Source organism: Panicum hallii, chromosome 3 (genome assembly GCF_002211085.1).
Source record: "Panicum hallii strain FIL2 chromosome 3, PHallii_v3.1, whole genome shotgun sequence".
Lineage (NCBI taxonomy): Eukaryota > Viridiplantae > Streptophyta > Magnoliopsida > Poales > Poaceae > Panicum > Panicum hallii.
This window is the reverse complement of record NC_038044.1, coordinates 17125275-17262855: the sequence shown is the minus strand read 5'-3', so window position 1 is coordinate 17262855 and position 137581 is coordinate 17125275. Positions and strand designations below refer to the sequence as shown.

Below are 137581 nucleotides of genomic sequence, written 5' to 3'. Positions count from 1 at the left end.
ATAAGAAGGGTTGTCGCGTTGCCATGGCCAGCAGGGTTTACAACTCTGGCCGAGCTGTTCGCTCCACTGGTGGCCCGTCGTCAGCTACGCCCCAAATGCAAATCAAACTGATGTGAATAAAGGGGTGTGTGTGTGTATAAAGGATATATAAAAAAATTTCAAAAGCACCCTAATTTTTAAATATGTTTTAATTATACTTTAGTACTAGTATATAAAAATCAGTATATTGGTCACATACCTAATATATATACCATCATAAATGTTCTAGTATGAACACATACTTCACGTACATGCTCTTCGTCAGGTTTAAATACGTTTTACGTCATGAGATGCATATGTGTGAGTAGCTATAAGTACGTGTAGAATGAATTATATATATATATATATATATATGGGATCATCAATCAAATGCATGTCGGCATCTCTATGGCTAGCTTATACAAATGCTAGGACGAATTGAATGTTTGCTCGTTATCGTTATATATATATATGTGTGTGTGTGTGTGTGTGAGAGAGAGAGAGAGAGAGAGAGAGAGAGAGAGAGAGAGAGAGAGAGAGAGAGAGAGAGAGAGAGAGAGAGAGAGAGAGAGAGAGGGGGGCAGGCAGTCGTGACTTGGTTCTTCGTCGGTGATCGGAATGCAATCAGGTATTCAGGTTCAGGTGCCTCTGCGAACCCACAAATGGGTTTTCTTTTGACACGCGTTCCCGCGAAACCCGGCCGCTAAAAAAAATGATGTACTTGCAGGTTCACAGGCAAACCCGGCCGGCCGGAACTGTTTTGAGGACAACGACCCTGATGATGATCGATCGAGGAAGTGATCGAGCTCGGTCAGTTCATCGCATCACGAGGAGACATGGCAGGAGAAAATGGTTAAGGCCTTTTAAGTGGTGGTTCATCACCAGAAGTTAGATATGCTTTATTTTGTGGGTGCGATCACAACTCAGCACAACTGCCGCGCGTAGCTGGTACGCTAGGATCAACAGCTTGCAGATTTATTTGCTGCTCAATCCATATATTTATGAGTTCATCAATATAATGGCCCCTCTGTGCATGTTTACGTAGGCCTCCGCCGCTTGTTATCAATCTGGCATTTGGCGTGCCTGGATCATCATATCCACTAGATTACAGGCCCATATTTTTTCATAAGAAATGCTAGCCTTTATTAGTAAATAGAAGAAGCATTTCCCTTTCCCTTATTGCCTTTATTTTTATTTGTAGTATTTTAGATTTTTTTATTAAAAAAATCCCAGTATTTTCATAATTTGAACCTGAAGTTTTACATGCAGCCAAGTAGTAATTCAGACAGCCATTTAAATTTTTTTAAGAAAATCTTATGTGAAGCTAACCTTGTGCGCTTACTACATCCGCCCCCTACATGGTGCTTGTGCACTGTATAGGAGTACCTTGTTTGTTGAAGCCACATAAGCACTATCTGGCGCTCATCTTTCGCGTGTGCAAGTAACACATCTTATTTTCTCTCGCAAGAAAGAAAGCATACATATGCAGCCACTCAATACCCAAAGGAAAAAAAAAAGGTAAGAGAAAGGAATGGAGCTGGGGCTAGCACGGGGTAAACGAAGGGGAGTGGCGGTGCAGTGAATGGGACTTGAATTGGGCACAGCCTTTCAGTAAATGGACTTTAGTGTTCCTTAATGAAGGCATATACTGGCCAGCTGGGCTCGCTCGCTCGGGGTCGTCCTCGAGATGCGTCGCGATAAAAAAAAAAACATCTCGGCGCGGTCTCGGCCTCTCAGATGCATAACCTGCCAGGAGTATGTGCAAACAAGGCAGTCCCAGTACCAGGCGCCGGGATCCTGGACCGCCCCTCCCCTGCGGTTCCGTACGCGCCCTTTGCTGCCGAACACGGGACCGCGCCCGCGCCCGCGCCCGCGCACGATCGGAGCCGCGGATCCTGCAACGACGATCGAGCAACCGAGTACGGCCGAGTCGCTCGCTGCACGGCGCCCCCTCCCTCCGTAGTCACACAGACAGCCCGGGGATGCGGCCACCTGGTGAGAATGTGCGGCAGATAAATCTGTGTCTGGCTGAATGCTGATGGTGCCAGCAGTGTAGTAGTGCTGCCGCTGACGGTGGGGCCGGGAGGGAGGGGAGCGGCGTGAATGGCATTGACTTGCCATGGCTGTCGCGAGCAGGGCGCGAGTAAATGGAGGAGCGTGACACTGGTCGTCTGCGCTTGCCCGCCGCGCGAGCGGAGCCGGAGCAGCGCGCCATGTGCCGCTCTTTATGCGCCCCCCAGCCAGGACCTTAATTCCAAGGAGACGACCGACTTGATGCTGGTCGATGCCGCGGCGACAGCCCGGCCGGGCCGAGAGGACATCGCGGCGCTCGGCGCGGCCACCGCCGTCCGCACTTGCGGCCGTGCGCCGGCGAAGGTGGCGGCGTACTGCTTTTCGAGACGTAGGACAAGACAAACAAGCAGCACAGCACGCACGGTGATGATCGGGGCAGAGGGAACTTGCTCTCGTCGTACGTGCCGGTAAGCCGATTTTCAGTGTGGGCTGCTCTTCTAGGCTTTGTCTGAGGCCGCGCGGAACGAGACAATTAGAGCCCACAGCACGTGAACGGCTCCTACTTTTTTACCCTCTCCTCTCGCAAGCTCGCAAACTGTATGGGCCGCGGCCCAACAAATCTCAGCAGGTGTGTGTGTGTGTATCCTCACCCGCCAGCATTTTCATATGGGTTTAGCCGTTTACCCACACGGGGCTGTACCCCCTCCGTATGGGATTTAGAAGTCGTTTAGGACATGATTATGCATATTAAAGAGTGATTAATTAGAGGTTAGTTTTCCATGTTTGCCCATATTAAATAGGGTGCGGGGGCATTCTAGCCATCAAAACGCACGCAGCTCGATTGGTTTGTGCTGCTTCTCCCGAGGCTAGAGGGCGCCGGTTCGATTGGTTTTTGTGGGGAGGGTGCGGGACGTGCAGTGCGTGCGCTGGAGACGTGCTGGCGCGATTCTGATCGCTTTTCGGTTGCCTGGGCGTGTTTTTTTCATGTTTTTTTTTTGCGTTTCGAGTTGTTGGCTTGTTGGCCGCCCTTTTTTCCGCTTTTCCGTCGCTAGAGCGCTTGCTAGCCGCCTTTTTTTTTGCGTTTCATTTCACGCGCCCCGGACGCCTTGCTGCGCGCTCGCTGGTTTCCCTGCTCGAGCGTTTTGCCGTGCGCCTATTTATTTGCGATTGCCGTTCTCATGCCAAAAAAATCCAGAGAAGCGCCACACACTCTCAATATGTCTTGGCTAGACCTCAACGCTCGTGTTCTGGTTGAAGAAGAAGAAGAAGCCGATGCTTCTGTTCTGGTAGAAGAAGAAGAAGCCGATGCTCCTGGATTCGACCTCAACGTTTTGACTTTGGACAATGACAACGTAATGACCTCAACTCATTTGTTTCTATTTTCTTGTGTCATCTCTCATGTTCCATGCATCCTTTGGACAGAATTTGATTTAAACTTACCTCTAGATGAGTTTGGCGCTGTTGATTTTGATCTCGTTCAAAACATCAATGGTAAGTAAAAGTTAGCTCGGTTTCTAAAATTTTGGTACTACTAAAATATGCTGATTTGTAATGAATGTTTTTTTTGTTGAAATAGAACATGTTGTGGAGGCTAATATTGAAGTGAACCAACGAAGGAAAGAAATGTCAAAAGATCTTAGAAAGCAAGTTTATCAAGCTTTGTTGGCTAGAAGCAAGAATGGGAAACTAGGCAATAAAGATACTCAAATTGTTGCTGATCAATTTGGTCTCCACATTCAGTCAGTTCAGCATTTATGGAAACGAGATAAAATACAACCTGCAAACTTTGTTCCAGTTGTGATTTCTAGTCTAAAGAAGGGTAGAGTTGGCCGTAAAGCAATCCCTGTTGATTTGGAAGCATTGCGCAACATTCCTCTAAAGGAAAGAATGACTATATAGGATGTTTGTAACAAACTGGACATGAGCAAATGGAAGATTCAAAAGTATTTGAAAAAAGGTTTGCTTAGGCTCCACTCTAGTAGCATCAAACCTTATCTCACCGAATCTAACAAGAACTCTAAATTAAAATGGTGTGTTGACATGATTAATAGGGATTTGCTTGCTCATCCAAGGTTTAAGGATTTGTTTAACTTTATGTTCATTGACGAAAAATGTTTCCACCTCTCTTAAAAATCTGAAAAATATTATTTGCTACCCGAAGAAAACGATCCCATCGGACTTGTAAGAATAAGAATTACATCCCTAGGCTCATGTTCTTGTGTGTTTGTGCTCGACCAAGGTTTAGAGATGGGAATTGTATTTTTAATGGTAGGATTGGTTGTTTTCCACTTGTTACTTATGAACCAGCAATAAGAGGTAATGGGAGAACCGGCCGTGTCCGTGGAGACTTGGTTATGAAGCCCATAACATCAATCATAAGAGACGTGATTAGAGATTTCATGGTCAACAAAGTGTTGCCTGCCATTAGAGCTAGATGGCCAAGAGAAGATGTGGGCAAACCAATCTTCATTCAACAAGATAATGCACCTTTCCATTTAAAATTGGATGATTCGATTTTCTGTGAGGCTGCTAAGTAAGAAGGATTCAAAATTCGCCTAATTTGTCAACCACCCTATTCTCCCGATTTCAACATTCTTGACTTGGGTTTTTTTTGAGCTATTCTAGCAATTCAATACAAGAAGAATGAAAAAAACAATAGAAGCTCTGGTTCCAGCAGTGCAAGAGGTAAATTATTCACACATGTTTCATTGTTTCTTCAACAACAAAAATTTGATCATTGATTAATTTCCTGCGCACTTGTTTTGTAGGCATTCATAGAGTATTCGGCACACAAAGCAAATCGAATATTTTTAACACTACAAGTGTTTTGATAGAAGCTATGAAGGTGAAAGGATGCAACAAGTTCAAGATTCCTCACATGAAAAAAGAAACATTAGAAAGAGAAGATCGGCTGCCAACTTCTATCCCTTGTGAACCATCTTTGCTACATGAAGCCGAGCTATTCTTGCTGCATCAAACAATTAGAATGATGCTAATTAGCTTAACTAGTAGAGACATCTATCCTTGTAATAATTAATTAGAACTAAAGCTAGTTATCTTACCGAGTGTCTTCTAGTGGAGCATCTTGAGCACGTGTGGAGGTAACACGAGAGTATTGCCATCTATCACGACATTGTTGAGATCAGGAATGAAAAGCTCGTAGTCGAACTCGTCGAGGCCGTGAAGCATGGCGCCGAGTCTGTATTCCGCGTGGACGAGACCGCAGCGAGAGCATGGCCACAATTGCGAGTGCGCACGATTCCATGCTTGGCGATCCTCATGGCGCTCGTGCAACTCCGGCGTGATGGGGTCCGGCGCGAGCTCCAGCAACTCCGGCGTGACGACCTCCTCCGGCTCCTGCGACTCCGGCATGATGAGCTCCTGCCACTCCGGTGCGATCTCCTCCGACTCCAGCGCCACCTCCTTTGGCTCCTGCGATTCCAGCGCGATGAGCTCCTGCCACTCCGGCACGATCTCCGCCGACTCCCGCAATGACTTGTCCGTCGCCGGCGAGAGCTCCTCCGGCGTGCTCTCCATATGTGCGGCTCTCTGGTGGGTGGATGATCGATTATGGCAGTGTCCTGGATGCGGCGAAGGACCATATCTCCAACATTGAAAGATTGTTGTTGAACGTTCCGGTCGTGGTAACGACGAACGCCTTGTAATTTGCGGGCCGACTGGAGCAAAATATTGCATCTAACTTCTTCTGCCGAGTCAAGTTCGAGATGTCTTGCGTCATCAGCCTCACCTTCTTCGTACATCTCTAGTCGAGGAGATTGCCACATGACATCAGCCGATAATATAGCTTCAAACCCGTAGATGAGGAAGAAAGGTGACTGTCCTGTGGCTTTGCTCGGCTGTGTGCTAAGCCCCATACTACTAACGAGATCTCATTAATCCACTTGCCGTCCTTTTTGCTGTTCTTTCCAGGCCATCAAGGATCATGCCGTTGGCGCGCTCAACCTGGCCGTTGGCCCGCGGGTGAGCCACTGAAACACACTTGACCTCAATGGCACTGCATTCGTAGACATTCCAAAAATAATACGAGTGGAAATTGGATCCCAGATCCGTGATGATAGCATTGGGAAAGCCGAATCAGTGCAAGATGTCGCAGATGAAGCTAACCACTCGATCTACAGAGAGCTTTGTAATTGGCTTGTACTCAATCCACTTCATGAACTTGTTGATGGCTACCAATACGTGAGTAAAATCTCCTGGCGCAGTTATCAAGGCCCCTATCATGTCAAGGCCCCAGCATACAAACGTCCATGAAGGTGGTATAGTAATAAGGTTGTGGGCTGGGACGTGTGGCTGCTTGCTGAAGAACTGACAGTTTGTATACCGGCGAACGAGTGCTTCGGCATCTGCCAAACCAGTCGGTTAGTAGAATCCAGATCTAAAGGCTTCCTGACTAGCATGCGAGAAGCATGGTTTCCACACACGCCTTCATGAATCTCCTGAATTATTTCTCTGCCTTCCTCCGTACGGACACACTTCATGAGTATGCCTAATGCTGATCCACACTTGTACAAGTTGTCCCCGACTAGAACATACCCTTTGCTGGGCCTTAGGATGCGTGTGGCTTCAGCGCTTTTTGGGTCGACGCCGGGGGGTAGTATGTGCGCCTTGATAAAGTCGAGGAAAGTCACCCACTAGTCAACCTCGATCATTAAGACCTCTTGGTCGGGTTCTGTTGGACCCTAAGCGATGGTACTTTGATCTGGTATCTTGATGGATAGGTGATGCAACTCATGGACGAAAACTTCTGGTGGGACATTAGCTCGATCGGAACCCAGTTTCAAGAGCACATCCGCTCCCATATTGTTGTCGCGAATCACATGATGAATTTCCAACCCCGAGAACTTGTTCTCGTGCTTGCGTATTTCCGCGACGTACACGTCCATGGTGTCCTTGTTGATATCCCACCCTTTGTTGACATGCTGGACCACTAACAAGGAGTCGCTGTAAACAAGTAGTCGCTTGATGCCCAAGGAGGCTGCCAGGCATAGCCCGTGCAGTAGTACCTCGTACTCAGCTTCATTGTTCGAGATCTCACATAATATTTGGAATACATATTTGAGTTGCTCTCCTGTTGGACTGATGAAGTGTACTCCTGCGCCACCGCCTCCAAGCTTGAGTGAGCCGCCGAAGTACATCATCTAGTGCTCTGGCAGGTTGGCTGGGGCTTCCACTTGGTTTTCTTGCCATTCTGCCATAAAGTCAACTAGTGCCTGCGACTTGATGGCCGTTCGGGGCTTGAAGTTGAGAGTAAGGGCTCCCAGTTACACTGCTCACTTGGAGATGCGCCTAGTGGCGTCTCGATTGTGGAGAATATCCGCCAATGGAAAATTAGTGACCACCGAGATGTTGTGTGCGTCGAAGTAGTGGCGAAGCTTCCTCGAGGTCATGAGTATAGCGTAGATTAGTTTTTGAATTGTTAGGTAACAAATCTTGGATTCAGAAAAAACTTCGCTGACGAAGTAGACCGGCCGCTGCACACCAAAGGTATAGCCTTCATCCTGATGTTCCACAACGATTGCCATGCTGATGACGTAAGTAGTCGCGGTGATGTAGAGTAACAGGTTCTTGCCTAGTTGTGGGGCCATCATGATGGGGGATGACTGCAGATGGTGCTTTAGATTTTCTAGCGCCTGCTTCGCCTCCTCGGTCCACTGGAACTTTTCATGTCGTTTCAGCAATTTAAAGAAGGGTAATCCCCGTTCTCCTAGCCGTGAGATAAATCTATCTAGGGCCGCCATACAGCCTGTGAGCTTTTGGATATGCTTGATCATCCATTGGGTGTCCATGTTTGTGATGGCTGTGGTCTTCTCCGGGTTCCCTTCAATTCCTCGGTGACTAACGATGAAACTGAGTAGTTTCCCTTATGGCACGCCGAAGACGCACTCAGTTGGGTTGAGCTTCCATCAAAACTTGCGTAAGCTATTGAAGGTTTTCTCGAGATCAGAGGTGAACTCATCATGGGCTCTGGTCTTGATGACCACATTGTCTATGTAGGCTTCAATATTACGATGTAGCTGATCAGTAAGGCATAATTGGATAGCCCGCTGGTAGGTGGCTCCGGCATTCTTCAACCCGAAGGATATAGTTGTGTAGGCATATGCTCCAAAGGGGGTGATGAATGCTGTCTTGATCTGGACTTCTTTCTTGAGAGCAATCTGATGGTAACCCGAGTAGCAGTCAAGGAAAGAGAGCAGGACGCAGCTAGCCGTAGAGTCAATGACTTCATCAATGCATGGTATGATGACTGGAAGTCAGCCACCTCGAACTTGATGTATTCTGTGCGGTAGTTTTCTTCAATCCCAAAGGTTACTGGCAGGACAACTGAACCGAGTGGTGTAGCCGCGTTTCCCGAGATGATGCCGTAGAAAGGAGCTTTACTAGGGGTAAGCATCTTGGAGATGTTCAGCCCCATCTTCTTCAATGTACTCGCGAAGAGCAGGTTGAGGCCGCCCCCGGCGTCAATGAGTACTCGAGTCAACTGTAAGCCCACCACGACAGGATCTAGGATGAGCGGAAATTTTCTCGGCTTGGAGAAGCTAGTCCGCTGATCATCCCTAGAGAAGGAGATTGGGACCTTGCTGTATCTCAGAGGTTTCTCTATGGTGGGCTCGATAGAGAGGATTTCGCGCAGGGTCAGCTTCTGTGTGTGCTGGGAGGGGAAGCCACCGTCTCCGCTGAAGATGACGTTGACGACATTCTTTGAGTCCTAGAAATCTTGAGCCCCTGATTTGTCACTCTCGTCGTCGTCCTCCTGATCCTTCGGCTTTCCGTCTTGAGGAAGGAGTGGGGCGTTGAGTGACTTGCGGAGGCTGACACACTTGAAGAGCGCATGCTGTGACTAGCTTCGGGTGCATCGAACATTTTTTGTGCAGGACCTTTTCAAACTCTACTTGATTGCTCCTAGACTTCTTGCCCCGTGGATTGTGCTCAACAGCTGTGACTTCTTGGTCTCGCTTGCATTTTTTGGGATTCCCCGAGTTGTTACACTGGCACTTGTCAAAGTGGTCGTTATTGTTGCCATGCTTGTCATTGTTGCGCTTAGGGAAGCGATTGTTCTCCTCGTCCTCCTAGTCAGCCCACCGTGCCATCATGTCACAGTTCCACGGTAGTAGCCGGCGGTTGCGTCCGAAGCTGTGGTAGGTGTGCTTCGAGAAGAGGCCTTTCTGGAAGCAGCGGATGACGTTCTCGTCGGTAATGTTGGCGATGGTGGCTTGCATCTCGAAGAAACTCTGGGTGTAGGACCTCAGGGTCTCGTTCAACTCCTGCTTGACCTGGGACAAATCATGATGAGTGCCTGCTCGGATCATAGATCAGTGTAAGTTGTTGATGAAGGCCCGCTTGAGGTCCTCCCAGGAGTCGATGGAGTTTGGTTTAAGGCTTTCAAGCCAAGTGAGGGATGTGGATTCCAAGGCTACCAGGAAGTAGAGTTCCTTGGTGGAGTAGCATCCCCCTGAGACCTCGATGGCAACGGAGTAGCAACGAATCCATTGGCGCGGGTCTTGCTTGTCATCGTACTTGGGGATGCCGACTGGTTTAAAATCCTTGGGGTTGGATTTCTCGGTGATGTTGGAGGTGAAAGCGGGGAAGCGGTCATTATCATCATCGTCATGGTATCTGGCGGGTCGGTCCCTTCTCCTTCCCTTGATGATGCATCGCGCGTCTCGACCGTCATTGATCTTCTGCCTTAGATCAATCATGGGAGCGTTCTGGAGGCTGGCCTCGGGTGGAGTTTTCCCCTGAGGCCTTGCATCGTGCCGGTCACGGGGTGGGCGCATCGATTGTTACACCTCTTGTTTGATGTTGCCACGCACGGACTACTGGCCCTAGGGATTGCCGTGGCCAACTGGATTGTTCTGGTTGTGCTGGCGATTGTCGTTCCTCCTGTATCCGGGACCTCTTCCAGGGGTGCGACTAATTTACGCAATGTCACCATGGCGCTCAGATCTCAAGAGCATGTTCTGAGTTGAGGACATTGGGTGTTACCCATCGAGTTGCACGAGCATGCGCTGGGTTAGATATTACAGCCTTTCTATCTGGGGGTTTGGTGGTAGTTGTTGAGCTAGGAGCGCTGCTTCTGCAATGGCACCGATCGATGTGCGATACTCCTGATATGCAGTGCTGCGAAAGCGTGTTGAGGTTTCTTTGGTAAATTGGGTTGCATGCGCAGTTTTCCACGTTTCGCCTGCGCTGGGCACGCTTGGTTCTTCAACCACCGGATCCTTCTGTGCTCCTCGTTCTCATCCTGGGGGGCGTCCGCTGTACGCTCATCGGCAGACACGTCCGTGAGTAGTTCAGCATCCTACTTGGGACCCGGCTCGTCGTCATCGGCATTGCGAAGGGAAGCCATGTAGACTTGACGATCTGGTGAGCTCTCAGCCATACTGGACTAGCTCTGTGCTGCCCTCTCCCTCTTTCGAGATGCGTTAGAGGGGTTTGCCTTCCTAAAAAGGCAGTTCCTGCATGAAGGCCATAAGGCGGGAGTCGTACTCGAGTAACTCAAAGGGCTCTAAGTCCTTCCAGTACACGAAACGGCCTTGCGGCGTAGATGGTATGGTCAAACCCAGGTGACTACCCGAAAAGGATTCAGGGTCATCATCTGATTACGAGTGGTTGTCGAGAACCGGGGCCTCCCGACAGGCGGTGACACCCTCATCCTCGAGTCCTCCCGAGCTCCAACTTAAACGTGTTGTACTAGTCAACGAGTACTTTTCGTCTGAGTCCGAGTAGTTGTCGAAAATGGAGGCCCCCGACAGGCGGTGGCTCCCTCATCTCCGAGCTTGAGCAGATGATCTAAGTCCTCCTCCAAGTCAGAGAGGGACTCAGACTGTGTAGCCTCCTCAGATCGGTTTGAGTCCGATCCGAGTAGTCCTGGTGCGGTACGAGTTGAAGTCGCGTTGAAAACGGACATCCTCCTGATCTCTCCAGCGAGATCAGGGAGCAGCAAATCGTCGAGGTTGTCAATGAACTCGTCGAGGCTGCCGCATCGATTTGGCGCAGAGGCCTCTAGCTTCCTAGACTCGGCTAGGTGGCTGTTGAAACCACCTGAGCTGTTGGTGACGTAGATCCAGGAGCCAAAAATAAAAGTTGTGCCCTCATCGAGCACGGTGCTGGTGAAGCAGAATGATGGCATCGAATTCTCCGGTGGATGCTCGATGAACCCCCCTACCTGGCGCGCCAAATGTCGGTGTTTTACCGTCACGACCACCGACGGATATCCCCAAGGTGGTGAGTTTGTAGGTAGGGTGTCACCGAGATCATAAACTCGAAGGTGCAAGGAACATAAAGTTTTAACAAGTTTAGGCCGCCGAGATCGTAATACCCTACGTCCTGTGTGTGGTTTGTATTGCCTTAGGTGTTGATCGGGGTGATCTTGGTGATCTTGTTTGTAGGGGATTTTTGCCCGCCCTTATATAGTTTGGGGGGACAGGGTTATATAGAAATACTGGCCGGATACGAGCTCAAGAGTTTTACCCGAGTACTTTTAAGGTAGTTTCCTTCTGTCCCTACTACGATACGAGTAGTTCTACTACGATACGAGTAGTTACAATTGGTGTAAGGTGTGGGCGATGTCCCACCCCTTATCCTATAAGATGCACAGTCCTGTGGGCCCGAGTCTGATAGATTAGAATAGTTTGACTTGGGACAAACTAAAATACCTTACAGTTCATGATGGAAGGAGTACTAGTTCAAGTTTAGATATGACTGTGATCCAATGATGCATTATATCATTAGGATGCATATTTCTAATATACCTTGCCATGGCATATGATGAGGGATTGTAGCACAATGATTCCAACTTTAGGAGTGTAGGCATGGCGATGATGCCATTTTACATGAAATAAAGAACAAGTGCGTCATGTCCTAGTAAAAGTGTAAGGTTTGCCATCATGAAGATACAAACCTTTTTCTTAACTCCCTCTCCATTTAGGCAACTTTTTACTCAAAGAAGCGATGGTAATTCCCATTATATTTTTTGTTGAGTGGTATTAGACTACAAGATAGAAGGGAGGTAAAAAAGCACACAAATATGAAAAACGTGTTATATCGTTCGGCTATTTCTAATTAAATTTTTAGCTACACTTGTCGGTTAGAACTTGTTCGTAATTGGATTTGCCAAAAATAGCAGCCATGTGTGCTTACTTGGCTTAGAGACTTCATCCTAATATGAGGCGATCATATCATACTCACCTTAGTGAACTCTGGGTCAACTGATATGTACGGTGTACAAAGGCGTTTCACCAATCCTGAGCATCATTATATTATTTCATGGTACTCATATATGTTCATGTAACGACTACCATCTTTAGACTTGGACTAATCCAACGTTCCAAGCTTGAAAGGTCATACGATGAAATTGGTCAATACATGACCTTGCAACATTTCCTAATTTAGATGATGCATGGCAAGCATACATGATTCGGATATTGGTTGGAGTGTGCCACACAGTAGATAGTCAGTGGGGTTAACTTGATAAGGGATGTGACTCGGCAAGTTCTTAACACCATAGTTCAAGCATGCTTGCATAGTCTACTAGCTCTTCAGTTTTTTCTGTGACTAATACATATGGTGCACCGGTCATTATGGTGTTTATGCTTTTTCCACATGTTGTCCAATTATATTGTATGCAACATCTCTTCATGATGCCAACACTACGAATCTAGACAGAGTAACATTCGGCCTACGAAACAAAGAACAAATATGTTACATCCTTGTGAATTATAAATCCTCTGCTAAATTGAAAACATCCTTTTATCAACTCTTGTTCCTACTCCATCTAGACCACCATTAGAACAAGGTCCATTTACAATGGTGGTCTTGTTAATAAAATTCTTCATTGACTCGAATAAGATTGCAAGATAGAGATTTCGGAAGCACCTAAGATAAGATGAGATTATCACAAGCATTCAACTAATCTAATATGCCAAGCTACACTTATCGGTCATGTCTGGAATATGTGCCATCAACAAACATGCCAAAAACAACGGCCATATGAGCTTGTATCTCACTTCTTCATTTCGTAGCTTGTTAGAAAGAATATGCAACTTTGAATGCCCATGAGAGGCGCACCAAATTGCGTGGTGGTATATGGTGTCTATCTGATCAATGTTGATTTAGTAGGTTGCGAGCCATGTGACAAGGCATGCATAGCATATTCCCACAAGTTTATCCATGACTATGATCCTACGATGCACCATGTCATCAACTATATAAATTACATGAAAAAACTTACCAAGAAGATTTGGACCGATATGAAGGTCCAAGCTACATTGGCAGAAAAAATGTCCGCGGCTTGTTTCTGGCGTAGTACATGGCGAAACAAAATAGTTACGTGAGCTAGCTTGTGGCGTTTCCGACAAGCTTGTGCAACTTTGGGTGCCAAAAAGAGTGCACCTAAGAAGGAGGCTATTCTAAATGTTACTTTTGATGTGGCATGCCTTGGCATATTGTAACCACGTGCTGTTCAAGCGTGTACATAAGTCTCTACTTGTCCTGCAAGTTTAGAGATCGTTGCAGTGTAATCCGGTGATGCACCACATCATCAGGCTACTTTGAACATATGTTGCCATGTCATATGATGTGGGATTGTGGTACATACCGGTGATGCCAACTTTTGAAGCATCATAGAGATGTTAGGCCCATCAAATCACGCCAAATCTAGAACAAGTGTGGCAAGTCCCTGAAAATGTGTGAGGCCATCCATCGTGAAAGATGCAAACTTTTTTCTCACAACTCCCACTCCATCTGGACAGCCATTAGAAACAAATTTAAGATACTAGTTCCCATTGTATTTTTGGTTAACTCGGGTTAGATTGCAAGATAGAACAGAGGATGGCAAATGTGCTACGAACTGACCGCTGATTCTAAAATTTTAAGCTAAACTCGTTGATGGCAATGCAAGTTCTTCATCACTAGACGGTAATAGAGATCGACCATCGACGTCTGATAGATGAGCATGACATATGAAAACCTCTCAAAATTCTTTCATGTTGTAATCAGTCTGTGGCAGGCACACTGGTTTTAAATTTTTTTCATGTTTGTCTGTTCGATTTATGTGCTGGACTCTCAAAAATTCTCAAATTCTCAGGGGTAATAGCCATACACAGTGAAAATACACACAAGCACAATTTATTCCATTATACCAGTACCGCTTAATACAAGTTCCAGACGCTAGTAAGATTCCAACCACTAGCTTAATTTCGCCCACATCTCTACAATACAACCATAGGGACGGCTGTTTTTTCCCGTCTCGCAAAGGTAGAAGCTTCAGGATTAATGCAGGCAGATCAGATAGCCTGGGCTGGATCTTGCTGCTTGTGCTTGTTGTGCTCCACGACCACGATCTCATCACGGGGTGGTGATGTCGTGGATGCTCTTGCGCTTGGAGTCGCCGCGGCTGCCGGCGCTGGCCTGGCGGATGAAGTACTTCTGCGCGTGGCTGGCGACCTGCGTCGGCGTGCGCGTCTTCACCGACCACCGCGAGATGTTGCGCCAGTCGCCGCGCCCGTACTTCTCTAGCCCTTCCAGAAACAGCCTGCAGGGACGCACAAAAAAAAATTCAGCCGGGCCTACCACCAACCTGCCTGCGAGAATTGAGAAAGATATGGTGGGCCAGGGGAAGCAGATCCGACGTGGGAAGGTGGACCCCAGAGAAGGCGACAAGGAAGAAAGAAAAAGGACAGTCGGACTCTGGCGGCGGGATGGCGGCGCGCGTACCTGTGCTCCTCCTCGGTCCAGGGCACGCCGCGGCGGCGCTCCTCACCGCCCCCGGCCCCGCGGCCGCGGCCGGCGCCCGCGCGCCCCCCACCGGCGGCCGCGTCCTCGTCCCAGGAGTCCGGGGCCTCGACCATGCCGCGCTCGATGAGGTCGACGTCGGTGAGCAGCGCCTGGTAGTGGTCCCAGGCCTCCTGCGCGGTGCGCCCCGGCAGCCGCGACGCCACCAGCGTCCAGCGGTTCGGCACGTGCTCCGGGAACGTCACCAGCGCGCCCTCGAAGACCTTGTCCTCCGCCTTGCTCCACGGCCTGCTGCTCGGCGGCGCCGCCCACGCCGCCGCCGCGGACGAGGACTGCCCGCTCACGCCGTAGTAGAAGGCCATTGCTGCGCGCGCCTTGTGACTGGTCTGGCTGGGAGCTTGATCGCTGGAGTGAGAGCGGGAGCGCGGGCGTTACGAGTCACCTGGGCTAAGCTAGGCAGGGCAGGGCAGGGCGGCTGCTCGCGCTCGCGCTGTGGTTGTTGGATCTTGGCTCGGGGCTGAGGCGACGGGCGCCTTTTATAGATTTGGAGCGGGGCGGGGCCGGCGCGGGGCGCGATGCCATTCTTTGCGCCGGGCACACGTTTTGGGCGTGAGAGAGAGCGCCATGGCGAGGCAGAGGATAAGCGCACGCGTTGCGAGCGCCGCCGGCCACACCAGGTGGTGATTAAGTGCACTGATTAGCTGGTGGCTTAGAATAAAGGTTGCAGGGGAAGGGATCAAGGGAATCATCTGTGGGTTACTAGTGATGGTTCAAGATGGCAATCGTGTTTGACTAGTCAACCTTATTATTGTTAGTTTGCTTGAGCTTGTGCTTGTCCACACCATGTTTGATTTCTTTGTGCGATTGTCAACTGGCCTGAATGTTGCAAGCACACAAATACTTCGTTGATGTTTTGATTTTCTTTCCTCTTGCTACCAGCAAGATGAGTAGCTACAAATCACCAAGTTCGAGGTGCACTTGTCTTGTCTCTTGTGATGTCTCTGTAGACTTGCATAACATGAACTTTGGGCTAAAATACAATCTTGTTAAACCTGCTCTCAGGAGGATGAAGATGAGTCACTGTCTCACTGATGCCTTCAGTGTGTAAAGCAGGGAGCTAGGAGGGAGGAATCTGGTTGAAGTTTTTGTCAGTAGTGGTTTGTTGAGTTTCCTCTTTTGGTACACGCACTGTGGACTGACGTTGAACGAAAGCTGAAAGTGGCATACAGCCATGTTCCTGTTGATTTGGGTTTGTGTGTTGGGCATTTTTTTTTTCTGAACTAGCATAGACACAATGCCAAGCACACAAACTCAAATCAACAGTTGGTAATCGATTGCATGCTGATAAATTATTTTATGTTTAATATCACTAAGAAGGAGAAAGAGATTTTACAAGCCCATACGCATCCGATCTTCGTACCAGTTTAAAGAGGAGATTGCATGATATAAAAATAAAAAAAAAGATGATATTAGACCAAACACACGAACGGGGAAGAAACAACCCAAGACTAAGGAGAAAGGGAGTTTATAATGTGATCGACATATATAGTTGATAACTGAGGTTTCATACCGATAAATTGTTGCTAAACGGTTCTCCAAGTGGTAAGAAGTGCATAGGCTCTTTGTGCCATAAGAAGTGCATGACACACATTCCTTTTTCTTTGCTTACCATGCTCGGATAAATTAACTAACGACGGATCCTTCAGTCACGATGCCTGTGCTACTACGCTGAGCTGGTGGGCAAGGGATATCGAATTGATCTTTATTTTGTACTTGTACCTCTAATTGACCGAACCTTCAGATCTTGAGACTGACAAAGTTATCAGACACCTCATTATTGATAGGCATATCGCTTACTGCTAAAAGAATAATTAGCTACAAATCCAAGCACTTGTTCTCACTAAAGAAATCAAACTCCGTCAGACAGGTTCCACCGAAAAAATCCTAATCAACTCTTGCAAGAGTATAGCATCATGCATCCGTTTCGTTCGTGTGTACAGCATAACCCGTTCATTTGTCACTAATGTGTGTCGCACATACGCTGACGATGCTCTCTGCCATGGTGCCATACCGAGCCGTTCGAGGAGATGGATGTTCTGAAACTCAGACTCTGTTTCTCCAAGTTGGATCGATAGCTCTGCTTCCAACGTTAGAACAAAAAATTTTCTAAGACCAGTACATAGCCTGTGCGTTGCTACGGGTAATATAAAGTTTACCCGAATCTACACGAGATTATCAACTTTATGCTCTTTTACTCTGTGTACAAACCGTACTGTGACCGCGTGAGATATTAATTATCCGCATTTTGATTAGAATTTCGATTGATTTATCCGGCTTCCGATTAAGATTTCAACTGACAGACCAAGTAGAGATAGAGATCTAAGGCGCACCTAAATTCCGGGCCGCTCTTGTACTTTGCAACCTCCAGAGATTCCCTCGAACGGCAGCCGGTAGACGTGACATGGATTTCAAGTGAAGATTTGATGCGCACCAGCCCGTCGCCGGCTTTCGAGCACGCTCTGGATGGATCCAGGACCGGACCGGGGACGGGGAGGAGCCGCTGATCGTGCGTTTTCACACCGCGAAAGCGCTATCCACCCGCCGATCGACCAGTCGTTTTCGCGCCCTCTGCTCTGCTGCCCGGATCCAAGCTAGTAGTAGAACAGAACACCATGAAGAAGGTCGCCGAGCCACAAACGCTGGGTGGGCACGCCCGACGGCTTGACCGCGATCCACCAGAGCTGCAGAGACCAGAGGTGGCCGGGCCCACATGCGCTCGTGCCCCCCAGTCTCCGATGTGGGCCCGCCCGGGAGCCGCCGTCCTCCCAGGTCCCAGCGGAGTGGAGATCTGGGCAGGGGCTCTCGCTGTGCTTATGTTTATCCAGATTGCCAGTGCTGATGCGCAGGTGTTGGGCAGGCCCGGGGTCGCCCTGTCGCTTTCACGGAGGGCGTCGGATCCATTCGCTGCTGCGAGGAGTGAGGTCGAGCCGGGGTCCAGGGGACAGGGCCCAGGATAATGTAAATTCTGTTAACTAGCTTTGGGCCAGTAGAATCTGGTGTGCTTGAAATGTGCCTCGTTTTGGATAATGATGCCAAACAGCGGAGGAGATCAGGTCATCAGGGAGAGAGGTCGGTAGCGTGGCGTCACCAGCTGCATCGGGGATTCGCGAAGTACGAGTGCGCTCTCGTCGTTGGACACCCGACCTTTTCTACGTAGAAGCATAAAGGCTCTGAATTGAAAAGCAGCGGTGGCCACCGGGATTATAACAACTAAACATGACGTTGGCTGGAAAGATTTTATCATCATGTATATAGCTGTATACTTGTCTAACTGAGCACGTTCGTCAGCACTACATTTTGGTCCCCAACAGTGGCAGAGTGGCCGTAGCTGGAAAGATTCTGACCGTGCAAGGCATGGCGATAAGCCTGAATCAGGCCGCTGCGTGGCTGCAGCTTGTAGCTTTGAGCCTTTGCCTTGGCTAGCCACTTCTGCAAGTCCCGGATGCCATAGTTTTTCCCATCCCAGGAAATGAAGAAGAAAGGCGGCGCTCCCTCGAATTTCGTCACGTTCCGGGGCGTACTGCTCCGGATCCTGCAGCCACCTTTAGCACAGCTGCCCGGCGGCCCGGCCCCAGGCTAAGGCTAGGCTGCCATGTCGGCGAGGGGACTGTGCGTCTGCGCGTGTCCGCTGCCGTGCGCCAATGATTCGCGATCGCGCGTGGAAGAGCGAGGGCGAGGACGCCCGGAAAGACGCTTTGTCGCGGTGCGGGCCGAGTAGGCGCGCGGCTTTTGGACGACGGATTCCTTATTCGGGGGTGGCGCCGGCCTCCGTCGCGGCACGGGGGCCACGGCCCACGGCCGCAGCCAAACCAACAGTGCCGCCGTGCGGATTGGATTCGCTGCCCGCCCGGGCTCGGTTGGATGGATGGATGATGATGACGACGGGAGGAGGACCGGAGAACTGGGAATCTGGATCCCGAGGCCGGCACGCGCGTTCCGCTCTGCTGACGGGTCGCTGCCTGCCCCGTCCGCGTCCGCGACGCTGAAAGCGCAAGCCTAGCTGCTCTGCTTCCGTGCCACGGTGAAAAGGTCCAAAGAAGGCGCCAGAATTGTTTTGCGATGAATAGCACCGTGCCCCAGTGGTGGCCAAGTGAAATGCTCCCTTATCTGTCCAGATTAGGGTTAACGCTAGTACCCAAGTCTTTGTGACACTGACACAGGATCGATCGATCCATGGCATCTTCTTGTTCATGAAAAGGTTCAGACCGACTAACCGAGTGTTCTAACTGATGATGAAAGGAAATCCGAAATACTAGTTTGGGAGGACGTATATAAGAGTCCCCCTTTTTTAAAAAAAAAAGTTTTAAAGCCATGAGATTGAATCATGAAAGTACTTCAGAGCATTGGAGTTTATAATCGCTTCATGCATTTTTTTTCCCTGTGAATGAATTACAGCGTGCCCTCGCGGCTAATCAGGCATTGCGGTCAAGTTTGTTTGCCTTCATCGCAATTTCATCAATATGGCATTGCCATTAGAATATTCCACATTTCAGTTGCTGACACTATGGACTGCCAAAATGGCTTCACCAGTGAAGCTAAAACCGGTGAAGTAAAAAACTAGCTTGTAACACCTGGTTAAAAAAAACTCCTCCCAACCGGCCTATCTCTCCCTCTCTCTACCCCCTCTCTCTCGCTGACGCCCCGGGCTCACCCGTCAGCTCCTCCTTCCACCTCTAGCCGCTCCGCCTTCCCCACCGCTGCCGCTCTCTCCGGCCGTTTCTCCCACGCCCCTTGCTCTCCCGTCTACCCCGGCCCGCCTTGAAGGCCGCCACCAATTGCCGCCATCGCCCCCTTGCCTCCCCTTCCGTTTCCCCTCCCCTCTCCCGCCACTGACGGTCGCTCGTCATTGATGGCCATCACGGCCTCACGGGCACCACTGTGCCCCGGCGGCCACCACTCCACCCCTTCTCCTCCCTCCCTCCCTCTATAAAACACACAGGCGAGCCCCTTCCACCGCCCCCTGGCTCCATGCCCCCTCTCGCAGCGCCGCCGCATGAGAGCTTGGAGAGCCGCCGCTGCCGTCAATTCGTCGCCCTGCTGCTCCTCCTCGACGACTAGCCGCTGCCAGAGTTTCCCCACGTGGTGAGGAAGCTTCCGGGCCATTTTCCCCTTTCACTTCCGCACCAATGCCTCGGCGATTGCTCGCCGGAGCGCCGTGCCTGTCCCTCACCACCGACGGCTCCGCCCGGCTACGCCCCTGCCCTCTCGACACCACCATCGCCTTTGCCGTCGCCCCGTCGTCCTCACCGGCCTCTCCGCGCACGAAACTAAGGCCGGGCGCTCGGTTTTGAGTAGCTCCGCCGAGGTCCGCCACCGCCCGCTGCCTGTCGAGCCGCCACGCCTCCGCCTGAGCCGCCCAGCCCAGCTGCGGTGCTGAGCCAAGCCATCCCACGCCACCTACCGACCATCAGAGCCGTAGCCGCGCGAGCCGAGCCGCCGCGACCACTCTCCACCGTCGGATCGTGATCCGACGGCCCAAGTTTAATCGAACCCAGTCAATACCGATCAACACGCCCCACCATCCAAGACTTTTTGCAAAAGAACCCCTCAGTTTTAGTGAAATTGACCCGTAGTCCCGTCTAGTTCAAAAATACTTACAAAGAGATCTTTTTTCCTCTGTTTTAGCCTCCGAACTGTTCTATATTAGAACCCACCGTCTCTAGCTTCTCTATTTTCAATCTAACCCCTATAGTTTTGGTCTAATTAGGTTCTATCCCTTGGTTTGTTTCAGTCTAGCCCCTGGAAGTTCAAATCTCTCGCATATAAGTCCCTCAAACCATGTTATAATTATATTTTCTTCGTTTTAACTCCCATCGATTCTTGCGCTCTCGCGATCCTTGAAACATGCTCTATAGCTTTATTACCTTACCTTTCTCTAATTGTGCTATTTGTTGTACTGTTTCTTATTTTTATATGTTTTGCTTGTGTGATCGTATAGAAGACGCGCCGTATGAAGAAGTTCACGAGCAGCAGCTCAAGGAAGAGACACAGCAGTTTGATAAGGAAGGCAAGTGAACTTCTCCCCCTGCATATTCTATTTTGTTCCAATAACTAGCATGATAATTCACTTTACTTTTAGTTATATTGCATTAACTTGATGGGATGTCTATTAACAACTTACCTAGTCTTTCACCCCAGAAACCTTGAACACCAGGTTTTAATTTACTATATTGGGTAGAAATGCTTAGATGCTTTATCTTGGGATGGTTATGGTATAATCTTTAAAATATTAAATATGACTTTTTATGTTGTTATATTCTGGTTAATTGCAGGAACACTATGTTTAATTGGAACATGGAGGACCACCTAAAAAATAGTACAACCACAATGTCACATGGCTCTGACTCTGACTCTAGCTGATTAATTAGATGCGTAATTAACTACTGGTCTTACCGAAAGGGCAAGGAGGCGGTCGGTGATGGGGTATAGCCCGGTCCTCTTAGGGTAGCCATCTTTGCTAAGGTCAAGGCTAAGGTGCTGACCATTAGGGAGGGTTATGGACCACACTACTACTTGTAGGATCACTGGACCAGTAAAGAGGCCTAGAGGGGGGGGTGAATAGGCCTGCAAAAACTCAACTCCAAATACTTGTTAGAGGAGAGTGCGGCACTGCCGTGCCGAGTGTGGCACTGCCGTGCTCAGACAGAACACAAATTACAGAATTCAAAAACTGCTGAAACAAAAGTAGATCGAGTTAATTCCTAGGCTTCCTGCAGGTGTCAGCAACACATATATGGAACTAGAACAGGGAACACCGCAGTAGATAAATAGATCGGCCTCAAACCTTGAACAAGAACGAAACTAACCAATAAAGTAAATCAGCACGCAAGACAAGGATTTATCCCGTGGTTCGGCGTCGCCACAAAGGCTGGCCTAAGTCCACGTTGTTGAGGCTGCCACAAAAGGCTTGGGCTTCACCACAAAGGTCGGCCCTTCCTCGTTCTCAAGTCAAGAGGGTGAACTCTTGAGATGAGGGGTGATTTTACTAGCTGCAAAAGAATGTTACAGACCTCCCAAGGCTGCCACACGAAGGGGCAAGCTCGAGGGCGACCACTAGCCGGCTAGGAGTGAACTCCAAGAGTAACAGACCCTAGATCCGCCGGCCAAACGTGAACCAAATGCTCTTTTGAGTGGGGGAAACAGTAGATCTGCTCTCCAATCGAAGTTTGCTGCCTTTTCCCTCAAGATTTGGTGGTGGGATGTGGAGATCCGCTTGAGGGGAGAGTTGGGAGCAATGGAGGAGAGAGAGAAGAGCTCTGGTTCTGTCTTCTGCGAATATGAACGTTGGGAAGCACTGTTTTGAGGTCTGTAACCGTTGGGGAATTTATACCCCTCTGGTCCCAGCGGTACATTAAGTGCAGCACTGCCGCACCAAGGCGCGGCACTGCCGCACCCATCAAAACAACTCTGCTGAATGTGAAATTTTGCTGGCTGTTTTGGTTGAGTATGAGGATGTGGTTTTCAGAATTTGAGCATTTGGTTCAACAGTTGGACAGTAGTTCTTGGATCCCTCTTTATAGTACGGCTTTCCTTAAACTCAATATTCAAAATATAAAATAAATTAAGCCTTCATGAGTCAAGATAGCCATCATATCAATTTGGGGGATCCTCCAACCTGTACATCATCCTCTTTTTAAATTTCCTGCATATCATCTCGATGAATCTCATTAGTTCCCTAATTAGGTGGTCATCAACACCAAAACCCACAAAGAGCTTGATTGCACTTACAATCTCCCCCTTTTTGGTGATTGATGACAACCCAATTAGAGCTTACAAAAGTATAAACTAACACTGAGACTTTTTCGAGAAATGGATGTAGGAGCCTCCCCCTAAATATATGAGTTGGATTTGAATTCCAATTTTGACATAAAGGTCAAAGTTCATATATTTAGATGTGATTTGGGGGCTCCCCCTACATCCATGCCTGCTGTGGGATGCTGAACACTGTGTCAAAATAATAATACGTGATGCATGTGACAGTTCAGAGCATAACAGAATCTGGCTGTTGCAATGGGGTGCAGCACTGCTGAACAGAAGTGCAGCACTGCCGCACTCATTTGCATCAGTCAGATCAACATGAAAATTTCACAGCAAGACATGTATGATAGATAATATCCCTAGCATAAATATGAAGTACACTACAGCACACAAACCGATATAGATGGAGTCAAATAGGTAGTAATATTACACAAATAGAGTTTTGATCGACTCTCAAACTCACAACCTAACATCTACTCTCATCGGTTATGACATGAAGCGCAGCTGCAGCATGGACACATCATCGAAAAAGGTTTGACCCCTCTAATTTTCTCCCCCTTTGGCATCAAGTACCAAAAAGAGAAGAGAATATAGAGGAATCACTCATCATCATCACTGGAATGCTGTCCTGAGTCACTGCTCTGCTCTGTCCCAGAAAGATCAGGCAACTCAAACTGAGGTGGGACAGGAGCAGGTGGAAATGGTGCAAGCCCAGCACGCTCTCTGGTCCTTTGGAGTGACTCTCTGAGCTCCATCCTTGTGTCATAGGCTGTCTGAGAAGCATAAGAGCAATGTCCAAAGATAGCTCTCATCCAGGCTTTGACTGTGCTACTCAGTCCTCTGCCACTGCTCCTAGAGCGAGACCTAGAGTGAGAACTCTCGGGAATGTCCTCACGACCCCTGGAGGTGCCACCAACTGTCTCTGTGGCTGCTGCATAAGACTGGGTCTTCTCAATATTATAGACGGTGTGGAAACCATCCTTAGGAAATATATAACCAGAGACCCTCTCAATCATGAACATAAGATAGGGAGCATAGGGCAGACTCCTCCTAGCATCATCCATAGCATAAGCTAGCTGCACCCAAATGAACCTACCAACATTGAATTTCTCACCATCAGGAAAACGAGCAAGCAAGTTCCTCACAAAACCACAAATATCTGAAGCTGCTCCATCCTTAGGATCAATGGTGTTCCTCAGAAGGTTGTTCATGACATAATAGTAGCTTTTCAGACCACTCCTCTTGCCATCTGCCTGGCTGGGGTCTCTCCAACAATGGCTAATGTCACTGACCCTGAAAGGATTATCCTGGTGAATCCTGGAGTAAGTCCTGTGCATCTGCCCAAAACCAAGAATCTGACAGAAAGTGGTAAAGCTAACACGGTAGTGTCTACCATCAGTCATCCAGTGGATCTCATCTGAATCCCTGTTCCAAAAGTATGTGGAATGAAACTGAGCAAGGATTTCCACATTCCAATTATACCTGAAACCCATGATGTTAGTCAACTCATATTTCTCACAAGTGTTAATTGCAGCATTGAACTCGGGTTCATTTTTGTCTCTCATAGCTGGCCAATCAATATAGTGCATCTTGCAAATCTTACTCTTCTTACAGTCGAAGATGACAGAAGCATAGAAGTTGGAATGGAACCCATCCCAAAATCTATGGTCAACAACTAGACTCTTTGGATTTGTATAAGTATTGATCTCTCTAGCATCTGCCACTTCCTTGAATTTTCTGTAATAGCTTTCAAAACGGTGATTTGCTGCATTCTTTGGAGCTGTGAGGTTAAATTCTTCTGTTCTTAAGACCATGTATCCAATGTTAGCATTTGCAAGGTGAAGAGGAGTGCCTTGATCACCTTCAGTAGGGATGGTGTACCCAATCTGCTGTTGCAAATCATCCTGGTGCATGTTCTGCCTGTTAGTTTCCCTGTCAATTGACTCTCTAGGGGCTGCACTGCTACTGGATCCTCTCCCCCTGCCTCTGCGAGCAAGCTGTTTCCTAATTGGCTTCCTCTTGCCTCTCTGATCATCACCATGCTCCATCTTTTCTTTATCAAAATCTCTGAATCACAGTCTAAAAAATTATGATATTTGCTCATGAATTTGAGAGAATAAACATGGGAAATAAAGACTTGACTTTGTAGAGAGTAAATCCAATCTATTTGGTTATCAATGATGTGGATGAAAGAGGGGTAAATTGCTGTTTGAATCAACACAGAACATTGATGTTCTGCCTTGGGCAGCACTGCCGCCCTCCCCCTTTTTCTTCCAAATCATGGAACACCAAATTGATTCAATTTAAACCATCAAAATCAATTCTAAATACCCCACATTGCATCTAGAAACAGAAATCCGAGAGCAAAAACATCTCATTGCATAGATCAGACACAAACAGATTTGGTTAGGGTTTCACCTTGACTGCCCGCGTGGAATGGAGAGGAAAGGAGAGAAGGGGTCCGGCCAGGAACCCTAGCCCTTGGGTGCTGTCGAGCAGGAGGACACCCAGGGGCGGCGCAGCACTGCTGTGGCAGGGCGCGCGGCGGCCGTCACCCCGTGTGCGCGCGAGAGGGAGAGAGAGCGCACGGTCACGGGCGACGGGGAGAAGAGAGAGAGAGAGGAAGAGTTACTGCGGGGCCAGAGTAGATAGGAAAGAATAAAAACGGGCCCCCACAGAGAGAATAAGTCACGGGTAAATTTTTAATAGAAAACCGTAAGTGCGGCACTGCCGCACTAGGAGCGGCACTGCCGCACCTGCCCAGTGTGACCAGTTTTAGCTACCATCTAGGTGACTCTTCCTATCTTAGATATGGACCTATATTTTCCAAATTTCATGACCAGAAACAAATAATCAATACAAGCTATGGTCAGAAACTTTGGAGCTAGTTTTGCAATTAGTTTTGAAACCCAATATGATGTTTTATTTTAAAATTCTTTTCCTACACATGCTAGTTGATCACTCAAAAGGTGTGCAGGAGTTCAAACCACGTTACGAGAATCAAGTATATTTAGCTCACTGCGCAAAGCACAAAACCTTGACTCATCAAGAGGTTTAGTGAAGATATCGGCTAGTTGTTTTTCTTCTCATAAGGACAATTTGCTATGAAGTGCTCGGTGCTGCCACAATTATAGCAAGTCCGTTTCTTCTTGTTTGGGAACCTTCTTTGCACAAGCTTGTACCCATTTGATTTCAGCCCTTTGTGATACTTCTTGATGAATAGTGCCATATCATCTATCTTCTTGAAATCTGCCCCATGGTCTTCTTCTTCGCTTGAGGAGGAAGTTGGATCATCATTTTGTTGCATTTCCTTCTCTTTCTTGGGCTGAGAAGTAGAAGTTTGCTTGCTGCCCTTTGCCTTGCTTGAACAGCCTTGTTTGCTTGATTTGTTGGCCTTGAGAGCTACATCTTTGATTTTCATGCCATCCAACCTTGCTTGCAGCTCACCAAGCTTTCTTCTCTCATTTGCTTCTTCTCTTTGCATATCAAATGTCAAAAGTCTTCCAAGCACATCATTGGGAGTGAAGTGCTCAAACTTCTTCTTGTCTCTAATCAAGGTGACTACGGTCTCATTTCTCGGTGAGTAAGCTTCTAACATAATCTTCACTACCTTGTGGTCATCAAGCTCATCACCACCATAGCCTCTAATCTTGCCCACCAAAATCATCAACCTATCAAACATCTCTTGTGGTCCTTCTCCATCAACAATGACAAACCGGTTGAGCTTGGCCATCAACAAATCAATCTTTGCTTTTCTCACTTTATCAACACCTTCATGTGCTAGATGCAAAGTGTCCCAAATCTGTTTTGCAACATCAACATTCATCACTCTATTGTACTCATTTCCATCCAAGGCGCTAAGAAGAATGCTTGTGGCTTGGCCGTTGAGATGGACAGCAGCTAGCTCATCATTTGTGGGAGCTTCGGGATCCTCCGGTCCTTCAAAACCACTGCACACAATTTCCCAAAGACCGGGGTGAAGGCCAATAAGATAGGCTCTCATTAAGTGCTTCCACTTGGCAAAGTTGGTCCCATCAAAATGAGGCAACTTGCCCGCGGGTACATTAATGAAAGACTTCTTATCGCGGTTAGTGAAATAAGAAGAATAATTGAAGGATACAGCGGAATATTTATTCTTGTTGCTGCTGCTCTCATCCTTCTTCTTCTTCTCACCCTTCTTGCTGTCCTTAGAGACATGGTATGATACATCATCATCACCATCATCCGAACTAGATGATAGTTCACTTGATGATGCTTCATACACCTTCTTGACCCTTTCTTCTCTTCTCTTGGCTCTTTCTTCTCTTGTGATTCTTCTAGCTTCCTTGCGGCTCAGCTTCTCTTGAAGCTTCTTTTCTTGCTCACGCTCCTCTCTTTTCTTGAGCTTTGCTTCTCTTCTTTCTTTTCTTTCTTTTCTTCTCGTAGCATCGGTGGTGTTTCCTTCGGGAGCATCCTTGAGAGTGGTGTTGCTGGCTGTAGATAGTGACAACTCACTACTACTACCAACATCCTCCATGCGAACTTCTTTTCCCTTGCTACCGATCTTCCTCGAACCTCCACCGGTCTCCATACTTCACGCGGTGAAGCGTATACGAAGCAACGCGGCTCTGATACCACTTGTAGGATCACTGGACCAGTAAAGAGGCCTAGAGGGGGGGTGAATAGGCCTGCAAAAACTCAACTCCAAATACTTGTTAGAGGAGAGTGCGGCACTGCCGTGCCGAGTGTGGCACTGCCGTGCTCAGACAGAACACAAATTACAGAATTCAAAAACTGCTGAAACAAAAGTAGATCGAGTTAATTCCTAGGCTTCCTGCAGGTGTCAGCAACACATATATGGAACTAGAACAGGGAACACCGCAGTAGATAAATAGATCGGCCTCAAACCTTGAACAAGAACGAAACTAACCAATAAAGTAAATCAGCACGCAAGACAAGGATTTATCCCGTGGTTCGGCGTCGCCACAAAGGCTGGCCTAAGTCCACGTTGTTGAGGCTGCCACAAAAGGCTTGGGCTTCACCACAAAGGTCGGCCCTTCCTCGTTCTCAAGTCAAGAGGGTGAACTCTTGAGATGAGGGGTGATTTTACTAGCTGCAAAAGAATGTTACAGACCTCCCAAGGCTGCCACACGAAGGGGCAAGCTCGAGGGCGACCACTAGCCGGCTAGGAGTGAACTCCAAGAGTAACAGACCCTAGATCCGCCGGCCAAACGTGAACCAAATGCTCTTTTGAGTGGGGGAAACAGTAGATCTGCTCTCCAATCGAAGTTTGCTGCCTTTTCCCTCAAGATTTGGTGGTGGGATGTGGAGATCCGCTTGAGGGGAGAGTTGGGAGCAATGGAGGAGAGAGAGAAGAGCTCTGGTTCTGTCTTCTGCGAATATGAACGTTGGGAAGCACTGTTTTGAGGTCTGTAACCGTTGGGGAATTTATACCCCTCTGGTCCCAGCGGTACATTAAGTGCAGCACTGCCGCACCAAGGCGCGGCACTGCCGCACCCATCAAAACAACTCTGCTGAATGTGAAATTTTGCTGGCTGTTTTGGTTGAGTATGAGGATGTGGTTTTCAGAATTTGAGCATTTGGTTCAACAGTTGGACAGTAGTTCTTGGATCCCTCTTTATAGTACGGCTTTCCTTAAACTCAATATTCAAAATATAAAATAAATTAAGCCTTCATGAGTCAAGATAGCCATCATATCAATTTGGGGGATCCTCCAACCTGTACATCATCCTCTTTTTAAATTTCCTGCATATCATCTCGATGAATCTCATTAGTTCCCTAATTAGGTGGTCATCAACACCAAAACCCACAAAGAGCTTGATTGCACTTACACTACTGAAACTCTAGCGGGCCATTAGTTTCTCTACGTGTCTTTGTAAAGGTTTCGTAGTGAATTCCTTGCCACTCATCTCGTAAGTGTTTAAGAGGCTGACTACCTCGGGCAAATTGGGAGACACGAATTGTGGTGAAAGTGTGCAACCTCTGCAGAGTGAAAACTGATATATCAGCCGTGCTCACGGTTACGAGCGGCTTGGACTCTCACATGATAATTGAACTTAGAGAATGAATTAAATTGTGGTTTTTTGGCTTTAGAATAATGTTGTTTACTTTATACTTAAGTAGGTTGATATAAACTTATACTTAGATAAACAGATGCTCGCTAATAAAATATGATCAATTAAAATGCTAACCGCTATAAGCATTTTAGCCTCTCTTGCAGGCCTTGCATTCTTTTCTACACTTGTTGAGTACCAACCATAAGTATACTCACCCTTGCCTAACTGCTGCTCACAAGAGAATATTGAAGTGGAGAACTACAACGACTTTGAAGAGTTCTAGACGTGCGTTCACCGGTCAACTGCGTGTGGAAGAAGATATTGCCAAAGACTTCGTTTAGGTTAATGGTGGAATGTTTATAATATTCGGAGTGTAATAATGTTATTATTTTCTTTTGTTTACGCTTTTGAATATTATCTTTGATATATTACACTTTTCATGTCAACGTATGTGTGAGAACGGATCCTGGCACACATATACTATGTATTCGGTTTTATTTCAAAAATCGAGTGTGATATAGTTTTACCTAACTTCTAGTTTATTTTAGCATAGTATCTCGATTTACATGAAACAGGTGAAGTTAAAGTCGGTGGAGAAAAAACTAGCTTCATCTGATTTCTAATATTTTAGTACGGATTTATAAAATAATTTTACCTTATAGTTTCTTGATTTACATGATGAAACAGGTGAAGCTGAAGGTAAAATAAGCTGGAAGGACCACGTGCGCGAGCGGTGCAGGCAAAACAAGTGGACGGCCGGCCGCACACGCCGCCCACGTTCGGGGACTCGGCTGACGCTCGGACTGGGCCCGCCTCTCGCCCCACCTATCGATCGATCGGATCCAAGTCGGCGGCCGTGGGCCTCGTGGGCCAAGGCGTCACCGTACCGCGCGGATAAGATCGCAGCCCATTCTATAATCGGGGCCCCACAGCCTTTTTCCTCTTTTCATCACCGTCCCAAAAATGTCACGTCACGCTCATCATCAGTGTCATCGGCCCACACATTGAGATTAGCAAAGGCGCCCGCTTTTGTTAGTTAGTTAAGCTCCCGTCATCTCCTTGGCGATCTGCGTGTGGGATAACAAGTCCCGATCCTTTCCTCCTGATCCGCGGCACGGCGCACGTACGCCCTCCCCGCCCGCCCGCCCGCCGCACTAGTTTAGCTTATCCGCTTCGACCCGGCGCCGGGGCCTACGCCGACGTGTGCGGCGGTGCGCCCTGGGCGGCGGGCGAATGGCCGGCGAGGCCCGCGCTTTAGCCCGACGGCCGATGCTGATGCCGCCGCCGCCGCCACTTGTCTAGCCGAGCGAGCAAGCGCTATTCCTTTTCTCCTTAAGGCATGCGCGGTCCGGGAGCGCTCGGGCCACGGGCGTGCGGCGCAGGTCACGCCGGAGATCCGGTAAATCTGTTCCTCGCCGAAAAAGGAGCCTGCAAATCCAGGCGAAAGCTGCGTACCGACACTGTGCTGCTTGTGCCGGCGGAACCCAGGAATCGGGGTGCCGTCTTGGCAGGCAGCTTCCTTCACGTCCACCCGATCAGTTCGCGCCCCGCTTCGAATCTGGATGACTAGATGTGCCGAGCTTTTTCCGTCACCGCCCGCCTTTCGTCGATGCCATCGCCATTGCCAGACCCGCGGTTTATCCTTCGCGGCTCCAGTCTGAAACTCCAAAAGATCGCTCGAGATACGGATTCGGTCGAAGGTGAGGTGAAGGTACGCGCGCGTCGTGCGGGTTCCGTTCGGCGCCGTACGCGTGCATGAGCTCGAGCTCGGTCTGGCTTGGCCGGTCGGAACCTGATTCCTTGACTAGACATAGGACCCAGGATATTGTTCTGATTCCTGAATCCTGATTCCCGAAAGATCGAAGTCCGGTGACTGTTTGGGGGAGCTGCGTGTTGCGACGTGTTTTTTTTCGTGAGGGGTTGTCGCGACCAGAGATGGCATCGGGCACGCGTCCACTGGGTACTGTTTGCCCATACATGTGCCCGTCAGGATAAAATACACCCGCTAAGAAACTCATATCCGCTACCGGGTACAGATTATGTCCCAAATCCGTACCCGCACGGGTGGCGCGTACCCGCCGGCTACCCGTGCCCGCCAATCTATTAAGTACTCAACCACTTAGATATATCAGCCAATAGACACATATATGATAAACATCAACCATAAGACTGATAGTGTGTTTCACAAATCATACACCATTGATCATACCAGACATCGTAAGTTCACAGCTAGATTAATATCCAGTTACTGTCCACCATCCCTAGCATGACACCACTAGTTCACTACATTAGACATCAAAGTTTCAAAATAAAGTTATAGGACCATAATTATATTATGTCTGGTTTAAAAAACCCGTGGGTTTGCGGGTTCGGGTGCTACGATTCCATACCCGTGCCCGCGTACCCGCTGGGTACACCCGCTGAGTACAGATTATCACGCATTAAGAATCCACGGGTATAGATATTAGCCCGTACCGTACCCTAATAGAGTAAAAATCCGCCGGATTTCGGGTATCGGGTACCCACTGCCATCTCTAGTTGCGATGCGGTTAGGCTGTTTATTTTGCGCTGGGCTGGACTTTTTCTAAGACGACGCTGGGCTGGACTAGATTTTTGCTGGCCCAATATCTGTGATTATAGACGGCCCAGTTCAGTAGCCTATTCTTAACGGGTTTGCGTGAGCAAACTAAATTTCTCACTAGAAGATGGAAAAACGACAATGACCGAATTAACGGGAAGTTGGCAGTCGAAACTCGTATGAATCAATAACATAATGACAGATGGTCAGAGACTCTGCTATGTTTAGAAAATAGAAAAGTATATATATTGTACATCGTACACTGGATTTATCTGGTGTTCGTCATTACAGCACAATAGCGCTGACAATTTAAAATTAAAAGGAAAAACTATATGATACCGTGTGTTTCCTTCCTCCCTGATTTTTCCTTCTTTATCCTCTTGTTAATATAAGATCGTGATTGTTCCTTTTTTCCTCGAACGAGGTTATGATTTAGCCTCTTTTACAGCGCATAATACTATCACTTGGTAGTATGTAGTATAGAAAAGATCCAACAGTCCATTGGAAAGGGTAAACTTGTCATTATTAATTTAATATAAATTAAGAATATTTTTTATATATTTTTGCAATTTTATCTATTGCAACTATTTTTATATATTACATCACTTTTAGACCGTTGCATCAGTGGTGAAATCTCGTAGTGAAATAATTTTTTCCATATTATCCTTATACTACCTATACTACCTCATTCTACTAATCAATATTTCAGTGGTATAGAAAAATCTCGACCGTCCGATATTTATGTATAGTCCTTTTCAGAGTAGTATATAGTCGTATTGTGCACCGTAAAAGTCATCTAGGATTTATAGTTTAGGGTCCAACAATCTGCCCTTTATTGACAATAGAGGGGAGACCGGGGCTGGTAGACCAACTCGGCGAAAGTGGCAGCTATTGGGACAGTGAGGTCAATAATGATGGGGGACGCCTACTGGGTGTGGTAGGGGCGGCAGCGTCATGGATTGAGAGTTAGCAGGGGGCCGGCGGCGGCGAGAGCCGATAAAGATGAGGTGCAAGGGTGGGGTGGAGGTAAGGGATGGAGAGAGACGAGCTTGAACAGAAAAGGGCGTTCGACAGGCTAGAGGAAGAAGAAGGGTCATCTATCGTAGGATCAAAATCTAGTGTGAGAAAGATAAAAAAATACTCGAGTGTGTTATAAATAGAGATAAATAAAAAGTCACGTGACTAAACCAAATTGTTATCATATTGCGTATCTAATTTCATCACCCATTTTAGGAAGAAGTCCACGGCCTCTTCTTTCTTCTGTACCATTGTAATCATGTTCCCTCATCCTCCCATCATTTTTGTGCTGGTGAACCTGCAGCCATCACTTTTTGGAGACCACGTGCTGAGCACCTCCTAGTAGGGGCGTATACAACCTTGGATGCTAGGGGGCTCTCCTCTTCATCCTCCAATATACATTCATCTCCTTTTCCTCTCCTTCTTCTTCCTTTCTTCTTGGGCTCTCATCTTACCTCCTTGGATGCTAGGAGGCATTAAGGCAAGTTTCGTCTTGGACTCTCATCGGCTGCAACAGATGGAGGAGAGCCATCGCTTACCTACAGCAGGCACCGTTTTGCGACCATATGTTGAGCGCCTCCTAGTAGGGGCATATTCAGCCTTGGATGCTAAAGGGCTCTCTTGTTCATCCTCATGTACATTCATCTCCTTTTCTCCTCCTCCTCCTTCCTTTCTTCTCCTCCTCCTTCACCTTGCGCTCTAATGGAGTTTCCAAGCTGTAGGGGTTTGGAGCCCCCCTCTAGATCCGCCCTTGCTTGTACAAAGACACATCCGCCGTCGGCCACCACCTGGAGGGTCACGAGTAGCCCCTCCCACTTCCCTGCGCTTTGTATGGTCACCGCACTTAGACGCCATCACGTCAGCCATGATTGTTCCAGCATTCCAAAGTCGTATTGGCCATTGGGATAAGTCAGTATGTGTGTCTATAATCATGTTTTGAAGAAAAAGTATATTTTTCAAGATGCCAAATATTATCTCCCAATTATCAATTTATCATGCAGGAATAATATTATATTTATGAGGAACTCGATCCTTGAATTAACTTTACTTTCTTTCGCTAAAAAAATTCAGCACCAGCCTCTGTTCTGATCATTAAAAAAAGTACGTATATGCTCATCTTTTGTAGTCTCAGTAGTCATGGTTAGTTGAAATCCTGAAGCTGTGGACTAAACTTATGGTTCTTAGTTCAACCTTTGCAATTCGAGTTATCGGTTCTTGACTTGTACCAGTATGTTCCTTTTTTAGGCAGTTCCATCTCCAATAATTTTCAACCTTCCCGTTTTGAGTTGGTCTTACAGGAAACAAAGTATGATTTAGGAAATGCTATTGATAATGCCTCATCATTTCCTAACATTTTTCAATCATAGTAAGTTTTTTAACGATCAATAGTAGATAGTAGGTAGCCCTCCAAATTCATTTGGCTCTGATAATACGTGGCAAGGAAGTTTTAACAGTTTGTGCTTGCCATCAGCGTGACAGCGTTGCCAGCAATGATGAAACGGACGGGGAATATGTTTAGATTCCTTCTCTGCATTGACTGCATAGTTCCACGGATAGTCAATTTGAGAAATTGATATCCAGCTATGCGTCATTTTGGGCACGTTTGGTCCGATTCAACATTGTAAGATGTCGTCATCGCTGCGATCGGCACTACAGACCCGATGAGGAAGGAGGATACAAAACAACGAAAAGGTTCTTGGTGTGCATGCATGGCCAAAACACAAGTGGCATGCCTATTGTTCTTTTCTTTAAAACAATTTGCATATATATTGAATTGCATCAAGGACAAGTTCAGCAAACCCAAGAGTTGACTAGCTTATCTCAAGTCCCATTCTGCCATTTTGGTACCTTTTTTTTGCAAAACATTTTGGTACAAATTTTAAGCTCGTATAAAACTTAGATTACACAGGTGAATTGAATATACATTAAGGTATCTCCTAAAATTAGCCACCTACTGCTTCGAATTTATTTTGCAGTAGGGAAAAGAATTCTAAGAATCGTATTGTTCTAAAAAAAACTCCAAAAAAGTTTGTAAAGAACTCGCTCATGTTTTTTTTCCCTTTTCACGATCTCCCACCGAAATGAATTTTCAGTATCAAAGCCAGTCGTAGTCCAGGAACTCTGACCAGTAGGCCATGTCGTCGTTGAGCCCCTCACTATCGGTGCCTCTCTGTCTGAGTATTTGCTGCGTCGAGCCGTCACCGTCGCTCGACGTTGTGTCATCGTCGCTCGGCGGAGCCCTTTTCCTCTTCCGACCCATTTCCTCCCCGTTTGCCAACGCAGCCGCAGCAGTAGGGTTCTCGCTGCCACCGCCGACCGCCGCGGCGGCGCTCGGCCGGCGGTCGAACTGCCGCGGGCACCCGGATTGGGTGTAGAGCCGGCATAGGGTGAACTCGCTCCTCGTCTGCAGAAACATACAGAAACAGAATGCACCTTTCAGCATCATATCGCAAGTCACGCAGCTTCCCTCAAGACTCGTGTGTCTACAGTAGACAGATTGCGAGGTGACGAGGCATTAAGGTAAGTTGCGTCATGGACTGTCATCGGCTGCAACGGATGGAGAGCCATCGCTTACCTGGAGAGCGTGGCTCGGCGCCGGAACACCGGCGGCGTCCTCGTCTTCGACCTCTAGAGCCTTGTACTCGTTCAGCTTCCACTTTGTCTTGGCCCCGGCCGGCGCGCGGCCGCGGTAGAACACCATGGTCTTCTTGGTCCCGATGGGGCGGCCGTCGGCGGCGTAGACCAACCCCGGGGTGCCTGCCGCCTTCCAGTACCCCGACGGCGTGGTCCGGCTCGGCCGGCCGCCCCGGGCCTCGCGCTCCTGCCGCGGGCAGAAGTAGAACCACGGCTCCACGGCCCCGGAGAACGCGCCGCGGTGCGCCTCTGCATGGATGCAACCGAACCATCGTTAGCCAGCTAATCAACCAAGGAACGAAATGCACTCTCCAATCCATCGACCGAGCGCTGTCGTCTCCGCGACGTGCCTGGGAGCTGCCATGGATCGAGGGCGGAGACGTCGGCGACGGGGATGACGCGCTCGATGTCGCCGCGGCGGACGCCGTCGAGCTTGTTCCGGAGGTAGAAGCAGACGAGCTCCTCCTCCGTGGGGTAGAAGCGGAACCCGGGGGCCAGATCGCCGGCCATGGCGGAGTGATCTCGATTCGCTCGATCGTCGAGGCGTGCGTGGAGCTCTCCAAGAACCGAGTGAGAAGTTGAGAACACGCAGGTAGGTAGCGTCAGGGTTATATAGGACGGCACGCTGGATGCGCGTTATCGTTGGCGAGAGTTGACATGGCGATCGCTGCGCGCTTGATTGCGAAGAATTTTCCCTCTCGTGCTGTGGAAAACCGAGAGTGGGGGTTGCATGGTGCGCTGCTGCGACGTGCCTTGTGTGGTGGGGAGGACCGGGTCAGTCTTCTTATCCTACTTTGCTCACTTTTTTTTTTGTCGAAGTTGGCCAGTTGTGTGTTCTTATTCCATCCATCCTCATTCTGCTTTGGGTGTTAAAAACTACTACTAGTAACTCGGTTGCTTTCATCATTTGAAAAGCCCGTGAGGCTTTTGTCCTTGCTACTAAGTGGATATGTGGGAACAAAGAAATTAAAAGAAGTTTAGAGTTGTAGCAGGGTCTAGCTGCTGGGCAGTAGCTGTGGGTGCTGGAGCCTAGCTAACTTCCGACAGCCCAGCCTTAGATTCCTGGCTGCTAATGGATCGATATAAATTAACATGCCCACCAATCAAAACTGTTCATTATCATTTTGTGTACACATGCATATGAAATTATAATTTTCACATGGATTAAACTTCTAGATTAAATTTGAGGATTATTTCTTTGGTAGACTCTTTGTTGGTTGTAGAACCTGCTGCATGAACATTACAACCTTTCATCATAGATTAAATTTCTTGGGTAGCTTCCACCAGATAAGAAGCACTAAAATAATTAAGAAAGCATTGACGATTGTTATGATGGTTTATATGATAGCGTCCTTAGACTACTAAAAACGAGGCAAATCACTCTTTCCATGCCAGGATATATAGGTTAGGTGTCTTCTCTAGAATCTTGAGCAAGAACATCATAATATATAACAGCAGGCAACAGCATAAAAAGGGTGATCTGCAACTTTGTTGTAGCATAATTTCAATAAAAACGTTCAACAAGAGACTTAACATTTTAACTAATGCCAACAGGGAAAGCATATTATGTTACCTTGGCATTCACCTTCAGCTCACATTGAGCAAATCATGCATCCAAACAAAATTATGCATAAACGACCGAGTCATCATATGAATACTCCACTGGTGATTTCATTATTTATTATTCTATATATCACAAATGAAATTAAGGCCCCGTTTATTTCAGCTTCTAGCCGATTTTGAAGGCTTGATTTTGGGAAATCCAAAAGTCAGATGACTCCTATAACCGAGAATCCAGCTGATTCTCGATTCTGGATTCTAGGAGTCATCTGATTTTTGGATTTCTCAAAACTGAGCCTTCAAAATCGGCCATAAGCTGAAACAATTAGGGTCCAAGTTTATCTTTAAAGTTTACATCATTATATAATTCACATCATTAACTTATCTAATTTTGTTGGTTCTTATAATCCACCTCATATCTAAATAATATTTTGGTACAACCTCCATCCGTAATGTGAGACACATTTAAGTTTGAGAAAAACACAAATCCTGTCAAACTTTGGTCCATAATTAGGCAAATTATGTATGTGTTTAGTATAAAAAGGTTGTATCAGTAGATTTTTATCCAATTAAGTTTTAAGATGATGTTGATTTTGTAGCAATGCAATATATTGTAAGAGAAAACTAAAGGCCAAAATCTCCTTTTGAAGACTTTCTCTTAGGGAGATACACCGAGAAAGGGAGTATTTTTACCTTTGAGTGTGCTTGAGTCGTTTGTTGAACCTTTGAGCTTGTTGCTCGTTATAAAGATCTTTCAGTGCGAGTTTTTTTTTAAACTCCCTTACCTGTGAACTGGTAACCCCAGTACATTTTTATGCTTTCTAAGTAAAGCTGGGCCGGAGGGTCTCTGGTCTAACAATGGGAGAATTTTTTGTAAAGGATGCAAATGGATCAATATAAGTGTCCTAGTATAAAAGTGGCTACACATGAATTCGTTGCTGCTCGTCAGAAATCATACGCTTCTTTTGCTTTTATTGGTTGTGGTTAAAAAAGAAGGGCTCTTTTGTCCCTCTTTGAAGAAAAAAAATCCACTCACTCATTTAATTTCTCAACGTGTTCAATGATCCAAAAAAAACATATGTGATCTGCTGTCTAATCAAACGAGATCTTGCTAATAATAACGCGGATTATGTTTGAACTTAGTGCTGATATCACAAAAAGGGACACCCAAGGATCCAACTCGTTGACAAGGCCATGGAAATTAACCGTCAAGCCTTTGCTCCCAGTTAGGTTGTGGCAAATGTGAGAGGGGATAGAAAAATTAACGGAGTTGGATGTGGAAATCAACTGTGCAGCGAGGCCGACAAATCTTTCTGAACAGAGCACTTTGTTTACTTTTCATGTCTGTCCAATAATTACGGGAAACTTGACAAATTCTTTCGAAGAAAATGGTGGCAGCTGACTTTCGCAAAACGGTCAGCGACTCAAAGCCTCGCGTCAGATGGTAAGTCCTGTTACCATGTTTCTGCATTTGGTTGCATGCTGTAGCATGGAGGATGTTTTTCTTCTTCTGAATTTGGTGTCGAACGACCATTCTAAACTGTTCAGACTTGGACCTTTTCATGTGGTGCTGAGCTGGCAAAAGTTTCTCTCAGAAGAGCAAAAACCAGGATGGCTGACGAAACCGTTTCGCTGACAGCGAGGTGCCGTTAGTTTTCCAAGGATTTCAGGGGCCAGCTCGTTTACCGGATGCCCGGCCGGATCAGCGAAACGCGTGAGGGCGGTCTCTGTAAAACTGCGCATAATCCAAGCCGAGAGTGGAGTTACGTGAACCCTTGGAAAAAAAAAGGTAGCACCGAAGGAAGGAAAGAGCGACAGCATTGGCACCTCCGTTTGCTGGATCTCCAAAGTAGTTTGTGGATGGAACTGGAACTCCGGCCGAAAAAGGTCCACGCGCTATGGCAACCGGCTCGCTTTCTTTTTTTCTCTGGTACGGTGTGTTTAACAGGTCAGACATGATGGTCCGAATCAAGGTACGTGTACGTGTGGGAGACACCGCGCTTGTTGCTGTTCCCCAACAACCACTCGACGCACTAGGGCAAAACAAAGTTTTGGCTGTGGTTAGTTAGATGGTTTGGCGTTCGTTGTATTCTCAATTTCTTGCTAATACAATTTGGTGAAAAAATAGATATTCGTGCCACTTTTGCTACAGTATTACACAGTTGTTTTCTTGGTTGCCAACACATAGCGTCGGATCTACATCATGGTACATGCTTAAGTTGCGGTAAAAACAAATAACGTTTGGTTGACCTCACATCCAAAGTTCTATTCCTATATGTGCTTTTGTCTGTATATATTTTATTTACAGTAGGTGATGGCCTTTTATAAGCATTATTTTAACTTTTAACTAGTCATATCATGAATTATCAGTTTATACGCCCCTGTTAATTTCAACAATTAGATATGGATTCATTTGAGTTTCATGAGGAAACCAAAAAAAAATTGACATTGACCGTAATTTTGACTCAGACAAAAAAAAATGCCAACTGGCTAGTAGCGCCCAATTACATGGAGCTCCGGTCTGCCAGACTGCAACGTAGGAGCAGCAAATTCCGCAGTTGGTATCACCGTCGCCTGGACCCGCCGCACGACGACCCCCTGTCCCGTCGTGCGTCCGCCCTGCTCCCTCCCTCCCTCGCCATCGCCACTCGGGCGCGCGCGACAGCCAGCCACCGGGCGCGTACGACGAGACGACACCCACCACATCGCGCCCGGCCCGGATCACCGCGCGACGCAGTCATCCGCTCGCAAAGTACGCAGCCTTTTCGCCCTTTTCTTCCTCCCGGTCACGCCCCTACGCGCATCGGCATCACCCCTTCCGCATCCGGATAGCCACCGGGCAACAGCTCACCCCCTGGACGACGGCGTCAGCGTCATCGGGCGCCGGGCGCGAGTCCGATCGACGCCCCGCCGGCACCGCAACGACACCACTCCGGCCGTTGCTGGAGTCGGCCATAGCCTGATGCGACGGCGAGGCTGCGTTCGAGATGGAGGGCGGTGACGGCGAGGCGTGCGGCCGCCCGCCCCTCGGCGGCGGCCTCGCTCGATCGGCCTTGCTGGACGGCCCGCGCGCATTAGCACTGGCGGCCCGGTGTGTCTGGTCTGGTGATCTGGCCCCCTCTCCGTGCGCCGCGTGGGCTCGCACGTCGTCGATGATGGGCGGCGCGGGGCAAGGGCATGTGGGTCCGCCGCGATGCAAACCGGGCCCGGCAGAGCGGATGGGTGATGATAGTGTTTGCTCATATTCCTTGGCGCCGAATCCCGTGCCCCCGCTTTGCGCCGTGCAGCGGGGATGTGGTCCGTGTCCATACAGCAACAGGAGTAGTAGTAGTAGTTCCATCCGATCTGGTAACATCCTTGCACACCGTGCGGATCTGAGCCCCAAGGCAAGGTCATCCACTGATCCGCTCCCATTTACGATAACATACAAATCAAGAACCTACCAAATTAACTCTAGCCCGTGAGAGAAGAGGAAAGGAAGAGAAGGGAGACGGGATTACCGGAGAGAAGGCAGACGAAGGAGATGGACGCTGGGAAGACCAAGGCGTCGCCGTCGCTGCTGTGCCCCCTCATGAAATTTTTTGTGAGGGGGCACAGCGACACACACACACACACACACACCCCAACACACACACACATAATAGCACCCTCGTCGTGGAGCGTGGTCATCTTACATGGTGTGAACTGTGAAGAAGAGGTCGCTAGGAAAATAGCACCCCCGTCGCGGCAGGTACTTTAGATTCTTCGCCGTGGACGAGCGCGTGCGGAGCGCCGGTCTCCCCTCCGGCGATGCCGGCTGACGCTGTCTCGCCGGCCGGGCATATGCTAGCTAGGTTGAGTAACTGAAGATGATCCGACCATGCGTGCGTCAGTGCGTGCTTGTGACCCGGTCGACGGTTTGCGCTCTGCACTGCCTGCTCCTCTCTCTGGGGGGGTTCGGTCCGGAGCCGGATCAAACCACCAGCTCACTAGCTGGATTTGATGTCGATGTGACTCCCCTGCCTGCCACGGAAGAGATCGCTGTCTCGTCGTCAGTCGCGCAGGGATGCAAGCAGGCAGGCAGGCAGGCTCCCGTGTTGTCCGGCGACTGCTGCCCCCGCTGCGTCAACGGGGAGGAGCACAACAGGCAGTTGTATGCGTCAAGCGGCAGACCACGGGAATCTTGACGAAGCATGGAAAAAACAGAGAATGTTGCAAGCAGTGCCAACTATCCTCTACAGCTTCGCGTCCTGCTGTCATATGGGCTTACGTACGTACTACTCTTGTGTGGGTTCTCCAAGAATCCATATGGGTTTGCTTCATCCGTGACATGAACAAACCAAGTCAAAATTTGGCAATGAAAAATGTTTGGTTGGTGTTTAAGCTTATCATAGATCATGCTAGAAATAAATCCAAAACGTAGGCTTGATGAATTTGATGTCGCATAAACAAAAATGACATAAAACTTATTTTTGGTAACAAGTCAAAGCAAATCAATTAGGTTACTTGTGGGTGCGCATAAACAAAAATGACCTAAACTTATTTTTGGTCACAAGTCAAGCAAATCAATAGGTTACTTGTGGGTGAACCTGAGTTGGCGTCTCCAATTTAACATATATTTTACTATTACTTATTCTTATGATTAGACAACGTGCCCCTCGACACGTGGCTCTTATTGCAAAGTATGCCCACTCAACCTCTGAACGATGATTATAGGGTAGAGTAAGCATGGGTGTGTGTCTGTGTTTCTACAGTATATTTTGCCAAAGAAAAACCCAGCTTATTCGGCAACAAGAGCAAGTGTTGATGAATCAATATATTTCTGGTTATATACAAAATATTTTGAATAATTATATTAAAAGACAGTTTGGCCGAGTGGTCTAAGGCGCCAGATTTAGGCTCTGGTCCGAAAGGGCGTGGGTTCAAATCCCACAGCTGTCATTTTTTTTATATTATTGCAAAACTGCAAATCCCGTTAACTACCAGTAATCATTGTTTGTTCTTTCTATTTCTTAGGTTCAACGCTTAATCGTAGACATAATCTATTTTTTTTTGGCGAGGAGGGCATTCATCATAACAAACCAATTATCTTAGGCGAACACACAAGCCAGATTTTCTTTCGTTCTTCGGTTCAAATCCCACAGCTGTCATTTTTTTTATATTATTGCAAAACTGCAAATCCCGTTAACTACCAGTAATCATTGTTTGTTCTTTCTATTTCTTAGGTTCAACGCTTAATCGTAGACATAATCTATTTTTTTTTGGCGAGGAGGGCATTCATCATAACAAACCAATTATCTTAGGCGAACACACAAGCCAGATTTTCTTTCGTTCTTCCTTAGTCCATCTATCAGTAATCGTAGCTGCAATTAACATTAAACCTATGGTGAACAACATTCCCTCAAAAATCTGTCCTAGAATATAGTTTGTTTTAGCATGCAAAATTTGTCAGAAAATAAAGCTATTTTTTGAGTTCAACCGTCCTTGTACCTATGAACAGTCAAAATAACACCTGTATGTTATAGCGCACGCACCTGAATCGTCGCGGCGGTGAGCTTCGGGCACACCGCACACCTGAATTGCGGCACCGGTAAATTTATCATTTTGGTGCTAACATTGATTTTGCACATGGCGGTAAATTTGTTTTTTTTTGGGTTGTGACTGCATGTGGCGACAGATTTGCGACTGTTTTTTCGGCTCTGGTTACAGTGATCTCTTTTGTTAATTCGCAACTTTCTCATGCCAACTAAATCTGGCGGCAACACCCTGAAGCACTGCATGCTAGTGCATTTTTGTTTTGCTTAATTGGCGGTACAACAGAAACTGGACCTCATGGATGTTTCCACTGCATGGAAGTTAAATTTTCCTATGATCTGGCAAGGTTCACTGAAAACTGAACTATGTTGTGCAGCATTGACAGTTGACACCAAAATCTGAAAAATTAGAAATAACATTACTATGAGTCATGTAGGATATACCTTTCCTTCTCAGGGAATCTGCATAATCAAATTAAGAAATGGAAAAAAAAAATTGGAAAACAGCAAAATTGAAAAAACGATTGTGAAGTACCTTGGGCCATGGGCATGTCAGGCGGATGATGAGGTAAGACCGGCGGCAATAGGTATCTTGCTACCTTGCTCATGTCATGCAGTAAGTAGTAAGGAAGCGCAGGAGGCGGCCGCACAGGAAGGTGAATCTCCCGTTCATCCAGCTTAGGGCACATTGGATCCGTCTGCGACCTTCGACATTTGTAGGCTACAGGCGCCTCAAGCACTTCCGTGTCCATTCGTTAACTAACGGTAGTTTCATTACGTCCATTGATGGCTTGGATCGTGCTGGGGTGGAAGCAGGAACTGATCGGTGGGAGTCCTAGGGGGAGGGGAGATGAGAAGGCCAGGAGAAAGTGGAGGCAGCAGCGCATCGCGGTGTGCTTGTTCACACTTCAAACCATGGAGGTAAGTAAATGGTCAGGATGAAGCAAAGGGCAAAATCTGATGGGCTTGCTCTTTTAGGTGACGTGATTAGTAGCTTTATTAATCTGTATGAAAAAGTTCAAAACCATGCCGTCTAAATCGACGTCCAAAAGCAAAATTCAAATTTAAACGAGGAATAAAGACCCCCGGCCAGCTGCACGCCAGTGAACAACACCGCCAGAGCAATGACCACCTCCGCTTCGATTTTTCTTCCGCGTGGTGACTCGCGAGGCATTCAGAGGACGCTGCTCAGATCAGAAAACCAGGAATTAAAAGGCATCATCAACGCCTCCTAAAATCGCGTTAGGAGCCTTCCATATTCTCGCCACCATCAAATGCTTTCCATTCTGCGGATCGAGCAGGCGTATAAAATGCCCACGCCGCTGCGACGGTGCGGTAGCTCCAGCCAGTCTCTTGCTCTTCACCCTCACCCTGTCACCTCTTGTGATCTTGTCTTGGTCGCAGCAAGCACACCTCCGTCGAAGCTACGTCGGCAATGGCACTGTTGCCGAGAGGTTGCTTGGTCTTGATGCCCCTGCTGCTCCTGGCCGCGGTGATCGCTGCCGCTGCCGCGGGCACGGAGTGGGCCAACGAGGGGCACCACCGAGGCCACCGCTCCCATAGGACCCCGGCGGCTGCGCCAGCCGTGCCGCCGTCCACCCAGGGGCTGTACCCTTCCCATGGCCCGGCACCGGCGCCTGGCGCGACGTCACCTCAGGGCGCGGAGGCGCCTGCCCCGGCTCCTGAGGCAGGGGACCACAGTGACGGTGCCGCCGCCGTGCCGGTCTCGTGGCCGGTCGCTCTCCTGGCCGCCGCCGGCGTGGCCGCAGTGATGATGGTCTGAATTCAGCACGGATCGATATGAATCTTGTCGTAGGCACAGAGGGGTAGAACCGGAGATAGTAATGTTGCTGTTGCCAGTGTCAAGGGTTTACCATTTCCTCTTCAATGCGTTCGTATTTTTAAATTGTATGTGATGCCCTATGGATAATCTGCTCGTTTTAATCGTTTTGTATTGGAGTATCTGCCCTGCGAAAGATGTTTTCTTGCACGTTATATTTGTTTTTTTTAAAAGGTTGCACGTTATGTTTCTCATAGAAGAGGAACACGGAAATTGATTCAGAAATGGTCTTTCAGACAAAAGAAATGGATTCAGAAATCCCTGATGACTATTGGTTGTCTGATCAGTTTCTGCTCTAGCCATTCCTAGCATATGCCTGCGTGCCTGACCACCTCAAGTCCTCAACTAGAAGTCTTTGTGCAGTGTAACAGCGCTGATGTCAGCTTGTAATGATCTAAATAAAAGATCTCGGCATCAAAATTCAGGAGGAAAATAGGACAAGCTGATTGAGTGAATGAAGTTAATTACTTAATTTGCTACACGAATTCATAAAAACATCCACACACAGGCACGATGGCATGACAAATTTGAATGGTGTCCCAGAAATCAGCCAACCCGGAGTCCAGGACAAAAAAAACCCGGCATTTTGAAAAAAGTGGCACCCACTTTCAGTGACTCAGACGACCTACGTCTCTATGACCCACCCTCCCTAACACATGCACACAAAAGGAAGCCATGCTCCGCGCAATGTTCTTACAGTATAACTCTTGTGTTTCTTTTGCATCAATAAAGATCTATATAAATTTTAGTGACAAAAAAAGCTGGTACCGAGAAGTTTTCTCTGACAAATCATGCCTAAAGCAACTAGCAACCTTTTATTATTCCTCGACATTCTTTCACTATTTTGGCTAAGTAACATACAGTTAGCTACTATAACATTAAGGTTATAAGCATCCCTATCGATCCAATCTGCAGTGGAACCAGAAGGGTAGCTAAAACTAGCTTCCAATTTCTTCCTGGATGATCTCTGCTGCAACATTCCTGACGCTCTCGCGGAAGGCTACAAACCCTGAACCAGTTGTAAAGCCTGAACCATCAACATCTTGCTCTTCAATAAGGTAGCTCTCAAACAATGTTGAATCATCTTTCCCTCCATGGATGAATGTAAGCTTTGGTGTAATACACCTGTCCTGCTTCAATCTATCAATCGTTGTTCTCAACAGACCTGCATGGTATGTGAACAGAAAAGGTGATTAAAATAAACAAGTACTAGTGCTTCTATGCTCAAAACATGCATAACAAAATGCAAAATAATGTACTCACAATCTCGGGGTGGAGGAAAAGCAATTGATGGATCAGCAGTTGGTGAATAGTAAACAATAAGGTTGGTAAAAGCATCCAGGAGGAATATTGGGCTCTCGCTCATTATTAGAGCAGCACGGCTCAAAGTGTGCCGTGGGAATGCTTGCTTGTCAGGAGAGGAATATGATATCAAAACTGGATATATAGCTTTAGCTAGAGAAGATGGCTCCAGTGCACTGCAAAAACAGTCAAAGTAAAAAAAAAATGAGGTTATCTGTTCACATCAATCGACGGTAAGGGATAAGAGATTGTTGCAACAGGAACAATTTACGAAAGTTTGTTCTTAAAGGGAGAACTCAATACATGAAATATTTCTTAGACATTAGTTTTGTAGAATAACGAATAATATTCTAACTAAACGAACACTATTTGAGACAATGTTAGCCAAAATTTAGTGTAATGAAACTTCCAAGAAAGAGATAATCCAAATCCAACATATCATTTTAAGAAAGATTATGAACCTGAAAAGGCATTGTAAATATATCCTGTAATCTGGGTGTACGCCTTCTTCATGCAAGCGAAGAAGAGGACTTCTCAATAATGCAAACACGAGTTGAGGTAACATTTGCAACTGTGGGCACTGTGAGAAGTCAACATCGATGCTCAATGGTGGAGCTCGAGCATCAGAGCTAAGGGCCTCATTATACCGGGCTGCGAGGAGGGCTAGCCAAGCATGCACTTGTTGTCTTCCTTCTCTAACCCCTTTATCCAAGGACTCTAAAATAACCTGGAGACAGGTGTATAAGAAAAGAATTAGTGGATGACCATGTGAACTAGTGAAAGGGTACAGCTCAATCTTAAATGAGGGGAAAAAAACATAGTATGTCATTGTGTTTTATCAAAGGTGAATGTTCACTAATGTACAAAGATCCATAATAAGCGATTAATTTGATACCTCTTTTTGAAAGAAAATAACGTCCTGAAGATATAATGGCTAATAAAAGTGACAGAACCAGGAGAATCCTCCTTACAGAAGCTTCACTATTCCCCTTACCAAATTAATTCAATTATCTTGATATCACATCACTTCTAATTCTATCAACAAATGTTGTGATTAACCTCTTCTCTTCACTTGCTAGAAGCTATTTTTTTCTATTTCAATTCATTTTTTTCTATTTCAATTCATCAATAGACAACTTCTAGAGGAAATCATGCCTGATTTAAACAAAAAATAGAGCTTGACTATATGTATCTGGGAAAAACATGGTTACCTTATGAACAAGGATATGCAGCACAACCTCTGGATCTACACTGTCATAAATTTCACTGATATTCCTAGCCGGGCGGTACTGCAATGTTCTTAATCTCAACCGCCTCTTTAAACAAAACTTGTAGCTGCAAAGATATAACATTAGAATAAGACAAATGAGCTTGACTTGGATGCAAACAGGAAAGCAGCAAAATCAACATGGAAGAGGGCATGTTAATATGATTCATTTTGTGTACTAGTTCTGTAAACATGATAATCAGTTTGATCAAACATACTTGTCAATATCTGATAGTGATAGCACAAGGCAAATGCAAGAAAACAGAAAGTTACTAGTTGAAAAGTGTGAATCTTAATTGATGGTACAAGGCTGAAGGCATGTAACAAATTATACTGCATAGATAATGAAAATAGAACAGTGAATTGAGCAATATCAAACTGTTGATACTCCATGATCTATGCAATCGTTTTATTAATGGTTTTAGGCTGTATCTAGACAAAATTAATGCTTTAGCTATCCTTTCTGCTGAATATGAACATAAGTATCAATTTCTTTCCCTTATGTACCTTGCAGATGATTGTGATTCATTGCCTGATGTTTCCTCAACAGGTTCAATCACACTGTACTGAAAAGCGATCTGTATAACAGCAGGATCTGTGTGCCTGTAAATGTAAATCACAATATTTAACCATCGCTAACGAGCACAAAAGATCCTCATCGAGTTAATAGGTCCAGCAAGACAAAAAAAAATCATATTATTATGCAGGGAAGCCTAACTATGCTTTCATGTACATACATTTGAGCAAAACAAGGGCTGCTTTTTGCAAAGAGTTGTCATTTGATGCAAGGCTTTCCTACAGGTAACATTTTACAACTGTGAGATATTATGATGGTCACAGAAATTTGCTTTTTCACATTGCTACCCTGGAGGGACATCTAATTTCACAACATGGAGCAAACTAAAAAGTTAGCTGTCGTGAGAAAATTCTAATTCCGCTAGCTGCTTTCCCAGTTCCAACAGCAGCAATAACAGGGCTTGTGCTGAAACATAATTTTGCAAGAATCTTTACATGTCCATATTACTATATTAGTAAATTGCACAAATTTCATTAGTGGAGGACCATAAGATGTTTGCAGATAAGACAGTCAATGGCTTAATTTTTGCGTTTTCTCCTTTAAGGAGAGAATAAAATATCTTCCTTTAACAAATACATCATTTAGCAATGAGTAACCAACCATAGGGTCAAGTTAAAATATCATAATATACCTGGAGAAACCGTCGTTATGAACAAAGTCAAAGTCATATGCATAAGTGGCAAATGAATCACAGCAGATGATGTGTTGCACATTTTCATATTGAGGGTCAGGGAAGAAATGCCCATACTGTGAGAATGATGGGTTAGTTAGAACTGGCAACATGTGTACAAGGGTTAGACTGAACATAAGTAGCTTGACTGCTTACAGAATTGCCTGGTTCAAAATCTGAAGATGTTCTCAGTCTTAGAACACAGCCAAATGCATAGGGTCGGCTTAGCAAGCGGTATCTGTTAGTGGAAATAGCAAGAAAAGGAAGAAAAGATCATTCATATTTATTTGGAAGTTTGCAATTGGAATATTATGAGTGGAACAGAAGTAAAACATTCATTCAATCAAGCATACATGTCTTGGGGAAGTGTTGAATCATCAGTATTTGCATAGAGAAATAATGATCCACCACTTTCAATACTCAAAAACTTCAGTGAAGCCAAATCAGTGTACTCATCAGTTACAGCAAATATGTCTACGCATACTCCTGCTTGAACAGCAACAGCTGCCTGTTTCAAATTTTCAATAAGATCAATAATCAATATGGCAGAGACAGTCAAGTAATTTGTGACTTTCGACTCATGCGTACTAGGTCTCTGTAGAAAGGTATCTGTTCAGGGAGCAATGCAAGGTCAGCATCTACCCCCTTACTAGCATACTGCTCCCCATATCTCCTGGTGTCTAGCAGACCAGCTCCATAATCAGGTGCACCAGACAGAAAAGCAAACACCCGAGCTGCTCTCCATTACAGGGGACAAATGTAAATTAGGCATAAAAATATTAGGTACTAAATTGTATGCAAAGTTGCAAACATACATCTTATGAAAGCAATTGTCTGATCAACACCAGATATCCACAAGACATGCAAAGTATGTTGACCTACCCAAAGCAAAAGTAGAACCATATTCTGAACTTAGATAGTCAATTAATGCAGACATGGCTGTTCCAAAGCCTCGTCCACCAAGCAAAACAGTATCCTCCTCCTGCCCCGAAGCAGCACCTCGCTCCCATGAAGATGTAGGTCGCAGTGTTTCCAGGGCAGCAGCAATTCGATCCTTGCATGTGTCAACCTGCAAATAAATTATCTTACCATTAGACAAGCTCAGATTGTCTAAATCGCTTTTCAGTACAATTGATAGTTTTGTAACATACTGGGGCTAAAAAAGCAAGTAGGGGCATGGCATCTTCAAGGGCAACAGGAAGACCATCTTCCTCTAGGTCCGGTGGAATAAAAACATTTTTCACGACTGGAATTGGACCTTGGACATCATACAGCCCAATCTTATGGCTGTATGTCATAAGCCCAAATAGGGAGCCCGGAATAAGAGCTGTTGCACAGTGAAAACCAATATGATGAAGAATCAAACTGAATTCACAAATAACACAATAATTCAAGGAACCATAACTCAGGAAGTTCAAAATGTTCAGAATTCAACACCTTCTAGGGAAGCCAGAAGCGCACTCTTGATGAGTTCCAGGAACTCTTCAGAACCTGAGTATTAGGACAATGCGACAGTCAAGTCACATATTACTTTGTAGCTCATAACACAAGATCAATAGACTATTTGCCGACCCGTAACAAAAGGTTTATCTCTGCGTGATGAGCCATCACATATCCACAAACCTAACCACATAACGTAGCTGTTTTTGGTTGTTTTCAAATAGAAATAAAATTGTGTATTAAGAGATATCTTTTCACTGTATTTTGTTCTATTTATTCAGAAACTGCATTTCATTTCGGACTAGTTGGGTTTCCTTCCTTGGTTATGATCCAGAATTCACATGTAAGGTAGCTTCCCATCACTGCAAAGGGCGGAAAGGAGGCATAGAATTCCATGATCGGGGACGCCCTGAGCGAAAGGACTGGACTTACATGCGAGATCCACTGCGGCCACATAAACAGGCCGCGCCTGCACGCCGTCTCCTCCACCCTCCGCCTCATCCACTGCAGGAATTGAATCCCCACATGTCAAGCTTCACCCCACATCACCCGCGCAGGCAGCTGCAAGTAGCAGTACCTGGGATCTCGAGGTCGACGAAAGAGGAGTTGAGCTCGGGGCACGCGTCGGGGCGCTGGAACCGGCGCGCGGTGTCGTCGTCGAATCCGTTGAGCGTGCCGCAGAGCGCGCAGGACCAGCCCCAGCGCTCCAGATCGCAGTGGCTGCTGAAGTAGGCCCAGCAGTGTTCGCAGCGCGGGACGCGGTCGCCGCCGGCGCCGGTGGTCGGGGGCTGGCCGCGCTCGTCGGCGGCGGCGAAGGGCGTCACGGCGACGCCCCACTGGACGGCGCACGACTCCAGCGCCTCCAGCGTGGCCGGGAAGCGGGAGACCGTCGCGCGCACCGCCATAGCCGCGGGCGGGGGGGGGGGAGGGGGGGGCAGCCCGAGCTTCCGGTTGGATCTCGGCGCGGCGGTGACGGGGTTGGAGACGGGGACGACCAGGCGGAGAAGGCGAGGGGCGCGCGACTCGTCGAGTCGCGGCTGCTACAGCTGACAGGCTTGGACGCGAAGATGGATTTCTGGGATTCTACGCCGGTCAGAGTCTTAGAGATGATCTCGGGCGTTCATTTGCAATCGGACGCTTGTTCGGGGTTTAAATTACGTCACGACGGTAGCCCAGAAATGTTTTCCTCCCCTTCTCTGAGCGTAACGGAAAGAGTCGAAAGGTGTCGTCATGGGGAAGAAAAATGGGCCCCCACTTTCCTTTATGAAATCAGCCCATTTATACGGAAACCGGAAGGCCCTATTTGATGGCCCATACGAGATTCTTGATGGGCCTGTAGCCCCGATCTCACACGCGTGCGTGCGGCTAGCACAACGGGCGAGCCAGGTGCAGATTAAAATAAACGGACAGGATGAAACTAGGTGGGTGATAGATGCGCGGCGGAATGGATGGGAGCCGAACAGACTGGAAGATGAAGTAGACACGTGTTGCAGCATGAATGGAGGGACGTGGGTGGTAAGGTAATATGGTTCCTAACTTCAAATGATATTTTCTCTTAAACCATAAATTTGATTTAGAATTCGTTTGAACCAGAATATTCTTTGGAATTAATGGAACAAAACAAGATCCAGTTATTTTATTTTTTATTTTAAAAATTCAACATTCTAATATAATATCTCAATATTTTGAATTTATTCTAAAAATATTTAATTAGTTTATCCAAAGTGTAGGATTAGTCTTTTTATGTTGAATCAACTCAGAAAAAATGTTGAACTCTTGAAGATGGTATTACAGAATTAGAATAGAAAAATAGAAAGAAACCAAAAGAAGAAGCGAAGCATAAAAAAGAAGCAAAGCACTGTGCTCATGGTTGAGCCTTCCAGCATTGACGAGAAAAAAAAGTACCCAGAGCTTGCTTCTCCGCTTCTGCACGTTGCACTCTTGGCCTCCTGCTGGCTGCCTGCGATTGGGTTCTCCCGCAGCTGCGCGCCGAGCGTGCGCGATCGGTGGCGGACACAAGGCCCCCACGGTCCGGCCTTGCATTAACTGGGCCTTGGGCTTTAAAGATATCACTTCTATTTGTCTTCCGGTTCCGGAAGGCATATAGCGAAAAAGCAGCTCTGCATGTACATGTGCACACACGGGTTATCTTGGCCGTTGGATTGTGGGTTGTGGACCGGTGGACTATCATGGTGTAGCAGCAAACCGGCAGGTTGTGACCAGCGAGGGTAGTTTGGGCATGGGAATTGCGATATGATCCCCTCCATTATTGCTGTGTCTGGCTTCCGGCAGGCTCATCTTCTTCCCTGCATCTTATCCTCGCTCCTTTCCCCTCTTCTCTCGCAGTCAGCAACCTCACAACTTCCGTCCTAGGCGGCGGCCAACGCCCCGGCAATGGCATTGCTTGGTACATCACCATTGCCCGTGCGTAGATCGCCGGTCTTGGTGGCGCAGGAGGGCCGAGGGGCGCGGCTCGTGCGCTCTCCGCCGGCACCACTCGCGGCAACGACTACGGTGGTGGTGGTAGTGTCGTCGCTGGCTGCGCTCGAGGGGGCGAGGCTCTGCCCGCCGGCGATGGCACCGCAGCTAGCACTGGGCTCCATTGCTCTCATTTGCTGCAATGTTCGAGATCTCGGAACCTCTATGGCTACTACCTACACCGGTAAGAATCGTATTGCATTTGGACCATGCTGCACGTCTGAAGTTTGAATAGTGGCTGCGTGTATTTCCCATTATGCCCTTCCTAGCCCCGGCTCAGTATGAGCCCACCACTTTTCCCTCGCAGGCGCCATGGATCGGACACTGCACCAATCTCAGAGCACGGTTGTGTTTTAGCCGTCCAGATAGCCTGTGTGGTCAAGGGGCTTGTGGGAAATCCGCTTTGAGGCATATAGGAGCCCCCGCAGCGATAGGCTTTAAGCGTCGGATTTTCTTACTCTTTCGCTTTTTTAAAGAAAAAAATACAGCAGGGCTGAACAATTTTTAGCACCGATAAGCATAAGAGTACAAAAGGTTACAAGAAACTCAGGTACGACGGGCGAAGAGAGAAGAAACCAGCAATACCACTAGCTAAACTAAAAGAAGAAATACGGGGCGAACAAGCACAAAGCTCCATGAAACGGTGCTAGAGGGTGGAATGAGCAGCAAGCGCCGTTTGGCAACGGTGACCCTTTGATCATAGGGTAGTTGTATTCTATCAATGAGGAAGTATCACGTATAAGTATATTAGTGCACATATGTACATACTCAATTATTTCATTTGTGAGAGGCGAAGATATCCCATCCTTCTTAGGCTGTTTGGATTTGCTCCAATTAAAAGATTAACAACAGGGTTAGGGAATCCTCAGCTCTCACTTAGGCCATTCAAATTGGATCTAGTGGATGAGATTTAGTTTGTACACATGCACAAATTAGTTGGAACTTTTTATGTCAATGGCCAGAGAAACAATTTGGGAAAACATGAGAATTGGAAGTTTATACTATGCAATTAGCTACTGCGAGGGGGCGTGTCACACCCGGGCACATGCTGTACGTGTGGCACACTTCTCCTAGGATATGGGATGGGATGTGGCCCGTGCCCTATATCTGTTGTAACTACTCGTAATGCAGTAGCATTACTCGTACAGTAGTAAAACTAGTCGGACACAGTAGGAAACTACCCGAGAAGTACTCGGCTAGGACTCTTGGTTTTGTACCCGACTAGAATTTCCATATAAACCTGTCCCTCCAAACTATATAAGGGCGGACAGAGACCACCTAGGGGATGATTATCATCAAGGGCAATACAAACCATACAGGACGTAGGGTATTACACTCTCAGCGGCCCGAACCAGTCTAAAACCTTGCGTTATTTTGCACCTTCGAGTTCCTGATCTCGAAGACACCCTACCTACAAACTCACCACCTTGGGGGTATCTCTCGGTGGGCGTGGTGGTAAAAAAACGACAGCTGGCACGCGAGGTAGGGGTGTTCATCGAGCATCCACCGAAGAATTCGATGGCATCCCTCAACTTCACCAGCGCCATGCTCGATAAGGGCACAACTTTCATCTTCGGTTCCTGGATCTGCGTCGCCAACGGTTTGGGTGGCTTCAACAGCTATCTAGCCAACTCCAAGGAGCCGGAGGCTACTTTATCAACTCCAAGTAGCGATCTTGACGACTTCATCGACAACCTCGACGATATGCTGCTTCCCGATCCGGCCCAGCAGATCGAAAAGATGTCCATTTTCAATGCGACTTCCACTCGTGACGCACCAGATCTATTCGGGTCGGACTCAAACCGATCCGAAAAGACCTCACAATCTAAATCCCTCCCCGACTTGGAGGAGGATTTGGATCTACTGCTCAAAATCAAGGACGTGGGCGCCACCACTTGCTGGGCGGCCCCCGTTTTCGACACCTACTCGGACTCCAACGAAGAGTACTCTCCGCGCAGTACTACTCCTTCAAGCCGGCCCCAAAAAGGACTCGGAGACGTGGGAGTCACCGCTCATTGGGCGGCCCCCGCCCTTGAAAACCACTCGCGACCTGACGACCACACCGAATCTTTTTTTGGGTAGCCTTCTGGGTTTAACCATCACATCAACGCCACAAGGCCGTTTTGTGTACTGGAAGGGCTTTGAGCCCTCCAAACTACTCGATTATGACTCCCGCCTTGTGACCTTCACGCAGGAACTATCCTTCCAGGAGGGTAGACCTCTTTCTTCCATCACAGAAAAGGAGTATGTAACACAGAGCTACTCAACCATAGCCTTAGGGCTAATCACTCGCCGGATCATCAAATCTGCATAGCCTCCCTTCATAGCACGGGGGAAGACAAGCTGGACCTCCAGTACGACAACGAACAACTCGCGGACGTCTCAGCCGATGAGCCCACACTTGACGCTCCCCAAGATGAAGATGAGGAGCACCGAATGATCCGGTGGGCAAAGAACGCCAAGCGCGCTCAACACATACGCAACGCGTAGAATCGCGCCCGCGTACCAAGAGATCTTAATAATGCTTTTGCAGTAGTCGCAGATCGTGAGTACCGTATGCCGATAGGTGCCATCATAGAAGCAACACTCCTAGCTCAACAACTCCCACCCAATCCTCAGGTATAAAGGCTGCAGTACTTGACCCAGCGCGCACTCGTGCAACTTGACGAGCAACATCCAGTGTCTTCCACTCGAAATTAGCCCTCGAGGTCTGAGCACCATGGTGATACCGCGCTGGTCAGTCGCACCCCCGGAGGAGGCCACGGGAGTCGTAGGAACGACAACCGCCAGCGCAACGAGGGACATCGTCCACGCGTGACAACAATGAATAAAAAGTACAACAACCCCCTCGCAACCAGTGCGGGGCAAGGCATCACGGCAAAGATCCAGTCATGGCCAACCTCCACGATGCTCCCACGATCGACCTCAGGCATTAGATCAACGAAGGCCGCGATGCGCGGCTTGTCACTGAAGCGAGGAGAAGGGACCGTACCGGCAGGCGCTACGACGATGACGATAGCGATTGCTTCCCCGCCTTCACCACCAATATCACCGACAAGTCCTACCCCAAGGACTTCAATCCCGTCGGAATCCCCAAGTATGACAGTAAGCAGGACCCACGCTAGTGGATTCGTTGCCCCTCCGTCACCATTGAAGTTTCAGGGGATCCAACTCTACAAAACCTCTCTACTTCCAAGTGGCTCTGGAGTCTGTGCCCCTCACGTGGTTTGAAAGCCTCAAGCCAAACTCCATCAACTCGTGGGAGAACCTCAAGCGGACCTTCATCGATAACTTACAGGGATTCATGATCCGGGCGGGCACTCGCCACGACTTGTGCCAAGTGAAGCAAGAGATGAAAGATATCCTGAGGTCCCACACACGGCGTTTCTTCAAGACACGCGCCACCAACGCTAATATGACCGATGAGGACGTCATCCGTTGCTTCCAAAATGGCATTTTCTCGAAGAACACATACCACGACTTCAGGCGCAACCGCCCCACTACTGCCGTGGAGCTACACGAGGAGAATGACCGCTTCCCCAATTGCAACCACGATAAGCAAGGTAATGGCAACGGCCACTTCGACAAAAGCCAGCGGAACCACTCGGGTAACACCCGAAAGCACAAGCCAGACCACGAAGTCATGGCTGTCGAGCGCAATCCACGTGGCAAGAAGTCGGGGAACAACCACACGGAATATGAGCAAATCAGCATAAACAATGCTCAATACACCCGAAGTCGCGGCACACGCTCTTCGAGGGTGTCACCATCCGAAAATCACTCAATGCTCCGCCCCTCCCTCAAGCTGGAAAGCGAAAAGACAAGAAGGGTGACGAAGGAGGTGGCAAGTCGGAGGCTCAAGACTTCCAGGATACGAAGAACGTCGTCAACATCATCTTCGGCGGAGACAGAGGATTCCCCTCCAAGAGCGCGCAGAAGCTAACCCTGCACGAAATACTCTTTCTAGAGCCGGCCATGATAAGGCCTCTGAGATACAGCGAGGTCCCGATCTCCTTTTCTAGGGATGATCAATGGACTAGCTTTTTCGAGCTGGGAAAATTCCCGCTCGTCCTAGACCCTGTCTTGGTGGGCTCACAGCTCACCCAGGTACTCATCAACGGTGGGAGCGGCCTCAACCTGTTCTTCGCGAGTACCCTCAAGAAGATGGGACTGGACATCTCAAAGATGCTCACTCCCAGCAAAGCTCCTGTCTGCGGCATCGTCCCGGGTAACGCGGCTACACCACTCGGGTCAGTGGTCCTGCCAGTCACCTTCGGGACAAAAGACAACTACCGCACCGAGTACATAAAGTTCGAGGTGGCGGATTTCGACTCGTCATACCGTGCCATCCTTGGTGGATTGGCACTAGCCAAATTTATAGCCGTGCCCCACTACGTCTACCTGTTACTCAAGATGTCAGGCAAGATAGGTGTACCCACACTCTGTGGCGACCTGAAGAAATCGTACGACTGTGATCAGGAGGCGATCGAGTACTCCACGACTTCACACGTGCCAGAGCCGTCTGCAGAAGTACTCGCAGCCGCGCTGAAGCTGACCGACACAAAGATGGAGATCTCCAACCAGCGGCCTAGCCAGTCGAGGGTTAAACCCAACCCTAGTGACGTCGGCATCAAGACCATTCAGCTGTAAGAGGGTGACCCGTCCAAGACTACTTTGATCAGGGGCGGCTTAGGTGACAAATAGGAAAACGCGCTCATCAGCTTCCTTAGTGCTAATCAAGACATATTCGCATGGAAACCAGCGGATATGCCAGGGGTGTCTAAGGAGTTGATTGAGCATTGACTAAAAGTCGACTCTAAAGCCGCTCCAAAAAAGCAACGACTACGACGCTTTGCCCCCGACAAGAGGGAGGCCATCAAGAAAGAGCTAGCAAAACTACTCGCGGCTGGTTTTATTAAAGAAGTGTACCACCCCGAGTGGTTAGCTAACCCTGTACTTGTACTGAAAAAGAATAATAATGAATAGAGGATGTGTGTGGATTATACTGATCTTAATAAACACTGCCCGAAGGATCCTTCGCGCTCCCACGCATCCACCAAGTCGTCGACTCCACGGCTGGCTGCGTCTTGCTCTCCTTCCTCAACTGCTACTCGGGCTATCATCATATAGCTCTCAAGGAGGACCAGATCAAAACGGCGTTCATCACCCCCTTTGGAGCATACGCCTACACCACAATATCATTTGGGTTGAAGAACGCAGGAGCCACCTATCAACGGGCCATCCAACTGTGCCTTGCGGACTAGCTACACCACAACATTGAAGCTTACGTGGATGATGTGGTCATCAAGACCAAACCACATGATGAGTTCATCACTGATCTCAAGGAGACCTTCAACAGCTTGCGATGGTTTTGATGAAAGCTAAACCCGACAAAGTGTGTCTTTGGCGTGCCTCAAGGCAAACTACTCGGGTTCATCATCAGTGACCGCGGGATCGAAGCAAATCCGGAGAAGATCAAAGCCATCATAGCCATGGATGCTCCAAGAACGATCAAGAACATCCAAAAGCTCACAGGATGCATGGCAGCTTTGATCGATACATCTCCCGACTTGGAGAAAGAGGATTAACCTTCTTCAAATTGCTCAAGCTCCATGACAAGTTCAAGTGGACCGAGAAGGCAAAATAGGTGCTGCAAGATCTCAAGCACCATATGCAATCACCACCCATCCTGACTGCTCCCCAACCAGGCGAGAATCTGTTCCTCTATATCACCACAACTACTCACATGGTCAGTATGGCAATCATGGTGACAGGAAGAAGGCCACGCCTTCGGGGTGCAGCGACCAGTTTACTTCGTCGGCGAAGTCCTCTCTGAATCTAAGGTTCATTACCCAATGATTCAAAAAATACTTTACGGTATACTAATCACTTTCAGGAAGCTTCATCACTACTTCGATACATACAATATCCTGGTAGTCTCTGACTTTACATTGGCAGATATCCTCCACAATCGGGACGCTACCGGGCGCATCTCCAAATAGGCAGTAGAGCTGGGAGCCCTTACACTCGACTTCAAGCCCTAGACAGCCATCAAATCGTAGGCACTAGTCGATTTCATGGCGGAGTGGCAAGAAAACCAAGTAGAAGCCCCAACCAACCAACCAACCAGAGCATTGGATCATGTATTTTGACGGCTCACTCAAGCTCGGTGGCGATGGTGCGGGAGTACTTTTCATCAGCCCGAGAAGAGAACAGCTCAAGTACGTGTTTCAAATTCTATTCGAGGTGTCCAACAACGAAGCCGAGTATGAGGCTTTATTGCATGGGCTATGCCTGGCAGTCTCCCTCGGCATCAAGCGACTACTCGTCTATGGTGACTCCTTATCGGTGGTTCAACAAGTCAACAAGGAATGGGACATCAACAAGCACACCATAAACGCCTACGTTATGGAAATACGCAAGCTCGAGAATAAGTTCTCAGGGCTGGAAATTCACCATGTGGTTCGCGACAATGACGTGAGCGCGGATGTGCTCTTGAACCCGGGTTCTGATCGAGGTAACATCCCACCGGGAGTTTTTGTTCACGAGTTGCGTCACTCTTCCATTAGGGCACCAAACTCAAGTTCCATCGCTTAGGGTCCTAAGGAACCCAATCGAGAGGTCTTGATGATCGAGGTTGACTGGAGGATGGCGTTCATCGACTACATCCAGGAGCACAAACTACCCCCGGCGTCGATCCAAAACGTATTGAAGCTACTCGCATCCTACGGTACAGCAAAGGGTATGTTCTAGTCGGGGGCAATCTATACAAGCGTGGATCAGCATCAGGTATACTCATGAAATGTGTCAGCACAGAGGAGGGCAAAGAAATACTCCAAGAGATTCATGAAGGCGTGTGCGGGAACCACGCAGCTTCTCGCACACTAGTCGGCAAGACGTTTCGTTCTAGTTTCTACTGTCCGACTGCTTTGGCAGATGCCGAAGCACTCGTTCATCGGTGCACCAATTGTCAATTCTTTGGCAAATAGCCTCACGTCCTGGCTCATAGCCTCATGTCTCGGCTCATAGCCTCATCACCATACCACTTTCATGGCCGTTTGCATGCTGGGGCCTAGACATGATAGGGCCCTTAACAACTATGCCAGGAGGTTTAACACACGTGTTGGTGGCAATCAACAATTTTACCAAGTGGATTGAGTAAAAGCCAATCGCAACGCTCACTGCAGATCGTGTGGTTACTTTCATCTGCGACATCTTACACCGCTTTGGCTTTCCCAACACCATCATTACATATTTGGGATCCAATTTCCACTCGCATCAATTCTGAGACTTTTGTGAACGCAATTTTATTGAAGTCAAATATGTTTCATTGGCTCACCCATGGGCCAATGGCCAGTTTGAGTGTGCCCACGGTTTGATTGTTGATGGATTGAAGAAATAACTCTATGACGGGAACAGCACAAAGGACGGCAAGTGGATCAATGAGATTTCATTAGTAGCCTGGGGGCTTCACACACAACCAAGCAAAGGTCCAGACCAGTCACCTTTCTTTCTCATACATGAGTCTGAAGCTATATTACCAGCTGATGTGATGTGAAAATCTCCACAACTGGAGATGTTTGAAGAAGGCGAGGCTGACACTGCAAGACATCTCGAGCTTGACTCGGTAGAGGAAATCTGATGCAATGCATTGTTGCAGTCGGCTCGCTACTTATAATGAGTTCGTCGTTACCACGACAGGAACATTCAACGACGCTCTTTCAACGTTGGAGATATATGATTCTTCGATGAATCCAGGATGATACCGGGCTACACAAGCTTAATTCATGATGGGAAAGATCTTTCATTGTGCACAAGGTTACAGGCCCTGGATCTTATCGCTTACAATACTCGGATGGTCAAGAGGTACCAAATTCTTGGAATATTGAACATTTATGTCGGTTTAGTCCTTGATCAACTGGGGACATCTTCTATTGGTGCCTGGAGATTGATACTACCAGTACAACTCCATTTTACCGGTTTACGACTGGTATTACGCGCAGGTTTATTGAAGGGGCCTTGCTCCCATACTTTCAGTACCTAATTACTAGTTTCCGACTAGTCTCTTGGGTTTCTAAAGGGTCTTTGTGCTTATACTTCCAGTACAACTCCATTTTACCGGTTTACATCTAGTATTACGTGCAAGTTTGCTGAAGGGGTCTTACTGCCTTATTCCCAGTAACATATTACTTGTTTACGACTAATACGCTATGTTATCGAAGGGGCATCGCTGCTATGACAAGAAGTTTACTGGTTTACGACTCGCTCTGCACACGTTCGACTATTTCGACTAGTTGTCTTGACTACAATCCTAGTCAGGATCGACTCCAATTAGATGCCTTCATCGACTGTTCAAGCACCAGCAGCTACTTGCTAAATGCTCGGACTCAGGGGCTAGCGCCACCGTTCTGCTACGACTACTTCATGCTTACCATCTGGCTCCTGGCTCGGGGGTTTGATGCGACAAGGCACTCAGCCTGCTTCAACAGACAACTCTCATGTTTCAACACTGGATGCTGTAAATTTCTCGACAATACCCGATCGCTTTCTAAGATTTATCTTGGAGAGATATTTATTAACCATTATTTCAGGGATGTTATTCCAAAATAAGAGGTTTGTTCAAATTATTACTCGGAGGTCTTATTTAGTCATTGGCTCAGGGTACAAAGGTTGATTTGAGAGATAACTTTGGGTGTTTGTTGGGGATGTTTTTTATTTCACCGTTTTTTCAGGGAACTTATCCTGAAAAAAAGTTTTCAAATTTACTACACCAATCTGCCCATGTTCACCATCAAATTTTTACTGCTATATATTGCATGCCATAATTTTTTGGATCCTTTATTCCAAAACCTTGGGGATTTGGATTCAAAGGCTCAGGGGCTGCGGGACATGTGTCATCAGCGACTTATTTTTCAAAACTACTAGAAGATAAAGACATAAGACTCAAGATTAAATTGACCCTCAGCCTGATTCTACGAGTCAACCTAAGACTCGGGGGCTACTCTATATGGAGTGCGAGTTTAATTGCACCCCATATAAAGAAGACTGGACAACTACTCGTGGTATGAGCACCTCACAGCCTCGATGCACCCAAGAGAGTACTCGGAGGGCACCTTCCAGATGGAGTTTAGGAGAACTCGAAGACGCCTTCAGAAGTACTCGGATGCCTGCAATACTCGGCTACGAAGAGCTCGGGGGCTTGTCAGATCCGGGCACACGGGACTGTACATGTAGCACACTTCTCCTAGGATACGGGATGGGACGTGGCCCACGCTCTACACCTTTTGTAACTGTCGGTGTTTTTACCGTCGGCCTACCTAGAGATACCCTAAGGTAGGTGATTATTTGGTGAGGGATCGCCGGATCTGGAATTTGAAGGTGAATGCAAGAACACAAGATATAAATTTAGACAGGTTCGGGCCGCTAGAGTAGCGTAATACCCTAAGTCCTGTTTTGGGGTGTCGTATATTGCACCCTGCGCTTGGGTGTTGAGTAGCCTATTGGCTGCTCTCTGTTGGTTCTCTGTTGGTTCTCTCTCTATCTAGGTATCCCTACCCTCCTTTATATATTACAGGGGATGGGGTTCCTAGTAGGATTACAAGGTAGGAGTCCTAGTATGATTAGAAGGTATGAGTCCTAATAGGATTACAGTGGAATCCTAGTAGGAATCAGACTTCTTTTTCCTCACGGATAGCTTCCTTGCGATACCTAGAGGATCTATCCCTGACAGTAACTACTCGTAATGCAGTAGGATTACTCGTACAATGGTGAAATTAGTCGGACATGGTAGGAAACTATCCGAGAAGTACTTGGGTAGGACTCCTAGGCTTTACCTGACTAGGACTTCCATGTAAATCTGTCCCTCTAGACTACATAAGGACGGACAAGGATCCCCTCGCGGACAATCATCATCAAAAGCAATACAAACCACACATGACGTAGGGTATTACACTCTCAGTGGCCCGAACCTGTCTAAAATCTTACGTTCCTTTGCACCTTTGAATTCCTAATGTTGGAGACACCCTATCTACAAACTCACCACCTCGGAGGTATCCTCGGTGGACGTGGCGGTAAAACACTGACAGGGTGGGGGTTGGGGTTAGGGGGGTTTGCGAACATCGTTGGGGCAACCGCAAAAGGCTATAATTGAACAAAACCATACAAAGAACTATCTGATCTATCTGATGATAAATTATTTCTGATAAAGGAAAATTTCGATTTACATCCTTGAACTAAGGTAGTGTTTGGATCCAAAGTGCAAAAGGGCAAAAATTTTGCCATTTGCCAAAAGTGGCAAAATTTTTGCCATTAGGGATGTTTGGATCCAAATGGTAAAAGTTTTGGCAAAAGCTCTTTTAAACCCCTTTTCTCCCTCTCCTATCCCCTTTCCCGCCACCTCTTTCCCGCTATTTCATACAGAGTGCATAAAATTGACAATCCAAAATTTATACAGTCCAAACCAAAGTGCATACAATTATTTATCCAAAGTTCATACAGTTCCATACAAAGTACACAAATTTGCACTTCTAAAGTTTATCTATTGTACAAAGCATTGGCCAGTTGATCTCGAAATTTATTCATGTTGCAATCTTCATCCAATCGTCCCGTGTCCCGTGTACGTGTTTGTGACATTGATGCCTCAACTGGAACATAGTGCTCATCACGGTCGCAACGATCAAATTGTTCATCCATAAGCTTACTCTCTCTAATAAAATTATGCAATGCCATGCATGCTACAATTATTCGGGCTTGCTTTGCCGGTGGGTAGCTTGGCACTTTCAACAACATCCTCCACTTTATTTTTAAAACTCCAAAGGCCCTTTCCACGACATTTCTAAGTGAAGAATGAGCAAAATTGAAGGTCTCTTTCGTACCTCTGGGCATTGTGGAATTACGAAACTCTGGTATATGGTATTTTGTCCCCTTGTAAGATGCAAGATAACCTGCACGATTTGGATATCCCGAATCCACTAGGTAGTACTTCCCTACAAAATTAATTTTCTGTTAGTAAGAAAATCAACAATAAAACAACACATGTCATGTACTTGTTGCACAGATTGGTATTGTACCTAGAGGTGGGTGTGGAAACCTTTCTTTGTACTTGTCAGCCCCAAATCCGGCCATCTCCGGTCCTTCTTTTGGGGTCGTCGGAGGCGGAGGCCGAGGAGATGCGCCGGTGGCGGTGGACTCGGCCTGTGAGGACGTGGGCGCGGTCTTAGGGAGTAGTGCTGCTACTGGCGGTGGGCGTGAGGGAGAGGCGGAAGCGAGCGCTGGCGGCAGGGTCGGCGGAGGCCGGCACTGCGGCGGGGTCGGGCGCTGGCGGTTGGGGTCGGGCGCTGGCGGCGTCGGCGGGGTCGGGCGCGGGGCGGCGGAGGCGCCGGGCGGCGGGGTCGGGCGGCGGGCGGCGAGGTCGGGCGCTGGGCGGCGGGCGGCGGGGTTAGGCGGCAGGGTCACGCGCCGGGCGGCGGGGTCGGGCGGCGGGGTCGCCGGGCGGTGGAGTTGGGCGCCGGGCGGCGGGCGGCGGGGTCGGGCGGCGGAGGCGCCGGGCGGTGGGGTGAGGCGCCGGGCGGCGGGGGTGCCGCGTGGCGGAGGTCGGGCGGATGCGGCGGACTGGCGGAGGTCGGGCGGATGCGGGATCGGGCGGGATGCGAGATAGGGTTGCTATTTTTGCTGTTTCCCTTTTGCTATATGTTTTTGCTATTTCCCTTTTGCCATAGGGTGTTTGGGTCCAAATGGAAAAAAGGAGCAAATTTTTTGCTATTTGCCCTTTTGCCAAAGGATCCAAACAGGCCCTAATGCAAAAGTTTGATTTTCAACTTTAAACTGTAAAACCGAATAAGAGAGGTCATCCAACTGTTGAAACCGGGCAAATTTGGCCCTTATGGTGGTTTCGAAGGTGGTTTTCCATTTTGTGAAAATAAAAAATATTCAAATTTAAACTAAAAATTTCATAAGTAATAATTAATTCATTTCAAATCCAAAAAATACAGAATGAATACCAAAATTTTTCTAAAAATGTAACTTATCTATTGGCACAATACTTGTTAGTTATTCGGATCTATTTTTTTATGTTCATAGTATTTGGTTGCTTATAGTTATGCCTATTACTTTTGAATAAATAAGATTCAAATAGAGCAATAATAGATAGGTTATATTTTTAGAAAAATTTTGGTACTAGTTTCATATTTTTTTTATTTAAAATGATTTAGTTTTGATTTTTTTAGATCTAATTAGAATTTTTTAATTTTTTATATAAAAATAAAAATCCACCTTCGAAACCACTCTAAGGGGCAATTTTTGTTGTTTTCAACAGTTGAATGGTCTCTCTTATCCGGTTTTGTAGTTTAAGATTAAAAATTGGACTTTTGCTATTTTTTCATGGGTGTAAACCGGGACTTTTCCCTTTAAGGTGAATATATAATACAGTAAAAGAACAGAACTAAATAACCACTCCAAGTCGCATGCTCGCTGTATCTATATAACCAGTATTTGTACTTGTACAGTTCTATTCCATGCATATTGTCAAAATTTTACAGCTGCTTGACTGATTTTCATGAACACGTGCATAGAATTGATGATGGTACATCCGCCTTCTCCTTCCTCTGTATAGGACTAGCTGCAACCTTCCAATCCAATCAACTGATGAAGTGAACAAAAAATCTTGCTAACCTGCATATACAAATACAAAGTAGATAAGCAATTAGAACAATGTTAGAAGTTTTTCAGTCGCATGTCAATGCCCCAACGGACCTTATTATGAGGAATAAATCAAGCAATCAACAGAGCATATATATTTATAGCAAATAAAAGAGGCGCAAACTCCAGCTTGAGCTGAATTGACCAAAACACTGAATGGACCACCATCTTTCATTTTGAAAAGGTAGGTAGTCTGGAACTCTCAGAAAATTCCCTGCTCTCAAGGTTTGGCGACAACAGCTAGCGCTCAACAACAACGGGCTCCTGATTTTGCCAAAGGAACGGTTGCTTCTGAAAAGTGGCCATCAGATGGAAGCATGCTGCAGCTAGCCATGCGTGTTTCCTTTCGTGACAATGCCCATTCGATTCTTTTCGAGATGATGCGAGCAAGGGCGGTCCTCTTTGGTTGGTCGGTTTGGAGCTCTCAGGGCATGGACAGCGCAGGAACCGATCAACCACCGGCCTGCCTCCCTGGGGAATAGGCTAACCGAAGACATCCCGTGGCATCGGCAGGGCCGGAGGCAAAAACGGCCGAACATATATGTTGCCCCCAGGGCAGGATGACCGACCACCTAAGATCGTGGCAGACAGGTTGACAAACTACTCGGTTCCATGGCTTATAACTTTCTTCTCAAAAACCAGGTTAGGAGCTGATAGCTGTATGATGACGTGTGGAATCTACTTAGGATAATCTTACTACTTCTAGTCAGGGTTTTGAAAATCGGTATTCGGTACTCAACCTCAAACCTTCTTGGTTCTTAAACAATTGTGCAGCCTAACTAGTACGTAGGAGCACCAGTTCCTTGTACACAGTTTTTTTTTAAAAAAAAAAATTGGCTATACACAACGTAGTAGTAGACTTTGTTCCGAAACATTGCTTCTATACAATGCTACATATTTGTTATTTGCTGTGTAAAGATGCTTTCAAGTAACTGCTACGTCCATATATAACAAGAAAATTAATAAGAATTCTTAGAAAGGCTAGCTACCGCAATCCCAGACAGAGCTGAACAGTTTAGAAAACAATTTTAGAAAGTAAATTGTCTGAAGAGGAATGCTATCGAGATAAGCTTACCTCAAAGTCAGATTATGGGCTCAGGTAGCTAGTATGATGTCCGATGCAAGCACAAATGGGTTAGTCAGGAAATAGCAATTCTTCTCGCACAATACTGGTGTAGGTCATAGGGAAAAGCCGGCGAGTAGGACAACAACCGCCATCAGAAATGTAATCTGCAAGCAGTGAACGAACACAATGGGTAAGAAAGAAGGATAAGCAACTCGTACAGAGATGTTATTTGCCGTGTTTTTTAGTTGCTTCAAATAAACCTTTTCTGTAAAAATCTAATCGGGTTTGCAATTACGCGACTGAATTTGGATTCAGAGTTTTGTCAATAATAAACTCAGAATTTTCTTACCGTCGGCTTGGAAGAAGAGGAGAACGTCGGCGACGGGCTGAAGGATGCTCCGTTGAACCCGAGGTTGTACACCGGCGTGCCGTTGGGGTAAAAGAGCCCATAGTTCCTCTCCGACGCCGGCCCGGGCTTCATGTCCTCGTTGAAGAGCGCGAACACGAACACATCGATGGGGACGTCCGGCCTGAGCGGCGTCCCCTGGCCCATGGCGATCCTCTTCATCAGGTTCCCGTTGTACGCCGCGGCGTTGGCCACGGTGGCGCCCACCTCGTTGTCGTCCCCCTTGGACGGCCACCCGGTCTCGGAGATCCTGACGGTGAGGTCCGTGTGCCCCATGGCCTTCATGGCCGCGTACACGGCGTCGATCTGGGCGTAGAGCATGTTGTCGTAGGTGAGGTTGGTGTTGGGGTCGACCACGCCGGGGTTGGGCTCGAAGAGCACGTACGGCAGCGAGACGCTGCCGGGGCTCGCCTTGTAGGCGAAGAAGGGGTAGGCGTTGATGAGGAACGGCGAGCGGACCTCGGCGTGGAAGTTGAGGATGGGCTGGATGTACTGCGCGAGCTCCTCCCGGAACACGCCCGACGACGGCGGGTAGCTGCTGGCGAGGATGTTGACGGAGTGCGCCGTAGAGACGTTCACCTGGGCGGCGAGGCCCAGGTCGGACACGGCCTGGTACACGGCCTGCATGGCTGGGAGCAGGTTCTGCATGGCGGCCGTGTCCTTGCCGGAAAGCACCTCGTTGCCGACGGTGATGCAGGTGATGCGCGTGCCGGGGAGGAACGGCTGCACGTGCTGCGCCACCCAGGCGCGGGCCTTGCGGGCGTCGGTCAGGTTCTGGAGGTCCTCGTTCCCGACGATGAACTCGACGCCCGTGCCGGCGAAGGCCGTGAGCACGGCCGGGTCGGCGTCGTAGAGCTTGACACGGTTGACGTTGAGCGACCGCAGGAGGCCCGACACCTGCGTCGGGTGCGGGAGGTTGTTCGCGATCTGGCCGTAGTTGATCCCGAACTTGAGCGGCGCCGTCGCCGCCGATACAACGTCGACGGCTGCAATCACGGCCGGAAAAAAAAAATCAAATGTTCAGATTTAGGAAGAGGCTCAAAATGGCAAGAAAAATCACGTTGAATTTGGCATAAATTGCTGACGAAGGAAAAGTGCTAGTAGTATATTTTGATGAGATATTTGTAATCGCATCCTAGTGATAATTAGGTCGGCAAGAGATACTAGGCTGCTAGTAGTGCGTCGGAACAGCAAAACAAAATTTGTGGGAAATTAAATGCGGTTCCCTTTCGCACATGAACTGGCTTGTGATGCTCATGGGTAGGACGGGCGTCGTTTTCCGAATAAAACGTGCACAGATCGGACAGCCGGGAGAAAATTTCAAGCGAATGTCAAAATCAGGCATACGTGATTCCAGCGAGGGGTCGCCGTATGACGTGGAAATTTAATTGTTCGCTCTGTCAAGCACACGTCGGACCAGCCGGCTGAAATCAAAACCCAAGAAACCCACGAAAACGACCTCGCGACGCCGCAATGCTCCAGGCCATCATTTGCAGAAAGAAAGATAGAGCAGCTGCCCTGCTGCACGATACAGGAAGGATGGTCTCATCGCCCCGTGCTAAAAAGATTCAGAAAAAAAATGAAACAAGATTCGGGGATACTGCCCTTCGCAGGAACTGAACTCAAGGGCCTTTCAAGAAACCGGTAACAAAAAGGAGAGACGAAGTTCAAAAAATTTTTCATGCATGGCTTAGCCTGGCAATCACAAGGGACCCAAAATCTAGAGCGATTTGAAGGCCAGGGACGTCCATCAAGTGCAATCAAGGACCAAGAGGCGACGAACGCATCTACCGCAGTAGCGACGCCATGAACGGGGAGAGAACGAGCTAGCACCAGGTACCTGAGACTGCGAGGAGCGAGAGCAGCAGCAGCAGCAGCAGCAGGACGCGGAGCGGAAGTGGGGAAGAGGGCACGGCCACGGTGCGGAGCTCCGCCGGCGCCATGGCTCGTCTCGGGGCTCTCTCCCTCGGGCTGGCCTAGGGGCGGCGGTGCGGGCGCGCTCGCATTAACTCGCGCGTTTCTCTCCTGTGTGTCAGGGGAACCGGCCGTGTCGCGCTTGGTGTCCCTGCTCTTTATAGTAGAGCAGAGTCGCCGCGGCGTACGCCGTGTGCTCTGCTGTACACGCACAGATACAGACACTTCCTATCTATACCTAATACTACCTTGCAAGTAGCAAGGCCTACTCACATACGGACGGACGGAACGCGTCGCTTTCGCCTTTCAGAGACGGCCGGTCGATCGTCCAAACAAAAACAAGAAGGCACTTCGAAGTTCCTATGGAAATTCTCTGATGTTCCAAACAGGATTTCAGGGAGACGTTCCTAAAATAGGAGGAGGGGGAGATCTTTACCGGGACGGGACGGCGAGAAGCCTCGCTCGTGCCGTCGTGCACGCCGGAGCGCCGCCTTCTTCCGGCTGCCGCACGTGCACGGCGCGCTGCCTGCTGCGCTCTTCGTGGCATCGCCGGGTGGAGCTTCGTCGAGTTGGCTTGGCTCCGGCGGCGCGCAGGCAGGGCTGGTCGTGGTCGCTGACCAAATATTTAAGCTCCCACGTCAGCCGGTCACACCTGACCGCGGCCTTGGCACTGAAAGTTTGGCTCGTCTGATCTAAGTTTCTTCATCTTTTTGTGGATGCCAGCATGATTGGCAGGAAATTTTTATCTTCTTTGGCTCATTGGGCATGCAAACATGTTGCAGACATGGACGTGGTTACTGAATGCTACTGCGAATGTTGAACGTTCAAGGATCAACATGACGGGAGGTAGTAGAACCGTACAGGTCTTCTATAGCTTAGCGAATACTACTCCTGATTTGTTTGCTTGAGGGGCAAAAAGTCCGCCTTACTTCAAAAGGGCACGTGCGTCGTTGGATTTGAATTGCAAAACTTCAAAAAGAGAACTCTACAGCATGCATTTTTCATGCTCATTGTTTTCCTTTTTCTGTTTGGGAGCAAATGCTCAGTGCTAAATTGAGCAAAACAAAATCCGCAATCGATGCTTATGGTTCAAGACCAGATGTTTCACAGCACCAGGGGAGCGGCAAAAAAGGAGGTGCGTTACTGATGATACACTATCACCATGATGTGGAGCAGAAGCGATTGCTACTGCACTGCTGTTCACCGAGTCGCAGGCGGTGCCCATGTACGAACAATTCATATCCAGTTCCAACTGAGGGAAACAGTTCATGATGCAGTTAGTTAGGGTGGTTGAGCTACATAACATAGCACACAGGACAGACAGTAAGCAGATCCATGCCTGCATCTGAGCTCTGAGGCTCTGAACTTGCCTTCTGAAAAACTGAAGCTGCCTGAACTTTTTTTTAAAACTCTACGGTAGGCATCAGCCGACCTGAACTTTGCCATTAAAAAGGGATAAAATTTTACGTCCTAGGATTTGTGAAGTTTGACAGAGGACGAAGGGAGGAGAGTATTATAACAATGCAAGAAAACATGGACAGTGAGAACAAGGAATGTAATGAATATGGGCATTCAGACTTTCAGACGTTCAACATTCAGACTTCGGAAAGGAGATATCATCCATCCAACGACCCAAAGGGAACAAAGTACAAATAAAACGAAAAATATTTATTCGAACAATTATGATAACATACAGTGCGAAATCCTGTTTTGACATTCAGCAAGCAGACCAGTATGCACAGAGGGCAAGGCAAAATTTGCCACCGGAAGGTATCTGCAATTTAACTTGAAAAAACACCAATTTTTTCCCCTTCCCATAGCGTGCAAGTTTCGCCATTGAAGTTCGAATAACACTTGCAGTTTGGACTGCAGAACCATGTTAGAACAATTATTGTCACAACTCGTACGAGCCATTCATGTCAGAGCAATTCCAACTTAGGGCCCGTTTAGATTGCAAATTTTTTGCAACAGTGGAACTGTAGCGCTTTCGTTTATATTTGACAAATTTTATCTAATTATGGACTAACTAGGTTCAAAAGATTCGTCTCATGATATACAATTAAACTGTGCAATTAGTTATTTCTTTTTAAATATATTTACTGCTCCATGCATGTGTCCTAAAATTGATGTGATGGAGAGAGGGTGTAAAAAGTTGGAATTTTGAGGTGATGTAAAGAAGGTCTTAGGAGCATACGGAGAATGCACATGGCCACGGTAGCCTGAATCAAGGTGTCAGATAAACAGTTCAACATGCATAGATGGGGCCTTGTTTAGATGCTCTCAAACTTCCAACTTTTTACAATCCCTCCATCGCATCAATTTTGGGACACATGCATGGAGCAGTAAATGTATGTAAAAAAATAACTAATTGCACAGTTTAATTGTACATCACGAGACGAATTTTTAAGCCTAGTTAGTCCATGATTAGATAAAATTTGTCAAATACAAACAAAAGTGCTACAGTAGCACTGTTGCAAGTTGCTTGCAATGTAAACAGGCCCTGGGTAAATAACATAGCGCAGAGGACAGACAGTAACCAGATGCAGATCCATGTCCTGCATGTCTGCTCTGAATCTCTGAAGCCACCTTCTGAAAACCTGAAGCTGCAGGAAATAGTGAGGGACTGACTGTTTGAGCAGGCTTTCAGAGGTTCAACATGTAGAACTTCACTTCAGGAAAGGAGCTGCTATGTGTCCAAACAATGCAATGGCGCTAGGTCCAAATAAATGGAAAAATATTTCCAGATAATGGTGATAATTATAGTGTGAACTTCTGGTGTCACATTCAGCTTGCGGACCAGTATGCACAGAGGACAAGACAAAATTTGCCACTAAGAGGAAAGAAATCTGCAATTTAACTTCAAGCACGAATTTTGTAACTTCGATCATGATGTGGACTTTTTGCCATTGCTGCTCGAAAAACACTTGCAGTTTGAATTGCAGAACCACGTCACAACAATTATTGTCACAGCTCATATGGCACGATCTCAACGAAACAGATGTTCAACAGTAGACATCAAGAGCTAGCCCTTCCCCCACAACAATCTCTACCATGGCATGGCTACGGCATGGTCTCAGCGACTGCGCCGCCGTTGAAGCACCGGCGCCACGAGCACTCTAGTACAGCTCCTCCTCCTTGTGGGTGTGGATGACGCAGTCCGCCTTGGGGTAGGAGATGCAGGTGAGGAGGTACCCCTCAGCCATCTGGTTCTCGTCGAGGAACGAGCCCTCCGACTGGTCGACCTCGCCGTCCGACATCTTGCCCGCGCAGGTGGAGCAGGACCCGGCGCGGCAGGAGAAGGGCAGCTCCACGCCGGCGTTCTCGGCCGCCTCGAGGATGTAGGTGTCCTCGGGGGCCTCGAACTCGTGCTCCACCCCGTCCGGCCCGACCAGCTTCACCTTGTGCACGGCCGCGGAGGCCACGAACCTGCCGGAGAGCCGCGGCCCCGACGCGCGGGGCGCCTGCCTCGTGAAGCCGACGGAAGATGGGGCCCTGGCCGCCGGAGCGGCGGTCCGGAAGCTCGCCCCGGATTTGGGGACGGACAACCTCGGGGCGGTGGCAGCTGACATCTTTCTTGCTTGGCCCGGTGATTCCCGTGGATTACTGGCGAGAAAGCGCATGAGAAATGATTACTACTGGATCATCACGAATCAACGAAGTGCTAGGAAAATACAGAGAAATGCAGATGGAATTTCAGAAATCCGTGTAATGAATCTACGCAATCACCCCCAGTTCCTGCATTGAACTCCCGCGAACAGTGTGACAACGCAATTACGCTACCGAGTGGAAAATCAACCCAGCAACAGGGACGGATCCGGCAGGCGGGCGGGCAAGTGCGGACCCTGCCGCAACGCGGGGCCGAGGCGGGAGCGCCAGGGTCGCGTCACATCAGACAGCGCGATCTACGACTACGGCGGCTACGCGCGCGCGATCAAGGTGGCGGGTCGGTGGACGCGTACCTCCTCTCCTTCCTCCTCCCGACGAGACGGAGCTGTGGTCGGGGCCGGGGCGCGGCGGAGGCCAACGGATTCTAGACGAGGCGGGGCGGGGCACTGGATCGCGTGGTGAGGAGGTAGTTGGGGTGATGGATGCGGCAGGGCACGCGCACGGCGGCTTTAATAAGGGCAGCTTCCACGGGCCCGCCTGCCCGCCCGCGGCTCGGCGGCTGGCTGGGTGGCTGCCTGGCTCCGACCCCAACCCAACTGGCAGCGGCCGCGCGGTTGCGACGCCTCTGCTCTGCTCTGGGCCGTGTGGGTCGGCGCCCGGCTGGCTGCCTGGGCGAAAGGACGTGGAGGATTTGCGAAGCCGACCACGAGAAGCTGCTTTAATTTACGGGCGTGATGGTGGCTGGGTTTGGGCGATCAGGGCGGCTGCTTCGCGGGATGGGGCACCTCTTGGCGGGGATCAGGGGACGGGGTCAGCGCAGACAGCCGGAGCAGGTGCCCTTACTGACACGGGAGGCCAACGTGCCAGTGCCAGCGATCCGGATCGAGGCCATCAAACTCCGAACTGAGCTCGTGTACGGAATTCGGTTTCGCTTGGATTGAAACACGAATCAGATGTGTGAATTCCGGTAGGGCCGAGCATCCACCTGATCATATCATTCGTAGCAGTATTTCACTAACTGGAGGCACAGAAATATGCTGAATTGAAGTTCAGGAAACATTGCTTTTGGACACTTTGCATAATTATATCCGATTTCAAGTTCACAGTCAAACTTGTCCACAGAACATTGTTTCAATGTGAAAAGAGACCGTGTTCTTTTCTCGAATCCAAGTTCATGTTATAACATTTGAATAAGGCTCAGATACCAATTCAGTTAGAGACGACAACGTCCACAATTTATGTAGTTTCCTAATAAAACATTTTGGATAGTTCGAACTGCTCAGTGCTCTTTCTCAGTTCCATCTTTAAGATCAAATTCTTCCTAGGTAGCCATAAGTAGATGCAAGTCTTATATTCCAGAAAAGGAAAATAAGGGGAGAAGCGAGTTTTTTTTTACTTCTTTTACAATTCACAAAGAAGAAAAACTTCTTTTGGATGTTCTTGGTACCGACAAACTTGTATTTGTTCTCCTACATATCACAGTATGATTGCGACCTGCGAGAGTTGACGGCCGCAGAAAGGCACAACAGCACAGCAAGCATATGCAGAAACCCGAAAGGCCGTCATAGCTCAGTTCCAGGTCCACAAGAAACCAAATTTAATACAATATCTCAGTTGGAGGCAGTTACAGCTTACAAACCAGGTACAATACACTGAACCATTTTGATTCAGTTCAGGCTTCCCTTTCATAACAAAATAATACACAAGGGAACTGCTCCCCAGAAAATCTACACTCCAAATTCAATCTCGCCGATCTGGCAATTCTTAGTTATACCAGCAGGACGAGTGAACACTACAATAGATCATGTTGCACAGTTGACTAAAAGACATGGATTAGTGAACTTTTTTTCGAAGTGTTGTGTTGATGACAGGTCACGCTAATCACAAGAGACCACAACTATCAACTGCACAAAGATTTTTTCAAACCTGTGTCTCTTATCGGGAAAAAAAAACTTTGTCTGCATGGCATGACAATTTGGAGCATAGCATTGAGATTCTTCAGAAGAATAATGGATCCTTCTCCATCAGAAACCATCACACAGCACATCATATGATTGGTAGAGTACACCATGGACCGTGGTAATACATAACATAACAGCAACCAAAACTCGATTCACAGTCACCTCACATGGGATACCAGCAAGCCTGCATGCACATAATCACCTCAGATAAATGGGAGGGCAGATCTCATGAAAATTATCCTGGCCTGATGTCAGTTAGATCAACAACAGAATAGATTATCAGTGATAAAGAGCTTGCTAACTATTTGACAGTAAAAGAACTTTAGATGCATAAAAGGGCATTTCAAGAATCAAAGAGAGAGTTCACACTGATTTTCTACTGTTCTATGTTGTCTTAGTCGAAGAAATAGCTAACAGTATGCTATGAATAGTATGCAAAATGAATCTCGATTGTATTCTCAACACTGGACCTTTCATTTCCAGTAATCCAGTTTTCAGGAAGCTATCAGTTACCACTAATTGATGCTATACATTCATGAGGGATGAATACCAAGAGAAATAAGGTTTTCATTCTTCAGTTTTCTTCAGGTATTCAACTATGAACAACTGACTTAATTTTTTTGTTAAATTAAATATCCTTTTGTTCCAAAACAATATTAACAATCATAAGAGTTAAATTCTCAAAAAGAGCGGATGACTCATGGAAGAAAGAAACTCACAGAGAACAGCTAGTGCAATTAGTACTGATGTCACCAAACGTATCTGAGGACGATTACGATCTGTAAAATACTCAGATCTACTTAATCTCCCCTTGATGACCTCTGGCCAGAAATACATAGCCTGCAAGAATTATGACTATAAAGTTATTACATGTGAACATTAGTGTATATCAAATTTATTTGAAGCACCAACAAACTTTTAGCCTAAAACAATACCTAGATTACAGTATCCAGAAAATCAGAGGATGAAATAAATGATTAAAGAAGAGTGGTGTACCCTTCCAGATTGCGGTAGATTGAAGGAAGGTAGTGTGTGTCCATTTCTCAAGCTATCCATATCTTCTCCATCCTTCCTCCTCTTTGTAAAGCTTTCACGACCCCGCTTTGTAAACCATAAGTTTCTTATAAAACTACGGTATTGCCTACTCAGTTTGTTTTTGTCAAAGAGTCTCCTACCTACAGAATCATCAGCGTCCAAACTATACATACTGCTATTGTTATGACCCCCTTCACATGCATTTTCTCCACATGAACATTTAAGCTTGCCTGCTCCTTCCACATCTTTTTCTGAATTCTTGTGTTCATATGTTCTATGTTCTTGGGTGGAATGATAGCCACTTACCAAAGGTACATCGTCGAGCTTAAGCTCAACAATTTCATCTGCACTAGTGGAATGATACACATGGTCATCCTTGCTGGTACCAGAAAGAAAGGATGCCAGTCCATCTCCATCATATTCACTAGAGTGTAAATGTTTTGGAGTTCTATTAGAACCGATGCTAAGATTCTCCAAACTTTCTTCCACCTGAGAAATCTGCTCCGCAATAGCTCTAATGAATTGTCTAAATTTTAAGATTGCATTTTCTCTCGTCTTTGACTTGTCAGAGAATGCAGCTGCATTTACCTCCCTCTCAAATTGCTCCAGCTGCAAGTTACGAGAGTAAAGGCCTTAGAAGAAATAGAGATACAAATGGATGTTTCTAAAACATAGTCAAATCATACAGGGCTGAGAGTGGTTGAAGACTCTATATGGAAAGCTCGACTGTTTGAACCTGCCATTTGGTAGTTCCAAGAGCAGTAATCACATCTCTCTCGTACTGTATCGGAGCATGAAGCTTTGCATCTGAAGTGCCATCCTGCATAACTTTCCTTTCATGCAGGAGCAGGCGGTAGACACCCTCCATCCTATACACCAACCAAAATTATGCGCTATCAGTACCATCAGAAAGCAGCCCATTACTTATTCTTTGCAGAATGTAACAAGAAAGACCTTCAAATTGGACACTTAAACCGTTTAGAGCCAATTTGTGGTTGTAAATCCACCCTGCGCTGTGAATCTAGCCATTTGCAGAAATCTTACAAGTTCCAGAAACAGTTTGCTGTTAAATATCCTAAAAAGATGCTTCTAACTAACCACACAATCCAAATCTAGCAAAAAAATTGCTTTTGAATAGCCATAGCAATGCAAAAACTAAGTACGAGAACCATTCAAGATTTAATAGAAATACTTTAGGTTGCATTCAATGGGCTGTACTTCGCCAAGATAAAACAGATAATCTGCACATTTCTTCCTAGTTCCTACTAGAAAAGGCATATCCACATTAATTGTACGCTCCCCAGAAGCCACCACATTAACCTAAGGAAGTGAAAATCCATAAGTTTGTAGATCAGAAAGTTCCAAATCTAGTCAGAACAAAATCTTCAGCCCTTGAATAGACTGAGAATCACTAGTTTAGCGAAAAACATAAGCTAAAATGGGACTTGCACGAGCTAAATTCATTCTAACACTTGCCCGAGGTTTCACCAACAGATAGATAGAACAGATTCATGCCACTCTCTGAACGGCTCCACCTCAATCATGACAACGTTTGAATGCTTGTAGGGCACCTTTTATGCAACCAAACTCGTATATTCCCGTAACTTCTCATAAGAGCAGCCATCAAAGTTTAGGTAACAGCCATTCGTACTAACATAAAATTCTGGGCCTAGCTTATCGGTCTAAAACTCTAATCCGCAAACAATTTAAACGAGCAGAAGAAAGGACCTGTCCCGGCCAGAACCAGGCAACGAATTCCCCGAAATGGCCACTAATCTCACAAGGTTACAGCTACGAGCGCGCGGCTCCGGCGCCAAGCAGCAGATCAAGGCGGGAAGCAGGGCGAGCCGGTACCTGTCGGCGGAGTCCTGCACGCACTCGGCGGCGGGGAAGAGCGGATCCGACTCCCACCGGCCGAAGCCCTCCGCCATGGCGCGGGATCCGGTCCGCCCCGGCCGCCCGCGCGGACTCGAGACGGCGAGGAGGGGAAGCGCGAGGCGCGCTGCGAGGGAGCGCGCCGGGGGGCGGGGGTGGGAATGCGTGCGTTGTGGCTTTGGTGCTCGTTTTTGGAGGGGGCGAATTCGTTTGGTGGGTGGCGCTTCTCGCGGTTCCGTTGCGCTCCTCGTGGCTTGTTCCTCTTCCGGGGGCCTTTCCCCTTGTGGGTTGGTGGTTCACGAACAGGCTGTGCTCCAGGTTATCTTGCAAAATAGGTCGTGACTAAGTTGCGAATTCTGTCTCAAGGCTTGGTGTGCCATAAATTTGTCATTTTTTTATTTGCAATAGCAAATAATATATTGTTCGGCTGCCTTTTTTTTTCTACTGCGCTAGGAGCTGCTGGTGTTAATGTCTAGTAGCTGCAGCAATCTCTTCCAAACAGGCTCTTTAGAAATATGTAAAGATAAAGTATCAAAAGTACCCGTATCTTTTTATCATTTCTGGTTTCGATCACATTTCCATATCCCACAGGCCACAGATGTTACCGTGGTGGTGGTAAACTACATTAGCTCATTCAGAATTTTGGTGAAACGCGGACAAATGCGGCCCAAGCCGTAGCACGAATTTTTCACGTTATCCAACTATCCAAGTCGGCAATATGATGACCCATACCTGTCCCGTATGCACCAAGCTTTGAAGGAATGTATCTTTGCAAATCCAGTAATTAATAAATCAATCAGTCCGCTGCCTGCCACGCGTAGTGGTAATCGAGTTTTAGAAAAACGTGGATATACGCGTCATGCGACCAACGGTTAGAGGTTGTCACTGCACCAGACAGACAGACACACACACACGAGGAACAAATAAAATCAGAGATAATCCTTCACACGGAACATTATAGTATGCTCTCTGGTGCAGACTTATTCACAGCTCCTATGGAGTTCAAATTGAGATACTACCAGATCCTGATCTACTGCAGGTCCAGAAGCATAGAAGCCCAGCCCAATCTACTCAGGCGGCTTAGTTTGCACACAGAGTCAGGGTTGAAAATCTGCTCCAGCACTACCACGAACAATCAATATCTTGCTACAAAAGAGACCTAGAAACAGAAGCTGCAGCATACCAAACTACCAAACCATGATAAAGAAGAGCAGTGAACCAAACTACTGTAGCACACGTTCAGACTCGCGGGAACCCTGAACGGCCTTTCCTCTGCAGGAACTCTGGGATCTGCAATCCAGGACCTTCCTCCTGGGAAGTGGGAAAAAACCAACCCGATTGACGGCGGTCGCTGTCTCCCCCAGCCTGAGCATGAACGGTTTTCATGAGAATACAGAAACGAAATAGGCGGAAAGTAGGCAAACGATGCAATACGTGCCTGCGAAGATTGATTCTCACTTTCCTCCTGGCGTTTGAATCCAGTTGCAATCAGAGTTATGCTCACCTGAATAGTGTATCATGTTATTGGCAAGGCCACGAGATCGAGTTACAATTGAGAACCTTAACGGCCTCTAAATTAAAATTGTGATGCATAAAATCTTTTTCACCAAAAGGTAAAAATATTGTGATTGCATGACTTACTTGGCCAGTGTATGATGGATCTATAACAGAGCCAAAAATCAAATTTGCACCAGGGTCGACAAGATCGTAGATTACTTCAGCTGCCGCGTTCACCTTTAGAAAACGATGGCCGGCGTGGTTTAGCCCGAATGTATCCTTAACTATTACAGGGGGCATCTGACAGTTCAGTTATAAATATATGAATGAGTATATGTTACCTCTGTCAAGGTCAGATCATTCCCTCCAGTGATATTCCATACAATTCCAGTAGCTCTCTCAATACCAATATCAAGTAGAGGAGACTGTATGGCATTAAGTGCGGCATCTCTGGCTCGTGTCTTACCTGCAAATAGGTCAACAGAATTGGCAGGAGTTGGTTAATTGTCAGTGTGTCCGTGGCCAGTGGGGGCAAGTTTCAGATGCTACATTATAGGACGATTTCGAACAAACTACACAATTGTATTTCATTCTGAAAAAAATATGGTATGCTGAATTATGAAATTTAACCTGTTGCTGTTCCAATGCCCATCAATGATGAACCTGCATCTGACATAACTGACCGAACATCAGCAAAGTCTACATTCACCAAACCTGGCACCTGCAAACCAAAGAAGGTAGAAACAAGTGACATGTTTAGCCATGTAGATCACATGTAATTGTCATACAGGTGAATATTTTGATGAAGCTTATGTTAAAAATGTTGCAATTTCCAGACTAAAGAGTTTTCAAAAATGGCATGTTAAGCAGCAAAAGATTCTGCAAAGTAGATCACTCAGGAAGAAACCAAGTGCACAACAATGTCAATCTACTTTCACTCTGTTGCTAGTAATGCAAATGGAGTATATAAAAACGAAGTTGATAATAAGGCTTCTGTTTAAAGACCTGCACTAGCAGGCATGTGGACGCACAAGGTAATTAGAGGACATAAAAAAGTGTTTGAACTTAAAACATGGTCAATAAGATGTAAGAAGTGTTATCTTTAGCATAGTTTTTATATAATATCAGCAATTTGGTATTGCACAGCTGTCTAGTGTACATAATATTTTCAATCGCAGGGGTGTTTGGATGGAACACAAATGAAATTATTCTAAGAAAAGAGTAAGTTATATAATATATCATGAAGCATATTCTCTTACAGTGATTATATCTGAGATCCCACGGACACCTTGCCGAAGGATATCATCTGCCAAATTGAATGCTTCTGTCACAGGAGTATTTGGGGATACAGCAGTGAGTAACTTGTCATTTGGAATTACGATCAGTGTATCAACATTGCTTCTCAATGATGCAATTCCTTCTTGTGCTTGAAGAGCTCGCCTTCTTCCCTCGAATGAAAATGGGGTTGTCACGATTCCAACAGTTAATATACCCATGGACTTAGCAATCCCTGCAATAATAGGCGCCCCACCAGTGCCTGTCCCACCGCCCATTCCAGCCTGCAAAATGAATTTGAGGATCAAATTCGAAGTTACCATATTCTCTCAATGAAAGGATAGGTATCATAGTTCTATCAAATGAAATATTATTCGATAAAACTGAAAAGAGTGTGTTGCGCTTGAGTGATATGTACTTACCGTCACAAAAACCATATCAGCACCAGCAACTGCCTGTTCTACCAACTCCTGGCTTTCCTTGGCTGCATTCATGCCGATTTCTGGGTTCCCACCAGCACCAAGACCACGTGTCAGTTCCAGGCCAATCTGTAACCTATTTTCCGGGTCAATGGGCGATACCCGCATAGCCTGAAAATCAGTGTTCACAATCCAGAATTCTACGCCCTTCATGGAGCTCTCAATCATCCTGTTCACAGCATTGGAGCCACCACCTCCAACGCCAATGACTTTAATCCTGGGCTCATTGTAGCGGTAAGAGGCAGGAGCGTCTACCAATCTTTCAGCTGCAGCGTCAACACCCTGCTCCTTGCTGGATACAGTAGCTGCACCATTATCCTCTCCATAAAGCAAGGAGATCTCAGGGTGAATGTCATATAAGGTATCCTTGGTACGCCTTGGCCCTGCTCGACGGGAGTTTGCAGAGCACTCCAATCGAGAAGAGCGATATGAACCACTAGAAAACCACTTCTTTCTCTGAAAATTTCTTGCACTTTCACCAAGAAGCGTCTTCCTAACATTTTTCGGTGAAATGCCTAATGGGCATCGGCAACTGGAAGCATTGGAAAAAACTAGCTGCGCTGCCATCCTTTGCTCTAAACCAAAATTTTGCTTGCACTGGAGAATGTAGCCCCTGACGCCTCAATAAATTCACCTTGAAACTAGCTAAACAAAAGAATATTAGCTGCATTCTGTTTTTGGTTCGTAAATGTAGCCAAAACAATGGAATACTAGCCGCATTTTGTTGCTGACTATAAAATGATACCAAAACAATGGCAAGAATACTTGTTTCTGGACCGACAGATGGCTTGGTGGTCAAAGTTTACAACAGTCCTTTCCTAATCTGTTTGGAGCAGTGGCTGCTAGAGCAAGGAAAAGAAAGGTGTTTGATGCTCTCAACAATAGAACATGGGTTTCTGACATAAGACGTGGACTCACGGTACGGGTCCTGAATGAATACATTCATCTATGGGAGCTGTTTTCAAATGCTGAGCTGCAGCCAGATGTTGAAGATACACATATTCGGCAATTCTCCAATACTGGCCAGTACACCTCAAAATCGGCATATGAAGCTCTTTTCATTGGAGCTATTCAGTTTGGACCATGGGAGAGTGTAAGTTTTTCTTGCGTGCTGCTGGACAGCAGCACACAAAAGATGCTGGACAGCAGACCAGCTGGCAAGAAAAGGGTTATAGCATCCTGCAGCCTGCCCACTTTATGACCAAGCTCAAGAAACAATCGACCATCTTTTAGTCTCTTGTGTTTTTGCTCGCCAGATGTGGTTCTCTATTCTGCAGAGATTTGGCCTACAAGTGCTGGCTCCAAACCTTGAGGATGAAAATTTTGATGAATGGTGGGCAAATGCAAGTGGCAGGGTGTCTGGTCAGGTCCTTAAGGGATTGAACTCCATCATAATACTGGGAGCCTGGAATCTTTGGAATCACCGCAATCGATGTGTGTTTGATGACGCTTCACCTAGTATCTCCAGCATCATATCGACCACCTTTGAAGATCTGCAGCAGTGGTCCTTGGCTGGGGCTAGAGGAATTTCTTATCTCCTCACCCTGGCGCCTAGAGACAGCTAGATTTTGGTCCAGTCCTGATCTAGTATTTCTTGGAAAGAGAGTCTGTGTAGTTGTAATTTAGGGGGGTTACAGCCCCTTTATATCTGTAACGTTTATATTTTTTCTTCTTAATATAATGATGCGCAATTCTCCTGCGCGTTCGAGAAAAAAAATGATACCAAATTTAGAAGAGAACACAGAAATATGCTGCAGCCACATTAGTCCCAAAATTGGGGCAAAACAACAGTTCCGAGCCAACTTGGTGGCAACTGGCAATCTAATTTGGCCACTGTTTGCTTGGACTATAATTCACACTTCAGATTGTAAAATGAGATGTACTTTCAGAGGAATGAAAAAATATGAACTAACAATATACAACAACAAAATGGAATGCAGGTAAACTATATCCATGAGATGAAATGATCTGGAAAAATCAGAGGCGGACCCAGCATAGGACATGGGTGTACACATGTACACCCGATAATTCTTGCAAACGAAATCGAAGTTAGTACGTAATATATTGTAACTGGATTCAGATCCGAATACAAATAGTTTTGTTAGGGTTTGGGGTGCTCCGTCTCGCACAGCAGAAGGAAAGAGAAGGGGCGGGCATACCTGGAGGATGCGCTCGTCGCCGGCAAAGGGCTGGGCGAAGACAGGACAAATGGCGCCGCCGCTCGCCCAGTCGTCGCCGCCAGCGAAGGAAGAGCAAGGAAAGAGAGAGTCCGAGAGAGGAAAAGGGTTTAAGAAACAGAGGGAGATGAACCTCAGGCCCTGAGCGGCTGAGCCCTGAGCGGGAGGGCTGTCAATGAGCCGAGCTCGAGCGAGCCTGCCACCTAAAGCTAAAGCTGCAGGATCCCGAGCCAAGGTCGATCTGAGTTCGAGATGTTTAACTTTTGTGGATCAAGGTATAATAATTTTAAATAAAATTAGTCTCTGTAGAAATTTTATAAATATTAAATGTTGTGTCATATCAGTAAATTTAGAGTTATTACGAAAAAAGAGAAATGTAAGTTTCATAAAATGTGAGAGGAGTTTTATCCCCGTATCACTCATCTGATTCGGTTAACAAATTTACGGTCTCAGTAATTGTACAATGAAACTATACACTGAAATTGATCTAAAAACACATTTAATTCGGTAAAAAATTGAAAGAGAAACATATCTAGACATTTAGCTTTAGTCTTATTTTTAAAATTAAATTATTCTCTTTTGATAGTCCTATTTGAGTTGACATCTTAAGAATAGTATGGATGACCATTTGATTCCCGTGCCGCCAATATATGAAACCAATATATATATATACATACATACATACATACATATATATATGACATTTATGAAAGTAAGTTTCAAAACAATAATGGTTCAGCTATTTGAAACCTAAACATACATACATGTATGTTTAGGTTTGACCCCTCCGGGTGGGAGACCTTGCAATTCTGCACCCGGGTCAGGTCGTTGCAACCCGAGTACTCGTAGCCTGGGTGGACCCTATCCTGGATCGGCTGGGTCAGCTGCTTCTACACACCATGTAGAGTGTCGACACATTTGTTGACTTGTGCGATTAACGCACAAATCCGCTAAATGAAGTCGCGTCTTAATTTTTCGCAACCAACGCACCCGATCCACTCCATTGGACCCAAAACTCATGTTTTGGGACGTCTCGGACCGTTTGATTTCTGCATGAAAGTCGATGCAAAACTGGCTTAAATGGTGCCATTGAACCTAACTTGTACCTATTTTAGTAGCTTGTGCAACATAGTAGCTCGCTAGCTAATGCAAGGCTCCAGCCTCCCACTAGGCTATATTATGGTTGGAAATTTAATTAATAGAGGTAGGAGGGTGCATGCACATACCACACAAAACTGAAATACTCGAGTTTCGAGTTTCATTGAATACCTCAATTTCGGATCGTTCAGCTACAGCTCACGAGCTCCAAGTTAGGTTCAAGCTTGGCTTGATTTCAAATATAGCTTAGTTTGAATTCAATTTTTAGTAAGTTAAATATAAATAGTTCGTAAGCCTTAAGCTTTTCTGGTAACCCTATTTAGGGATAGAGGTGAACCTGAATGCTCAGCAGGTCAGCAGGTGTAACTTAGCAAATTATTAGGCTACAGTGTCGGGATGAGCACGTATGCTAATATGATGGGCACCCTCGTCGTTGTTAAAATTAAGATCGCGACATTATGGAGAATGGCAGGGAGATTTTTTGAGGAATGGGGATGAGTGACATGTATAAAATGTGTTAAGAAGTGCTAGAGTCCAAAACTTTATTTGATATTTAAACTGATAAGGTTAATAAATGCTTCACACTAACACCCATAGCAACGTATTGGCATTTTTGCTAGGATTATAATAAAATGTTCCACCTAAAAATATCTTACTCTATCTAAGTATTAGAAAACATATCCTGCAACACTTCAAGTGGAGCAAAATATCACATTAATAGATATATTATGTTTTAGCTATGTAGCAACTAACATAAGCTATAATAAAATACTAGATGACCATACACAAGACATGTAAAATCTTTATCATTTGATCTTAAGAAATTGTTGCGTAAAGAGGAATGGATGTGTGTTTAAGTAACGACTCTTTAGCTTATAAAATAATATATGTTTCAAACTAGCCATAATATTTTTTATTTAGAATATAGTTAAATAAAATAATATTTATAGAGATCATGTACACTCAGTTTTTAAATTCTAGATCCGCCACTAGAAACAATACGCTCAATCTAAGGCCATTGCATTACGAATTACTATGGCCACCTGATCTTACCCTGCACAATTGGATGGTGCAAGCCTGTAAGGAGTACATTATCCCTATCTAGAGATAGGTTTGATCAAGGGGAAATACCAAGCCGTCAAAGATTTCAAGAATAACCCCCTCTGAAACCTCATCCAGGAAAACAATTCCCACCAAGAATTGCTAGGCACATAGGCAGGGGCGGATCCGGGTTTAGGGAGCTCGATTTCAACAGCGGAACGGGAATGGAATGGAATGGAGGGGCGTACCCGACGAAGACCTGGCGTAGGATGCCGGCGCTTTCCCCGGCGTCAATGCTCGCCCAGTTGTCGCCGCCAGCAAATAAATGGTAGAAGGAGAGGGGGTGTGATGGGAAGTCGGCTCTGTTTAGTTCGTTCCGTTAGCTAGGCACGCGAAGCGGGTGGAGTTTCCCGTCACTTCGACGACAAATTTGTGAATTGTCGCCTGGAAAAACAACCTCCGTGGCCCAAAATAATGGGCTGCTCTGTCTTCTTTCTTATTTTTCAGCCCATTTGCAGCGAGCTTTCATTTGCAGCGGAGAAGCGTGGAACAAATATCCTTGATGACATCCGCATGCAAGAAAATTTTAAATAAAAAATCATAAATTTTGATCTGCCCTTTCTTTGACCATTGCTCTTTGTTTTTTTTCCTTCATCACTTTGTTATGCTTTTTAGCTTTGATTCGATCGAGAGAGCACGGGACAAGATTGGACAATCTTCAATCGTTACCATACAACATGTTTTCTGCTTGTATTTCTCCCAATTTTTGTTTTGTATTTCCTAACTATTAGCCGAGGGGTAATTTGGTTATAAATGATTGTATGTCTATCCCGAACCCAACGAAACAAAATATTGGATATATACTTTGCTATCTCTAACCCAAACACCCTTGCGCATAACCCTTGCTCATATCCCTATGTTCCAAACTCCACCGGAGACGAAGAAAAGAGATGAACACAGCATAAGTTTTTTTATAAACCTTTAGATTGTTAACGAACCATTTTCATAATCCTAACCAAATGTTTGGAGTAAACATTGGCATGAGTAAGCTAGAAAAAACAGTTTACGGGAGCATTACAAAAAAGTTCTTACATTTCTAGGAAACCGAATTTCTAATGGTATGTGTATGAGGGAAGTGGGGGATGAGTAGACGACAATGTGAGTTTGATGCTGCAGTGCTCCCTATATGCATGGGTTGTAAGTTCCCATATTAGGCATTGTGTGATTAACATGTCATATTGTAGGTGTGTCGAACCGCTCACTAATAAATCTATGTTTGCGCATCTAGCCCGGATGGTATGCAAGAATGACACAAGAATTTATACTCGTTCGGGCAAAACGTCCCGAGCTACTTGCGCTCTTGCAGTAGGTTTGCAGCAGAGGTTACAAACGGGTGAAAGAGGGAACAAGCTCCCAAGTCTCTGGTGAAGTGCGTGCGAGTGTGTGTTTGTGCGTGAGTTCGATCCCTCCCTCCCCCATGAGGGTCTCCCTTTCCCTTTTATAGGTCGAAGGGAAGGGGCCGGATACACGGGAGAGAGATGGAGCAGGTAGAGGAGGATCCCCGAGGCTGTGCTGCTTCTCCTTTCCTTCATGCGGGCCCCGCTGGCTCTGTAGATGACGATGGGGTGTCCTTGCGCCGCTCCTTGGCACGTCAAGCGACGTGCGCCCCAACAAGTCAGGTAGCGTGGGCCCCCGGTGCGCCAGGTGGCGTGAGTTCCCGCTGCGGCGGGCGACATGTGCTCTGACATGATAGGCGGCGTGAGCCCCAGGCGCGTTTCGCGGCCGTCATGGCCTGTCACTTCTGGAGGTCGTGTCGGGCCGTGCCCTCGCCTATTGTCATGCTTGAGGCTTGACCTCTGTCGTGACGCTTTACTCCCGCAGGGCCCTGGGGGGGCCATGTCCTCGGGAACGGCCAAATCTGGACCCTTGGGGTTAGGCGAAGCGGAGCGCTGGTTCGGGCCCCACGGTGGGAGTCTGGCGAGGCGGAGCCTCCCCTTTAGGGTCGGACGATGCCGAGCCCGTGCCCTCGGGGTCGGATGAGACGGAGCACTCCTTGTGGGGGTCGGGCGAGGTGAAGCCTGACTCCTGGCGGTTGGGCAAAGCGGCTCGCCCCCCCCCCCCCAGCCTGGGCCCGTTGTTGGACCATCGACATCCTTCAGTCGCCAGACCGTCCGTGGCCGCGCTGCGACCACGTTAAGCTGAGCCGTACGGTTAGGGGACTAATCCACGATTAGTCCCCGAGTCCATACTTAAGGGTACCCGTGGTATCCACCCCCATCACACACACACACACACATATATATATATATAGGCCATGTTTTTTAATATAATGAATAGAGTATGATGCGGGTAGTAATTAGTGGTAAAATAAGAAAATAATGAACACAGTAGGCCATGTTTTTTGATTAACATGTCATAGGCTGATAGGCCATGTTAGTTTCAGGTTGACCTTCCTGTTGACCAGGATATATATGTTTTAACCATAAGCGATAGTAATGGGTATACAGAATTCCCTAACTGTCCACTTCTTCCTGTTCGCAATGCTGCACATTTCCACTGTTACTTATTAAGTTTTGTCAACTATTCTTTGATGTTAGTTGTCTCTTACTTTGAGAAGGAACATTTCTGGTGTTGGAGAATGGGAAAAGGTTTGAGCTAGCCAAAAGATTCAGATCTGCGCAGACCTCAAGAGCTTTCCAGTGAGTATAAATGCACCTTCAATTCAGCACACCATTCTTCTTTCAAATATACTCGGCCCTACTTTATCCAAAGGGTTAAGCACTAATAAGTTAAATAACAGCCAACTTGGTCGGAACATATATTCTCCTGACCTATTGTTTCCAAACAGAAGGCTGTGTGGAAACGTCTAAGTTTCTCTTCAATGGAAAATACTGTAAGTATTGGTGCATGACAAGGCAGTGATATTGACCTATTAACTCGAAGTCATGGTCTCGTCGATAATGTCAAACAAACCCTTTTTCTTGCTGCCAAAATATCCTTGCAAGTATTCTAATTCCCAAGTCAAACAAACCCTGGCTCCCAAAACACTCTTGCAAGGGTTTTCATTTCCAGAATAGAAATGTGAATGAAAGTCTTGTATTTTCAGTGTCTTGTGTGCTGTTTCTCTCCACCTCCCCAGTTATTCTTTACTGAGTACTTGCTAGTCCCAGAGGGGGAGGTCAGAGGGCAGCCAATGAAAGTCTTGGTTGCAAGAAATAGGGGACATAAATCCTGATAAAGGCCTACCAGATCTCCACCTTATCCCTCCTCGGCCCTCATTTCTCTCTTGCCTGTGAAAACTGAAGGTGGGACAGGCTCATAGGGCATGTTCAAAAGGACACAATGCAAGATCCTTCTTTGGTGCAGTAGTATATGAAACCACAAGAGGGATTCAAACTTACCACTGTCGGAGAAGACTAACAAGAAAGGAAGCAACGGCCTACCGCATGGTATTTATACTTTCCCCTTCTCTAGTCCTTTCTAGAATATTTCACACATGAAGAAATGATAGCATGCATATGTGTGAATCCAGCTCAGTGTCTCACTAATCTCTCTTTGCAGCTGTGGTCTGCTCACTGATCTCATGGCGCAAGGTGAGGAGAGTTCATGGTGGAGGACAAGTGATCATGGTAGAGCTCCACCACTTGCATGTGGAATCCAAAGCCATGCTCCTGCTGCGCGACCTGCCAACTTCTTGTACACTGCTTCTCCTCTCTAGTCCATACCTCATTCGCTCTCTTGCTACTACTAGCAAATGCAAAGACAACACAGATAAAGCTCTTTCTTGCACCTGTTAGTTTTCATTTTTCAAACCTTTCACTTGCTATCTAAAATATTGTTTCCCATATCCTCCTTTTAACTATCTTTATAACAAACTCTCCTATATATATCCAGAACTTCCTCTCACTGGATTACACCTCTTCCCACAAACCAAATAGTTTCTTAATGCCTAAGGCCTTGATCCTATAAGTGATCTTACCTTCCTGCTCCTCCTTTTAGCCCTCATCCTTATCTGTACACCTCTGACCCTCACTTTTCAGTCATTGCCTTTACATTTGTTGACAAGTTGGTTTTTATCTGCTTTACCTTCTATAGCATATGGTTGCCATTGGTTCTGAACGCTGTGCACTATTGCTTGGTCCAGGGAGTTGCAACCTTCAGCTACTGCTTACTTTGGTGAGTTGGAGGCCCTTATCCATGGCACTTGTACTTCTGTTGATCCTACCGTGATCAGAAGTAATGTGGACACAGAGTTTAAGAGTAAGACTACCTTTTTCTCTACACCCCTATCCTTTAATACAGACCTTAACCACCTCCTAGAAGGGCTTCTTTCTTTGCCTCCCTCTCCACAACACCACAGTAGATAAGCACAGGCAGCATGCCTTGGCTTTTGCCATGCCGAGCACAGACGAGCCATGACCAGATGCAATTGGGAGACAGCATAAATTGTGTGATCCCACATGCTGCAGTGCCCCACCACCCTCACTCCTCTCTTCTATCTGTGTCCAATTTTGCAACCTCCTGGAGGGGGAGAGAGCGGTTGAATTGAAGAAAAACTTTAGTTTCATTTGTATGTATGCAGCAGCAGGAAACCTTGCAGCTAGGCCCCTCACACTGGAGATCTTCCCTTCATGGCCAATGAGTCATCTACAGCAGCCATACAGTGTAAGCACTGGTTCTGTTTCATCATTTACAGTGGCCTACAGTTTCTTGCTGACCACATCGGACAAAGGTGTTCTTGGTTAATTAACTGCTCACTGCCTTCCTCTGTCGGCCCCTCTTGATTAATTGCTGCAGCAGGGTAACTCGCACTCAGTAGGGAGCACCACTGACTCGAGCTCGGGTCAGAACACTATGCCGCAGGCCGAGTTGGTGTCCCCAGGAAGCATGAGGGCCGACTCTGGGCAGCAACAGGAGGTTTTGATGGTGACCGTTGATGACTACAACTACGAGCAGGGACTAGGATCGGCAGCAACCACCGCTCCAATCTTTCAGCAGCATACAGCATGCCAAGACAAGGTAATAGTGACACAGTGATGCTGTGCTTTGTCGTGTTCAGGATTACACTAAAGATTCTGGAGCAATTAAGGGAGCTTTATAGTCATTGTTGTTTTTGGTGAAGTATGTTTTCTGGGGAACCATTAGAAAAAAAATCTTTTTTGGTTTCAACTGTTTTAAAGGTTTCGAACTGTAGGCATGCCTTTGAGTAGAGAAGCTCTTGTTGTGTTTGGTGAAGTATGTTTCTAGAATGACTGGAGAGTAGGTCATACTATTTTCCCTGAAAATAGTAGGAAACCGCATTTAAATTAGGTAATAACAAATAACATCTTTAAATTTTTTCAGAGAAAAATAAGAAAACAAATAAACTATATGATAATTGGGGCACACTGCTACCCCTTCTGCCTCCGCGGGACCTGGGATGGATAGAATCAATGAATCATAGAAGTGGCACTGGGACATTCTTGAATTGTACATTGGGAAAACAACAAAAATAGTTATAGATGCTCGTCTGATGGTTTGTCGTTGAGCTGATGGAAATACTGTGGAATGGAGGGATAAACAGGTAAAGAGCTGCTATAAAAAATCGACAGTAGTAACGCCCAACAGGAGATGTAGCTCCAATATGCTTTGTTTCTTGATGTTGACTAGGTATCTTACTGTACAACTAGCATTGCTCACTGTTCTAAGTCACCTTTTCGGTGTGCTGGTGCAGAGGAAGAATGGATCCACAGGGAAAGATGGCAAACTCTTAGACGCCAAGGTATGGTTGCATTTGCTAACAATTTGTGAACCTGCAGGTTTGCCAAACTTTTAACTAAACTTTTCTAAATTTTAGACTGAAAGGCGATTGGCTCAGAACCGAGAAGCTGCAAGAAAGAGCAGGCTGAGAAAAAAGGTGGGAAGGATATATAAATAAAAGGAAAAATGTTTATATCAACTGAAACCATGCATAACAAAAATGTACTTCTGCAGGCCTATGTGCAGCAGTTAGAGACAAGTCGGATTAGGCTTCAACAAGTCGAGCATGAACTACAGGGGGCACGTTCACAGGTTCAAATTCTCTAGAAGCCTCAGGCCGGGCATCAACATTTGATCTCATTTTCGCAGTGTTGCCATGACCTGGAATTGTTTTCAGGGCCTGTTCCCAGGAGGAGGCAGCGCATCCGGAGATAGTAGTTCTGGTAACCATCACCTCCTGCAGCCGATCAGAACAAAGCCTCACCACTTCAACATTTCATTATTCAGGGTATTTAATTGGATCTGTCTGTCATTGCAGGCGCTGTGATGTTTGACATGGAGTACGCCCGATGGCTAGAAGATGACAGCAATCTCATGATGGAGCTCCAGGGCATTATGCAGGCTCAGAATCTCGACGCAAACCTTGATGCCATTGTTGAAGAGTGCGTGCGGCACTACGACGAGCTGTTCCACCTGAGGGCTATGCTTGCAAGATCCGACGTGTTCCACCTGATGACTGGCTTGTGGGCGACGACGGCTGAGCGATGCTTCCTCTGGATGGGCGGGTTCCGTCCTTCTGAAATCCTCAAGGTGTCACTCTTTTCTTTCTGATGGAAAAAGTGCCAAATTTTTACCCAAACCACCAGCACAATTTTACCAGGGCAATGCTAGTTGCTGAGCCTTCTTCTCCGTGGTTTCACGTGATCAGATGCTGATACCTCAGCTCGATCCACTTACGGAGCAGCAGCTGCTGGGGATGTGCAACCTGCAACGGTCGTCGGAGCAGACCGAGGAGGCGCTCGTGCAAGGGCTCCAGCAGCTGCACCAGTCGCTGGCGGACGCGGTGGGCGCGAGTCCTCTCAGTGACGGCGCAAGTATTGGCAACTACACCGCTCTCATGGCCCTAGCGCTTGACAGGCTCGACACCCTCGAGAGCTTTTATCGTCAGGTCAGTACTTACTCTTTCTTTCATGGTCATGCAACAAAAAAACAATCCAATGTTGTGCAGAAGAAACACAGGTAAACATACACTTATTTGAAGATAAAATTTGGTTGCAAGTACCTGGTATTTTTCAAATGTTAACATTAATCTGGTTTCTCTCACTGTTAAATAATGATGGCTTTCTTGCCTGACAGCAGAAAGCTATATAATTGTCTAAGATGTAACGTGGCCAACTTTGTGTGCTTAACCCTCTAAATATGCGGATAAACATCATTAGCACTTTCCACCACGCATCATTAATCTGTAATGTGCACCTATCCCTTTCTACGTTCGTCGTATGGGCCAGCTACTTGATGCTAGCTTTCTCGAGGAATTGATATCTGGAAAGGTCCAGCAGAAGCAAGGTTCTTTTCATCAGTCACGCAAAACAACAAATGTATACTCGTAGACGGTGACCACCGATCGATCACTTTCTCTATGCAAATCCATAGTAGAATAGTATGTGAGCCATCTTGTTGTAAGTAGTTCGTCGGTCGCGATTGCAGGCGGACAACCTGAGGCAGCAGACCTTGCAGCACATGCGGCGGCTCCTGACCACCCGGCAGGCGGCGCGGTGCTTCCTCTCCATCGGCGAGTACCGCCGCCGCCTGCGCGCCCTCAGCTCCGTCTGGGCCTCATCACGTCCCCGCGAGTAAGACTACCGGCTTCCCCATTCTCTAGCTCTCACCACCCATGAACTCAGCGATCTCATTCTTGGCAATGTACATTGACTTCTCGGCAGGAGCTTCGTCGCGGCAGCGGAGAACGTCAGCCCTACAGCTACAGGGACGGCCGAGCAAGCCGTCCATCCGTACAGCAACCACAGCCAGTTTTCCGGTTTCTGAAGGTTCTCTGCCTCTCCGGTAGTAGGGCGCGGATTCTGCCGTCGTCTGCGGCAGCGAGGGGACAGATTGTGCTAATGCTCCATGGTTATTAACATAGTAATTCTAATTCGTCGAGAATGGAACATCGAATCCGTATTCGGTGGCATCACTTCGGAAAGAAAAGAGAGCAGAAGAAAAGGTTGTAGGCCAGTGGGTGAGTTGTGTTGTGATGGCTCTCGATCTTGCAGTGGCTTGCTTTTGTTCTTGTTCCCCCTGGCTCTTGAACTGCGCGAAAGGCTGCCGCTTTTGAAAACAATTCGGTGCAAAGCGCCAAAGCGAGACGGAGATTAAGAAAAGCGGAGGCGTGCTGCGCTCGGCGCCTGATGTGTTCCGCAGGTAGTTCCGTTCGGGGAGAAAAGATTAAACAAACCATCCGAGAGCGTGACCGACCAGGTCCGTTTCGCCGAAGATCGGGGCAGGATTTGCCCAAACGGACGCTGTGGATTAGAAAAAGAAGAACGTGCCCTCCTGGTAGGTACAGCGACGATCGAGCAGTTTGGTTTCCCCCCTTTTTTTGTCTTTTCCGGCGGTGCGCGACGGTGCGCGACGTGTCGAAGGGAGAGGCCTGGTGCGGTGCGGCCATCTTTTTGTTGCACGCTTTGCACCTGGTTGATGGAGAAAGGGCGGGCGAGGGTGCGCGGCGACCGGTACACTTCGAATTGTGACCCGGCGTTTTCTTTCTTTTTTTTTCCTTCGGAGGGAACGTGTGACCCAAGCAAGCAGCGCGTTGCCCTGCGGATGGGTGTTTTCCTGTCTTCCTGCGTGTGTGGTGTTTTTTTTTTGAGATTGCGTGTGTGGCGCTGAAAACGAAGATTTTCTCTCCTGACCAGGATTAGCTTTTCTTTTTAACCCTCTTATCAGGGAGAGAGACATTGCCACGGCCCATGAATCCTACGGTCTGCGACTTCTATGGACCTGCTTTCTAGCTGGGCTGTTGGTCCCAATACCGTGGTGGCCCTTCCTAGCTTATATCTCCCTGCTACCAAGCCTATCGTGCCTCTTTCTAGCAACCAGGCTTGTTAGCCCAGCAACAAAATACAGGCCAACCCAACAACCGAACAAGCGGGATACAGGATATAATTGGCAGGGCTCGGATGTGGCTAAAACGGCTCCGACTCCGGCTGCTCTGACGAAGTGGCTTTTTTTAATTATCTTGATGGTCAAACTTTTGTAAAACGGCTTCCTCAGGTTGTTTTAAGTAGGCAGGGAAGGTCAAATGTCCGTAATACCCTTATCATTTTTCTATTTGTCTTCCTATTTTCTTTCCTTCCATTCTCTCTCCTTATGTGTTTCTTCTTCTCGTGCATCGGCCTTTTGCTCCCGGCCACCTCTACCCCGCCGCGAGGTCCTACCAGTCTACCACCAGCCACCGGCCGCCTCCACCCCCGCCTTCGACTCGGGTTCGCTCCGCCGGCCGGATCCTCATCCGCCTCGAGCTCCCGCCGCCCCCGCTTCGTCTCATGACTCTGGCTCCCGCAGGCCACGCCTCCTCCCGCCGACGGCGGTGGCCTCCGCCCGCACCTCGGGCTCCCACCACCGGCCATGGGCTCCCACTGCCGAGCTCCTCCTCCAGTCCTCCCTCGCCTCGAGCTCCCGCCTCCCCCACTTCGCTTCACGTCACTGGCTCTTGCCGCTCGCCCCTCCTGCTCCCAGCAGTTGTGGCCTCGGGCCGCGCCTTCCTGCTCACGTCGTCGGCCTCCACCCGGGCCTCACACCACTCGCGAGCCCCTTCAAAGTTCAAAAATGGGAAGCGATAAGGAGGAGCTGCGATGAGCCAGTTTTTTTAGCTCCTGCTCCACAAAACAGCTCCTCTCAGTGGGATTTGTGGAGCTCCGCCGCCGGACCTAGTTTGCTTTTCATTGTTTGGTGGGGCTCCTGTAGAAGACGGTGCCGGAGCCACTGCAAGAGCCCTACCAAACAAGACCGTAGTTTGACTTGTCATTTGAAGGAGCCATTTTCTCTAATCTGCAGGTTGTGTTATGTCTGGACCGGAACAACGCAACCTCCTAGCACGCGGTAGAATCTAAGGATCGGCAACGATGCTCGTGCTGTCACGCACCACCTCATCTATCTAAGTTGTTACATCACAAGGGGAACGGGAAAATATATTCATCGCATATGCGACTGTGATCCGTGGCACCGTAGTCACGCCACTGCCACCTGATTAGGGTGGTTAGGGTTTAGGGTTGCTGGGTTCCAAGGGGACTAACCTATAGAGGGTCGCCGGGAGGTCCCCGGACCAGTGGTGAGGTTGGTTGAGACGGCGGTGAGGTGGGGATGCGGGGGCGCCGCCCGCGGCAGCGAGAGATGGCGGTCGGGCTGGGTCGGTGGCGGGGGAGCTCGGGTTGGAGGAGATTAGTGACAACAGGGGTGGAGGGTGGCGCCGAAGGTGCCGGAGCCGGAAGAGGCGGGGAAGGGCGAGGAATAAGCAGCGGGGCGCTTCTGCGACGGCAGCGTGGTCAGCCGTGCGCGTGAGAAATAGACCCGAGGGAAACAACACACTCGTCGGTAGGTGCTGCGGCGTCATAAATATAAAAGGTTGGGATATCGATTTTTTATTTCTATACTATAAAGGATGAAACTTTCAGATACAATTTGCACCAAGATTAACCCACCCGCCTCCCTTACAAACCCCATCTTGATGGCCCACATGTAAGGCTGGTTGCTTGACAGTATTTGGGTGGACCGAAAAATTGAGGGAAGGAAAATGATTCCACCCAAACTGAAATTATTTTGTCACCGCGGTCTCCTATACCCGCCCGTCGTACCCACCCTCTCGCCTTCCACGCCTCGCCCCGTCGTTGATGGATTGCATTCCTTTCTCTCCCTGCGTCAGTCATGGTTTCCTTCCTTTCCGATTGTCGATCTCCATACGCCTCGCCTCCCCCCACTGTGGCTCCTCTAGATCCGGTTCAAGACCTCCTCATTAGCGGTCGCGGTGGTTATCGCCCAACACGCCCCTGCTCCTCCACCCCCGTGCGTCCCCACTGCCGCGCCACTCCTCCTCCGCCCCACGCCCTTGCCTCCCCCGCCCCCATGCCACTCCTCCGCCACCGCGAGCCTGCCTCGCGACGGCCTACCGTCGAAGACTGCGCCGGTCCGCCTCCTCCTCCACCCCTATCGGTGGTTTTCTTGGAAGGACAAGCTCGAGGGCCCCGACTGAAACCCTAGGCAACGGCCGACAGATCCAGCAGCGGTGGCGGCGGCGCGCCGCCGTCGCTGGAGCTCGGGACCGGCACGATGACGGCTGCATCTTCGTATTCGAGCACAGCTTCTCTCCTACCGGCTAAGGTGACCATTTTTCCCTTCTTTCTTGAAATCGAAGCTACATGTTTTTCTGCTTGTGCGTGACAATTGGATATGAGTAGATCTCAGAGTGCTTGGGTCACACAATTGGATGAGACTAGATCACACAATTTTCCTTCTAAACGCATAAGTTCTCCTTCAATCTCCAATGCTTGTCGTGGTTGTACTGAACTGTGTTGATGGTTAACTCTGCAGCTTGCATACATGGGTAGTGGTGATAGCACTCTTGTTTATTTACATTTAGTTTTGGTAACCATATTTAATTTGTAGGGCAAATGGTTGTAGTCGTGAATTCTCATCTTTGTACTCTAAACTTTCTGAAGGTGGCCCCTTATAATCTTTATTTTTTTTGGATTGCATGTTTTGATGACTGCATTTTATATCTACCAAAATCTATCCTGGTGCTTGTGATTTATGTGGACAAACCAGGTGAGGCCTTGGTCCCCTCACATGGTGGATGAATAGCTCATGTGTGATTATTCTTTTGATTTCCAATGCATGAGTATTATGCTGTTGCAGGGAAAAGTAGATTTTTTTTCTACACAATGCTTGTAAACGATACAAAGTAGCTGACCTGATACTGAATTTTTTAGTCTTTATGTTGATCTCATGTTCACTATAACATGCCAATGTCGTCAATCACAATGTTTTTGTTTTGTTCTTTCTGATTCCCACCTTGAGTTTAATTATTTGTGTACCCTAGAGTTTTTTTTAGAGAACAAAGGGTGAGAACTCAGGAGTTAGGAAAGGGATTCTAGAGATGTTAGGGGAAAAAAGGCTGACAACTCAGGAATTAAGATTAAAAAGGGGAAATCACTGCAGTCAGGTACAACCAAACTGCTTAGCTAGCATTTTTAGAAAGATTTGATAAATGTTAATTTCACTAACTTCAAGTTTATGCATGATACATCAACAGTGTCTGGTTTGAGTCTTTATGACATGAATTTTGCTATGCAAGCATTCATGAATTTTACTAATTTTTAGAAGCTGGTACTGAACACTTCTTTTTCAGTGGATGAATATAGCAAAATGCTTGAGGGAGAACTGACTATGTGACCTCTCAATCCACGTGAACATGGTTCCAAGCTATCCGCAATCAAAGTCAAAATCAGTCAATCAAACTGTTAAACGGAAAGGCCATGGTGCATTGTTTTCTATTTTGTTTTGTTAACCCTTCCATAGCACGTGTTTGATACGAACTAGTTTTGATGTGATAATCTCCGTTACCCTAGTGACCGAAGCATCCTCCATCCTCAGCAGAACCTGTTCATCCTTGACGAGGCTCTTCTCAAGGTACGAACGAATTGCCCCCTGCTTTGTTTGTGCAATTAAAAGGTTGCAGTCTTCTGAATATATTCTTGAAGCTTTTTAACTAATGGTGTTTGTCATGCCCGGCTTGACTGGTGTCACCATTCTTGGAGAAGCCGCTCCTGCCACATCAAAGGGCAGCGACCATCCTTCACCTTCAGACGTTTTCTGGCTAATCCATTTAAAGGTGCTCATACATATTCCATTCAAAATTTCTGGCGTATCCAAATGATGGTTGTGTCAATGGGTGTGGCAATGGTAGGCAATATGAATTATCTGCTAGGCAATAATAATGCTTGCATCTTTGTTTGAAACTGATAACATCACCATCACCGTAATGCTTGCATCTTAGTCTGAAACTCATATCATCATAGAGTTTTTTTTAATATCCAAGACCTGATGTACAGATAAAAGAACCGTGATGTCGCCTAGAAGGGGGCGTGAATAGGCGCACCTACAAATTTTCACTCAAAAGCAGCGGATAAAATTCACTGCCTGTTAAATGCTTGAGAGTGGCCCAAAAAAGATGCGCGTCATGATGTATTTCATCTCAAAGATATGTTCCTGAATATCTTTACAAAGAACACTTCGCAAGAAATTAGTGACACAAGCATTGAGTTGCATGCAATTCAACATCTCTTAAGTGATATTTCCCAATCGATATGGTCAATATCAAATTTTGGAGGAAAAATACTAGCAACTAAAATTCGCTCAACATTTGGAGCCATGGTCCTAAAAGCACTAGGTACATGAGCAAAGTAAGAAGCATAGTTGGAGCCATCACTTACAAGTGGCTCAAAGAATACCTCATTAGGTGTCAACATCTTTGTTCACGACGGTTAAGCTTTGATGTGAAGCCTTGCTCTGATACCAACTGAAAGGATCGTGATGTCACCAAGAGGGGGATGAATAGACCCACCTACAAATTTTCACTCAAAATCAGCGGATAAAATTCACTGCCTGCCAAACACGGAACTTCCGGATTTGCAAATTCGGCACTTCCGGATTTTAGCAGAGCAGTAGGGGAACGCGGAACTTTCAGGTTTTACAAACCGGAACTTCCAGGTTCACAAAGAACAGAGTGAACGCAATAAAACTAGTGGGAGTAAATGAATACAAATTCAAACACCAAATGCAGAATAGGCTTAGTGAAGTTTCTGAAGCAGGTCCACACAATTCCTGCACATAGAAACACTTCCAACCGAGTAGATCAACTAATTTCACAAATATCACAATTAGTGGAATGAGAAGCAAAATGGTGGGGAATACAGAGATTTGTTTTACCGAAGTTCGGATTCACTGCTTGCTATCAAAGCTGCTACTAAAGCATAGTGAATCATACTCTCTGTTTAGGAACTCTCTTTAGGTTATGAATCTATTCCACCTCACTTCCACCGAGTCGGATCTTCTTCCAACCACTTCCCCGCTTCACTAAGCTTGTTTCTTCCCTTGCAGAAGCGAAGCGCAGCCTGCACAAAATTCCCGCGGCTCACCACATGATTGGGAACTCGCCGGGCAACCTCTAACCGTCTAGAAGGCAACACCTCCAAAAGTAACAAATGCGAAACACACGATCTCAGCGAAACTCAAGTGCTCAAGGTTTGCTGTGCTCTTTAGTGCTCTCAAGCAGTCACTCTCTCAAACCCAACTCAAGGATATTATAACAATCATACAATCTCACAAAGAGAGATTGGGGAGAGCCCAACAAGACTACCAAGTTTTCTTAGGATGACCAGCAAACAGTTACACAATGCTTGGAACAACAGCCCACCAAAGAGGGGGCTCAAGGGTGTAAATAGCTGGGTCCAAAGAAATTAGCCGTTATGTGATAGTTAGAATCCGAAACTTCTGGATTCACCAACCCGGATCTTCTGAGTTTTCAAACCAACTAACTGTTAGTGCCATGTAAGCAAAACCCGGAACTTCCGGGTTGGAAAATCTAGAACTTCTGGGTTGCCCCTGTTAGTTCAAATCAATATGTACTTAAAGTTTTTGTGTCTCTCTCAACTCCCTTGGGTTACTTGAGCACTGAGACTAAACCAAAAGAATAATGTGATGCATCTCACTTGATAGTACGGCATGCCTATACTTAAGATCAAATGTGAACTACAATTCAACCACTTGATTTTCTCAAAAGTGTACCAAGTTGTGCCTCAATCAATCTTAACCTAAGGGGTGCAATCAGTTCTATTTCTTTTCTTTGAGCGCATATTTCTTGAGCTAATGACTTGAACTTTCATTTTTGAATGAAATCTACTTCTAGTTCAAATCACCATCTTCACAATATGATTATAGAAAGATTGATACTTGCTAATATGAACACCATACATGACCAAGATTCTTCAAGTTGAATTCAAAGAAAGTTTTTTCATCCAGCGTTGGTTCCTCGGCATAAACTCATTGCCCTTCTCCAAGCTTAGCCTCTCAAAATACTATCCCGGATTCCAACCTTTCATCCTTGCATCACATAGAGCTCTATAGAAGTTTGTATCACAATTAAATCATCCATGAAATCCATTCTTCATAATTCTTTGCAACTTATATCTTCTATTTATAGATAGTCCATTTCTTCACAAGAAATTCCATTTTAGTGCTATGACTTTATCAACAAGCTTCATTTGGATATGAGAACAAATAGTTATCATCAAACACATGACTCAATCCATATAGTATTCATTGCTTGTCAATATCATCACTTCAATCATAGCCTAGTCTCAATCTTGTCATACGAGCCTTTTATCTTTATTTTCAATATCTTTCATCACAAATATTGTATTGATATGATAATTAATTCCTGCTCATATGCTCAATAAGATGATTATTTCTTTAATCGTGGTGTTATTCAATTCACCAAAACCTACTAGGGCCTAGACGCACTTTCAACAGGTTTATTTAATAACATTATTATGGCAGAATGTCAGGGTTTGATTTTTAATTTAATCTCAATTGATGTATCATTTTTGTTTCTTTATAATGATGTATCAGAGTTATGGCTTTAGCACTATATCTGTGGGCACATTTATAATTATGCATTTGAAAATTAAAGGTACAATTATTAGCAATTTGATGATGATTAGATTGCATGGACTGGCTTATGACTGGGTCTCAATTTCATTGAGGCATTTTTTATTGCTTAGATTTAATTTTTTGGTTTACAAAATTAACAAACCAATTTTTCTCCACCAGAAATCAATTCATGTAATCATTTTTATTCATCTTCTGCAGATATGTGCAATCTTTATTGAAGTTACTAGAATGATTTTTTGCGCTACCATTGAGTATGGAAGAGGGTGAGAAAGGGAAAGGTAAAGGGATCGGAAAGGGCGAGAGATGACCGAGAAGTGGATAGAGGGGGAGACACATTTGCTGGTCTGTTTAAGTTTTAAATATGTTTGTTCTGATATGAATGTATTTTCTTGAGTGAGCAATCTGAACAATTCAAGTTTAGTTGTGTGTTTTTTTTTTGGCAATGACACAATTGGATTCATAAACTGATCTACCACGTTCAAGTGGCTTAGTGGTTTTTGATTGGTGCCAGCGACTCCAGTTTATGTTCCTAGACTAATAAGAGAGCAAATAGAGTAAGAACTACAACCTATTGTGACATGTTTTATAATCCTAGCATTCTTTATTATCTTCCATTTTAGAATTTCATGTTGCCGTAGTATCTGGTTTATGACTCTACTACAATCTTTTCTATATTTGCTACCAATCAAATTGCCATGTGTGTTCCTATTTTCTCATATATCTTTCCTTTTATTTACAGTTTCAATCTTTTCTATATAATTTGGTTCTTTTCCCCCCCTGTTTTCCTCCTAAATATGCTCTTTTAATTACAATCTCAATCTTTTCTATATAGTTTGGTAGGATCACCCTTTATAGATTCAATGAAAGTGGTGTCTCAGATATTGTGTTGTTAGCAGTGAATTCATGCATCAACAACAATTGTTGCTGGATGGGTGGAGCTTCATCTCCAAAAGTAACGAAGTTAGTGGTTCTATAGGTAGGAACTCGTGTTAGATTGACTGCATTCAAGGTGTTCAACGAATTGCCTTATGGCCTACAGAACTGACATCTAGAGGAATCATTTGGAGTTTATATTAGCCTGCATTTGCATAGATGAGTAATTTGGTTCACTTACGCCAATCCTACCTGTTTACCTGATTTAACATTGTTGTGTGGAAGGATCACTATGCCAACAAGAGACATATTTAATTGCAATCTCTTTACTGATTTGTTGCCTGTACATTATCCTTCATATTGACTTTTTTTTCTGTACATTTCTCTTGAAATTTCTACATTGGATATACCCATACCTATTTCACATGTAGCTTTTATCTGCTATTTTTTCTCCTAATTTTACTTTATTTTTTCTCCTCATTTTTTATGTCTCGGAATGATGAGGATTGTACAAAAGGGTGAAGGTGAAAGAGGCAAAAAAAATATATATTCTCATCTTATTCTCACAAGCTGTATATTTTTTGTGGAACAAGAGCTGGAGTCTTTAAGAAAAGTCTAATATTGTTCGGAGGTTCATGATTCATATTTTTTTCTGTTAAGATTCTGATTTGAGCACATACATGTGGTTGTGGTTGTGTTATGCTCATCTTGCGAACAAATTGTCTATGGATCTTTTATATCCTTTTTATATATGGTGATGAATGCCTTATGTGTTGTATGCTCTCTGCGCACTCCATGCGAAGAGCATGAATACAGTTTAACCATGATGTATTGATGACTGCTGCAAGATTATGTAAGTCCAAATCTCCCTTGAATCTAGGTTAAAGAGGGATGCTATAGCAGCATGGTTAAAACTGTAATGTTTTCTTTTCTTACTGTAGGATTATGGGATTGTTCATTTTCTTTGTGGAATAAGGGAAAGAAGTAGTATTAGACTAGGATTCAGAATCAGTATTACCCATCATATATCTTGAGTTTTTTATTCAGTATCATAATTATCATATTCTATTTTATCAATTGCCATTTAAAAAGAATCAGTAGCTGCAATTCATGTTCAACAAAAGGTTCCTTTCTTTAGTTCTGGACGGTTGGTACTTTCCGCAATGAGGAAAACTTTGGTACTTAATAGATCTATCCACGTTTATAGTGCCGATGGAGAGCTTTACATATGAGCTACAGTACCCATCTTATGTTTTATGCAGTGCTAATGTAGGCAACAATAGAAAGACTAGAAGGTTTTGTCTGTGCCCAATTTCTTCTTTTAAGAACTTTGATTTAACCGGTAGTCCGGAAGTATTTTGTGCATACATCAAGCTGATGCTATTTTGCCTCCTGGTAGTAATCTTACTAAGAGTACTTTTTTCTGAATACGCAGGAATTATGACTAAGAGTAGTTTGGCAATGGAATAACTTGATTCTGTAGTAGCATGTGCATTTATCCGTCTTGATTCAAATAGTCCATTGCTCTTGTCATTGCTTATCTTTTCACCTATGTAACAGTGTAGTTTTCTTGATTGGTACAGTTCAAGGATGAGTTTGCAGTATTTTATTATATATAGCAAATAACCCTTTCCTTATCTTCTCCATCTGATATACAAAGCAACTCAATATAATTTTTTATTTGATATTCTGAACATTTGATATTCTGAACAAAAGTATGATAGCAGTGACGATCGATGAAGGAGTAGGTGGTGAGCGTGTCAATGTGGACATGAAGATGATGTGGTGCCTGACTGGTTGTAGCATGGCGGTCATCTAATAAGATTAAGAAACAGACTCGTGGACCAGCGCTAGCTACGGAAGCACTGCAATGCGGAGAGAAGATGAAATTTTTTATGTTTGTACCGTCATTATTTATTTGAGGGCTGGAATATCGGATATAAATGAATCATATACTCTAATGAATTATAGTACGATATAAATGTGTTTTTTCAATTCATGTAAGAAATAAAATATGAGAAAAAATAAAGGTAATTAATTAAGAGTTTTGGTAGTCCTGCTTTCTAAATTGTGCCTATTGGATCTTGACTTGATAGGTAACAATTTTTTATATAAAAAAACTTTGTTTCTTTTAAACATGCGTATGGACACGCCCATCCTAATAAATAATTTCGAGAAGTTAATATAAAAGTATATATATTCTTTTTGATATGTTCATTTGGTGCTCACTAACACGTGATATATATTCTTGATTTGTCCACTTAGCTATATTGTTGATGAAACTCTTATAATATGGAGTACATTAAATTCATATAGAGGTGATATACAATTAGTTTCAAACACGTGCCTGGGCACATGCATCTCCACCGGTCGTTATTAAAGACAGAACTTGGTCGGAAGATCTGAAGCGATCTGAGTAGAGCAGCACTAGTAGAGGCCGAGATTTTTTCGGAAAGCGTTCCAGGGCCTTATCTTGCGTATGCTCTCTGCTCTCCAGGGCAGCAGCAGCATCATTCCTGGGCCATCTCTCCTCCGGGCTGCATATATGCAAGGGTCCTCGCTCCAGCACGCCCAACTTGGGTTCCAAATCGGCCCGCGCGCGCGCTGCCTCCCACAGTCCCACAGAGTTGCGATCCCGGCGCACTACCGCCTGGGCGCCTGGCTGCTGGCGGCCGCCACGCGCGCACGCCCCGGCGTCTTCCAACGCCGCTCGCGGTCGCGGACGTGGTGTCCAAGCCAAAAGCTGCCTTTCAGCTCGTCGCCGCACGCGCGCGGGACCGGCAGTCCGCCCACTCCCCTGCCGTCGTGTTTGATCCGTCGTCGGAGAGCGGAACCGGCCGCAAACCATCCCGGCCGGCGCTGGGCGGGCCGTCCACCACTCCATCTCGCTGAACGAAACCGCCGCCGACGACGAGTCGCCCAGCGGTGACCGCGCGTCGCGCGCCAGCGGGGCTCGCGAGTTTGACGTACGCTGCCCGATCGCGCCCGCGCCCGCCGGCTCCTCGTCCGTCGTCACCGTTTTTCACCGGTCGTCCACCCAGAAACGCCACCGCCGCGCACGGTATTGCGACCTCCACTCCGAAAAGAGAGAGAGCTCGCCAGCAGGCTAGAGTGCAGCCCACTTCCAGTTCTACTAGGCGGACGACGACGATTCAGCTGCCCCGGCCGCCCGGCCCCCTGCCTTTTGGATGCACACGCTAAGCTAGCTGGGCGCGGTGGTGTGCGTGCGTTCATGTCAAACGAGTTGACTGCTGTTTCGCATTGTGGCTGGTGGTGGTTATGTGCCTTTTTGACGAAGTCTGTATATGTGTGGCTTGTTCTAAGTAAAGCGGTTAAAGTTGCACCTGTGACGACCGACGACTTGAATATCGCGCACCTTGTCATGATGAAAATTGGAATTTGGAAGTTCAAAGTAGCTTGGATTTTTGGACAAGCTCCATCGAGGTGATCGCCGACTATGGCAAATTAATCCCGGGGGACTGGTGTGCTTCCATTTCTAATTACCTGGTTGAAATGGTTGGCGTATACATATCGCGGTTGGAGGGTTCGAATTCGGATTTTGTCGGATGCAATTAAGATATATAAGAGTAAATATCACAAGTGGTTTTTAAACTTGTCTCGAGTTGTCATTCCAATCTCGGTACTCTTAAAATACACATAATAATCTCTAAGCTTGTCATGCGCTCTCATCCTAGTCCTTCAATTTATCCTGAGTTCACATCCCGATCCTAATACTCTTAAAATACACATAATGCTCGTAAACTTATCCCAGGCTCTCATCGAGATCCATGAACTTCTGAAATGCATTCAATTATTTAGAAATAACTTTTGTGGAATGTTTGAAACTTTTAGAATTTTAAATCAACTTCTAATTTCACTCAAAATTGGTCAAAAATTCATGAGGAAATCACATGGGATAAAATATTTTATGAAATTTAGAGTTGTTATTTTAACACATTTAATTGATTTTATTTTAGATATTAAAAAGAATATTGAAACTATTTATCCTTTAAGTGGGATTAGATCTTAATTTTAAATCCAAATAAATTTGAAACAATTCAAAAAATTCTAAATAAACAAATGCATTTTACATATGGACCTAGATGAGATGTAAGATAAGTTTGAGGACCAGGATAAGAGTGTGGGACAAGCTTAAGAATCGTTATGTGCATTTTGAGAGTACCGTGGCCGGGATGAGAACTCGGGACAAGTTTAAGAATTGGGATGATAGCGTGGGACAAGCTTAAGTACCATTATATGCATTTTGAGAATCCCGGGATCGGGATAAGAATTCGGGGCAAGTTTGAGGATCACTGGTGAAGTTTGCTAAAAAAATGGAGTTGCCTCCTTACTCCAAGTTTCAGGTATGTGTGAGGCTGTGAGCCTCTGCATGCGAGGGTGCATAAAGCTTACATTGGTATTAGGGCTCTGCAAATCTGAGTTCAAATCTTGGTAAGCGTGATTAAATAAAATAACTACAGCCATCTTCTATTTTCCATTTTTAAGGTCGGAGAGAATATGTACATGGAAGAAGTTGTTGTAGTATAAATTAATCGGCGCGGCTTGTAATTGTCCTTGGAGAAGTATATATGGTCAAAGGCCGCGGATCATGTTCCACGGTCCTACAAGATAAATCGCTAAATTAAAGAAATACGTGCGTGTAACATGCGTGTATATACACCCAAAAAATCAGTGACTACACACGTATATACAGTGGTACGTGGAGCTCCAGTATGGAGAATATGCTTATTACTCCAGCTCCTACTATCATCTATTCATCTCCAGTACAAAAAAAAAAGTGAGGCTTTGCCAATTCTCGCCAAACCGGCTGCTGGTAGGCACACGGTTCAGTTTCCACGCGGCTTGCCCGCTATCTAGCCTGTACTCTGATTTTGACTCGAGATCGCCACATTCCCAAACCTAGTACCTCCCCCCTTGCGGCAAGCCAAGCATACCCCACAGCCGCAGCAGCAGTGAGCACCCACCCCCATCTGGGGCGCCCGCCGCGCCGCCGGTGCTGTCGTGCTCTAGGCACCAACAGCAGATGCCCAGATTTTGCTGCCCCCGCCGTTCACACGCGGCCACGCGCTCCGCCCGGCCTCGCTTACCTCGTGCGCGCGTGTACGCACAAGCCGGGCCCTTCCGACCTCCAAAGGGCCGCGCGCCGCGGCGCCGGAAAAGGGCAGCATATAAGGAGAGCAACACCAACGGCGCCCCAGCCTCTCCATCTCTCCCTCGCTCGTCTCTGCCGGCCTCGATAGGCTCAGCATCAGCTCCCCCGTTAGTTCCTTCTCCCATCCCGGCCGTGACATGCACGCCTTGACATAAACGACTCTAGCTAGCTGCCTCTCTCGTTTCTTCTTCTTCTCCACAGTCCACACACCCACCAAACCCGGCACAAGACACCCGCCGGCCCAGATATAAAGCAGAGCGCACTTGTGCGGCCGAGAGGCACATCGTTCGATCGACGTGTAGAGCGAGGGAGCAAGGTGATCTATGGTGTTGAGGGCTTGCGCAATGGAGGGTGCGGCGGCGGCGGGGGGCAGTTTCGGCGTGCCGTACTACGAGTGGCTCAAGCCGCGGTCGTCATCGTCGCCTCCGCCGTCGCCATCGTCCTCCTCGTCGACGTCCTCGACGCTCTCGACGCCATCGATCGACCACTCAGCCGTCGATGGCCATGGCCGCGACGCCATGATGTGCCTGCCGCTTCTTGGTAGGCTCGAAGGGAGGGCGACGACTCCTGATCGTGGCCAGAACCCTGTCAAGGAAGAGCTGATGATGAGCAATATCACTGCTACCACCGGCGCGCGGGGAGGGGCCACCGCCGGTGTTGACCTGAACATCGGCCTGCCGGCGATCGGCGGCTATAGCTCCGAGGAGGCGCCCATCGACGACGAAGACAATGAGGAGGAGGAGGAAGAGGAGGAGGAGGAAGAGGAGAAGCCAAGGAAGTGCAAGGAGGAGGAAGCAGGAGAGCAAGCCAACAGTGAGATGGCGGTGGAGTCCGTCGAGGGAGCAGAGCCGGACTACCTCCGCGTGGACGGGGAGGATGGCATCAGGGGCTTCGTGGACAGCCGCGGTCGGCGGTACTGGATCCCGACGCAAGCGCAGATACTCGTCGGCCCGGTGCAGTTCGTCTGCCACGTCTGCAGAAAGACATTCAACAGATACAACAACATGCAGGTGATCCATCGATCTCTGTCTCACCTGACCGACCTTGTACATACCATTTGGACGCACGGTTTCCATTGCTGTCTCTCTTCTGTGCTATTTCCTCATCCGCAATCAGATTCATCAGTTTCTGATTTTTAATTTTTTTTTTTGCTGCGGATGCTTTCAAGTACGTACGCGTGCTACTACTTGACTTCGTTTAAATTAATCGTCCGATTAGTTAGCACTCTAAACTGAAGGGGACGGAAATGCATGGTTTTGAATCTAAAGATTCTAAAATTAACCCAGCTGGGCCTAATAATTGAAGCATATATATGGATCATGCATATTCCAAAGAAATTTGTCCGAGTATTCCAATTGGGAAAGGAGCTAGTACCTATTCTTGCAGCAGCCAGGTCTATTTTCATTTAGGGTCGCTGAAAAAAGGGTCTAGAACATGCGAGGTGGACACATACGGCCTACTATTTGATTGGTGCCTTGTAAAGCGTAAACTGACAGAACTTGCATTTGTGCAGCAGGCATGGTGTACGTACACAAATGCCTGGCATCTCCAACCCGGCCTCTTGCATGCGTATGCTTTTTTGCTGAATGACCTAGCAACTAGCAACTAGCTAGCTAGCAAGTGTTTCATGTGTGCCCGCAAGGAATCAAATGGAAAAGGACGATGGAATTAACTGATTAACTTCACAACGACGCTGTGCCGACATACTATGCCTCATTTCACACACATTTTCCCCCTTCATTTTCTCCAACATGATGACAAGGACACGGACAACGTTCTAGCTAGCTAGTGTTGCAGGAGAACATATTCCTTGTTTACTTCACGTCGAGTTTGAGCTCTTTTTAATGTTTCTTTAAATTTTTAACTCTTTTTAATGTTTCTCAACGCCGATGGAATGATGGATGACGGTCGATCATCATGCATGTGTGTTGTCTCTTCGCAGATGCACATGTGGGGCCACGGCCGTGAGTACCGGAAGGGCCCGGAGTCGCTCAAGGGCACCCAGGCGGCGACGCTGGCACTGCTCAAGCTGCCGTGCTACTGCTGCGCGCCGGGGTGCCGCAACAGCGTGGCGCACCCGCGCGCGCGCCCGCTCAAGGACTTCCGCACGCTGCAGACGCACTACAAGCGCAAGCACGGCGACAAGCGCTTCGGCTGCCGCCGCTGCGGCAAGCCCTTCGCCGTCAAGGGCGACTGGCGCACGCACGAGAAGAACTGCGGCAAGCGCTGGTTCTGCGCCTGCGGCTCCGACTTCAAGCACAAGCGCTCCCTCAACGACCACGTCCGCTCCTTCGGCGGCGGCCACCTCCCCGTCGCGCCCGACCAGCAGGCGGCGGCCGCCGTGCCGCCGCTGCTCAAGCCCAAGGAGCGGATCATACGCTTCGACCAGGCGGCGGCGCCGTGGAACGGAGCCCACGCCGCCCACGCATGACTGCAGCAAGTTAACATCTTTCGTCAGCACGCATAGAGATGGAATAGAGTTACATCGATTGGAACAGAACAAGCCGGATTATGGCATCCTGCTCGGAGGCGTACATAGGCAATAAGACTCTAGAGATCGAGGTTGCTTTAATTTGGAGGCTGTGAAGTAGATGAATTTTCTTCCCAAGGAGCGGGAGCTTCGGAGACTGGTATGGTTAATAATGTCTCTAGCTATAGCTCATCGATTTGCAAGGGAGAAAATTTCTCAGCTTCACATGCCGATATTTAGGCAGCCATGTATCAATGTATCATGCATGCATGCATGATTTGATTCTATATGAAATCTAGTACACGTGTTAATTATTAGTTTAACTACATCCGATGGATTGATTATATGTTCAATGGTGTAACTCACTCGCAGAATTATCCTGTGCTTGACTTAATTTTACGTGAGTTTCATCTTTTTCACGGGACTTACCTTACCATCATCAGTGATTCATATAACTAAAACTACCATCGATTTGATAGCAAAAGGATCAGCCTACTATGTAAGTGGCAAGCAAAAGAAGCCATCACCTTCATTCTCAAGGTGTAAAAATTACCATCTTAATCAGAGAAAAATAAAGAAATGTATACACTTACATCTTTGATAAATTACCTACCAATGTCCCTATACCTTCTTCTCTATTACCCATCACTACTTTTATTAAAAATGAAGCCAAGTTCTTGCAAACAAGACAGCGTATTTGAGTGCATTTACTGAGAACATAAGTTGCAACTCAAATGATTTATTGATATAAAATATAATGGGGAAAATAAAAAATCAATAGAGGTCAAAATAAAAATAATAAAAGATGATAAGACCCAATACAGGCGATCAATCTACTCCTATCCTAGAAAAAACAAGCATCCTCTAAAAAAAATAGACGGACTATTGGTTCAACTAGTTGACGCCGTTGCCCACTGCACAATAGTAGAAGGGGATGGCGTGGTTTCAGGTAGAAGGAAGTTCATGGTAAGCATACCATAATGCATATAAGTGTTGAAGTTAAAGGCAAGCTTCAACCACATATCCGATGGCTGACGAACGATGCGGATGCAACAAAATGTGAAGCCTACCATCATGAACAACCACCAACATTGACATGGAGAGGAATTGGTAGGGGAGGATGCAGGTCGATCTTGGACCCTATAGCTATAGACCACAATGTCGACCAAATGACAGGTCGGCAAAGTAAGAAATGTTTACTGTGGAATTGTGCATCCTCTTACAACAGCAAGGAACGCCAACAGAACCACTGAACTGCGGACGCGAGAACATGGAGGTAAAATGGTGCTGAGGGATATATATGGGTTGTTGCATCAGCCTTGAATCGTATAGCTTGAGTTCTTGGCACTAGCGAAGCAATATAGCAAGAGATACCTTGTAGATTGCTAGTATTTTAACCGCTATCTCTAACAACAAGGAACATTAATAGGGCCATTAATTTAAGAGCAGGGAGTAAAATGGAGGATGAGGTACATACTATGTTGTTAGGGTTGAATTGTATACTAGCTGTATAACTGCATGGTCTATTGGACGACTATACATGAGACTAGGGTTTCTTGCCACTACCAACCTTTGCCTCTCTTCTTTCTAACCTTGACAACTCACCAGTAGTATGGAGGAGCAAGATGGTCCATTTCTTGTAGATCCAGCACTAGTAGAACTTATTTACCCTCTAATAAAGATATATATAGTTTGGTAGGGTTCCTCGATATGGCCATGATGGTGTAATTGATGGAACCTCAGGATCACTAGGAGTAGACCAATCGGGTATTTGACATTTACTTGGGTGAATAATCAATGTTTGGAACTTGAGATCATGAACCGAGAGATAGAGAGAGAGAGAGAGAGATATGAAGGGGGGAGTCGAGTACCGTCAAGTTTGGTGGAGGATCCGGCCATGGCGAGTCGGAGTAGATCGACGACGGCTAGGTGGCAGTATTGTAGTAGAGGCGCAGTGGCGACGGCGTCGTGATCAGTGGTGGCGCTGCAGGCGAATTCCCCTCGCTTCAGCGTTTCTCCTGATCGGTAGAGCTTAGGGTTCGTGGTGGAGCTAGTGGCACGGCAATGTTTGGACCGCGTGTCCCGGCGGCTCCACTTCTCTTTATATAGCGCTGCGCGAGCCCCCCACCCCTCCCCTCCCCCCCCCCCAGATTAGGGCACATGACAGGCGGAGAAATCGGTCTCCCTGACCGATCGGAGATCACAACTAACATTAATAACTTATTAACATTGTTGGATTGTGTTTGTCCAACATAGCGTGCCTGAAGAAGGATTAGTTGGACCTGAAGGAGATATTTTAGGGGCTTAACCGCTCAATTTGCTTGTTAATGGGTGGAATTGAGCCTCAAGGGAAAATTAAGGGGTGAAATTGACTATTCCACTAAGATTCTATATACACCCTTCTTCGACCTATGGCCGCGAGGTAAATCAAACGGCAGTTAAGAAGATAACTTGAGGATATGCAAGATCTGCTAGCTGCTACATTCGGTTAGGTTTTGTTTATGACATGCATGTGTGAACAGAGGCCGTACTAACATGAGTAGGGTTAGCATACCTACAGTCTGTTGCTTAATTAATCCTAGAAGCACGATCAAAACCGATCAGTTTCTGCCCACAACCGCTATTATTAGAATAGTTCCATTAAAAAACCGCACAAAATCTGAATGGAGGCTGCAGATCAGGGGTGGGTGGTGCGCAGAATCTTGACCTGTTTGTTTATCAAGTGTGTTTATACATACATAGGACCCTGCGCTAATTAGCTAGAGGTGAGGAGGGGATGCATGCATCTACTAGTAGCTACTTTATCTTTGCTCCCGTCCCGTGGGCGCGCACGCTTGCTTGTACTTGTATTCATTCATGAGTAAACTAGGTGCAAGTTTTTCAATGCTCGATCGCAAAGGCACATGTGTCGCGACCAAGCAAAGACGACGCAAAGCCAGTCAAGAAAACGACAGAATGCGTTGCACGCTCGCGGATTAGACAGGTGTGCATTTATTAATCAAGGGGATAATCCACACAATGGACTTTGCTCGATCGATCCTCAGCTATATATAGATCGATCCGAGGGCTAATTTACAAAAGAAATTTTTTCAACAAAATGTGAATTAGGAAAACTATGCGATTTTTGTACGTGCAGAGGAAATTAGTTACTCGGGCAGGTTGGCGTGCCTTTTTTGCCCTCAAAGTCGTGTGCAGGATAGGTCATGTACTATAGCCCTTTTCGACCAAGTCCTGGGATTGGACGACTGCGAACCACAGATCGATCACACGCCTTGATCTGTTCCAACCTTGACGTAGTGTGCGTCTAAGTGGGGTGGTAGAAAGCACGCAGATGGGGGGGGAGAGAGAGAGAGAGAGAGAGAGAGAGACTCGACGGAGATAACCTAAATTAGTGAGCCTGCAATTGGGCTGACGGCCAGGTGAACTGAAAGTGGCTAGTGGCCGGATAAAGTAGGAGCGCTGCAGGAGCTTCTTGTACATACACGCCGCGGGTATGTATATATACAAATCCTGCATGCTGCCACGTCATCTGTGCGCACGTACGCACGTCGACGCTCATCTCTTGCATGCATGCCCTGCACAGTGCACGGCTTCGCGACGTGTCCGCCGCACACGTACGCCGAGCCCCAGGAATATCCTCGGCCTCGATCGGTGCGTGCGTGACAGCGTGAGCGAACCAGACAGGCGCGCGATAGGCAGATGCGCGCTGCCGGCCAGGAAAAGTTGGTGGAGGACTCGGCGAGGTTCCGAAGGTCTGCTGAACGCTCCCGGCGACGACGACGCACGCAGCAGCCGATCGAGGGGGAATGTCAAAAAGGCGGCGGCCGGGCGGGGCCGCGCCGGGCCGGAGATTCACGCGCCGCGAGAGCGAGGGACCTGTCGATCGAGCTAGACACGATAGCAACCCGCCCGCGCCGCGAGCGCGACGCGCGCGGTGTGCCCGCGGTTCGCGGTAAGAGCGCGTGGCGGGGGAATATGCGCGCGTCACCGCCACCGCCGCGCGCCACCTGAGTTTGTCGGCCGGCACGCCCGGCGCCCGTTTCCCATTGTCAGGCCCAGGCTGTCAGCTGTGGCATGTGGCGATACAAACCATCGTGCGAGAGCACAGCCCGATCGAGACCTGCAGCAATTCGAACACATGCTGCACAGCGTCACTAATCACTGTGCTTATGCTTTTGTCAGTATATTAATGCAGGAGCCAGGTCGGAGACGGAAGGAGAGAAAATGAGATAAGCTTAAGCTAATAAGCTAGAGACTGAAATCAATTATTAATGATCCCACCAAGGAAAGAAAGCGAGACAAGGCAAGTCACCGAGTCATCGATCAGGAGCAACTACCACCTCCACCGTGCGTGCAAATTTCAATTCCTTTCAGTTCTGCGCGCTCACACCGGCGCGCGGTTCGCCCGCCACGAGAAGCAAGCTACCAGCAATGGACGGCCCAGCTTTTCCCAGGGATAGATTGATCACACCACAGCAGCAGCTGACCTCAAAGCTCCTCGGATAGCTAGATTCCGCCGGTCAGTTTCTCTACAACAACTTTCTCCCCGATGCAAAGGAAAGCATCTATCTACATATCATCGAGGCACTTCCAAAGACATCTCTCTCTCTCGTACGACATGCGCGCGGCCGCCGGCCGGGTCCCGGTCCGGCCGCGGATTAATTCAACGGACGCCGAGGCCAGCGAGCGAGCGGCCCGCGCGCACGCCGCGCTGTCTCTTCCGCTCCCGCGCGCACCTCTCGCCATCCGTCGCGCGTCATCAGCTTCCCTGGCTTCCTCCCCCCAACTCCCCGTCCACATGCGTGCGATCCATGTCATGCCAAATTGCCAATGCGATGCCAGTGTCCCTGTCACCAGAAGCAAACTAACGTGTGATTCCGGCAGTGACCCTAACTAAACAGAAACCCCCCGCGGCTCGTCCCAGCGCGGCCGTCCACGGGTGGGGACATATGTAAGCACACGACCGGGAGCGGAAAAAGAGCAGCAGCAACTGGTAAACATACGGCCCTGCGTCATCACCGGATACATTTCAGAGTTTTTCTTGTAAGGGTCGATCTCGATCGATTATTATTGCGACCGGCCGGGGCAAGCAAGCGATTTCTTGGGAAGTCGAGGCGTGTGGTGCGCCCCCTCCGATCGGCTGACGCGAGCAGGCCGCGCCGCGACGTCCGCCGCCGCCGCCCTGCGGCAGTCCGGCTGACGGGGACGATCACGTCGGGCTCAGCTCATTAGTTAAACTGCTGGGGTTAGATGATTAATTAATCCCTCGTCTAATACTGTAATCATTCCGTCCATGCCCGCCTCGCGTCACTGGCCACAAATGATGCATGATTAGGCCGCTAACCTCCGAGCTCGAGCTTATCCGGTGTGAACGGCGCCGCCAGCGATCGATATGGAGGTAGGAGTAGCTGCCATCCGTGCCATGGGACGGGGAGTTGCATTGACCGTCCACCATACATACGCCACGCGGAGATCGGAGGATCCCGGAGATGGACATGGCATCTGCGTCCGGTTCTCAGTTTCCTCATCTAGTCTCGCGCCAAGATCTGCACACCTCCGGCCTTGATGTGTGCGAAGCCTTAACAAAAGGGAGCAGGTGCGCGTGCGCGATGACCCGTGGACGGCTATTTTGGCGCACGCATACACGCATGTCCTGCTAGCTCCGTCGTCCTGCCCTGTAGGAGTACGTTCAAAGGACCTCGCATTATGTAATGACCAGCAACCGCATGTTCGCCGCGTTTTCCCGCGTTCAACAATTTCGCCTCGCCGGAGTGTTCAGTGCCGGCGCGGCGGCACATGCATGTCGTATGCGATACTAGTAACATATTGAGCCGTGGGCACGGAGGCGATCGGGTGGCGGCGCGGCGGGCGGTTGCTGCATGCGATGGTATGCGCACCGGCTAGTGTGCAGCCTGCTTCTTGTTGGCGTGCGCTCGCGTCGTCAGGCTTGACCGAAGAATTGGACCATCAGTTCTGCAGGCGCGTATCCCAGTCTCGAGAGGCTGATTTGCAGTACGTGTAGGTGTAGGTGCGTGGATCTGCTGCCGTGAGATGAGAGAGATAGGCTGGCTACCGCAGCATGGACGTCGATCTCTGAATGACTGACTGCATCTGAAGCTGCTGCTAGAAGAACTTGACACTGTGTGGGAATGAAACGGGTAAAGCAAGCAGTAACGCGAGGACTCGGAGGACCCAGTGTACTGCGCACTCGTTCTGCCTAAGTTCTGAAGACTAATTTTTTTGTCGGTAAGAACTGAAGTGCGGAGATGGACATGTCTGAAAACCACAATTGGCACCTTCATTACTTTCAGATCCAGACTCAGGAATAATATTTTCCCCTTCTGAATTTTCTGAATTTTCCCGGAAAAGTTGTGCGGCAATTAAGAAAAAATTGTGGGCCGCACGGTCGACCTACAAAGTTTGTTTAATTTTGGCCCATTGTCCCATGGGCTGCAAGGTCCATCGCAGCAACCAAAAGGATGCTGTTATAACGCGGGCCACGTACAGCCAACCTCGCGGCCTGGCCTTCTGGTATAAAATCTCTGTGTCGTCCTCCTCAATGTGGTGGACGGGCTGCCACAAGGCCGCGGTTACCCATCACTTCAGGTGATGGTTCCACGATCCATCGTCTGAAGCCCGCGGTTCCCCCACAGTAAACGTGAGATATTTTTTTAACCGGCCCATTTAATTGATTGTTGCCCATGAGTCAGCATCATCCAGTTTAGTCTACAAAGAGAACAAATAATTAACATTATAAATAAATTAGTTACATGTGAACAAATAATTTTACATGAAGAAAAATATATAGTGAATAAATAAGTCATAAGCAATAACTATATATGTTTGGTAGAGTAATTTAGAATATAAAATTTATCAGTAATTTTTGTTACTTGAATTTGAATTTTTATGTACCAAGAAAAAATATTCACAAACTTAAAAATGAATAGACATAAGAAAAAGAATTGAGAAAGAAAAATAAATCAAGAGGAGAAGATAAAAGAAAGACAGACAGATTATATGGAAGAACTATCTACGATTAGATTAGAAATAAAGTAAAGAAGGAAGGAAGAAATAGGAGAGAAAAACAAAACATAGAGAAGAAAAAAAGAAAAAAAAACTAAAGCTTTGCATGCACGCAGCATGCGTGGACAGCGTAGCCAGGCTACAGACTGCAGCACATAGTGGCATAACATATACCAAGCGGACCTGTAAGTTGGGCTGTCAGAAATTAATTGAACCGATTCCCGTGGTGGCGCATCTGATGCGCTTCAGACGATGGATTGTGTCGGTACATACCGATAGGTGTTCAATCCGAAGAGTGCGAGGTTATCCGTAAGCTTGCTCTAAGTCTTTGGGTGACGGGGCGTACGGCCCGGGCCTGGTAGCTGGAGTCACGGTCTCCGGACCTCACCCCGTGCTCTGGCAGATCCGGCGCCTCCACGTATCCACAAAGACAAGGCGCTCAGGAACAGCTACCACGGGCTCGAAACCTCGCGGGGTGGTCCAGTGCCGTCACGTGTGGAGGCCGAACCCCCGGGGGCCTGTGCACCTTGGCCGGCCTCGGGGGCCCGGACCCCCCTTTCCCTCCAGGGAGGAGGTCCGGCGCCGCCACGTGCCCCTGAGGAGGTGGCTGCTAAGCCAGCTCTGCCACGTGTTCGGTGGCAGAAAGCCTTCTGTGGGACGCCAACCCAACTACCGCATTAAATGCGGGTAGGCGGGTTGTGCGTGCCCGTGACGGGGCGTGGGCTGCCCACTGACACGTTGGGCAGGTATGCTGATACCACGGTAAGCCCGCTTGTTACCGAAGCGGCACGTCGTATCACCGTGCTCTGCGCACGGATGGGCGGCGTGTAGTCACATCACGGCGCCGCGCGCGTGAGCAAAGGGTAATTATGATCTGCTGCAGGAGAGCTGAGGCGTGCGCTGCTACAGTGAGCGCGGAGGCGACGGCGCGGCGGGTCAACATAGCCCCTTCAGTGGAAATTGACCCAACAGTGACAGTACGTCCTCCACTGTGCATGTCACTGACAGCAGGCACTGTGCCGGTAAGACGGCACATGGCCATACCCTGGCTGTAGATACGCACATCAACTTCTCGATCGAGGACTACAGGAAGAAGCTGAAGCGGAAGATCTCTGTATCTGTGGCATTAAAGGCTCCAGTGTGTGTATATTATTTAATATACAGCTAGGCCCACCTGTCGAGGCCCCGCTCAGTGTACGCGCTCCCCTTGAGCCTATAAAAGGGAGAGCGCACTCGTTAGAATACAAGGTCTAGAGCTCCCAAGGTTCTCTCAGGTTCTCAGAAGGTACCAATACAACACACAGTTTATGCTCTAGAGGCCTGAACCACTCTAAAATTCCCGTGTCCTTTCCGTGTTCTTCCACCCTTTGATCAAGCGTTCCTAGGCTTCCCCCAAACTCATCCTAAAATAGGATTAGGCGGGTGCATTCCGCCACCCGACTAGAGAAATCTTCCGATAGATTGCGATTTTGTAACACGGGCGACATATAGTCACAGCGCTGCCACAACCCACAATTTGCAGTTAGGCCCAGGAATTTATGGTAGCTTTTTTTAGATGCAAATTCGTCACAGCTTTGGCTACAGTAGCTAAAAAAGCAATGAACCTGTTGCAGGGAAAAGAACTCCATTTCTGAGTTCACCGGTGGCTGCTCCATCATATATGAAGGTGTAGCCATCACCAAAGGTATGGATGACACTGTCATCTTTCATGACCAACCTACAATCAACCAGCTCACCAGTCTAGCAAAGTCGTCTGGCACGTGGATTAGCTGATCTCACGTGCCCCATCTACTATTCCGGCCTTCGCTCCACCTTCCATTCTTCTGCACCGTCTCTTCCTTTCTATTTGTGCTGGCATATAAATGTGCAACTCTGCGACAATTCTGATTGGAGGCTTCTGTGCCAGCTCAGCTGTGCTCAGACTCATGGGGGTCAAGAAGAAGGCCGTATGGGGCCTGCTGCTCGTGCTGCTCCTCGGCCAGATCATCTCCTTCTCCGTTGCGGCCTCAAGCTTCGCCTCCTCCCTCATTGCTAATCTTGGTACGTACTCAATTTTTCAATTTCTCTCGTTGGCCTGATCCAAACAAACAGAATTATTAGCGATATTTGTATAATACTTGATGCTCCCTCCGATACAAGGTGCATTTAGCGATATACAAGCATTTACTGCTATAAAACCAATATGAACATTTTAAGATAAGAATCTAGTTGTATGACGACTATGCACTAAACATAATCATAATATGACTAAGAGTTGGTCAAAATATACAAAGTTTGACTTTTCCAAAATAAAGTATGGCTTGTATTTTTATGGCGGTGTAACTAGTATCCTATAATGGTAATAATCTGAGCTCACCAACATGAAAACTGCGCAGGAGTTAATGCACCACTCACACAGTTGCTCTTCGCGTACCTGTTGCTGACCATAGTTTATGTACCAATCATCTTACATCGAAGGGAGAAGTTGCAAGTGAGCACAGCTGCATAAGAATCAATCCTGGGAGCAATGTGATTCATGGCTCACTGTTTTGAGTACTCTTGCAGATAGCTTGGTATTGGTATCTGGCCCTGGCCTTCATTGATGTACAGGGAAACTATCTTGGTGAGTTCAGGCACCATACAGTTACACTGAGTCCATATATACACACACATAAAAAAAAAGGGTATGATTTTGAACTAAACAACTTAACTAACATTATCTTGATGCAGTTGTGAAGGCATACCAGTACTCATACATTACCAGTGTAACCTTTCTGGATTGTTTCACTGTTGTATGGGTCATCATACTTACGTGGTACGTCCTGGCCACAAGGTATTCTTTGTGGCAGTTTGTGGGGGCAGGGGCATGTGTCGCTGGGCTTGCCCTTGCGCTCCTTTCAGATGCAAAATCTCCAGATGAGCAAGGTAAGGAGGTGACTACTTAAAACATCATCGCAGTACATACTGAATCATTTTAAGAAGTAATTATATACAGTTTTGAGTTATACTGAAACATTCACAGTAGCAGTAGGAAATGATGTTTCTACCATCTTCCTTAAAAATAAAGCATGGCAGATGAATGATTCAGGATACCACATTGAGTTAGCATTTCCTTCAAAAGAAAAAGTTAGTATCTAAGAATTGCAATAGAGCGGGTGCAAACGTAAACATGACTTTATGAATATCCTGGACTGAAATCGACTTTCCAATTTCCATGGCAAGGCTAGATGATTGCTAACATGTCTTAAAAAATCTTGATTTTCTTCAGATCCCGGTAAAATACCACTTCTGGGGGATGCCCTTGTTATTGCCGGGACAGTTTGCTATGCATTTAACAATGTCGGACAGGTTAGTTATGCATTGCATACCTTTGCTGCTATCATGTGGATATCAACAATATTTTCTCACATTTACTCTTTTTTTAACTTAATATTTTCTCAGATTTCTAACAAGCGTGCCTATTTCCTTGTATGTGCAGGAATACTGTGTCAAGAACAAAGATCGAGTTGAAATTGTTGCGATGCTTGGACTCTTTGGGTCGCTAGTCAGTGTAGTTCAGATGTATCCTCTTCATAATTCATTACTGGTTACAGACTAGTAAATCAAACTGGTATATGATCCATTGCTATGCTATCTATGAATTTGCTCTATTTGACGTAGTTATATAACAAAAAAGTTGTGAAAAAAATTTGCTAATTTCTAAAAGATATTTATGTTACCTTTAACCTGATAAACCTTAGATTTCTATTTGAAAGGAAGAGCATAGAAGCCATTACTTGGTCATCAACGATGGTAAGAAAGTACTCCTTACAATGGGAGCTCTTTTATCTGCTATATACCTTCTTTTTTGTTTTGACAGGAGTTCTGTCATACACCTTAATTAACTAACTGGAAACTCACTCCCACCTTTTCTTTCTTTTGTTTTATTTCCAGATAAGTCTATTTGCAGGATTTGCAGGGGCAAATTTTACTTTCTGCTCAGTTACTCCTTTTGTTCTTAAAGTTAAGTATCTCCAACATGTTAGGGATGTTTAAAAATTTCTTTTTGAGAGAAGGGATGTTTTTAATTAGGTCCTGTCAAGTGGTTATGAATTATTTGAACAAATAAAGAATAAAGAAAAGCTGTTTCAATAGTATTGGCTACAACAGAGTATCAGCTAAAAGAAAGGCTCTCTTCTTGTTGTTTCACAGAAGCACAGTACAACAATAACTTGGCTTTTTCTGATGTGCTTTTTGTAGATGAGCGGAGCAACATTGTTCAACCTTTCACTATTAACATCTGACATGTGGGCAGTTGCTATTCAAATTTTATTCTACCATCAGCAGGTGAAAATGTCTGAACCCAGATACTTATGCCAGATTATGACCCAATAAGCTTACGTACCTTAGGTGCAACCTACAGATAAATTGGCTATACTATATAGCATTCATAGTTGTGACCATTGGATTGATCATCTACTCATTGAAGTAAGTTTGTTCGAACCTTCCTAGATCATTTTGTAGATCATCTACTCATGCTTGCAGAAACCTAACAGAATTAGTTGCATGTAATCTATGAAGTGAGAGTTCTTCATATGACAATCAAGCGAGTATAGAAGCAGCAGCACAGTATCAGCAACTTCAAGATGAGGATAATTTAACAGAAAATGGTTCTAATTCAGGAAGACAAGAAAGGACACATAATGATGAAATTGGCATCTGTTGAGGGATCGGTGACACCTCCTTGATAACAGATATCTTCATCCCAAATCAAATATGGCAACATAAATCTGCAGAGTATAATGCTGCTCGATTCATGTATAGGCAAAGCTGTTATTATCTCAAGCAACCAAGGCAATTTGGATGCAGAAGTAAATCGATTTTTCTATTATTTTTTCTTATACTCAAAGTTCGTTCCTGTACCATTATTGTCTCAAGCAGAATATTTCTCAACTAAATTACAATATGCATTAGACACCAAACTTCTCGCAATGCAAGGGTAGAGTGATGAACTCCGGGGGTCAATGAAACCCCTGTTAACTGGCCTGGGTTCAGCTAATGTACTCTTCTTTAAGATAAAATCAGAGGGACGTCTGTCCTTCTTGTCGTTTTTTTACGATATTCATTGGATAAAACGTGCTTTCCGATTAAGAACTTAAGAACCTGTCACAGCTTTTGGACTAAAGACAGTGGAATAGCAATAAATTGAGAAAAAGAGCCAAATGGTAAAACAATTAGTTTATTTCAGCGACTGTGACTGAAATGCAGTTATCAATTACTGGAGCCCATACATTTGTGCTAAACTGTAAACCTAAAAGGAAAGAGAATCAAATGGTCTTCTACCAATAAATATATACACAAAGAGCGTATCAGAAAAAAGTGGAACCTATAATATGAAGTGAAGGGGCAAAAGAGAGTAAGTTAAAGCATTAACCTTATGTTCAGTCTGCGGACTACTTCCCCAAAGCAGTGTAGCTTGCACCCAGATGAATAGATGATGCACCTGCACATACATCCACAACGGCAATTACATCAGCTCTCTTCAAGGACGCTTGGAATCTGTCTTCAGACATCAGAAATGATGAAAACACATGCTACCTTCGGTGTTCGGGCGCAACACCAACTGAAGTAAACACACCAGTGTTTCTTCCAGAATTCCCGGCAACACTGCCTGTGGCACCACTATTTGAATGCTGAGGTCTTGAGTGGCAGGTACAGGCAGGCGATAGCCCAGCTCACGCGACCGGTATACGGACAAAGAACATGCGACAACTGACCACGTCGTCATTCCATCGAACAGGTGGTGCGCGCGCTGGAGCTTGCGAACTGGAAGCCACGGTTCCGCGAAGACCACTTTGGCAGGCCTGTGGTACCGCGCCGTCGCAACCGGTCAATGCCACCATCCTGGCAACCCTGAACCGCCTCGCGTACGCTCCTACAGTGTGCCATCCGCCCATCCGCAGGCGAATTCCTTCCGTGCCGCTAGATCCGCCCCTATGGTTAGTCGCTGCTCCTTAACGTTAGTATGGATAAGCACTAGAGATGAGAATACGAATAAAAGCGACATCAAACTCTTTTTTGTGTTATTGTTCCTTCATTTATTTATAAAAAAACTCTAGAAAAGTCCTGACGTGATTGCATAATTTATTCTTACACAGAGCATCGAACTCGTCATTATTCTGACAGCAAAGCAGGTTGGAATAAAAGGATAATGCAGAAATGGGACTAAAATAATTTCCACCAGTTGCATCATGAGCATATTTGATATTCCATTCTGCTGTGAGGGTACGGTCCTTTTCAGTGCCCCAATTATGTCCATCATATCAATGTCACCCCACCGCAAAGCATCAACTTGGCTCCTGAATCCTGATCCTCACAGTGGTACTCTGGAGATATACACAGACTAAGGAGTTAAGACAGGGGTGCTGATGTATTAGGAAAGATGAGTGCCATGATATGATGAAGAGATTCATATATTGATCCTGAATAATCCTGATGTATTAGAAAAGATGAGTGCCATCAACGTGGCTCCTGAATCCTGATCCATATATTGATGAAACAAAACTCTCTGAACACTGAACTTTGTAGTGATCCGGTGACACTATGATCATCTGGATCTCGGGTCACGATTGCTTTCCTCTTAATAAAAAACAATGCATGATCGTCACCTCAATAAAAAAAGCGCAAATTCATGAAAAATAAACTCTCCGAACAGAATTTCCAAAAGATGAATATTTGCAAATCAAAGCAAAACTAAAATTATGTTGGACTAACAAGGGGGAAAAAGACATTGAGTGCTCATATCAAAACTGACTCTGTATTTGTTTCTCAGCTGTTACACATGTCCACATGCAATTGAAGTCAGGTCTATAACTGTACCTGCATGCTTGGACGCAGCAGCAACCGTGCCTGCATCATATCCGCAGTTTTCTCCATCCAGACCAATGGCTGCTGCATCAGACTGACCTCTTTTCTCCACCTAATCTGGACCTTGTTTAGATGCAGGCCAAATTCCAAGTTTATGTAACATTTTGAAGTTGCAATCTAAACGGGCTGGTTGCAAAAAATTTGATCTGCATCTAAACAAGGCCTTGGGGTTCAAAATTTTCCAACCCATAGCTGACCCAAAAACTTAGAATCTAAACAGGCCCCGAAAATCAAATCAAATCTGAAATTTAAGTCAGGGTTTCCTTTTCAGAAGCTGTAACAATCATCAGCTGTACGGAGCACATGGCCAACGATGAAGCCCTGCAAGTTGCAGTAGACATTTCAGGCCGTGAAGCACGAGAATGTATGGCATCGCGATTGGACAAGCACGCTGAGCCAATGACAAGATCCAGACCACCCTATATTGTTTGCAAAAAAAAAAATCAACTGGGCGGGCACATGATGGCCCTAACTACCCGGCGGTTAGTTTATTGCACGCGGTCCATCTGCCAGTCCTGTACTGCGCTCCACCTTTCATTCTTGGCTTCTTCTCGGTCTCCTCCCCTTTGTTCACCGGCGACCCGCCGTATAAATCTTGCTTCTGCAACTGATCTGATCCGAGGCTTCCGTGCTCGGGCTCATGGAGTTCAAGAGGAAGGATGTATGGGGACTGCTGCTCGTGCTGCTCCTCGGCCAGCTCGTCGCCTTCTCCATGGCCGCCTCAAGCTTCACCTCCTCCCTCATCGCCAATCTCGGTACTCAATCTTTCATCCTTTTCGCTGGGCTGATACATAGACATAAGAATTGATGAAATACTTGATAATTATTATCTGGATAGTGATAAAGTGTGCTCATTGCCATGAAAATGTCCGTGTAGGAGTTGATGCACCACTCACGCAGTCTTTCTTCGCATACCTGCTGCTGACCTTAGTTTATGTACCAATCGTCCTGCGTCGACGGCAGAAGCTGCAAGTAAGCATGGCTGCCTGAGTTAACTCTGGAAACTGTTGGTCTGTTGCAATTCATAGCTCTCACTGTTTTGAGTACTCTTGTTCTGCAGATAGCTTGGTACCGGTACCTAGCCCTGGCGTTCATTGATGTACAGGGCAACTATCTTGGTGAGTACAGGCACCACGCAGTTACACTGAGTCCAGGGAAGTTCTTCTTACTACAACTGATAACCGTCTAAAAACAATATGCTGTAGTTGTCAAGGCATACCAATACTCCTACATCACCAGTGTAACTTTGTTGGACTGTTGGACTGTTGTATGGGTCATCATACTCACCTGGTACGCACTGGGCACAAGGTATTCTTTCTTGCAGTTTGTAGGGGCAGGGACATGTGTGGCAGGGCTTGCCCTTGTGCTCCTTTCAGATGCGGAATCAACAGGGGAGCCAGGTAAGCTACTTGAAGCATCTTAACAGTCAAATTAGAAAATCAACTACGACATCAACACCTCAAGAACAATGCCAGTATGGTTCAGATGTATCTTCCTCCAAAATTCTTAGGAGCCAGAATTATATTTTTTTGAGCCAGGAAATTAGAATTGCAGTTATATAGGAAAGTTCATGGTATTAGTAGAACAAATCCAGTATAGCAATTTAGTGGTGGCTAAGAATAAGATGGCAATAAAACAGGTGTGTGGTAAACATGGATTTAGTGATGAATTTAAATAATACATTTGTTTAACGAAAAAGCAGAAGCACTGCTCAATCCTATAAGAGGAGAAGCGAGCAGGGTTTTACATCTCCTGTAAATGGGTGAAATCTACTTTCCAGTTTCCATAGCAGAGCTAGATGAATATTTATACTGTATGGAAACTTTAATTTTCTGCAGATCCAAGTAAAATACCACTTCTGGGGGATGCCCTTGTTATTGCCGGGACAGTTTGTTTTGCATTTAGTAATGTTGGGGAGGTTAGTTCGCCTTATGTGTATCTGCTGCTATCGGCAACAGTTTCACATTTCTAATAGGCATTCCATTTTCCTTGTATGTGTAGGAATACTGTGTCAAGAAGAAAGATCGAGTTGAAGTTGTTGCAATGCTTGGACTCTTTGGGCTGCTTATCAGTATGGTTCAGATGTATCCTCCAAAATTCTTAGATTCATTATGAGTTACAGACCAGTAGAGCAAACTGGCATGGTTGATTAGCAATACCATCTATAAAATTGTTCTCTTTTAAATGGTTAAACTATCACTGCAGTTTTCCTGGAACAAAAAATTGCTGACTGCCTGACTATAATTCTATATTCATGTTTGAGACAGGTAGAGCAAACTAGCATGATCCATGGAACGCATTTATATATTTCCTATCTTTTGCAAAGTTAAACTATCAGTCTTTCACCACAATTTTCCTGGTTTCATCGTATGATCTGTATTCATGTTAACTTTAACCTGATAAACTTTTAGACTAGTATTTGAAAGGAAGAGCCTAGAAGCAGTTACATGGTCTCCAACAATGGTAAGAAAAGTACATTTTACCATGAAACTATTTTATCCGCCATACACCTTTTTGAATCAATTACTTGGAAACTCACTACTACTTTTATCTTTATATTTTCCAGATAAGTCTCTTTGCAGGATTTGCAGTGGCAATCTTCATATTCTACACAATTACTCCTTTCGTTCTTAAGGTTAAGATCTCTAACATGTTACTAAGGACCTCCACAAGTAGGAAAATGAGAAACTTAGGCCCTGTCAAGTGGTCGTGAGTTATTTAAATAAATAAGAATAAAGCAAAGCTGTTTTTAACCGTACTGGATCACTACATAGTATCAGCTAGAAGAAAGGCCCACTTATTGTTAATTTACAGTCCAATAATAATTTGGCCCTTTTATTTCCTGTATGCCCTTTTTCAGATGAGCGGAGCAACATTGTTCAACCTTTCACTGTTAACATCTGACATGTGGGCAGTCGCCATTCGAGTTCTATTCTACCATCAACAGGTGATTTTTTCTTAACCCAGAATACTTCTCCCAGATTATAACATATTAGTCAATACACTCATATACTTCAGATGCAATGCAGATAAACTGGTTGTACTATCTAGCATTCACAGTTGTGGCCGTTGGATTAATCATCTACTCGTTGAAGTAAGTTTGTTCAAACCTACATAGATCAGTCTGCAGATATGTCACTCCTGGTTGCAGAAACCTAACAACTTTGCTTACTTGTGATCTATGAAGTGAAAGTTCTTCGGACAATGAAACAGCTGCAAGTGCAGAAGCAGCAGCCCAATATCAGCAGCTTCAAAGTGAGGATAATTCAACAGGAAGTGGTCAAAATTCTGGTATCCAAGAAAGGACACATAAGGAAGAACTTCACATCTGTTAGTAGGTCAAATACATAAAGACACCTCCTTGTTAATAGATAGACCTGTACCCGATTTGATATGGCTATTAGTGACAACATGTATATGCAGAGTAAACTGTTGCTCAATTCATGTATAGGCAAATGCATTATTAGCTCAAGCGAAAAATCAGGATGTGGGAATCAGAGTTACTTTTTTCTACACCTCAATCCAGCAAACAATTTACAATGTATAAAAAATATAGGTTCAAAAGAATCTTTTAACTAAGGGTTTGCGAACCCATCACATCTAGCTTGCTAGCAGGGTCACGGCAGTGTGAGAAAATATAATGAGAGATATGGTAATTAAAGTAGTATTGATCAAGAGCATGTTAAATATACACGGAGGGCAGAAAACTTATTTCTGAGTAATGTATGATAGCTACATGATTTTATGGAACCCAAAGTGTTGAACATGCCACAATATTTTCTTGTTTGAAGAATTGTGGTTTCAAAATTACCCAAGGAGTATCACTGTAGAAGCTTTTGGTATTCCCTGGAATTGTAAGGGCCACAAATTAAATACGGCTCTGTTCGATCAATTTTCTTAAAATCTAAAGTAGCTAAAATGGATGTGCTGAAAAGAAGAATTGGTTAAACTTCAGTTGAACTATCAGAATATTATCTGGACAGTAAAATACTGACTGAACAATTTCAATCTTATGGTGGTTGGATTTATACCACAAGAGCAGAAATTGACAATTTAATATCAAATCATGCCACAAGCAGACATTGACAACTAAAGTATCAAACAAAGTAAAAAAAAATCTTAAACAGAAAACAAACATTGACAACTAAATAGAGTATACCTTACAAATTAGCTGGTGAAGATGTAGTTTGATTACCCTCAATGGCCATGAGCCCATGACTGACAATGGAAGCCATACAACAATGCTAAACTGTAAGCCAAAAGGGTATTATTCAAATGATCTTCCAGCAATAAAGTATAGATACAGTCATAGTCTCATAGAGAGAGAATGCTAGAAGCTGAACTGGACACAAAATGAGGGGAATTCCAGACCATAAAGCATTAGACTTACCTCCAGTGCTAACTGCTAACTCCTTCGATCTGCCACCGGATGCGACAGCAACTGAACGTCTCACTGACAACACTAGGCAACGCCGCCTGTGGCCTGTGCTCGTTGGATAGGCTAAAGCCTGGAATCGCAAGCAACTGATGCCCACCCGGTCAGCCCAGCTCAGACGACTGAGCACAACTGCACTGCACATACAGCAGTACAGGCACAAGACCAGTCACCACGTCATCAATCCGTCGAACAGGTGGTACGCGCGCCGGCGTTAGCAAACTGGAAGCAATGGCCACACAACAGGAAGGCTCCACTCAAGCAATCAGGCGGCCTACGATGGCCTTGGCCCTTGCAGTAGCTCAACCCGGTCACCATGCGTCCTGGTCACATGCCCTTCGTCGACGACCTCCGCCCACCGTTGCTTTTGCTTGTGGCCTTTGCACCTCCGCCACAACTCCAGCTCTATATATATGTGTTCCTACATACAGTCCTCCTTGAGCTTATTTGTTTGTGGGCATCAAGATCCACCACGAAAAGGGGCATTAAATTTTGACCCATTGGCTCATTGCAATACAAGGTCCATTTTGCCAACAATACCCGTCCTCTCAAAAAATAAAAGGACGGGCCTCACTTGATGTGACAATATAAAACCTAACACGGGCCACGCAGAAGTTTGGCGGCGTGGTAATTCTCGGATCTCGGCCTTCCAAAACATAGTAGACGGGTTACCAATTTTACCAACTAGATCCAGCAATGCATTGGCACGGGGCAGCGCGGGGGCCGCGGCGGTTGGCGAGATGCGGCGCATGGGCCATGGCCGCACCCGCTCGAGCCACAGCGGCCCACAAACGGTGGCGCCGCGGCCGTGTGGTTGCTCCTGGCCGGGTTTCCTGTACATCCTCCGGTAGATCTTAGCTTTCGAGAAGTATTTGAGATTCGTACAAACAACTATGGCTGTTGGATCCATATCCAAACTCTAACTTCCTCTCTCCCAGACCTTCCTCTCTCTCTCCCTCCTGCCGTCTGCACGCCGCCCCGCGCCGCGTTGCCTCCCCGCGCCGCGCGCCGCCACCACCGCTTGCCTCGCGCCGCCGCGCGCCCAGCTCGCCGGAGAAGAAGCGTCGTGTTCAATATTTCAATTTTAGTATTTTCAACATTTCGTCTTTACAGTTTTAACATTTTAAAAGTCAAATGTTGAATCTGTTTAAGAAAAATATTGAGTTAATCCTATTAAATATTGAATATGTTTGCAGTGTGCATAAAATAATTAGACTAAAGTGAGCATTAAAGATGGATGACTTATCTATATTTCACAATATGGATAGGACGCCCCGCTCGTGGCGGAATGTATGCAGGATGGTGGATGCAGGGCAGCGGCGGCGGTTGATGCAGACGTGGACGGAGCACAGGAGCAGCGGGGAAGCATAAGGAAGGAAAAGGGTACCAGATGGTTTGGCTAACAAGTGGACCCCAGCATTACAACAGCTAACAGATCACATCTCATTTCTCCTATCCTTCCAACCAAACATAAAATAGAACCATTTCATTCTCCAACCAAACTAAGAGCAAGTATATTGGAGCCGTCTAATAGACGATCTCATGCAATAACATATCATATTGAGACGATTGAACGGACGACCTCTACAATAGGTTGTCATTTTTTTATTGTAGTAGTAGCATATTCCATAATTTGTGGAATGAAAAATAGGAATATTTTGAGTAGTACGACGACAACTCATACAATAATTAGTAAGCAGTTTTATAGTCCTTATTTTTAGTCTATGAGGCGGTTGTTTCGCGAAGCAACCACCTCGTTCTCTCTCCTCACCCTCTCTCCTCCACGTCATCAGAAATCCTACATGGATCTGCATAAATGGATCTGAATAAGATAGACTACGAGACCGCTAACATTTACCGATATATTTACCCTAAGTACCGAACCATATCATCCCTAGAATCTGGGATAGATCCATTCCATCCCAAGCAAACGCTAAGATCATTTGATTTCAACAACCGGATGAAACAACAAATGTTAAATTGCAACATCAACTTATGACCAAAACAAAGAACTTCGAATGCCATCTCTATAGAGCTCCATTCATTTGAGGGAACATCTAAGAGGCTAGATCCAAGGCAAGGCACATATAAAGAGTGCCCAACTAATCTAATATTGTTTTAAAGTAATCTAACATACTCATCATATAATAACATGACTTATGGGTACCACATAACTCCAACACTTACAGGTGAACCTGCTCACGAGGGCCGTTTGGATCCTAGCTAAGGTGGATCCAGCCCTCGCACATCAAAAGAAGTTCAGCTTTTTGGCCGACTTGAGGATATTTTGGACCTTTGTACGATTCTTTAGATTAAGCCACTCCTAGAGGAAAATTGCAGGAGAAATCTTGCAATCAAGCTAGGATTCGTTTTTGTTCCTCTTTGCTACTGACTTTACTGTTCTTCGTGACTGTGACTCCTAAAACTTAAACTTGTTTGGACGCTAGATCTAGGCTAGCTTTCCTCTGTTACGCATCTTTACGTAAGGTTCAAGGGTAACTTAGAAAAGAGTAGACAAATTGCTGCAGTCCATTTTTACTTCGCATGGCGAAAGATAACAGCCATTTGGCATGCGTCACCACATGCTGCAAGCCTGTCGTCAGACCACCAACCAGTATGGCATCATAAATTGTATTATTCCTCTCTTTTTTTTTCCTAGCAACGGCTATCTTTCAGTAAGACCCCAGAAAGATGCCTGGTCGCCTTTTTAAAGCAGTACAACGTATTCTCTCGTCTTCGTTCTAACTGAGAGCTGGTCTGTTTTGTTTTGCTCTGAGGGCAGGAGTTCCTGAGTTGGAGGCCACTGTAAACTGGTGTTCCCAGTTAGGCAGTTACTCTCCTAGTCTCCGGCACCCTCTCCCTGTGAAGCTCTCATAAATTTGGCTCATGCCCGTTGTCTAAATTCTGACCTGAGGATTTCCTGGATCGCGCTCAGGATCATGGAGGTCAAGAGGGATACATGGAGGTTGCTGTTCTCGCTCTTCCTCGGACAGATAGTCTCCTTCTCCATGGCCATCAGCAGCTTTACCACCTCTGTCATCAGCAGTCTCGGTAAATTGCAAACATTTTTTATTTACATTGAGTGTATGCATAGTAATTTCATAAAATGCAGGCTTCTTCTATCGATAGAGATAAACGCAGGCTTCATTTTCAGGAGTTGACGCACCACTGGCACAATCATTCCTCGTATACATGTTGTTAGCTCTGGTTTACGGAACGATTCTCCTGCACCGACGACAAAAACTGCTTGTAAGTTTGCAAGAGCAGCTGTCTAACAGTGTAAGAATGAAATTAGAACATTTAGTGGTTCATTACTCACTGATCTTTTCACCTGTCTTGCAGATACCATGGTATTGGTACCTAGCCCTTGTCTTCATCGATGTTCAGGGAAACTTTCTTGGTGAGTAGACTGAAGGAAACAGTTTGAACTTTGAATCGCCAATTGGCAATAGGCAATAGCTTCCGGTGAAACAAGAAAATAAGTAGTGCTGCAAATTATCCGAACATGTCATCATTGTGAACTTGTGTTGCAGCTATCAGGGCATACCAGTACTCATACATTACCAGCATAAACTTGTTGGACTGTTGGACTATTCCATGGGTCATGATCCTCACAAGGTTTGCACTAGGCACAAGATACTCTTTTTGGCAATTTGTAGGAGCAGGCACTTGCATGGCAGGACTCTCCCTGGTACTCCTCTCAGATTCAAATTCGCCAGATATTCAAGGTAAGTAGGCAGCTGCATGTTCAGAATGTCAATAACAGATTAAGAAATTCATGACTACAGATTTAAGTGGGATCAACTGTACTAATGCCAACAGAACTCATGTAAAGGAGGATGGAAAGATTGAAAATTTCCTTTATGAACATTATGGGCAGTATATGTAATATTCTCCATAGCAAAGCTTATACAAATATGAAAATCTTGAGCATAGCTCACTTTTCTGCAGATGCAAGTAAAAGACCACTTCTCGGAGATGTCCTTATCATTGTTGCCACATTTTGTTTTGCGTTTAGCAATGTCGGGGAGGTTAGGAACGCCATTCCACAACTGCTGCTATCACCAATATACTTGTTGATTTCTCATGGTTTGTGAGATGAATTGTGCAGGAATACTGTGTCAAGAAGAAAGACCGAATTGAATTCATTGCAATGCTTGGAATCTTTGGGGTGCTTGTCACAGGAATTCAGATGTATCCTTAACATCATATCAGTACTGAACTAGCATAATTCATTGACCATCCTAACTGTTGACTTGTTTTTTTAAAGAAACAGTTCTATCCATTTTGGGGGTGAAAAATCACTACATGTTCATGAAGTAAAGTTTAATGTTACCCTATTAACTAGCATAAACCACAGATCTCTTTTTGAGAGGAAGAACCTAGAGACAATCAACTGGTCTCCAACACTGGTGAGAAAACTAAGTCCTTCGACCTACCAAACTGTTTAATGTTCCGTAGACCTTTTTTGATCTATCAGTAAGAAGACCCACGCCCTCTTTTTTGACATTGTTCCAGATCAGTCTTTTCACAGGATTTGCTATAGCAGCTTTTGTGTTCTGCACCATTAGTTCTTTTGTTCTTAAGGTTAACCTTCTCAAGCCAGTTCAGATCTACTCTATAGATATTTTCACTCAATGTAACAAATCACCAAGTAATAGTTCAGATGGCTCTTTCATGGCCATTTAGCAGCGTAGTAGTAACTTAGCTTTCTGGCAAACTTCGCAGATGAGTGGATCAACTATGTTTAACCTCTCACTCTTAACAACTGACATATGGGCGGTCGCCATTCGGATTTTCTTCTATCATCAGCAGGTAAGGTTGTTTCCAATTCCAAATGTTTAGAAAAGATATGTTTGCTCTATTACTCCTCTGACATCTTATGTGCAAACCACAGGTAAATTGGCTCTACTACTTAGCATTTGCAGTTGTAGCCATGGGACTGATCATCTACTCGCTGAAGTAAGTTGGATTCAATTTCCTGGAAACAATCACACATAAGGCAGTCAAGGAACTCAAACCTAATATACCTTATTTTCTGATCTATGAAGTGAGAGTTCTTCAGATGACGAGACAGCTGCAAGTACAACAGAAACAACAACTCAGTATGAACAACTTTCAAGTGAGGAGACGGGTGGTGCCAATCTTGACTGGCAGAACTGAAAACATCAGGAAGATGATCACACCTGTTAGGCACCTCAAGTAACCTCAAGGTAATGGGATAGATCTTGTATAAGACGATAAGACCTGATAAGGGGTCAAGTAACCTCCTGGGAATAGACAGAAATTGTGTTAACTAAATCAGATACCATATTAGATTATATGTGGAGGGTATGCAAACTAGAAGGTTCCGGTTTTCATTTTGTTCTAACAAAAAATGTTGAAGAATACGAGAAGGTTCCATTTTTTGCTTTTTTTATTTGAACATTTTAAACTATAATGATTTGAAACCAGAAACTTGACACAGTGACACAACATTCACATAAAAGCTAACCACCCCCCCCCCCCCCCGCTTCAAAACACATGTTGCTTAGGACATCAGTGCGGTGTACAAGGTAAACCTTTGACCAACAATTTCTATGGAAATTAACATTTCAAAGAAAGATAATTAAATGTTTCGAAAGTACATTGCATGGTCAATCTAGTAACATCTATCTTACACTGTCAAACAATGTAAGTTTTGTTTCTTAATAGTCAAAGTCTAAAAGGTTTGACCTATAGGAATCCTAAAACGACATGTATTTTGATTTGGAGGGATTATAAAATATATGAGGAGCCGGCTCAAGTTACTAACAGGAAGGCCGGTTATCACTGGTTCTCCAATATTGAAAACCAGTTCGGACATCAGAAAAGTCAGAAAAGGAATATTTTAAGCATACTGCTCTATGAACAGGTAATGCATGTTTAAACACGGGAACAGTTAAAAACGTGCAGTAAACAGTGAGTAAGTTTTTGCCATTTCCTGATCGACCATGTAAGTGTTCAAATTATACCTGCATAAGAAGCAACCATCTTCAAATGCCTTTAAGATCACTGAAATATTTCTACATGAAGTGTTCAGTCAATGATTTAAATCCACCTGCATATAGGCGCTGTTATTGAAATGGTCAACATAAAACCGATGCTTTAGATGTTTCTAAATATGCCCTTCTCATAAAACAGCACATCATTGTGCAAAATTAAGTGCAGAACACTAAAGACGGCATTACTGTTCAAGCTGCTTGTATGCCCTGAGACAGTCTGAAGATGAGGCTAAGATGAGAATGGAAAACAAAATACACATCAATCTCTAGTTCTCTATATAATGCCGAAAGACTGCTGTTAGTTCAGTTCAGTACCAAAACTGAGTCAATGTAATTTGACTGTACACATCTTTAACCTATGGAGGCTATAAGGTTTGATTTGAATAAGAGGATAAAGGGTACTGTGTTGAGAATTGCATGTTATGAGGCACTAGAGAATTGCATGTTATGATGTATCAGCACACATATTCATGGTGGATATACTCAATTATTTACAAGAGGGCCTTAAATACATATCCTTGGGTACAATGCTAAACCTGAAGTGCACATTGGATGCAACAGTCAGCAACTGCAGTTGAAAGAACAAATAAAACTTATTACCAGACAACTGCCTCTGAAATGGTGAAATTAGATTGCAAAGGAATACCACATGGATCCAAATGATTGCAAGTGTAGTCACCACAGTTGTTTTTTCATTAGATTACCAATCTCTTATTTACCAAACATGTTTCCTGAGACCGTGCAGAGTTTTCATGGAAAAGCACTGCCTCTATTGAGTAGATTCCATTACTCTCTGCTATATTGCTATCAAGGCATCACTCGTGCCTCCAAGGGCAAGGCTCCAAATTCAAGTCTCAAACAATTTTGTTCCCTATTCAGGTATTGCAGACTGCAGAGTCACTTGAGTACCCATTTACACCTAGCCACCAAAAGAATAACAAGAAACCTTATATCCCCATCTCTAGTGGTCGTACTTCTGTCAAATCAAGAAGAACTTTTGTTGCAGCTCACAGGCCCTGAGTTACAAGATTGCAGTACGAATCGCCTGTTGAACCATGTCTGCATGCAGTAGCAATTCCAACAAACCCCAGCACTGATATTCCTGCTCTGTGCCTCTACAAGCCTCGAAAACATTATTTTTAGGCTTGTAGAAATCTGACAACCATTTCTCCAGAGTCAATTTACCAGTGATGTTCAAAGGGCGATATCACCAGAGTATTGCATCCACAGCCATTTTGTTCTGACTCCATTCACCAGAAATCACCACAGGAGCAGATCCCTGAACTGAAGTGGTGGAACCTGCTGCAATCTCGCATTACAATCTTCCTATCCTCAATTACAGAGATCATTTTCATCACCGTGTGGCAGTCCCCACACACCCGCAGGTTTTTGACAATTTGAAGGGGTGTCCCTGGTGGGGTAGCTATCAAGCCAAAGGAAAGGGCTAGCCGCTCACTGTGCATAGCCAGCATGGCTTCTTTCTTCTCTTCTGCCATTTCATGAAGCACAAAGCTTGTGTCAGGACAATAGCCTTCTTTCTTCAACCTAGCTGTTATTGCCTTGAGCTTTGCATATATCTGTTCTGATAAAGGATGTGACTTGTCTGAAGCTATAAAGGAATGAACTTTGTTCTTGATCTGAATCCAGCTGCATCCAGCTTCTTTCTTCACCTTTCTAGTGTCCATGAGTTTCCTCACTTCATCCTTCTCTTTCCACTTTCCGGCAGCCGAATAAATGTTGGAGAGAAGCACATATGTAGCCGAGTCAAGAGACTCAAATGACAGCAGCTTCTCTGCAGCCAACTTTCCAAGCTCAACATTCTTGTGAACTCTACAAGCACCTAGCAATGTCCGCCATACCATTGGACCTGCTGGGAATGGCATGCCTCCTATAAGGTTCATTGTTTCATCTAGCTTGCCAGCACGGCTATAGAGATCCACCATGCACGTGTAATGATCCATGGCTGGAGTAATCCCATAGTCTCTGATCATCGAGTCAAAGTGTTGCCGGCCTTCTTCGACAAGACCAGCATGAGTGCATCCCATGATCACTGCAAGGAATGTGACACCATCCATCTCAATGCCCTCAACTTCCATCTGCCGAAATATATCAAGGGCATTTTGGCTGTAACCATGCTGTGCATACCCTGATATCATTGAGTTCCATGACACTAAATCTCTATCTGTTTGCCTCTCAAAGACACTCTGAGCACTCTCAATGCTCCCTTTCCTTGCATACATGCTGATAAGTGCGCTGCTGACACAGATTGCATCCTGGCATCTGTGTTTTATTGAAACAGCATGGAACTGTCTACCCAGGTCAACACCGGCAGTAGGACTAGCACAAGCGTCAATGACACTAGAGATTGTGAACTCATTTGGCTTCACGCCATGCATGGACATCTTGATGAATACATTTGTGGCACCATCGCAATCACCAGCTCGGGCATAGCAAGTCAACATTGCAGACCATGCAACAACATCCTTCTGGTCAATCATTTCGAATATAGAAAGGGCTTCTTCAGTGCTGCAAAGCTTCGAGTAAGAGTGCAGAAGTGCAGTTCCAACAGTTGGCGAACTCTGATAGTTTGTCTTTATCACCTGGGCATGAATTTGGGGAGGCAAGCTGGCCACTGATGCTGTCAGCATTGTTGAGTAGGTGAACTCATTTGGAGCAACACCATCTTCTCTCATTCTGCTAAAATGAACAGCTGCAAGAGGTATATCTCCATTCTGAATGCACCCATTAATCATAGCAGTCCATGAAACAACATTTTGAGATCCTGGCATCGACAAGAATATGTTTAAAGAATTATCCAATTCACCACATTTGCTGTAGGCATCCATGAGGGCTGTCATTACATTGTCATACGAATGAAATCCGCATTTCAGAACACTGCTGTGGAGTTGCTGTGCCAAGCCAAGCTGTTTGAGATTTGCACATAATTTGATCACTGTTGAGTACGTCGGCTGTGTAAGCTTGGCAATACTGGATCGTAAATCAAGGAACAGCTGCAGGGCTTCCAGTTCACGCCTGTTCAATAAAAGGCCAGCCATCAATGTGTTCCACGACACCATGTCCCTAATCTCCATCCCACAAAACACGGCCTTGGCTTCTTCAACCATTCCACACTTTGCGTACATGTTCATCAACGAGTTGCGTATAAAGACAGTTGAGCAGCAACCAAACTTAATTGATTGAGCATGCACGCACCTCGCAAGATCAACGGCTCCCTGGCTGGCCACCACAGAGAAAACACTAGCAAATGTGAACAGATTGGGCCAGACCTCTTCTGCGCGCATCCTGAAGAAGAGCGCCATGACATCCGAATGCGCCCCGGCTTGCATGTACCCATTGAGCAACGACGTCCAAGTGATGACGTTCCTCTCGGGCATCCCCTCGAACGCCTTCCTCCCATCCTCGACGCAGCGGCACTTCATGTACATGTCGACAATCGACGTGCCCACGCTGACGTCGCCTCGATCATGCCCGCACCTGACGCACAGGCCGTGCAGCTGTTCCCCGAGAGCTCTATCTGGCACCGAACCGCATACCTTAAGGACGCACAGCAGCGTGGCGGCTCCAACGCGTCCACCGTGGCGTCGGTGCACATCCACGAAGTGGTCCAGCGCCTGGCGGGCCAGCCCCCGCCGGGCGTAGTCGAAGAGGGCGCGACCGGATCCCGTCGCAGCGTCCTGGCTGGAAATTTCGTCGAACGCCTTGCGGGCGTCGGGAGCGTCGCGGACATTGGAGTCGTCACGGGGCAGGCTGGAGCAGGCGGACGTGGCTAGCGGCTTCGTTGACTGTTTCGGTGCGAAGCTGCCGCGGAGAAATGGGAGCCGAGCTCGTGGCTTCATGCTTCTCTGCTCTGCTTCGCTAATGACGGATCGTGGATATGTGGGGCTGTGGGCAGATGGGGCTCGGAGAACAAGAAGTGTTTGGTTCGTTTCCGTTCAGGTGCTATAAGGTTTGCGGCGGCGCGACGTGACTGGACACATTGGAGGCTCCGTGCACGGCGGGGGACAGATGCGGCGGCGAATGTCAGTCAGGATGGAAGCCAGGCCTTGAGAAGTGTTTTCTTGAGTGACCTCTGTAATTCTCTATGAAAGGAGCCCGTCATTTTGGGAACAATGCCGGCCCATCCGATCCATTTTACGTACGATGTTCTGGGCTATACGCCAATCCAAGAGAGTGGCCCAATTCGAAAACTGTGCCCGTAAGTTTTTTTAATTGGGTAGCCTCGTTTATGAGAGTACAAGCGGAACTAGTGCTGCTGTCTGATTGCATCACATTACCGGACATCAAAACCTCATGATTAAGTGGCATCACTTCATTATTCATTAATATGGTTATGCTCCATTGTGTGTCCATCAATAAAAAGGCATGTGCAGTGGTTTTATCAATCCGAGGATCTATCGTGGCCCTGTAAATATTTTTTGTTTATCTAAAGATTTGGCCTTGGCCTAGAAGATGCAAGTGTTTGTGTGTGGTGGTGTATAATAAGTTAAGTTCGTACTAATATTCTCTCATGAAACGGAAGTTCACTTTGTAGTATGTTCGTTATGATGGAACTCCAATCGAGTTCAATTTTTTACTCAATAAGGGTACCCATATTCTAGAGTGATTATTCTTTCAGTGATACGTTATGTGTCCGTCGATAGTAAGTGTAAGTACACGTGTGGTGACTTTGCTAATATTAAGGTCTTATGGTCCATAAGGGTAGAGTATGTGCGCATGCATGGTGAATAAAATATATGTACATCAAAGTTCATATAAGAATTACATCCATATAGATCCCAAAAGTGGTCTCAATCCCCTCCTTTTGTTTAGTTTGATGATGTGCAATGGAAAAACATAATAAAATAGGGGGAGTAATACATCTCCATTCATAAATGTACTGTGCCTTAGAATGTGGCGATCATCCTATACTATTTATCTCTGCCATAAATTAAGAAGTGCAAAAATTCGCAAATCTAGCTATTTGGATAGGTCAAGGATACAATATCATTGAATTTATCATAAAAATAGTCCCTAATATAGTAAATTTGTACTTTTGTTTTATCATCTTAATAAAAATCTAATTGTCAGATGTGCATTGAAAACCAGATCGATAACTAAGTCATTATACACTTACAATTTATTTGTTTATATACACATGTTACTCTCTTCATTTCAAAATGTAGTTGGTGTAGTTTTCTGTTAAGTTAGATTTCTCTAATTTTAATCAAATTTATAGAAAAAATGCAACAATATATACAACGCCAAGTTAGTAATTTGTAAAGCATGATGACGGCGCGCTTATTATTTGATATTGTGCTATATTATTTTATAAAGTTGATTAAAACTAGAAAATTTTGACTTAAGATAACTTAACCGACATTTTGGAAACGTAAGAGCACAACATTAAGGCTTCGAAAGAGAAGTTTACCGCATGAACTTACTACTGTAAAAAGGTTGCCAGCATGTCATATGCAAGTCAGCGGACTGATGGCACTTTCGATGGCATCTTCTTTTCCAACAGTGGCTGCCCATGTGGCAAACAACCAATCATGCAAATACGCTAATTGCTCCGAA

The 137581-nt window shown here is 46.3% G+C and overlaps 14 protein-coding genes, 2 long non-coding RNA genes and 1 other non-coding gene across 25 annotated transcripts; 7 read left to right on the top strand and 10 right to left on the bottom strand.

Annotated features, from left to right (window-relative positions):
* Positions 1–14162: 14162 nt before the first annotated feature.
* Positions 14163–15341, bottom strand: LOC112886893 (transcription factor DIVARICATA-like). The gene is made up of 2 exons (XM_025952914.1): positions 14767–15341; positions 14163–14584 (listed from the first exon to the last, which is right to left on the bottom strand). Exons 1-2 carry the CDS (start codon positions 15144–15146, stop codon positions 14398–14400), a joined length of 567 nt encoding a protein of 188 aa, XP_025808699.1. The 5' UTR covers positions 15147–15341; the 3' UTR covers positions 14163–14397.
* Positions 15342–34084: 18743 nt separating this feature from the next.
* Positions 34085–35441, bottom strand: LOC112887397 (NAC domain-containing protein 90-like). The gene is made up of 3 exons (XM_025953557.1): positions 35238–35441; positions 34829–35136; positions 34085–34657 (listed from the first exon to the last, which is right to left on the bottom strand). The coding sequence occupies exons 1-3, from the start codon at positions 35395–35397 to the stop codon at positions 34349–34351; spliced, it is 777 nt and encodes a 258-aa protein (XP_025809342.1). The 5' UTR covers positions 35398–35441; the 3' UTR covers positions 34085–34348.
* A 3423-nt stretch (positions 35442–38864) lies between these two features.
* Positions 38865–40430, bottom strand: LOC112887634 (vasodilator-stimulated phosphoprotein-like). The gene is made up of 2 exons (XM_025953863.1): positions 39948–40430; positions 38865–39846 (listed from the first exon to the last, which is right to left on the bottom strand). Exons 1-2 carry the CDS (start codon positions 40114–40116, stop codon positions 39257–39259), a joined length of 759 nt encoding a protein of 252 aa, XP_025809648.1. The 5' UTR covers positions 40117–40430; the 3' UTR covers positions 38865–39256.
* An 857-nt stretch (positions 40431–41287) lies between these two features.
* TRNAL-UAG lies at positions 41288–41367 on the top strand. The gene has a single exon. It is a non-coding gene; the product is annotated as a tRNA-Leu (tRNA).
* Positions 41368–44493: 3126 nt separating this feature from the next.
* Positions 44494–50006, bottom strand: LOC112886967 (protein transport protein sec24). Its single transcript, XM_025953016.1, has 14 exons — positions 49634–50006; positions 49489–49560; positions 49054–49107; positions 48768–48943; positions 48499–48685; positions 48205–48350; positions 47970–48124; positions 47773–47854; positions 47578–47693; positions 46877–46972; positions 46314–46437; positions 45564–45829; positions 45064–45278; positions 44494–44965 (listed from the first exon to the last, which is right to left on the bottom strand). The coding sequence occupies exons 1-14, from the start codon at positions 49959–49961 to the stop codon at positions 44739–44741; spliced, it is 2244 nt and encodes a 747-aa protein (XP_025808801.1). The 5' UTR covers positions 49962–50006; the 3' UTR covers positions 44494–44738.
* Positions 50007–63974: 13968 nt separating this feature from the next.
* LOC112887823 (glucan endo-1,3-beta-glucosidase 14-like) lies at positions 63975–67751 on the bottom strand. The gene is made up of 4 exons (XM_025954094.1): positions 67543–67751; positions 65646–66688; positions 65306–65460; positions 63975–64203 (listed from the first exon to the last, which is right to left on the bottom strand). Exons 1-3 carry the CDS (start codon positions 67643–67645, stop codon positions 65410–65412), a joined length of 1197 nt encoding a protein of 398 aa, XP_025809879.1. The 5' UTR covers positions 67646–67751; the 3' UTR covers positions 63975–64203; positions 65306–65409.
* Positions 67752–70468: 2717 nt separating this feature from the next.
* LOC112886234 (ferredoxin-6, chloroplastic-like) lies at positions 70469–71904 on the bottom strand. The gene is made up of 2 exons (XM_025952058.1): positions 71576–71904; positions 70469–71219 (listed from the first exon to the last, which is right to left on the bottom strand). The coding sequence occupies exon 2, from the start codon at positions 71183–71185 to the stop codon at positions 70733–70735; it is 453 nt and encodes a 150-aa protein (XP_025807843.1). The 5' UTR covers positions 71186–71219; positions 71576–71904; the 3' UTR covers positions 70469–70732.
* An 895-nt stretch (positions 71905–72799) lies between these two features.
* LOC112887635 lies at positions 72800–76417 on the bottom strand. Of its 4 annotated transcripts, none has more exons than XM_025953864.1 (6): positions 76270–76417; positions 76073–76228; positions 74955–75087; positions 74180–74827; positions 73903–74023; positions 72800–73428 (listed from the first exon to the last, which is right to left on the bottom strand). In XM_025953864.1, exons 2-6 carry the CDS (start codon positions 76147–76149, stop codon positions 73382–73384), a joined length of 1026 nt encoding a protein of 341 aa, XP_025809649.1. In that variant the 5' UTR covers positions 76150–76228; positions 76270–76417; the 3' UTR covers positions 72800–73381. The 4 variants fall into 4 exon arrangements, with proteins under 4 accessions (XP_025809649.1, XP_025809651.1, XP_025809650.1 ...); XM_025953866.1 differs by having other exon boundaries at positions 72800–73367; XM_025953865.1 differs by lacking the exon at positions 76270–76417 and having other exon boundaries at positions 76073–76263.
* A 598-nt stretch (positions 76418–77015) lies between these two features.
* Positions 77016–81687, bottom strand: LOC112887584 (cell division protein FtsZ homolog 2-2, chloroplastic-like). 2 transcript variants are annotated; one of them, XM_025953785.1, is made up of 8 exons: positions 81504–81687; positions 79288–79989; positions 78850–79149; positions 78221–78311; positions 77932–78056; positions 77735–77827; positions 77532–77597; positions 77016–77458 (listed from the first exon to the last, which is right to left on the bottom strand). In XM_025953785.1, the coding sequence occupies exons 2-8, from the start codon at positions 79909–79911 to the stop codon at positions 77333–77335; spliced, it is 1425 nt and encodes a 474-aa protein (XP_025809570.1). In that variant the 5' UTR covers positions 79912–79989; positions 81504–81687; the 3' UTR covers positions 77016–77332. The 2 variants fall into 2 exon arrangements, with proteins under 2 accessions (XP_025809570.1, XP_025809571.1); XM_025953786.1 differs by having other exon boundaries at positions 79288–79985.
* A 5293-nt stretch (positions 81688–86980) lies between these two features.
* On the top strand, positions 86981–87885 carry LOC112884056. The gene is made up of 3 exons (XR_003227011.1): positions 86981–87109; positions 87222–87356; positions 87805–87885. It is a non-coding gene; the product is annotated as an uncharacterized LOC112884056 (long non-coding RNA).
* A 109-nt stretch (positions 87886–87994) lies between these two features.
* LOC112884055 (transcription factor TGAL5-like) lies at positions 87995–91695 on the top strand. 2 transcript variants are annotated; one of them, XM_025949368.1, is made up of 11 exons: positions 87995–88325; positions 88458–88679; positions 89374–89421; positions 89497–89556; positions 89634–89711; positions 89797–89842; positions 89938–90209; positions 90328–90567; positions 90908–90997; positions 91107–91252; positions 91343–91695. In XM_025949368.1, exons 1-11 carry the CDS (start codon positions 88233–88235, stop codon positions 91443–91445), a joined length of 1398 nt encoding a protein of 465 aa, XP_025805153.1. In that variant the 5' UTR covers positions 87995–88232; the 3' UTR covers positions 91446–91695. The 2 variants fall into 2 exon arrangements, with proteins under 2 accessions (XP_025805153.1, XP_025805154.1); XM_025949369.1 differs by lacking the exon at positions 90908–90997.
* Positions 91696–105070: 13375 nt separating this feature from the next.
* On the top strand, positions 105071–107969 carry LOC112883776 (protein TRANSPARENT TESTA 1-like). Its single transcript, XM_025948990.1, has 2 exons — positions 105071–106181; positions 107114–107969. The coding sequence occupies exons 1-2, from the start codon at positions 105495–105497 to the stop codon at positions 107600–107602; spliced, it is 1176 nt and encodes a 391-aa protein (XP_025804775.1). The 5' UTR covers positions 105071–105494; the 3' UTR covers positions 107603–107969.
* An 8535-nt stretch (positions 107970–116504) lies between these two features.
* Positions 116505–120035, top strand: LOC112886554 (solute carrier family 35 member F1-like). Its single transcript, XM_025952495.1, has 11 exons — positions 116505–116704; positions 117040–117134; positions 117209–117266; positions 117374–117568; positions 117912–117991; positions 118122–118204; positions 118384–118435; positions 118577–118645; positions 118883–118969; positions 119046–119110; positions 119204–120035. Exons 1-11 carry the CDS (start codon positions 116527–116529, stop codon positions 119346–119348), a joined length of 1107 nt encoding a protein of 368 aa, XP_025808280.1. The 5' UTR covers positions 116505–116526; the 3' UTR covers positions 119349–120035.
* On the bottom strand, positions 116600–120612 carry LOC112884410. Its single transcript, XR_003227114.1, has 4 exons — positions 120221–120612; positions 120057–120125; positions 117021–117537; positions 116600–116738 (listed from the first exon to the last, which is right to left on the bottom strand). It is a non-coding gene; the product is annotated as an uncharacterized LOC112884410 (long non-coding RNA).
* A 1395-nt stretch (positions 120613–122007) lies between these two features.
* On the top strand, positions 122008–125070 carry LOC112885693 (solute carrier family 35 member F2-like). Its single transcript, XM_025951277.1, has 11 exons — positions 122008–122304; positions 122427–122521; positions 122610–122667; positions 122755–122949; positions 123388–123467; positions 123551–123633; positions 123961–124012; positions 124116–124184; positions 124410–124496; positions 124579–124643; positions 124737–125070. Exons 1-11 carry the CDS (start codon positions 122190–122192, stop codon positions 124882–124884), a joined length of 1047 nt encoding a protein of 348 aa, XP_025807062.1. The 5' UTR covers positions 122008–122189; the 3' UTR covers positions 124885–125070.
* Positions 125071–128521: 3451 nt separating this feature from the next.
* LOC112885692 (solute carrier family 35 member F2-like) lies at positions 128522–131276 on the top strand. Its single transcript, XM_025951275.1, has 13 exons — positions 128522–128598; positions 128767–128806; positions 128920–129035; positions 129139–129233; positions 129327–129384; positions 129518–129712; positions 129936–130015; positions 130096–130178; positions 130345–130396; positions 130503–130571; positions 130713–130799; positions 130882–130946; positions 131036–131276. Exons 1-13 carry the CDS (start codon positions 128529–128531, stop codon positions 131145–131147), a joined length of 1122 nt encoding a protein of 373 aa, XP_025807060.1. The 5' UTR covers positions 128522–128528; the 3' UTR covers positions 131148–131276.
* LOC112885691 (pentatricopeptide repeat-containing protein At2g27610) lies at positions 128522–136002 on the bottom strand. 4 transcript variants are annotated; one of them, XM_025951272.1, is made up of 7 exons: positions 131978–136002; positions 131171–131254; positions 131015–131061; positions 129926–130100; positions 129544–129724; positions 129304–129472; positions 128522–129209 (listed from the first exon to the last, which is right to left on the bottom strand). In XM_025951272.1, exon 1 carries the CDS (start codon positions 135862–135864, stop codon positions 133258–133260), a length of 2607 nt encoding a protein of 868 aa, XP_025807057.1. In that variant the 5' UTR covers positions 135865–136002; the 3' UTR covers positions 128522–129209; positions 129304–129472; positions 129544–129724; positions 129926–130100; positions 131015–131061; positions 131171–131254; positions 131978–133257. The 4 variants fall into 4 exon arrangements, with proteins under 4 accessions (XP_025807057.1, XP_025807058.1, XP_025807056.1 ...); XM_025951271.1 differs by lacking the exons at positions 128522–129209; positions 129304–129472 and having other exon boundaries at positions 129583–129724; positions 131978–132063; positions 132608–136002; XM_025951274.1 differs by lacking the exons at positions 128522–129209; positions 129304–129472 and having other exon boundaries at positions 129583–129724; positions 129926–130039.
* Positions 136003–137581: the final 1579 nt, after the last annotated feature.

Excerpts from the sequence above, each read along its gene's own strand:
- LOC112886234 (XM_025952058.1), bottom strand. The coding sequence starts at position 71,185 with ATGTCAGCTGCCACCGCCCCGAGGTTGTCCGTCCCCAAATCCGGGGCG.
- LOC112883776 (XM_025948990.1), top strand. The coding sequence starts at position 105,495 with ATGGTGTTGAGGGCTTGCGCAATGGAGGGTGCGGCGGCGGCGGGGGGC. Across the intron at positions 106,182-107,113 it reads ACAGATACAACAACATGCAG|ATGCACATGTGGGGCCACGG; the intron begins GTGATCCATCGA and ends GTCTCTTCGCAG.
- LOC112887823 (XM_025954094.1), bottom strand. The coding sequence starts at position 67,645 with ATGGCGCCGGCGGAGCTCCGCACCGTGGCCGTGCCCTCTTCCCCACTT. Across the intron at positions 66,689-67,542 it reads CTCGCTCCTCGCAGTCTCAG|CCGTCGACGTTGTATCGGCG; the intron begins GTACCTGGTGCT and ends CCGTGATTGCAG. Across the intron at positions 65,461-65,645 it reads CCTCTTCTTCCAAGCCGACG|ATTACATTTCTGATGGCGGT; the intron begins GTAAGAAAATTC and ends CACTGCTTGCAG.
- LOC112886893 (XM_025952914.1), bottom strand. The coding sequence starts at position 15,146 with ATGGCCTTCTACTACGGCGTGAGCGGGCAGTCCTCGTCCGCGGCGGCG. Across the intron at positions 14,585-14,766 it reads TGGACCGAGGAGGAGCACAG|GCTGTTTCTGGAAGGGCTAG; the intron begins GTACGCGCGCCG and ends GCGTCCCTGCAG.
- LOC112885692 (XM_025951275.1), top strand. The coding sequence starts at position 128,529 with ATGGCGAAAGATAACAGCCATTTGGCATGCGTCACCACATGCTGCAAG. Across the intron at positions 130,179-130,344 it reads CTTGTCACAGGAATTCAGAT|ATCTCTTTTTGAGAGGAAGA; the intron begins GTATCCTTAACA and ends CATAAACCACAG. Across the intron at positions 130,800-130,881 it reads TTTTCTTCTATCATCAGCAG|GTAAATTGGCTCTACTACTT; the intron begins GTAAGGTTGTTT and ends TGCAAACCACAG.
- LOC112885693 (XM_025951277.1), top strand. The coding sequence starts at position 122,190 with ATGGAGTTCAAGAGGAAGGATGTATGGGGACTGCTGCTCGTGCTGCTC. Across the intron at positions 122,522-122,609 it reads GTCGACGGCAGAAGCTGCAA|ATAGCTTGGTACCGGTACCT; the intron begins GTAAGCATGGCT and ends CTTGTTCTGCAG. Across the intron at positions 122,668-122,754 it reads TGTACAGGGCAACTATCTTG|TTGTCAAGGCATACCAATAC; the intron begins GTGAGTACAGGC and ends AATATGCTGTAG.
- LOC112884055 (XM_025949368.1), top strand. The coding sequence starts at position 88,233 with ATGTATGCAGCAGCAGGAAACCTTGCAGCTAGGCCCCTCACACTGGAG. Across the intron at positions 88,680-89,373 it reads ATACAGCATGCCAAGACAAG|AGGAAGAATGGATCCACAGG; the intron begins GTAATAGTGACA and ends GTGCTGGTGCAG. Across the intron at positions 89,422-89,496 it reads GCAAACTCTTAGACGCCAAG|ACTGAAAGGCGATTGGCTCA; the intron begins GTATGGTTGCAT and ends TCTAAATTTTAG.
- LOC112887584 (XM_025953785.1), bottom strand. The coding sequence starts at position 79,911 with ATGGCAGCGCAGCTAGTTTTTTCCAATGCTTCCAGTTGCCGATGCCCA. Across the intron at positions 78,057-78,220 it reads GGGCATTGGAACAGCAACAG|GTAAGACACGAGCCAGAGAT; the intron begins GTTAAATTTCAT and ends ACCTATTTGCAG. Across the intron at positions 77,459-77,531 it reads GTGAGAATCAATCTTCGCAG|GCTGGGGGAGACAGCGACCG; the intron begins GCACGTATTGCA and ends GTTCATGCTCAG.
- LOC112885691 (XM_025951272.1), bottom strand. The coding sequence starts at position 135,864 with ATGAAGCCACGAGCTCGGCTCCCATTTCTCCGCGGCAGCTTCGCACCG.
- LOC112887634 (XM_025953863.1), bottom strand. The coding sequence starts at position 40,116 with ATGACCACGCTCCACGACGAGGGTGCTATTATGTGTGTGTGTGTTGGG. Across the intron at positions 39,847-39,947 it reads CTTCGTCTGCCTTCTCTCCG|TGGATGACCTTGCCTTGGGG; the intron begins GTAATCCCGTCT and ends GGAGCGGATCAG.
- LOC112886967 (XM_025953016.1), bottom strand. The coding sequence starts at position 49,961 with ATGGCGGTGCGCGCGACGGTCTCCCGCTTCCCGGCCACGCTGGAGGCG. Across the intron at positions 45,830-46,313 it reads TGCATATCCTTGTTCATAAG|GTTATTTTAGAGTCCTTGGA; the intron begins GTAACCATGTTT and ends ACCTGTCTCCAG. Across the intron at positions 44,966-45,063 it reads TTTTCCTCCACCCCGAGATT|GTCTGTTGAGAACAACGATT; the intron begins GTGAGTACATTA and ends CATACCATGCAG.
- LOC112887635 (XM_025953864.1), bottom strand. The coding sequence starts at position 76,149 with ATGGCGGAGGGCTTCGGCCGGTGGGAGTCGGATCCGCTCTTCCCCGCC. Across the intron at positions 75,088-76,072 it reads GTGCAGGACTCCGCCGACAG|GATGGAGGGTGTCTACCGCC; the intron begins GTACCGGCTCGC and ends GTTGGTGTATAG. Across the intron at positions 74,828-74,954 it reads TTGGAACTACCAAATGGCAG|CTGGAGCAATTTGAGAGGGA; the intron begins GTTCAAACAGTC and ends CGTAACTTGCAG.
- LOC112886554 (XM_025952495.1), top strand. The coding sequence starts at position 116,527 with ATGTGCAACTCTGCGACAATTCTGATTGGAGGCTTCTGTGCCAGCTCA. Across the intron at positions 117,135-117,208 it reads ATCGAAGGGAGAAGTTGCAA|ATAGCTTGGTATTGGTATCT; the intron begins GTGAGCACAGCT and ends GTACTCTTGCAG. Across the intron at positions 119,111-119,203 it reads TTGATCATCTACTCATTGAA|TGAGAGTTCTTCATATGACA; the intron begins GTAAGTTTGTTC and ends TAATCTATGAAG.
- LOC112887397 (XM_025953557.1), bottom strand. The coding sequence starts at position 35,397 with ATGGCCGGCGATCTGGCCCCCGGGTTCCGCTTCTACCCCACGGAGGAG. Across the intron at positions 35,137-35,237 it reads CGATCCATGGCAGCTCCCAG|AGGCGCACCGCGGCGCGTTC; the intron begins GCACGTCGCGGA and ends GCATCCATGCAG. Across the intron at positions 34,658-34,828 it reads CGCCGAGCCACGCTCTCCAG|ACGAGGAGCGAGTTCACCCT; the intron begins GTAAGCGATGGC and ends ATGTTTCTGCAG.